We start from the raw sequence: 144,179 nt of genomic DNA, 5'->3' as shown, positions 1-144,179 counted from the left end.
CTCAACGTTAGGTATCCAAATAATCTCAATTAGTATTCAGCACCCTTTGCGAATGTTCCTGCAGCCGCGCAGTGCTCTAGAGAAATAACTCTAGGTCGAAGATTTAGGATGCAAATAAGTCCATGAGTGCGTGCCTCAAGTCTCCCTCATTGTCGAAGGTTTTCCCACGGAAGTGGTTGTCCAGGGAAGGGGACAGACGGTAGCCTGATGGCGCTAGGTCCAGCAAGTATGGTGGATGGCACAGTGTCTCTCAACTAAGCCACTATATGGTATACCTGGTCATCCTTGCCACATATAGTCTCGCAACGTCGTTAAGATCTTTGCGATTAACAAACGCCAGCTCTTTCTGCTGCAAGTACAGGTTCGTAGTTATTGGTCTGGAAATTCGGAATGCACTTACTGGCGACTGGTCCACTAGACACAGAGCATGATCTTGCATGGGTACAGAGGTGATCTTGAAGTGTTAGGCACAGGGTGAGGTGGTGATAAACAGGGCATGGTACGCTTGGGAGTGCGGGAGTACTGGACCCACTTTTCGTCACTCATGAACACTCCACCAAATATGGGTAGGTTCTGTGTCGAAACAGGCGTTGCGCTTCGTTGTCCCTTTTTGACTGCCGACAATGTGTGGAATACGAACTAGCTTAGTTTGTACATCTTCCCTATGCGGTAGAGGCAGCCTGGCTTTTTCCTCCGGAATCTAGAAGCGTTCGGCTAGTTCGCCAAACGCTTGACTGTTTTCCTCTATGGCTGCCTTTAGGATCTTGTCATCTAACACCTGTGGTCACACACTACGGGTTTCTTCACGAAGGCTCAGACCTCTCTATCACAACTTCTAAAATTAATGCCTTGCGGATGCGTTCATTCACGGCATCCCCCCAAAATGCCTAATGTATTCAACGACTTGTTTCGCTGCTGACAGATAGAGCCGGATTTAATGTTTTGCTCCCCTTGGTCGAAATATTTTTGGCATCCTGCACCCTAACGTACATAATAGAATATCTTTTTAAAAATAGCATAGCTTTGTTTCAACATTTTTGTACAAATTTTTAATTTTGGTATTGTGATAGGGTGTTGTGAGGCGCCCATGTGTAGAAACGTTGCGCGAGGAGAAGCCGAGCATAAGCACAAGGGCCTTATGGTAGAGCGCTTACCTCTAGTGCGTGGTGTCGTTGGTTCGATCTCTGCTCAAGTAAGTTTGTAGTGGACAACATCGCGTCCGTGGGTTTCTAGGAGTACTCCCGTTTCCTCTCACTTTCTCATTCCCAAAATTCTTCCCTCATCATTCACTTGCCTTAATCAGACGTCTCCACTAGCCTAAACGGCAAAATCGTGGGACGTTGAACTGAAAGATTTTGGAATAATCATAGCACATGCTGTAATTAGCAGCGAAAATCATGTGAAATGCTTTCACTATAGCTTTCCATCAACTAACTGACCAACACGAGAGCCGCGGAGGCTCAGTGGTATAACGTTCATCTCAGGTGCGTGGGGTCGTTGGTTCGATCCGTACTGTGTGTTGGACTAACACCATGAGTTTGGATTTTCTCGGGATTCTCAAGTTTCCTACCATTTTCTTCATTCCACCATTTCATTCATTTCTCATCATCGTCTCCTTTAGCCTACACGGCATAATCGTGGGACATAAAACTGAAAGATTTCATCTCATTTTTTGAACGACAAAACGTGCGGATGCTAGTGATAAGCGCAAGAGTCTTGGTCTTGCAGGTTTTGCAAGAGTCTTGCATGCAAGACCAAGACCAAGACCAGGAATCCCAAAGCCAGACCAAGACCACACCTGCAAGACCAAGACCAACACCAAGACTCTTGCGCAAGAGACTTGCACAAGTACCGGCAGTAGAATAGAGGCTGGATAGACGGCTGAGTCAGCAAAAAATTATCTTGTTTTCCTATAATTCGATTTTTTCCCACGGGAACGTGGCGTGGGCGTTGTTGCTAAGCTGGTATACGTATGTTCATACTCTTGGACGCCTACCGGCTGTAGAATCAAGATCAAACATGCCTTTTTCGTCTTCTCGTCTTATATTGTCTAGTTATTTGAACCGCCGCTCCCTCCGGGAAAGCCGAAGAGCATAAGCGATTTAGCCCCTTGGTCCTATTCCCACGAAATGCCTGTAGGTTATGAACTGAAGGCGTGATATTCAAATGATCGAAGCTTCTCATCAGATTGTATGAAATTGGTCTGAGTTGCTAAGGTAGATCTTCACCCCAATCCTTTGATATTCAGTGATCGAAGCATCCCAATTGATTGGTCTTCATTTTTTCGTCTTGTTTTGCATTGAATAGCTATTTTGGACCCCCTTAGCCCTTTGGCAAAGAGTATACTTATATATATATATATTGATTGATTGACGTTAGGCCCCCTGTAGCGTAGCATATGATATATATCGTTCGAAGCTCTTCATTGCGAAACACTATACTGCTTTCAAGTGTTCAATGCTCTCTTTCTCTCTCTCTCTCTCTTTCTTTCATCGAGAATCGAATCCAGACCAAAGTGGTATTAAAACGTAAATAACAAACATAAAAATAAATTTAAAAAATACAGCATCACATTATTATTATTATTATTATTATTATTTTGGGGGAAGTGAAAGTGAAGCAGACAACTAACCTTGATTGTAGCTTCGCTAACTTACGATATAAAGGTTCTGTACACAAAGATCCACTTTGGTAGGGAGCTGGGATCGAATTTGGTACTTCATGATTTTAGAGTTGAACTAGCCCTTGCATGAAAAAAAAGAATTTCACGTATATAGCACTTCGCATTGATTTTCGTTTTCACGACAGAAAGGATCGAATTAACTTAATGCCTTAAAATATTTAATGCTTTCTCACCGAGAATCGAACCCGGACCCCAAGGGTCGTGGTTCTTCGTAAGTGTATGGGATATGTATAAACATTTTCGACTGACTTGCACATCATCGGAACCGATTTTCCCAGGTCTCCACTCTGATCAAAACCTCAGCTGGCTATCTAAAAAGATCATGAAGATATAATCATTATTATAAAATAAAATATGACCAAAAATATGAAACATATTCCCTTAGCTTTCTTACTGTACTTTGACAGAAATAGCATTGGGTAGCTATTGAAGCTAAGAACGCAAGCTTCTCATTGCATTGGGTGTCTATTTTGAATCCACTGCCCACAGCGCCCTCCTGTTGCTAAGTGTTAGGCAACGTCTGTAGGAAACTTTTTGTCCTGGGAACGTTCCCTGGATTGCTAAGATGAATATCATGGTTCATGATTGTTTTAAATCTTGTTTGATTTCATTGATTGAACATTGATTGATTGAACGGAAATTTCTCATAGCATTTCATGTTTTGACAACGTAAGATGAAAATTTGTATACTCAAGGCTACAGGAGGTCTTGTGTTATATGTGAAAGTGATATATGAAGGATCACATGTTTGCTCATGACAATGACCACTGCTTCCCATAGCAATTCATAATGTTTTGAAGTCATAGGCTGGGAATCTTAAAGATTCCATCTTTTTTCTGATTAGTTGCTGAGGAGAATATAGTGTTTCATTGAAGCTATTTGCTTTATCTAATTTGGTCTTGGGATTCTCACGAATTCACTTGTAAGTGTTCATGGGAATAGGATTTGTTTGCAGACTGTTCTTAGATCGAATAGACCTTAGTTGCTAAGGTGAATATCGCATTGCATGATTTTTTCAAACGTATACAGCATTTGAAATTACATGTATGTTTGTTGTCGTCTTCACATACGAACATACTCACGTGCGACTAAAGATAGTGTAATCTGAACGCGAAAACGCTGAGTTACGTGTAATGTAAAATAAGTTTGTTAATAGATAAGATTTACTAAAGATGCTATTTTGATACACCTACCGAATAATGGGTGTGAATAAGGAAATGAAACTTTGTTTCAGATGTGGAACTGAATAAGGATATGAAATGTAGCAGGGGAGAGGTGGGGAGGTTGTATTCACTTAGAAAAGTTCATATGTTTCTTGAGAACCTTCATCATAATAAGTTCGCTTTATCTTTGACTTCAGATATAAGTGATCGTATTGCTTCGCGATTGCGTTTGCCTTTAATGTATATATGGGATTTATGAATTTTTTGTTCGTGTGTTCGCGAGATATCGTATTTTACTGAGCACCTTTATGTATACTCCAGTCGATATCCTTATGTGGTTCATAAAGAATACTAACTAATAATGATCATCTAGTTCAGTTTGGTGTGCATTTCTCGTGCAATTGAACTGAACATGGCTTATTAATAACGACATTACAAAGTTATTTAAGATGAAATCTTTCAGTTTAACGCCCCAGAAAAATGTCCTTTTTCACTAAGAGGTCACATGATTTAAACTTCAATGCTCTCCCTCCGGAAATCGAACTCAGGACCATGTTCACCACATGTCCGTGTTAGCTATTAGACCAGCTGGGGATGCTAAAAGAACTTAGTAACGGAAAGGTGGCCAGATGGTACAGCGGCAGAGCGCTTACATTTGGTGTATGGGGTCCCTAGTTCAACTACCGAATATATTAGCTCATAGTGCCCTTATCATAATGGGCATAATCGTAAAACATTAAATACGTTTGTGGTGGACAACATCGTGTTCGTTGATTCTCATGGGGTACTTCCGCTTCATCTCATTATATCATTTCATTTACCTTAATCATCCTTTCATCTTAGCCTAAAAGAGATATTCGTGGGCCGTTAAACTGAAAGATTTCATCTTTATCATAGCACACAATTGTTTTCGCGCTCAACGTTAGTAACATTCTACAATTTAGTCATGTTTCTGTTCTTATGGCTAGCTTTGGAAATTTGCATTTTAATAAAAAAAGATAAAAGAAACGAAAAATCGTCTTAGACGTTCCTTAAGTAGAATTACCTCGAACAAGAAATCTTAATGCTGTGGCGAGGCACATCCCGCATGATTTAGTTCATTCTCGAGATGAGATAGAATACTTCGAGAAGCAAGATCAGACGATACTTTTACAAAAATTTATGAGGAGATCCAATGTCGGACAGAACTCCTTATAAAAGTCATAGCAAAAAAGGATTCATTCTGTCTGCACTGTTGTAAATTAAGGCTTTAATCGGAAGATACCCGTTAAATATGTAATATGGCAACCCGACTTGGAAGTACAAGACATCACATACAAATTTTGCCTTCCATTGTACATTTGTATAGTTCTCTTCGTATGGTTACATATACTTTCTAGATAATAAAACATGAAGTTCGTAGCCTCGATGAATCGCTACTAAGTTGTAGATTCATGTATTACTAGTCTAGATGTTCAGTATAGTAATAAGGGCGTCAACGCATCTCTCTTTATTTCAGACCAATCTCGTAGTTAGTGAAGAAAAATTTATTACTTTTAGATTAATTTAAATATATGTTAATTAGTTTAAATAACTTTTCTCGATATTTCAAATTTTGTAAGAATGTTATACATTGTTTCCCACATAATCTAATCATAGGCCTTTCTCAAGTTAATAAATAATTGATATGCATGGATATAGCAGTAGCACTTTTTTAGCTGTAAAATTAGTGTAATAAATCTTTCTACCCATGATAAGCAAATTCCCTCATTACACTCTTCGTTAACTTACTTAGTTGCAAATTTCATTATTTATGCAATTCAGCTTATTTCGTTTACGATTTACTGCCTATGTGATCAAAGAAATTATCTTTGTTCGTGTGATTTGTTAAGACATCATGTTCTCACAATATGTTCAGGAAAATTGATGAGCTTGAAATTTTCAACCCTGTGTGAATGTGTTAAGTTTTGTGTCTCGCGCAGGAGAGTCCTTTATTACTTCCTCAGAGAGATAAGAAAGGTATCCTGCGAATTCTTAAGACAATGACGACAAGCTGATTTAGTGGTCATACATATAGAATACGTCTTCGAGAGTGAACATATTATCTATTAGTTAAAGATGGGATCGTCAATGAATTTATTAACCGAACTTAATGCATCGTCGTTAGTATCTTTTATAAAATTACAAGACTTAGAAATTAATAAAACCTATCGTATTGTAGATTGCAAATTAATTATAACCGTATATGGGAAGAAGGTTTGTGTGACTTTTGAAGTAGGACAAAAAGTGATTCTACCAGGACGATTTACTGAAAAAGTAGAAGCAGATAATGATGCATTATTAACATATTTGCAAAGTGGAAACGTATGTTTAATATACAAAGGAAAAAAAAAAGATTAATTTAACGGGACATAGCATGCACGATATTGAATTCACTGAGTTGGCCACATCGTAAGTGTATGGACATGTACATGATTATCGACTTCTTCTTCATTCTCTTCCTTTCCCCCTTTCACTTGTGCTCAGACAAACATGTGTGTATAGTGACATTATTTTGTACTGTTCAGCTATTGGAGTAACTTGTCCATGAGTATTTGTTCATCGACTATGGTAACTAAGAAAGAGTGTTTGCTGTTAAATGTACAATATGGACTTAGTTCAATGAAAACAAAATTAATTTGTATTGGTCTGGATAGTGATACATTTGAGCCAGTGATTCGTATTGGTAAAGGAATTATTTTTGGAGTGGAGTTAAATTTGTCGGAGTGCGAAAAACTTGTACATTTGATCCCATTTGTTTCGGACTATTTAAATTCGCAAGTGAAAATTACATCTATAAATTCTCTTGGACGAAATAATGAACTGCTGATGCGAAACTTAATGGATGAGAAAATAGTGGTGATAGAGAAAAAAGGTACACTTCATGCTCCTCGAAACAGTGTGTACTTAAATTCAAGCGAATGGTTTCATTTCTTGGAAATATTACCGTGCATTGAGCATGCTGTAGCTAAAAGGTGAACTTTGCATTGAAGCGGTATGTGAATATTTTCATTTGTGTACAGTGACTATTCGCAATCATGTAGAATCGCAATGTCTTGCATGTACTGGACTTAGGGAATTCACATGTGTGGATGAACAAAATATTATTAGTGAAATGAACATTAGTTTTCTGAATGTATCTCTCGCTTTGAAGAAGGACGGTGATGTAAACATCGATGTTGAAAGATTAAAATTGGAAATGAAAGTATTATGTAAACAAAAAATTATAGAAGCAATCAGGGATGAAGTATTTGACAGGATTCAAACACAGTCATGGTGGGGGGAAACTGATACACAACCTTTGGAGGATATCAATGAGATGGATATGTATTGATAAAAAAAAGAAGAAAATATTTTTCACTGAAGTGATTTTAGTGAAAGTGATATATTTTATGACGTAAATTGAGTGACAAGAGCACGTAAAGGATGTCTCACTGCCTGAAAATAATATGCATTATCAAGTTTACTATACTATTAGTGAAATGGAACACGCAAAGAAAGAAAACATGTTTCAGTCTAGTGATTTTATTAAAAGTGATATATTTTATACATTTCTGAAAAATGTATCATTCATTAGTTCAGTAATATTTTACGTTGTATGAAACAAATCGTATTTGAATTCATTATTATGAAAAGAAAAAAATATTCTTTTCAGTGTAGTGATTTTAGTGAAAGTGATATATTTTATACATTTCTGAATATGTATCATTCATTAGTTCAGTAATATTTTATGTTGTATGAAAAATCGTATTTGAATTCATTATTAGTAGTATCTAATTTAAGTATACACTTTTCTTGAATTTGAAAACTAAAAGATTTAAATTAATTAATCAATGAAATGCTTATTACGTTTACAACATCATCATACTTTACTATTCATGTTCATCATTGAAAAAATACATCCCATAACTTATGATTCGATTGTGTTGATTTGTGTTTTAATGTCCTATACAACAGCGATGCTATATGAGACGTAGGTCTACTATTGCTAATTAACGTTGAATTCAAATCACAGGAGTTGTCAGGCGAAATCGCACCCTGGATCTCCCACGCTAAAGGAACTTGCGCTAACCGCTTATTCACGAGGGGGATCTTCTTTAACTTTTATATAAGGAGACTCAGTGGTAAATCACTTTGTACACTTCTATTGGTACGTCATGATATCAAATAAAAATGATGTCACCAATAAAAATCTAATTGAAGAGAGAGAGAGAGCTATTAGGTTTGGATTTAATCTTGTACATTTGTTTGGAACTTTTACATTTTAATAAAAGTAAAAGAAACGAAAAATCGTCTTAGACGTTCCTTAAGTAGAATCACTTCGAGCAGGAAATCTTAATTTTGTGAAAGTTAGGTACCACCCCAGACATTCGCATGGTGTGTATGAGGAAGACCCAGAAAAACGTCATTCAAGGTGACTGGCCTAAAAAGAGTGTTACATTTTTCGACCGAGTGCCACCACAGGGAATCGAACCCGGTACCGTTCGCACTGAAGGCACATCGTGCTTAAAGTTGTTACAGGAAATTGTTATTTATTGTGGATGTTCTCACTGCGATACTCTGCAGTGCCTAGTTTCGAATTTATTGCTATACTGTGTTGAAGACAGACAATGAAAGGGGGAGCGAAACGTGTAATTCTCAAGCTCACGTAACGATAAGCAGAAGAAACACTGACCTTTCTTATGTACAAAACAATAAATCCAAGAGTTTTGTTCTCGAAAAGATGTTAAAGATATCACTATAATTCACAGGTGTCTCCACCCACCGATGTTTTGTTTCCTGTACTGAAAGTTATTTTGTTAAAGTGTCTAGTTATTTACAAATAATATGTATACTAATATTAGCAGCGTATAGAATTAAAAGATTCTTATTTGATCATGATGGGATGAAAGCATGAATTTCACAATAAGCTGTAGGTCTTTTCATCACAGCAAACGAACAACAGGAATGAACATGAATTGTACGTCAACTGTTCTGTAAGGACTCGGGATTCAATCCCAGCTTCCGTCAAGTGAACTTTGCGATGTACAAACATCGTGCGTGCGTGGGTAACCTTTATGTTTCTATTTCATAGAGTTTTCTCTTAACTTCTTATTCAAAGATCAACAAAATAAGTTATTTCTTATTTAAATGTTTCTTTCGGCATTCCTATTCTTTTATTGTTTTATAATCACGTTCACATTTTATGTCTTATCTAATAACTTCCAAGATAAAAAAGTAGAAACAAAATGCACAAATGCAGGGATTAAAAAACTTGCTAGGAAGATCTAAAGCTGAAATCTCAAAATACTATTACTCGGGTAAGCTAGTATTGCCAATGAATCGAGAAACTTCTCGGCACGAGAAGAGACAAGTCTCAAATCGACAAGTACATTTTCAAATTCGAGATGATACAGAAACACCAGAGACTCGTTGGCAACACTAGTTCACTCAAGTTGAATCCTCATAATACTATTACTTGGATGAACTAGTATTGTGAACGAAACGAGAAACTTCTCGGCACGAGAAGAGACAAGTCTCGAATCGACAAGTACATTTTCAAACATTAGTTCACCCAAGTCTTAGATCTCAAATACTGTTTTAATGTTACATGAGTCATGTATAAAAACTATAAAATGATAAAAATAATTGTACGAACGCAATGAATAACATTTATCAAGGTGCTGAAACCTCAAAATACTATTACTAGGGTAAACTAATATTGCCAACGAATCGAGAAACTTTTCGGTACGAAAAGAGATAAGTCGCAAATCGACAAGTACATTTTTCAAATTCGATATGAAACAGAAACATCATGAGTCATGTATAAAAACTATAAATTGATAAAAGTAATTGTACGAACACGACGAATAACATTTATCAAGGTGCTGAAACCTCATCATCACAGCAAACAAAGAACCGGAATGGACATGAATTGTACCTCAAATGTTGTGTATGGGTTCGGGTTCAATCCCAGTTCCTATGAAGTGAACTTTGTGGTGTACAAACATCGTGTGTGCGTGGGTAACGTTTATGTTTCTATTCCATTGGCTTTTTCTTCTTATTCAAAGATCCACAAGATAGGTTATTTCTTATTTAAATGCTTCTTTTGGCTTTCATACTCTATCATTGTTTTTAAATCACGTTCACATTTTATGAGAACTATAAAACCAACGACAAAATATGGTTATAAAATGAATTAAAAGTGCGGATTTCCCACTAATTTCCTCGTTCAACTGTGGTTATTTACTGAATTCTGCAGTAGACATGCCCAATGTTTCTTCCTGACATATTTCCGGAGGTTGCGACCTCTTTCTGGAGCTGGTTGGCAATCTTTTCAGGTGCGCACTCACAAATTTTTGTTTGGAAAGGGTGCGGTTCAGTACCACAAGCCAATACAACTATGTGGTATTGAACGGGCATTATTCTGCAACCGAAAAGACATAATTATTTGTAAAATACTTCCACCTTTATTTTCAGAAAAAAAAGGAAGAAATAGATTGTTTTTATAAGAGAGAATACAGATGAAGTGTAAGATCAAAATTTCATGTTGCATCAATCATTTCCCTGTTAAACAAGTATAATTTTGTTGATAAAGTGTACAAGTATGTTGAGTTAGGAAATTCTGGTTGGGCCCGAACCCAGTGAATCGCCGTGGGTGCGCCCCTGACAACATCTTCCGCGCTAAGAAACGATTACATGTTACTCTTGTACAGATCACATCCTTGCAAATAGTATCCAATGTAACCCACTAACATTTTGAATCAGGTCCAGTTGGGACAAAATTTTCTAGAAGAGAGCCTGGACATGCCAATTTTGGTTGCTAATCATGGGCCCATGCTAGCCAAGCATTAGTAATTTTAAGCATTACCTCATTAGCCATTGAAATAATGATAATTTTGGGCAATATCTCATTAGCCATACTGTCTACTGTCGCCTTGGTATTATCACAATAGAAAGTTTACTGACAGTATTCGTAACTTTTTGTAAAAGAGTGATGAGTAATCACAATTTAATTTTTAACGATCATGATGGGTCAATGGTTGAGTCCCAATGGTAGATTGGCAGCAGCCAGCCCTAAAATGTAGGGAGAGGGGCAGTAGAATTTAGGAGAGACTCAATTCAATCATATTACAGTTCATCATCATATTTTAGTTCATTTGCAAGCCTACCGTGAAAATTTTAGGGGACCAATAAAAATTTAGGGGCGCTCGGCATCCCTGTAGATACGGACCTGGGTAGAGTGATCACTTCTAGTGCTTGGGGTTCCTGCCTCAATCCGAGTTCATGTTAATAGGGAATTGTGGTAAAACAAAAAAAAAAAAAAAAAAAAAAAACTGAGCATGGGTTCTCCTGTTTACTTCTACTTTGTTCTTCCATCATTGCATTTATTATTATCAGCGATCCGACAAGACGTTAAACTAAAAAAACAATCTTTGTTCCGGAGGGGAAAGGGTACTTCAGAGAGCAAAGTTCCATTCTGAAAGAAACATTGACTCTAACCTGTTTTCTATTCTCGTTACCTCTCAAAATGTTTTGCCTTCTTTATTATTTATGGAAAAGTATGATAGTCAATATTTGCAAATAAGTCAATATTATTATTTACCAAAATTCCACCAAATAAGTGTACAAAATTGTCCATTGTTCCATCAAGATTCTTCCATAGGAAAGAACCCGTTGCAAAGTAAGTGTACAGAGGTCAATATTACGCAGCAGTTACATAGATATCTCGTTCCATGGAAGATCACATTTTATGTCTTATCTAATAACTACCGATATATAAAAGTAGAAATAAAATGTACAAATGCAGGGAGTTGAAAGACTTCCTAGGAAGATCTAGAGGGGAAACCCCAAAATACTATTAGTCTGGTAAACTAGTTTTGCCAATGAATCGAGAAACTTCTCGGTACGAAAAGAGAGACAATTCTCAAATCGATAAGTACATTTTCAAATTCGAGATGATACAGAAACATCCGAGACTCGTAGACAACACTAGTTCACTCAAGTTGAAACCTCAAAATACTATTACTTGGGTGAACTAGTATTGCCAACGAAACGAAAAACTTCTCGGCACGAAAAGAGAGACAAGTCTCGAATCGACAAGTACATTTTTAAATTCGAGAACAGAGATATAATTATCATTTGACATTTATTTGATATAGCATAACTTATATGAGACCACTTTTAAGATAAATGGGAAAAATTCACACACATACACACACACACACACACAAATAATAATAATGTGATGTTGTATTTTTTTATTTTTATGTTTGTTATTTTTCTAAAGTAATTATGTCAGGTTAGAAGAACATGTATCTTTTTTTTATTACGTGTATTGTTATTCTACTCACAAATTCAATGGATTTCAGGATGCATGATGACTCACTGATATAACGTTTATTCACATTGTCATTCTATCACATATTTTTTCGTCATTCACTTGTCTTAATCATGTGTCCTTTTACCGAGAAAGGGCATATTTGTGGGACGTATCTTTATTATTTCTCCGGGAGTCTTTACATGATATACAAACATATTGCATTTTAGGTTTGAGGAGTGTGGTGGCTCAGTGGTAGAGGATTTACAACCAATACTTTGGGGTCTCTGATTGGATCACAGCTCGAGTCGTGTGGACTTTCTGATGGATAAACACCGTGCTTGTGGGGTTTTCTCGGAGTTCTTCCGTTTCCCGTTCATTTCATCATTTCATTTATTTCTCATCATTACCGTCTCCTTTAGCCTAACCGGAATAAGCGTGAGACGTAAAACTAAAAAATGGGGCATGTATAAACATGTTCGAGAATAAAACTAGCACATAACAAACTTCTACAATCAACAACAGCCAAATATTCTCTCACAAGAGTGCAAATGAAGTCATTCGCCATTCCAAAGTATGTTAGTATCATCCATACACAAAGAAAACATCGTTGAATTCCCGTGACGCTTTTTATGGAGGACGTGTGAATACCATACGTTTGTATCATAAAGCACAAGAGTCTGAAGGAGGACATTGTCATTTGGAAGCCGTGTCTCCTTTGGTAGGCTTGCCCAATGTCTAATATAGGTAAAAATCGTAGAGGTGATCGAAATTACATGTTAGTATAAAATCTTATGCGTAGTTTTCGAGAAAGTTAGAAGGAGATAATAAAGGGTGTCCCGTAAAGAATGCAACTTTTGAAATGCCAACCATTTTTGTTCTACCAAGTTAGCAGCACGTGCTTCCAAGTCGGGTTGCCATATTACATATCGATACCTTGATTGTGTTTGCACAGTATCAAATAAATTAACCATAATTAAAGCTATGAGTTTTCCTTTGCAAAACAAGTTCATTTCCAATTTTAATCTTTCATCAGCAATGTTCACACAGCCGTTCTTATCAAAAAACACACTTGGAAAACTGATGTTCATTTCGTTAATAATAATAATCATGTCACATCTTTATACATGTCTTATACACTTACGATGAAGATATCAATTTAATAAATTCAAGATCGTACACGTTACGTCCAGATAAATTAATCTAAATTCCTTTATATGTTAAACATACATTTCCACTTTGCAAATACGATACTAATGTACCAATATCAATAAAAACCAGCTGTCAGGAAAAATATGTATTTGACACTAATATCGTCCGTTTTACAGCATAAGGAGCATATTTGTGGGACGTTAAACTGAAAGATTTAATCTCTTTCTCTCTCTTTTTTACGATGGGATATGATGTCTGAGTGGTTGTGAAAACTAATACGAAAACTCAAGGGTCCTTGATTCGACTGCACTTCGAACCGTATGGACTTTGTACTGGACAAACACTGTGCTCATGGGTTTTCTCGATACGAAAACTCAATTTAGAGATACGTTCAAAACGTTTGTGATACCTTGATCCAAGATCAAATATATTTTGAATCAAAAATTTTCTTGTACGTCTTATATCTGGACAACTACATAAAGTATAGCCAGATCCAGATTATCACTTAACTTACTATGATGATCTTATTCCCTTAAAAAATACGAAAATTCCACTTAGGAGGGGGCCGTTCGCAAAATTTTGTATTCCCTGATTCAAGATTCAGTAATTATATTTCATTCAAAAATTATCTTGTACGCCTTATGTTTGGAGAGCTACATGTAGTGTACGATGTTGTTCATTATAAGCTTACTTGTACGGAGATCGAACTAGGGACCGCATGCACTGGGTTGCGGAACAATGCTCTACTACACTAAGTATCCATCTGAAAGAATAAGTCGCTACTTTACCACTGACCCACACACACGTTCATATATTTCATAGGTTCGAAGCGTAAGAAAATATTTCAGTTTAACGTACCACGATTATGCACCTATGCTAAGGGAGACGAGTGATTAAGACAAATGAATGATTGAATAATTAGTAGAATGAGAATGTGTGAGTAACCCACGAAAACTCACGAACACGATGTTGTTCATTATAAGTTTACTTGTTCGAAGGTCGAACTAGGGACTGCATGCACTCTGCCACATTGCACCACCAACTAGTAATAAAAAACTTCTTTTAGTCTTTCCCGCTGGTCTGCGTAACATCGTCGTCCTCTGTGAACGAATACATATTATTATAATCACACTTCTCAGAAACGAGATATCGCAGCCGCAAATGTTATGACATTGCATTCTTCTTCTTCTTTCACACATATACACACATACATACACATATACTTTCTCTCTCTGTTTCTTCATGCAATGTGATAAAACAAGGAATTAACATACAAACCTCTTCGTAATCTTGCATTGTATGCTTGTCTTTTTTTCACACTACAACGCTATGTTTAGATAGACTTCCAGACTAGGGATGGCCGGATCCGGATCTGGCCGGATCCGAAGATCCGGATCTGATTGGGTCCGGATCCTTTGGATCCGGATCTCGGATCTGGATCCGGATCTCGGATTTCGGATCTGGATCCGGATCTCGGATCTGGGTCCGGATCTCGAATTTCGGATCTGGATCCGGATCTCGGATTTCGGATCTGGATCCGGATCTCGAATCTCGGATCTGGATTCGGATCTCGGATCTTGATTCTTATCCAAACCCACATCCCATCCAAATTATGATAAACATGAATATCTAAAATTCGCCGAAAGTAATTTCACGAAGTCCTGACAGTGAAGAAGAGAACAGAAAATTAAGACGAATATTGACAAGTCTATTTGTTTGCTTCATTCTACTCTAAAGATCAAATGTTTGGCTTACTTAAGAAAAAAAAAATGATCCGGATGAGAGCTCAAATGTCGAATCTAGTTCCACTCGGTTGCAGGACCGAGATGAATATTTAAAATTCCTCAATGCACCTATTTCATTGACAGTTAAGAAAACATAAACAGTTAAGACAAGTATTGACTACTTTTTACGTAAATTTATCTTGCTCAGTCTGCTCAAAATATCAAATGTATACCCTACGCAGATTTAATAATTATTTAGTAAATCACAATATGAGCACCGAGAATAAACTATGAATTTTGGTGCCTCTTATCTAGATTTGAAATTTCGGATTCATACACAGAATCAGGCTGAAATATAAATATTTGAGATCTGGAAACCGAAACATGTGCTAGTACCAAGATCGTAGCCGTTTGTACAGTGGCGTATTTACGATTTTGTTTCGGGGGAGGCTTTGCTAACTTTCGGGGGGAGGCTTTGCCTGAAAATGTGAAAATTCTGCAAGATATTTCATATAGTTTACTATAGTAAGTAAGATTTCGGGGGGGAGCTTAAGCCCGAAAGCCTCTCCCCTAAATACGCCATTGCGTTTGTACCTAGGTAATGCGAGCGGAAGGCACTTGCACTAATTCCGCATGTAGTTTGAGGAACACGAGAAACTAAAAACAGATAAATATTCTTTTTCAGGAGTAAGTTGCGCTTTAACATGACTTTTCATGAGTGTTGTGTTCAAATATGAAAACTGTAATAACAACTTGTTTGAAATAAAAACCTTTTCATTTTTAACAATAAAATTAGGTACTTTCACATTGGAGAAAAATTAGCAAGGCACATACCACTGATTAGGGTGCTGATTCTTATGGAAGCTTTCACTTGAACCGGAAGATTTCCTCATGTTAGTATCGGATTGCCACAATTCACCTTGCTGAAAGACGTGGTTTATCAGGAGGTCGGACAAGATTCTTTTGAACGTAGCCTGTAGACTGCTTCTAGTCTCAATTATTCCCATATAACAAGACTAGCCATATACATAGTTGGTTCGAAATAAGTTAAAATATCACTAATTGACCTTAAGGGGATAATCGTGATTTAAATATTGAGATTAATAAAATAAAGAGATGTGAAAGTTAAGCGGTAAAATAAATTCGATAATTCCGGAATAAAGAGATTTATATGCAACCTAATGATAGCAATAAAACTCTTTATGTAACATTTTCAAAGCTAAAATTAACAGATATCTTCTTGAAGAGGGTTTACGGCAACATAGAATATTACAAATCCAATTATTATAAGTAGTGCCTCTGACAGCCCTGCATTTCACATCACCATCGCCCTTCATCCTGACAAGTGGGCAATTCACTTACCCACAATGACTTTTCAGGCGTTCCAGTGACATCAATATCTCAGTTTGGGTTTGGGATCATGCTTCGGTGAACCTTGACTATCACCATCAGCAGCTATTAGAGAATCAGAACTTATTTCTGTATTAGATAATGTGGGTAACTATAGCTTTTCGTCTATAGAAGTCGGAGAGTGTATGGTATTATCGCAGGAAATATTTGATACATAAAACTTAGATTATCAGTATTTAGGAGCAACTTTTAAAATAATCAGTTACTGTAAATGTGCTACAGATTAGCCGAGAAAACCCGACAGCCATAGTCGAGTGGTCTGCGGCATTAGGCTGTGGATCCTTTTACTGTAAATGTCTTGCATTCAAATCCCGCTTCAAATGAACGTAAGCCCGATGGTAGGAACCAAAGGACTGTTGTGCCAAGAATTTAATTTGTTTTAATTATCATAAATGCCTTCTTTATTATTAAATTTTATCCAATATTTTCTTTTCAACCAGTTTGCGAAACTCAGAGCTAGCTACTTGTTTTCTTTTTAATTCATGTTCATAGTTAGCACAGCTAATCACTAAGGAAAAACAATCATTTCAATAAAATTCGCCTCGCGTCTTTCGTAGCTCTAAGTTATTTTTAGCTTTTTTTTTTAAGCTGAATGATGTTTTATCACTTTCCCCTCGCTTTCCCTATTTTTTTTCTAGTTTTACCTATGTTTCTTTGCACGGATATTGTGCCTATATGCACGTGCTTAATGTGTTCGTTTACAAAAGCGGGCCATTTCCCTGCCACTATAGAAAGTAGAGTGCCCTGTATCAGAGAAATATTAATTGACGTATGTAAGTGAATATATCTGTGATGAAGTCATAATTTCTCAGTTTTTGCATCGCACATAGTTTCCTCATCCTCATTAATCTCTTCACCCCCGCTTCCTGAATTCCAGTTCTGGTATTCTTTCTTGAGCAAGGCCTATGTAATGGGAGACTGATGTCTCATGTAGGCTTATTAACTATATCATCAGCAATAAAGAAAGTAGGGTTTAATTTGCACTAATTTTAGAACATTACGTTAATTAAGTAATAATAATAATAATACGGAGTGAGCTCAGGCTACTTGTTAGGATTCTTGCTTCGCAATTGGATTATACCGAGTTCGAATTCGGAGACCAGCTATCCTGACTGAGGATTTTCCAGGGTTGTTCCTCAGTTATACTGGGTAAATGCTAGGTTAGTACCTTGATCTAAGGCTCTGGAGACCTTCCTTCCATTCCTTTCCCAATGTTTTCATCTGTTGATTATTACAGTGTAAAGTGGCCTCTGAGGATGTATCTGGTAGCTTATAGTAAATAAACAATAACGACTTAATATATCTTCAGGAAACGTGTGGGTTAATTTAACTATAGCCTTACAGTCACAATAGATAGCTAAAGTTTTAATATTAATTTCCTGACTTTTAAATACTATTTTCATATTGTTTCAGCTTTCAATTCTCTCATGTATGTTCCACCGAGAATTGAACCTGAGATCACATGAACAAATGCGAATATGTTAAATATTTTTGAACACTAATATACAAAACACAAAACGCTTCAATGATACGATGCATGGATATGTTTTGGTTACGTCCTGCAATGTATGATTAAAGAAACCTGGAGGGTGAAGAAGAAATAACAGAAATCTCTTTTATATTTACTCCTTCAACAAACTCCTGACCTCAGAAGGGCAAGCCATAAGTTAGGTAATAAAGTCGTACAACGAACACTTTTATTAATACTAATAATACTACACAACCATATCGCTCTCCTGAAATTCTCGTGTGTATGTTTAAAGATCTACTGTTGTTCCACGCCAACCAGTCTATATTTTTTGTTGTACCTTCGAAGTGAAAGATTTGTTGATGGTTGGACTCTAGTGAGTCAGAAACTACTATTAATAAAGAGTTTGTTTTGTCCAGTATTCCTGCGATTAGAAGGGTCTTATCTAAAAGATATTTCATTTGTATATGAGAAAATAAGAAAGTTTATATAAGAAAGTAAATATTGCAAGGTTAAAATAACATAAAGAACAAAGGTAGCACAAACGTGTTATGGAAACATTTAAAAGCACAGCATCCTACTATATTAGTGAATCCGAAAAAAGTTTTGACGAATTTTAGATATTCAATTTTATCATCACAATTTCAGATGTAGGTTTGGATACGAATCAATATCTGAGATTCGGATCCAGATCCGAGATCCGAATTTCGGATATAGATCCGAGTTTCGGATCCAGATCCGAGATCCGGACCCAGATCCGAGATCCGAGTTCCGGATCCAGATCCGAGATCCGAATTTCGGATCCGGATCCGAGATCCGGATCTGAGGTTCGGATCCGAGGTCCGGATCTGAGTTTCGGATCCGAGATCCGGATCTAGGTCCGGATCCGGCAAGATCCGGATCCGGATCTCACTGGATCCGGGATATCCGGATCCGAAAATTTTTGGCCATCCCTATTCCAGACTATGCAATGCAACGGGAAGCCACATGAAAGGGCTAAGTCTATCCGTCTAATTGACTGACTGAAATTTTGATGCTTTAGTGATTAGTGCGGGTGTCATACTAATAAAGCGAAAGGATGCTGATAACTTCTAGATAAAATCAGGGCATACATTTTGTACTTACATTTTCAAAACGAGACAAGGCGACAAAAGATTTTTGAGAATACTTCGAGAATCAACACTCAAAATGTTAAGATCGGAAACTGGATTCTTTGAAAACAATTCACCGTTTCAAAATAAATTCTGTCATCTCTTTAATTCTTTTCAAATTGAAATGATAGAAATTATTTCTGGTTTTAACACTGATTATCATAAATCCGATCCGATCTTTATTTTTCTGAGGAGTCTTTACATGATGTACAAACCTATTACATTTTAGGTTTGACGAGTATGATGGCTCAGTGGTAGAGGGTTTACATCCAGTACTTTGGGTCCCTGATTTGACTACAGCTCCCGCCGTGTGGACTTTCTGATAAATTCACAAATCTACAAATACAATGTTGTTCACCGTAAACGTACGTTGTACTGTGATCGAACTAAAGACTGTCGCAATAGAGATAGGTGTACAGCGTTTCCTTAGTAAAAAAAGACGTCCGTACGGTTTCTTTTCAGATCAACCATTCAAAATGAAGTTTCTTTATTCCTAAAAGAGAAGTATGGGAATAATATCAGCATTAGTATACTAATTTAAAAATCCTATCATATTTAAACGTATTAATTGATCACAAAATACAAATTTTATGTAAAAATAATAAAAAAATTCAATTTCACTATATTATTATTATTATTATTATTATTATTATTATTATTATTATTATTATTATTATTATTATTATTATTATTATTATTCCTCTGAATTGGAAATGTGAAATTTTAAAAAGATTGACACATTCTTTAAGCTCATTTTAGACTTATTGTATTAAGCAATGTGAAAGTTTTATGTGATCTGACTAATAGTTTTTAATCAATGACGTTTAGAAACATTAAGCCAAATGTAATTTTATGACTGCTGTTCTTAGCTTCTTGTTGTTTTAGATGGATGGAAAACTTGATAACTTTTACTGCGTTGACAAGGAATTATTCTGCTTAGCTGACTTTTATCTACATTGTGTTTTATATTAGTACCCTTCTTTTTATTGTTTTATTTCTTATTATTTATTTTTAGTAGTATCATCATTTCATTGCATACTCAGATACCAAGTGCTGTATTTTTGCCAAAAGCTGTTCGCGGCACTAAAATAAAGATTATTATTATTATTATTATTATTATTATTATTATTATTATTATTATTATTATTATTATTATTATTATTATTATTATTATTAAATGCACTAGATTTGGTACTACACTGTTCAGTATAAATATATACAAAGAAAAAGTATGTAATGGAACTTTATTCAAATTTCACTTCAAATTGTATCATATTGAAAGGTAAATTCCTTATTGCAACTTTTACTAACATTTTTATGTATATCATCATTCGGAGCACTACGAAATACTTGCATATCAGAGTACTTTTCCTGTATTCGTTTAATAAACGCATATCCCTTCTTAAGGTGAAGAAATGGATAATTAGGAAACCATTTCGCCTGTTCTATCCATGGAACATCGTTATCAGTCCAATCTTTTAATCCACCAGCACAATAGAAGCATATAGTTTGGTCTCTTTTGTTCGTGTAAAAAAATCCAGCATCACTTTGATCCGGACGTTGTTTTGATGAAACAGGCCAATGTTCGAATGTTCTTAAACGTAATTCCTTTGTACATACAATACTGATTATATTGAGAAGCAAAACATTTATATGCACTAATATATGGTAATTCTGGCATTTGTTGGAATGGTATCCTTTCAGATACAGAATTTGGTCGCAGTTCCATTCTTAATCTTCCAAAATTCGAATTTTTCTAATCGTCTGCTTAAATGAAATCTTGCTTACGTTTCTATGTTCAATTATGTTCGAAATCTATGAAAACAAATATTTCCACTTAATAAGAGTTTGTCAATATTATAAAGTAACTTATGATTTACATAGCCATGTTATTTCAGTAGCTGATGAACAGAGACCAGGGACGGGACGGGACTAAGGGTGGGCGGGGGTGGGCGACCGCCCACCCGATGAATGGCCTTGCCCACCCAACCGCCCACCCCAACAGAAGTAGAATAATGAAGGTGATATCCTGTACTTGAAAAGCAATAAGTATTACTATTGATTGTAGTGTGATAGGTTCTAGGACCGTGTTTAACTCTGCAATGAAAAATGATTTTCTTTACAAACATAATTCCAGATAGGGAAGAATGGGGGAATGGCGGTTACCTAAGCAAAAATCGTTATAATCTAGCTCCTAAAGCACGACCAATTTCAAAATACATCTCTTATTTCATTGCCAGGCTAAAAACGAAAATATGAACATACTCAATTGACCGTTATTTCCTACACGGTTGGGAATGGCAGTCAGGGATTACCCCATACTTTACATACGGGGAAAAACTTCAACACCATTAAGATTTCAAATTTATTTATTAATTTTAGAATAGTTGTGTTTCTACAGGGACAGATAATAAACCGCAGTTTTATGTAAAGAAAATTTTAAAAACTACTTATTCATTGTAGTTACATGTATTTTTCGTCAACACCTTAATATATTTGAAATATAAATCTATTGGTATTGGCAAAATATCATCAAATGTATATATACGTCTGGATCCAGTAGAAGTTCCTTGTTCAACTTCATTATCTCTGGCCTCTGAGTTAGATTACACTTGATGAGCTTTGTTTAGGGGTTGGCTGTCAAGACTTATTTATTATCGTTTATTTTAATGTCGGGGAGCCCCGGTCACTGACTGCCATTACCCCGTCCGTTTGACCGGGGCTACCCAAAATGCGTTTTGAGTTAAACACGGTCAACACCAACATACAAACAAATGAATGCATTAATTTATTGATTGCTTTAGAACTATATAAGCATAGTGTCTACCTAAAAAGTCACTTAATAAAAATATCAAATGGAATAGTACTTACAGTGTAGAATATTTTTCCTAATATTACATCAAACGCAGCGAGAAATTCAACACGCCTTCATTTAATGCCTATTACTCCTACAATGGCATTAAAATTACTCTCAAAATTACTTTATCTGACAGCTGCCAGTAAGGCGCCATCATCTGCTTCTATTTACTACAAGTTTTTCACGCTATATCGAACTGATCGGGGTTACTTCCTGATAGTGATGAGCAAATGCAAGACCAAGACCAAGACCGGGGTGGTCTTGGTCTTGATCTTGGTCTTGCACAGGAACCCTTGGTCTTGGTCTTGGTCTTGATCTTGCATTTAAGAAATCTCAAGCTTTTCATAGGTAAATTTTACTATGGATATAAGGGATAATAAACTCTACAATGCGTCAATAGTAACGGAAATACAATGCATGTTTCTAAATGTAATATAGTTTAACTTTGTGTAAGTATCATGATAATGTACAACATAGGTGATGACCTTTCCTTTTTTAATGGATACCCACGCTTCACTACTTGTAAGATATGCCTAAATCACAACGTTTCGTAATCTGTTTATAATTTTTAACAGATCCAACACTCCACTGGTTCCCAAACTGGGGAGGCTATCCCTGAGACGCATGAAAGAAAATCAAGACGGCACAGATTATTGAAATACTATGAATTGCAAAATTATTTTTACACTCTAAAGGCGTCAGATTTTTCTTTTTAACCACGATTAGCTGATCCTTGTATTAAACAAACTTCCAATTAAATATTGAGATTTTGTTTTACTGATTCCAATATGTACTCAATGGGGCAGAAACATTGACATTACACAAAAGTGATGGAAAAATTGCAGGCTTTCGATACATGGGCATGGAGAAAAAAAGGGAAAGAATTAACTGTGTTGAACGGACAACGAATGAGAAGGTGTTAAGAAAAATTAGCAGTAGGGGAAGAAAAGAAGAATTTTAGATATTGTTAAGAGGAGGAGGAGGAACTGGTTAGGATATTGGCTGAGGAGGAACTGTATTATGAGAAACGTGCTGGAGGATATTGTGGAAGGAAAGAGAGGGAGGAAGCGAAGGAGACTGTAATTGAAGAAAGGTATTTAAACAGAAAATACTACGTTAAGACGAAGGGACTAGCTGAGGACCACCGAAGGTCGAAGCTTTTCAGTTGCAGCAAGTAACCTGCCAATAATGGCAGAATAGCTATTATGAAGATGATGAAACTATGGATTCGAAAACTATGGATTCGAGACTAATATTTGGTCATTTTTGATCATTATATGTATCTCTCTCTCCTCCCAAGTTACGAGGCTGTATTTGATCGTAAACGGTATCGCAAGTGTCAGTATTCAACTCAACGAACTGGAAAACTACGGATTCGACAATAATATTTGTCATTTTCGATCGTTTTTATATATCTTCTCTTCCTTCCGCCAAGCTACGGGGGCTGAACTTGGATTTAAATAGCATCGGAAGTGTCACTGTTTATCTCAGCGACCCCTAAAACTGTAGACTCCATTTTAATATCGATCATTTTCGATCATTTTAAAATATCTTTCATTCCCCCTCCCCTAAGCTGCACCATCAAAGTGATATGACAGAAACCACCTCAGGCCCGATCCTCATCTATGTTGAAAATGAGATCGAGTTCGGTCGGGTAGTTCAAGAGTTATTAAATTTTATTTATTTTTGTACATTTTCCATCTCCACCTCCTACCATCAAAGTGATTTGATTTAAAAAAAAGTCAGAACCTTCTGTATGTTGAAAATTTGATTGAGATCGATTGGCTGGTTCAAGAGTGATGAAGTCACAAAGACAGCACTTACCTCATCTATGTTGAAAATTTGATCAAGATCGGTCGGTTGTTTCAAAAGTTATAAAGTTTTATTATATATATATATATACCCCTTCCTTCCTCCTCCCCTAGGTTCTACCATCAAAGTGAAACAAACTCTAAAAAACTTTCCAGGACTGAACCTCATACATGTTAAAAATTTGATTGAGATCGGTTCAAGAGTTATTAAGTCACAAACTTAGTCATTTTTATTTTTATTTATATTGATTTTTGTACATCTCCCCTTCCCCCTCCACCCCTACATTGCTCCGTCAAAGTGAACTGGCAGATAACATTCCAGGCTTGAACCTCATCTTTGTTAAAAATTTGATCGAGATTGGTCGTTTGGTTCAAGAGTTATTAAGTTTTATTTATTATTTTATAACTCCCCCTTTCCCTCCCCTAAGTTTTACCGTCAAAGTGAAATGATGAAAACACTCCCAGGCCTAAACGTCATCTACGTTGAAAATTTGATCGAGATCGGTTGGGTGGTTCAAGAGATTAGGAGTCACTTTCAATTTTATAATATAAATTTATTGTAGTATAATGTTATATCGTTCAATCCTCGATGTGCCATATAAATAAGGAGGCTAAAAGTTATATTAATAAGCAATTATTCAATGTATACGCATCCATCCATGAAATCAAACTTACGGTCACATGCAATAAGTTTTTGTCAATGTCATGAAAATGTTATTTCGATATTAGTTTTAAGAGCACACATTGAAAGTTTCGAACGGAAGCTAGAATTTCGGAGCCAAGGCCATACCCATGTAGTCGACACCTATGGTGTATGGTATTACCGATGTTAAATACTACATTTCTCTTTAGTTTTGGAAGAAGAACACCACTAATATGCTTTAAAATTAAATGAAGTATCTAGTTTAACGTCCCATGATTGTGCACCAACGCTAAGGGAGACAGTGATGATGAGAAATGACTGAAATGGTTTAATGAAGAAAGTAGGAGGAAACGAAAAAATACCGAGAAAATCCACGCACACGGTGTTTGTCCACCAAAAAAGCTCACATAGTGCGAGATGACACCTGTGTGGCTTGAAAACGAGTAATGTCTACAGAAAACGCGAACAACCAATTCAGAAAACGACATACTGTTGCTATAAGCTACAGGGGCAGATCGACTCACACGGATTATATAAACTACTGGGAATACGAGATTCACTCCATCAGCATTTTTACTGAAGCCAAGAAATCCATCTCCTTCTTTTTTTACATTATATGTAAAAAAAATCAAGTAATGCCGGTACTTGTGCAAGACTCTTGCGCACGAGTCTTGGTCTTGTTCTTGGTCTTGCAGGTATGGTCTTGGTCTTAGTCTTGCACCCCTTGGTCTTGGTCTTGCATCGGGATTCCTGGTCTTGCATGCAAGACTCTTGCAAAAACTGCAAGACCAAGACTCTTGCGCTCATCAGTACCTCCTGACCGGGGCTACCCCTCTCTCCCCTACAGCTGAACGCCAATTTACACTGGAATAAGCAGTCTTTACCCTAAAAGTGAACATTTCCTCTCATTTGAGAAAATTGAACCACTTGCACGTCATTATTGATGTGATGTCGATAGTGTAGAGGTGGAAATGAAACTTCTCCCGAAAGTTTTGAAACGTTATGAGGAGGAAAAACAATGCAAAATTACCTCCCTTTCTCAGTTTACTGAAGTGATTGATCGTTTCAAAATTGCTTTTCATGAAATTCACAAATTAACCGTAATTGCTGTCACCATTCCTGTATCTAGTTCACCATGTGAACGTTCTTTCTCGTGTCTTATCTAAGAAACTGAATGGCAAACTGTCGCCTAAACGATCTTTGTTTCTTTTCAGTAGAAAGAAAACTTGTAATGAATATTGCTGTAGAGAATGTGGTAAAATTATTCGATGTTGGACATAACAATCAACGCAATGTAGCTACTCCATTAAAGTGCAGGTATAAAAGTTTATTGTAAGCTTGTTCGTACCATGTGATCAGCTCTTCATAGTTTAAAATACATTCTTTCTGTGGATCATAATGAAGTTTTGTTAATTGCTATTTACTTCTTTATCCAATTTATAATTGTTTTATTTTTTTTCAAGTTGAGTTTTAATTTCAAAGATTTCTGTGTAAGGTATGATCAAACAATTATGCTGTCGAATTTCCCTATTCTTTTAGTAACATAGATCTTTGCTGTTGCATATAGAGATCACGTCAAAAAATCTAATGTGCACAAATTAAGGATATATGAGAGAAAATATAAATGATTTATTTTTTTCTCTCTTGCTTTTTGTAATAAATGCTTCAAAGATAAAAATGTTTACAACAGCCTATTTTATTCTTGTTTTACTTTACTTACTTATTATGTATTTTATAATATTAACGAAAGGTAGAGTATTATCTGTTAGTCTGTGTTGTTTGAACCTTCTTTTATTTCTATGCATTCATGTGCATCCTTGGAGGGAGAGAAGGTAAAGTTGTCTTGAACTTCATCGACTACACAGTACACACCGTTATTATTGTTAAAAAAATGGAAGTAGAGGTAGTGTGTCTGCTACGCGGAATTCGGTATGTCGAGCATATAGCCACGAACTCCCGCAGCCCATTCTAAGTCCTGCATTTCTTCAGTCCCACCAGGCGAATGCCAGAATTGTACCTTCTATAAGGCCAAAACAGCTGTTTTCCACATCCTTGTCCCTTCCCTATTTCGGTCTGAGCCTTAGCCAACTAAAGAGTTTAAAGATTGAAACTTAAATATTGTCCCAAAAAAATGTCTACATTGCCCAGTTCTTATTTTCATTGTCCGCTCACCCAGCAACTAGGTCCGCCACTTTCCGCCCACCCCATCAAACGTTTCTGGCGCCGTCCCTGACAGAGACTAATGACACTATGCATACAGATATCTGTGCACGTATGCACGATGGAGGAAGGGGGTGACGAAGAGGAAATCATGTTTCATCTTGTTTATACATGTACCATACACTTACGAAGGATCACGATCCTTGGGGTACGGGTTCGATTCTCGGGGAGAAAGCAATCTTTTTTTTCATGCAAGGATTAATTAAACTCTAAAACGTGAAGTACTTGTCTTGCGTTCGATTCCGGTGAGAGAACTTTCAAAATAAAAGCATATTTAGAGTCCGGGTTCGACTCTCGATGAGAAAGCATTACTTTAAGACATTAAGTTAATTAGATCTTTTCTGTAATGAAACGAAAATCAATGCGATGTGCTATATACGTAAAGTTTTTTTTTTCATGCAAGGGTTAATTCAACTCTAAATCGTGAAGTACCAAATTCGATCCCAGCTCCCCAACCAAAGTAGATTTTTGTATACAGAATCTTTATATCGTAAGTTAACGAAGCTACTCCCCCAAATAATAATAATAATAATAATAATAATAATAATAATAATAATAATAATAATAATAATAATAATAATAATAATAATGTGATGCTGTATTTTTAAAGTTTATTTTTATGTTTGTTATTTACGTTTTAATACCACTTTGGTCCGGATTCGATTCTCGATGAGAGAGAGAGAGAGAGAGAGAGAGAGAGCATTGAACACTTGAAAGCATTATATGCTTCGAAATGAAGAGCTTCGAACGATATATATTATATGCTACGCTACAGGAGGCGTAACGTCAATCAATATATATATAAGTATACTCTTTGCCAAAGGGCTAAATGGGTCCAAAATAGCTATTCAATACAAGACGAAAAGACGAAGACAAATCAATTGGGATGCTTGGATCACTGAATATCAAAGGATTGGGGTGAAGGTCTACCTTAGCAACTAAGACCAATTTCATACAATCTGATGAGAAGCTTCGATCATTTGAATATCACGCCTTCAGTTCATAACCTACAGGCATTTCGTGGGAATAGGACCAAGGGGCTAAATAGCTTATGCTCTTCGGCTTTCCAGGAGGAGCGGGGGGCAGGGGTTCAAATAACTAGACACTATAAGACGAAAAGACGAAAAAGGCATGTTTCATCTTGATTCTACAACCGGTAGGTGTCCAAGAGTATGAATATATGTATACCAGCTTAGTAACAACGCCCACGCCACGTTCCCGTGGGAAAAAAATAAAATTCTCGGAAAATAAGGTAATTTTTTGCTGACTCAGCCGTCTATCCAGCCTCTATTCTACTGCTCCGGTTCTACTTGAATTTTCCTATAGAATTGGAAAAAGAAGGCGGAAAAATCTTCTTTTACTTGATTTCTTCGCTTCAGTAAAAAATGCCGCTGGAGTGAATGTGTTCCCAGTAGTTTATGCAATCCGTATGAGTCGATCTGCCCATGACGCATATAGCTACAGTATGTCGTTTCCTAAATTGGTTATTCGCGTATTCTGTAGATATTGCTCGTTTCCAAGCCACACAGGTGTCATCTTGCGCCGTGAGAGCTTTTTTGGTAGGCAAACACCGTATGCGTGGGTTTTCTCGGGATTTTTCCGTTTCCTCCTAGTTTCTTCATTCCACCATTTTAGTCATTTCTCATCATCACCTACTCCCTTAGCCTTGGTACATAATCGTGGGACGTCATTTTATTTCAAAGCATATTTGTGGAATTCTTTCAAAACTAAAGAGAAATGTAGTATTGAACATCAGTAATTCCGTACACCATAGATGCCGACTAATTGGGTATAGTCTTGGCTCCGAGACTCAAACATCCGTTGGAAATTTTTTCGAAATAACATTTTCATGACATTGACAAAAACTTAGTGCATGTGAGCGCAAGTTTGATTTCATGGGCAGATGCTTATACGTTGAATAATTATTTATCAATATAACCTTTAGCCTCCTTACGTATACGGCACATCGAGGATTGAGCGATATAACATTATACTACAACAATAAATCTATATTATAAAATTGAAAGTGGTTATGTTTGTGACATCTAATCTCTATAGCCACCTGACCGATCTCGATCAAATTTTTAACATAGATGAGGTTTGGCCTTGGAATGTTATTTGTCAGTTCACTTTGATGGAGCAACGTAGGAGAGGAGGAGAAGGAGGAGATATAGAAAAACCCATATAAATAAATATAAATGTGACTAAGTTTGTGAAAATAATTCTTGAACCACCAAACCGATCTCAATCGAATTTTTAACATGTATGAGGTTCGGGACTGGAAAGTTTTTCATAGTTTCACTTTTATGGTAGAACCTAGGGGAGGAGGAGGGGAGGTATATATATATATAACTTAGTAAATCTTCAAACACCCGACCGATCTCGATCAAATTTTCAACATAGATGAAGTTCAGGGTTCAGGCCTGGAACGATTTTTATCATTTTACTTTGATGGTGCAACGTAGGGGAGGGGGAGGAGGGAGATATATATGTAAAAAATAACAATATAAGTGACTGTCTTTGTGATTTCATCACTCTTGAACCAGCCGATCGATCTAAATCAAATTTTCAACATAGATGAGGTTCGGACTTGAGGCGTTTTTTATCATATGCCTTTGACGGTAGAACTAGGGGAGGGGAAAATGTACAAAAATAAATAAAACTTAATAACTCTTGAACCATCCGACCGATCTCGATCACATTTTCAACATAGATGAGGTTCGAACCTGAGATTGTTTCTGTCATATCACTTTGACGGTGCAGCTTAGGGAAGGGGAAGGAGAGACACATTTAAAAATGATAAAAAATGACCGATATTAGAGTGGAACCTATAGTTTTGGGAGTCGCTGAGATAAACAGTGATACTTCCGATACTGTTTAAATTCAAATTCAGCCCGTAGCTTGGCGGAGGGACGAATATTAGTGTCGAATCCATAGTTGTCGGGGTCTCTGAGATGATCAATGACACATCTGATACCATTTAAATCCAAATTCAGTCCTGCAACTTGGGGAGGAGGAGGGAAGAGAAATATACAAATAATCGAAAATGACCGATATCAGAGAGCGCTTAGTAATACTAAAATGTTTATTATTATTATTATTATTATTATTATTATTATTATTATTATTATTATTATTATTATTATTATTATTATTATTATTATTATTATTATTTTAATTGAACCCAACGAAGTGGGAATTGATGCTAGTAAACCATATTCACAAGTAATACTGATTTTGTAGTTATTTCAAACTAGCAGCGTTCACCCCGCTTCGCTGCGGTCACCCCGGAACGCAATAAACTTTGTTACTTAGATAATTTTTACTTTTTCGCTTTCAAATTGCAGTAAATGTTAACATTATAGCGCCTGTCATTTATGTTAACCCGCCGAGTGACACGGTCATGCGGGTTGCATATAAATACGTTTATTTTTATACCTATGATGAACTAACAAAGGATTTGTACGTTATGGACACTTGAATGGTCAATTATCTCAAGACACTGGTAATTAAAAATTAAAGTGATATGATAAAAACCATCTAGGGTCCAAATCCTAATAACCCCCCAAAAATGAAAGAAATTGGTTCAGCCGTATTAGCGTGATGAGCTAACAAAGGATTTGTGCGTTCTCTTTTATATAATAGACTAGCAGCGTTCACCCCGCTTCGCTGCGGTCACCCCGGAACGCAATAAACTTTGTTACTTAGATAATTTTTACTTTTTCGCTTTCAAATTGCAGTAAATGTTATTATAGCGCCTGTCATTTATGTTAACCCGCCGAGTGACACGGTCATGCGGGTTGCATATAAATACGTTTATTTTTATACCTATGATGAACTAACAAAGGATTTGTACGTTATGGACACTTGAATGGTCAATTATCTCAAGACACTGGTAATTAAAAATTAAAGTGATATGATAAAAACCATCTAGGGTCCAAATCCTAATAACCCCCCAAAAATGAAAGAAATTGGTTCAGCCGTATTAGCGTGATGAGCTAACAAAGGATTTGTGCGTTCTCTTTTATATAATAGATAACTTGGAATTTGATGCTATTATTTTGTATTTCTAATGTAGGTCAAAAGTATTTATATAAATTGAGTTTACACCAAAGACATAAACAGTTGAGTCGTTTTCTGTTTTCACTCAAATTATTCTAAAATATTAAGAGGTTTGATTACAATAATTAATATTTTAATTTTTTCTCTATCTTTTCTGACCAATATTGCTAAACATATCATCATCATCATCATCATTATAGCTATTTTGCCATTATTGGTAGGTCACTTGCTGCAACTGAGAAGCTTCGATGTACGGTGGTCCTCTGCTAGTCTTTTCGTCTTGACGTAGCAATTTTTTGTTTTAATACCTTCCTTCAACTAAAGTCTCCTTCGCTCCCTCCCTCTCTTTCCTTCTACCATACCCTCTAGCACTATCCCTCATAATACAGTTTCTCTTAAGCCAATATCGCAACCAGTTCCTCTTCCTCCTCTTAACAATATCTAAAAATCTTCTTTTTTCCCCTACTGCTAATATTTCTAACACCTTATCATTCGTTTTCCGTTCAACAGCTAATCCTCTCCTTTTTTCCTCCATACCCACGTTTTAAAAGACTGCATTTTTTCCATCGCTTTTGCGTAATGTCCATGTTTCTGCCTCATAGAGTACGTATTGGAATCAGTAAAACAAAATCTCAATATTTAATTGGAAGTTTGTTTAATATAAGGATTAGTTAATCGTGGTTGAAAAGAAAAACCTGACGTCTTTAGAGTGTAAAAATAATTTTGCCATTCATAGTATTTCAATAATCTGTGTCGTCTTGATTTTTTTCATGAGTCTCAGGGGTAGCCTCCCCAGTTTGGGAACCAGTGGAGTGTTGGATCTGTTAAAAAATATAAACAGATTACGAAACGTTTTGATTTACCTTATAAGTAGTGAAGCGTGGGCATCCATTAAAAGAAATAAAGGTCATCACCTATGTTGTACACTATCATCATACTTACACGAAGGTAAACTATATTGCATTTAGAAACATATATTGTATTTTCGTTACTATTAACACATTGTAGAATTTATTATCCCTTATATCCAGAATAAAATTTACCTATGAAAAGCATACGATTTCTTAAAAGCAAAAGTTGCAAGACTCTTGCAAACAAGACCAAGACCAAGACCGGGTGTGCAAGACCAAGGGTTCCAATCCAGTGCAAGACCAAGACCAAGACCAAGACATACGCTCAATTACGCACGAACAAGGTATTGGGCGTTCGGATTTTAAGTCAGGATTCACATTCCGGGGCAAAATTTGCCTTAATTTTTCTTTCTAATTCAAGAGAACAATACTGTTTTACTAATTCTGCAAGTACTCTAGTTACATAAATGTGAACAACTAATGTAAATTAAATATCCATAATTAGATTACATCATAAAATATTTACCTGTCTTCTAACGTTGACAGCTCGAAAATGCAATTACATACAACACATCGAAGTGGCTAAAGCAAAACAATGTTTTCTCCGCCTGAGTCGGCCTATTTCATTGCCTCAACTATACATTGCACCGAAGGTCAACAAGACTTGGCGAAGCAACAATAATGACTAAAATTAACCCAAAAAAAGTAAGAAAGGAAAACAAGAAAGAAAATTTATATAAAAAATGACAGAATGAACCAGGTTTTATGTTCTGCGATTACGTTAGACCATAGGGTTGCCAGATATTTTAGAAAAACAAATAAGACTTTCAGTGATTTTTGCTTTTTTTTTTTAAAAAAAAAGAGATGCTGAATTATATTAAACAAGTGAGTTTCATCTCACGGTGTGAAAAACCACGGTAATTATACGAATTGAATACTCAAACTTGAGTAGTACTGGTTACAATAGACCAGAGGTCTCCAAATTACGGCCCGCCACATTATATTTTGATTAAATTGTAAAATTTACTAAGTAAAACACACAAGATAATGATCAGATTTTTTTAAATATACAACCAATTAAGAAACATAACTGACATTCATAATGAAAAAAATGAAATGAAATCTTTAAGTTTAACGTCCCAAGGATATGCCGGTTAGGCTAAAAGAGACGGTGATGATGAGAGATGAGTGAAATGAAGAAAGTGGGAGGAAACGGGAGAAACCCGAGCCACCGGAAGTGAACGCTCTACCACTGAACCACCGCGCCTCCATTCTTAATGAAAATTAAACATTTTAATTTTAATTAAAGATATGAGATTTATCCTTGAAAAACTCGCAATAAGTGAAATTAGGTAATTCATATAATGAAATTTAGCGTTATACTGTAATTATGATTAATGTGATTTATGTAGCTGTAGCTTTCCACTAAGAATTGTGAATCAAATTCACTAGTGGAAATTTACACTGCAAGTTACAGCTACACTGCAAGTCAATCATTTCCATTCTGGGGTAAGAGTTATGTTGGCATTAAAATGATTTTGAAAAATCATGATGTCTTTTGCAATTGCATCAAAATTTGAAAAACGTGACTCAAAATTTATTTTTAAAGCAGCCAAAGCTTCAATTGCAAAATCTACGGTACCTGAAATAGTCTTAGTTTGCTGACTGAATATTTAGCATGAATTAAAACGTGAAATTTTTTTTTTCTAAAAAAAAAAAAAAAAATGGAAATAAAAAAACAAGTTTTTGTCGAAAGGACTTATTGTGAGTGCATAAATCAGATAGAAGCAGATTTTCTCCTTGTAATTTTAAACTAAGACAATTCATTAGTTAAATCTCTATAAAATACTAACTTCCATAACCACCCATTGTTGTGTAACAGCCAGAGGGCGATTCCTTTAATTCAAGAAAATTTCTACTATTAATCGGAGATCAAATAATCGTGTTAGAACTTTTCCACAGGTAAAATAGCGTACTCCAGTATAATATAGTAAGTCATTTTCTTCCATCCCTTCGGGCCGCGGTGGCTCAGTGGTAGAGCGTTCACCTCTGGTGGTTGGGGTCCCGGGTTCGATCCCAGCCCCCGCCAACTGAACTTTGTGGTGGACAAACACCGTGTGCGTGGGTTTTTTCCGGTTTCCTCCCACTTTCTTCATTCCACCATTTCATTTATTACTCATCATCACCGTTTCCTTTATCCTAACCGGAATAATCGTGGAACGTAAAACTCAAAGATTTCATTTCATTTTCTTCCATCTCTTCAATAAACTAATGGAATTGACGATGATTCAATGCAAGCCATACTTCAATACAGGCAAGAAATCGTTTTACTGGCAAAATAATAATAATAATAATAATAATAATATGCCAGAAAAAGTAGAATTTAATGGAAAAACGTATGATCTGGCAACCCTATTAGACCAATATTTCCGCTTTCGTGCATTAATTAATTTCGCTGTAATTGTTGAACGTTGAAATAAGAGCATACTCCTAATTCGCTAACAAAACAGGGTATTCGAAAGTAATAATAGCTATATTCTTTCTTGGAAAATGTTACGCAAGAAAAGCAGTTGTGGACATAAAAACATTGTCATTGTGACAAGACAACAGGAAATTTAAACGATTGTTTTAATATTATTATTATTATTATTAGAGGAAAATTATATGTTTTCCACACTTTGCCTGCTGCTTTGTGAGGGGTTTTGTAAAAAGTAGTCTCCTTCCCCCCGAAAAAGTGTACAGTCAGGATTTTTGATTTATTTACTATATAACCGCACACATTTATTGAAGTATTCCTATGTTCGCCTCAATGACTACGAAATGGATAATCCCGAATAATTCAAAATTTTAAGAAATTTGATAATTGTTATACATAAAGTTCCTGAGTTTTGGCTACATTTGTGCAAAATTGTTATGACATTTCATATTTGGTATTGTACACAATCAGAACGTTAAAAATAAAATCTTGGACACGTCAATTTTAGCGAGAAGAAATTAGATTCTGTTTTATTTCTATTCAAGACCATTATAGTTAGTGTAGTTTTGAAATTAGATAGACAATTGATAAGATTTATGAGCCACAAAAAGTAAGTCCAGTTTACAATCAATTGGTAGCTGGTTCTTTGAACTAATTGTGAAAGAAGAAATCGCTGAACCAGTTGTCATTTTTAGACCTCCAAATTATGCTATGGATAAGTATCGTTAAGTCTTATAGAAGAGGTACGTCCATCTGTGACAGATATCAGAGCATAAACAGGTAAGAGATATCGAGTAAGCTTTATTTTAATCGATTCATGGTCCCTAAACAATGTTGAATACAATTTGTTAACCTTCTATTCAAACCGGAAGTGGTAGAAATAAACACTTTCTGGTTTCAGCGTTGATCGCAATAGAGCAAGAACTGTGGAATCGACTCAGCGTTTCAAAGAGAGACAACATCTTCACCCGCATTTCTCTACTGAACCCGAGCAACTACTTCCGGTTTCAATATTGATCTCCATAGAGCAAATACGGTAAGAAGCAGCGATAAGTGTTTTTTTTAAACACTTAAGTCAGCGCCCCAACAATAAGTTCCATGTACTCCGTTAATCCTCTATTTTTCCTTCATTCCTCTATAACTTAATTAAGGGGCCGTAGTGGCAAAGTGGTAGAGCTTTCATCTCTAGTGTGTAGGATCCTTGGTTCGATCCCAGCTCACGCCAAGTGTGCTTTGTGGTGGACAAACGTCGTGTGCATAAGTACACAGAGAAGAAAAATGTATGTGGTGTACTTAAAATTGTAGACTACCTAAATACGTAAATGCTGTAGTTGGATAACATATTGCTGACATTTGTAACATACGTATATGTATGTAATATACGGAAGACTCTTACATGTCAGACATCCTGCAGCTGCATGATGTAACATCTAAGCGGGAATAAGACAGTGCATATGTAGCATGTGAATAATGCATGCTCTTCACAGATTTCCGTAGTAAATATATAAGGCTTTCATGTATTTGTGCGATATACCGCTGTACGGATAACGGATTTTTCTCAGTGTATTCTCGGATTCTTCCGTTTCCTCCCACTTTTTTCATTCCATCATTTCATTACTTCCTCATCATCACCATCTCCTTTAGCCTTACGGCATAACCTTGGAACGTAAAATTGAAAGATTTAATTTCGCTTCGTTTCCATTAAATCAGTCCTGTATTCAAACTGGAAGTCACTTCCGGTTTCAACGTTGAATGCTACAGAACAAAAACTGTAAGTAAAGCAAGAAATTGTGTTTTGGAATACACTGAGTGCTCACTGAATTGCGACCACCTACCTAATACTTTATTTGTCCAACTTTTGCTCAGAGAACGACCTGGGCACGGCATGGCATGGACTCTGGTAATTGCTGATATGTTTCCACGGGGATTAGACAGCTTATATTCCTGATGACATACCACAATGAATCCACAGATGTCAGTGCAGGAGTCATGGTGCAAATAGCTCGTTCCGCAACATCCCATAAAAAAATGTTCTATAGGATTAAGATTTCGTGACTTAGGGGACCAATTCATACGCTGAAACTCCGTGGAATGTTCCTTAAGCTAAGCAAGTAGAGTCCTGGCTTGATGGCACCGTGCATTGTCGTCCTTTCGTCCTGCCGTCTTCGTGTGGGTAGAAGTATCGCATTGTACGGTATACGTGATTCTCTAACACATGTAGGTACACAAGGGATGTCTCTCTGTGGTCCTATATACCAACGATTCCAGTCCTGCCAACAGAAGCATCCCCATACCATACAGCCGTCCCCTATTTTTCTGTACAGTATACACCATACTCGAGGGATCAATAACTTCGAGCTATTGGCGCCACACATGCACACGCCCGTTCGAGAGGAGTAGCACAAACAGTGATTTATTGGACTAACACATACTTTTCAAATCATGGTCCAATTAGCTTGTTCCTGTGCCCAAGTGTGACGAAGTAACGAGTCGTAACGAGTGGATAACAAGTGAGTCGTCTGCTGTGGAACTTCATGCGTAATAGTGTACGCCATATAGTTGCTTGGGATATGGGTGTTTTGCATCCACTATTGTATTAGTCACGTAATTTCAGGATACTGATGGTTCGTTTGGCTGTCACGAACTGTTTGATGCGGTGCTCGCCCCACGCTTTGAACTTCCGTACGCCACTGTAGCCCCATCTCCTGAAGACCGTTACCCCATTTTCTTCCCTCTCCTTATACACCTTCACTACACAGGAAAGGGCGCATTCGAGAAGTATTGCTGTTTGGGTTATTGATGCACCTATTACTCGGGTATCCACAATTATGCCCTATTAGAATGCGGATAAATCCTGCCCACCTCTCGTTATAACAGTGTGCTGTCTGCCAATATATACCTCGAGTGTGTTATTTCCAGTCGAAGTGATCATGTAATCAGCTTGGCTGCTGGCCACAGTTTCTTGTGTGGAGGGGTGGTCGCAATTCAGTGAGCACTCAGTGTAGAGTTAGTGTTTCAACAATAGGTTCTACTGTATATTTCCCGTTAACCTTATAGTCAAATCAGAAGTGACGGAAAATAGCCCCTTTCGGTTTCAACGTTGATCACCATACAGCAAAATTGGTAATACAGAGGTCGTTCAGTCTACATTTTTCCAATTTCGACTTACCTAAAAATTTAGAAGAATCCATGGCGCCAGGTCCGTAAGTGCTCGATGTGTTTCCCTTGGTTCCTAACAATAGCCCGATAGCGTAATTTCCACTGTAATAGGTTTCTCTGAAGAACTGGGAGGGGAATCGTGTCCCATTCCCTTTGCACAGCTTTCCAAAGTCCTTCCACAATTGCCACACGCCGTTTACCCAAAGTCCGCTTCAGCAATCCAAATCCACAATAGTCCATAGGACTTAGATCTAACATCTCTAGATCCATCTGGAGATTTAACAGGTACCTCATTGAAAGGTATTACCTGTATACCGCTGATCTCCTCCATCTCCCTGTAGAATGCGAGGGACGATCGTGAGGTATGTGATGAGGAGTTGTCCATGTGAATGCGGACCAGATTGGCGTCATTTCCGTACATTGTTGGAATCTCATGCTCGTAGATCGGCCGCATGATCTGCTCCTGAAAATACTGCGAATTTATTTTGGAGTTCTTCGCCACCCTACGAATCTTCAATTTACCTCGTTAACAGTAGCCAGTAACGACCATGAACCCTTTTGGGAAAGATTCTTTACAGACACGGACCCACCTTCTGAAGTTCTTGACGCCTTTCTCTCGGTACATGATGGCTCTCGGTTTGCCGCGGTCGGAAAGATAAATCCATGCTTCATCGAGCGTTACGACGTACATCCACCTTTGTTTTGCCAGATGCCGTTCGTACAGCTTCCGGGCGTTACACTTTCGTTCCTTTCGGTGGGCATCCGTGAGAAGATGGCCGCGAGCTTTCATGACTTTTTCCAGCTTGAGTTGATGGTGTAACGTCCGGCTCACAGTCCCCAAAGACACGTCAAGGCGATTAGTCATACACCTTTGTGTTGGCGGATTTTCTTGCATTGCCATTTTGCGAAGTTTCCTATGCATGGTGGAAGTGGCCTTGGTGCATTCCCGCTTCCTAGGCAACTTCGTTGGTGATCCAAGTGGTGGAGCTTCGTTGCCCTTGTACTTTTTAATAACATTTTTTATTCCTTTTAAACTGATGTTGCAACCATTTGTCTTGCACTGTTTTCTAATGACAGAAACACTAATGTGGGCGTCATAAAGAGCCGGAACATAGCCTTCCCAAAACCGGCTTAGTTTGGGCGGCTTTTTGGTCACAGAGCGGACACCCACACACTTGGAAACAAATTTAACACAACACTCACAACAATTGTCTTGTTTTGTGCGTTATTGTCGTCCGCGCGGGAAAACAACTCCTTTTTCAGGAAACCACTGCACAACACTGCAGGACGCCACGAGGTAGGTTGGGTGAGTCCATTCTGACCGGGAGGGGGAAGGAACGAAATCGGCCAAACGTAGGCTGAACAACCTCTGTAGATAGCAAGACGCAGTTTTCAGCAATCGATTTAGAGTTTCAAGAATATAAAGCACGTCTGGAATCTACGATGTGAATAAGTTCTCAACTGTATGTTCCACTCTCCCCACATCAAGGAAGTTCTTCCCTGCCAAGAATTGATCTAGATATACCAGAAGAGGTAGTCGATGGGAGTAGTGTTAGGAGGACGTGCGTGAGGGTTTCGTATTGCATCTCTCTGTACTATCCTTTGAGGAACATGATTGTGTGCAAGTTGAGGACAGCAAGTCAACTCTTTGCTAAATGCTTGAGGATAAATTTGTAGGCATTTCATGGAGTAGAGCAATGTAACGATCTGCAACGATGGTTTAGCCTAGACGAAGAAAGACATGATGTGAATCAATCCCGTTATAGTTCACCATATCAGCAACAACACCTTTGTGCGGTTGGAGGGGTGGTTTTGGAAGCCGTTCTGGAAATTCATCACGACGCAAGCACTGTCATGACTACGGTTGTAGTTGCAAATCTATAGAAGTGAGAGCCCGATTTCGAAAACCTTCACAGTTATTCTGTACACTCAGAAAACTGCACTCTTTCTGACGGCAATCTGTTGGTGGGTGTTAATTCACGTGGCGCCCGGAAATGTTTCCCTTACCAAATGTTTTGGAGCTGCCGAACCGAAATCTAAACAGAAAGTTAAAATGATGTTGGAAAACTTGAAATCGTGTGAAGAACACAGGATGAAAATGAACGTTAAACTGGTTAGAGCAATGGTGATTGGGACGAAAAGTTGTCTATTAAATATAGGATAAGAGAATGTAGAACATTCGACTACTTTTCGGTACTAAGGTAGTGTTGTTAATGAAAGAATGAAGTATGGACGTGAAATAAAAATAAAAATAACGTGACAAGCATTTAAGAGAAAGAAAGCCGTATTTGCATATTTCAATAAACATTTATGGAAAATACACATTAAGTGTTTCTGTGGAGTATTGTACGGTACGGGACAGACACATAGACAAGTACAAGCGACGAAAAAAAAATACTACAGGCTTCCGAGATAAAGATGTGTAGAAGAATTGAGAAAATTAGTTGGGTCGAACGAAAAACCAGTGAGTAAGTTCTGAGAGTCGTAGGGGAAAAGAGACCAAATTTAAAATGTAATTAAAAACATAAAGAGAAACGTGTTGGATTGGAACATTGCCTGCGAAGAAGCTGTATCCTGAGGTATTCCATAAATGATACAGGGGAGGAAAACAGAAGAGAGCGAAATACGATAGAATTGATGTATGGCTACGAAAGAATATTCGTAGCTACGATCAAAAAGAAACAAGTTGGATTAGATGGGGGAAGAAAATGATTGGGTGCGAAAGACGATACAATTGATGGATTGTATTAAAAGGACACTCGTAGCTATGAACAGGATGAGAAACAGATTGAATTGAAACATTTGACTGAGAAGAAACTGTATCCTGAGGTACTTGATGAAACGTACGGGGAAAGAAAGTACGAGAAGTGGTGTAGGACAATACAAGTAATAAGACGCTATTAAAACGGATTTTCTTATTTACGGCAAGACAAAGTGGTTAGCTGATGACCGTGATATAGGAAGCTTCTCACTTTGGCGAAAGATGAGCTGCCAGAAGTGTCAGATCGATCAATTATGATTATGATAACGGAAGAGTTTCTTCTTAAACACATTGTATGTAAACATGACTCATTGGTTCCGTTCTGACAGCCAAGAACATTCCGAATAGTTCTAGACACAATCTGCTCTTTAACTTTTGCCTCGCATATTTCTGAAAACTTCTATGGCAACTGTTAGTATTAAATAAAATAATTGAGTTGTACGTTCCACGGTTATTCTGTGTATTCTACAAGAGTCGTTCAGGATGAGAACGAATGAAGAAAGTGGGGGAAACGGGAGAACCTCGAGAAAACTTATGCACACTGTGTTTGCCCATCACAAAGTTCACTTGGCTGCAGTAGGGATCGAACCAATGATTCTACGCATGAGAGATGAGGAGCGGTCTACCACTGAGCCACCAACTTTTAGTATCATAAAAGATCAGAACATGTTCTGATGTGTCAAATTGCTACGGAAACTTCCCAATGCAAGATGATGATTGAAGTATCCTAGATGTGAGTAAAATACGTTTAAAACCAGTTGTAAGGAACAATTACAAAAACTGTAAAAAAAAAATAAATAAATAAATAAATAAATAAATAAAAAATAAATAAATAAATAAATAAATAAAGGCTTTCAATTAGTTATCACTGGAAGGAAGACGAATGCATTACGTTTGTCTTTATTTTTCTTTCTTTTATCCATTGTCAAGGTTAGCTTGTAGCTACACAGTGTTGCACTAGTAATTATACTATTTTTCCATCCTTCCTTTACGTGTAATGTATTATGTAATAGAAGTAATTAAAGCAACTAAAATATTTTTATTAGCTCTAACACCTATTTCTTCTTATTACAGAATAAAACAAAAAATATATTACTAAAATTAGAGGCCACTGTTTACAATGCAGAATTGCAGTGTTTCCTTGGTCCCTTTTGTGAAGACAATAAATCTAACTTTCCACTGACGTCGAATGGTGTTTAAAAGGCAAATATCGCATTTGCATAATAAGACATGGAAAACAATTTGTAGGAAAATTAACTTAATGTGTTTGCTTACATGTAAAATATTAGTAACTTTGAAAGTTTTCTTTTGCGCTTTTTTCCGATTATAGAACCAGTGGTGGCTCTTGAAGGACAGGGAGATAATTTGTACGTATATTTATTCTTGTATAGAGCTTGTAGGAATAAAATACTGTGTGTATATGTACTAATTCCATTAGCTTGATGCGGTAAAATGTTATTTCTTTTTTACCGTCTTGAATTTCATCAAGAGCCGCCACAGAATGGAACATTGTCCACTGGCACGATTGCCAGAAGTACAAAACATAAATTGGTAAACGAAGTTTCTTTTTTTTTTAAGCCAGTAAGATTAGATTGATTGATTTGAGTTTAACAACCTTATTAGCACCAAGGTTATGTAAGATGGGTACTACTGTTTAATATGTAATCCGAAACATTCAAAATTGTATCCATTCATCGTAAACTGATCCGGACACCACAGCTACAGAAAACATGCTCACTAACCTCTTTTTCTCCGTCAGCAACCAATTTTCCCTCTTGTTCTGTTTTTCCCGATTCGTCTGATTACTTTTACTTTTTACCTTCCATAAAGTTGACTGGAACAGAAACACAAAAACAACTAGAGCAAAGGTGTCCACTTTGGACTAACCGCATTCAAACTCACGCTCGCATCATCTTTTTGACCTCACGCTCACTCGATCTCACACTTACATCTTTTTGACCACACTCACTCGACCTCACACTCACAATATCATTGGGACTTCACGCTCAGAATATCATTCCGAATCACACTCACTCGACCTTACGCTCACATCATTTCTACATCACACTCACAACATCATTTCGACATCATGCTCACTAGACCTGACGCTTTCATCATCTCAATATTACACTCACTCAACCTCACGCTCTAATCTTCATCTCAACACCACACTCACTTGAACCACGCTCACAACATCATATCGATCTCACACTCACATCATTGTGACCTCACGCTCACTATGTCCTTTCGACATCACACTCACTCGACCTCACGCTCTAATCATCATCTCAACATCACACTCACTCGACCTCACGCTCACATCATGATTCGGAACTTGCGCTCACTCAACCTCACGTTCACTTCGTGAAGGTGAGGTCGTGTGAACGTGAGTTCCTAGCTCATAAGCGCCGACCTCATGAGTTCGGATTCGGGCACCTTTGAACTAGACAACAACAGGACATGCTAGCTGCAATATGAACAGGGGATGGTATATAGCCAAACCGAAGCTGAGGAACACAAGAGAAGATGCGGAGAGCACGGAGTGTATTTGGCCGTGTGACTCAATAACAACTTTGTAGATACATTCGTGTAGCACGTGCTGTCTATACCGTGCCTCCAATTAGCTACCGTCTCTTCTGCTCAATATGCGGCTAGGCTTGCTCTTCAGTGGGACTCAAACTCATAGTTGATCGAGACAACGGCTGTGACCACCGTCACCATTCGACCATGAAGAGGTGTACAACAAAATTCGACACCGAGTATTTTTTTAAATGTAACTAGAGAGCTTGCATATTCGAAAAAATATGATTGTTAACTTTTACCTATGTTCATGAAAACAGCTATAGCCTACACTATTTCTCAGTAACACTTTTAAAGAGATTTTGCTAGAAATACTTTTTAAAAGAATCCATAAACTTTGATAGTTAGAAAAATGTTGGAAAGCCAATAATCCTAATTTGAGCGCACCCTCCTTCTAGTGTAGTGGCTAGAGCGCGTGCCTTTGGCTTAGGAGAGCCTAGATTCTACTCTCGATTGGATAACAGCGAATGAATTGTGGTGGTTCTGATCTCCCCATAAACCGTGGGTTTCGTTCTGCTGACAAAGGACGTAGATACAAATCAATCATTCTAATTCGAGTGAAGCGATCGGAGCTCCATACTTGTCCGGAAGTATATTCCGGTTCTTAAATAATAATAATATCTAAAATGAAATCTTTAAGTTATCCCACGATTATCCCGGCTAGGCTAAAGGAGACGGTGATAATGAAAAATGAGTCAAAAGTGGAATGAAGAAAGTGTAAGGAAACGGGAGAACTCCTAGAAAACCCACGCACACGGTGTTTGTCCACCACAAAGCTTACTTGACGCAAGTGGGGATCGAAACAAAGGACCCATACACCCGAGGTGAACGCTCTACCACTGGGCCACCGCAGCCAATAATATCGAAAAGGAGTAAGAATGGACGGAAAAGTCCTCAATGACAGGGTCTGAATTTCCGGGTATTCAATTGAGTTTCGGGATTATGCTCACAGGATATATTATTCCCAGTGATTATGTGAAAATTTCAGTCTATAGTTCAATTGTTTTGGCTAATGGAACAATAGTTCAAGATGACGATGCTTGAGTCACCAATGAAGTTGTTATTGATGCGTGGTTTCATCAGGATGAACTACAACATCTTCTTTGGCCGGCTCAATTACCAGACCTGAACATTATTGAACACCTGTTACCAGTTTTGAGCTCAGAATCCGAAGTAGGTATCCTCGTCTATTCTCGCTGAAGTATCTGAGTGCTGCATTGCATGAGGAATGGTACAATGTTCTACTAGGTAACTCTATGGGCTATGGAACCCGGAAGCTCAATGCCGAGTTCACACAAGCTCTCCATTGACTTCCATCCTTAGCCAACTGGATCCAGTTTCTACTTTAAATTCCTATTTCTGCGAGATCCATCCTAATATTATCCTCCCATCTGCGTCCAAGTCTTCCCAATGGTCGTTTTCCGACTGGACTTTCTAGTTAAAATTTTGAAAGCGTTCCTACTTTCATTCTGACAACATGACCTGCCCACCTGAACCTCCTAAAGTTAGTGACCCTAACAATGTTTGGTAAGTGGTATAAATTGTTCTGTTTCTTGGGTCCGAATGTTCGCTTCAGGATTTTATTCTCAAATACTTGCAGTCTAAGTTCTTCCGTCAAAGTAAGCGACCATGTTTCGCAACCATACAGCCCAATATTGTACTAGAAACCATTTATGAGCCATATGCTTCCCTTCCACGATAAGTCAGAACTGTTATGGAAGCTAACGGTGGATCCATACCACGCCTCGACCGCCTGCAAGGAATTTCTTTCATAGCGAATACGAAGAAGCTCGTTAAAGAGAATTAACCAGTTCGCTCGGACATTAAAATTTGAAAATCTACCCAAAATGTTTCATTCGTAACAATTTTAGAATGGCGACATCTATCAAACTGGGTTTCACAGGGCAACAAAACTGTAGACAACACCCTCCCGCCAGACACATATCTGCATGGGACGTATCAGTCTCTCAGCTGTATGTAGCAGAGTGGAAGTGTTCTACTGGGCAAAATGACACCGAAAAAATCGCTTTTGGGAAGGATACATAATTAGGCTTTTTTAATGCAAGTTTTAGCATTTCTCGTATAGTGGAACAGTGTCAGAGCCACTGGCGGCTCTTGCAGGAAATCACTAAGGTAAAAATTTGAATTTTATTGCCACAAGTTAAGGGAAGAAAGCTTCATACAGTTTTAGAATGCTACGAACATTAGTGCATTACGTAAGGTTTCTTTCCTTAGTTTGCAGCAATAACATTTAGTTTTGCCGGTGTGACTTCTCTCAAGAGCTATCACTGGTCAGAACAAAGGCTTTGTGGTAGAACGTTCTACTGTTAGTGTTATAATTAAATATTGTGCCTCCTCCACCCCACCGCAACCCACATCAACAACGAAATGGTACAGAAATAAATGTAGTGTTTATCGATCTTCAAAAACTCTAATTTTAGGTAAGTGTAGTTAGTGTTTGTTAGTGTGACTGAAGACATGAAGTGTGGACAGAAGATGGAAGCAGCTAGGGAAATGGCTACAAAAGGAAGAAGAGAACTGTATTTTGTGGAACTCTGAATAAACAGTTAAGAAAAGGTGTCGTGAAATATATTATCTTGATTCCGAACAAAGGCGCAGAAACCCGGAGACCACGCAAGAAAGATGCAAAATAATTAGAGCAGGAGTTGGGAACCTGTGGCCTTAAGAGTCATAAATTGCGGCTTCCTGAGTCTGTTGTAAATGCTAAATGATTCGTCATTTAGCTTATATCATTTACAATTATTCACAACATCCGAGGAGGCCGCACTTTATGATTCTCAAGGCCACAAGTTCCCCACCACTGGACTAGAGGCTTTCAAAATATGAGCACGGAGAAGAATGACAATTAGCTGGGTCGATTTGAAAATTAATAAATCCTGCTAAAGACAGTAAACGGTGACACGCAATTCCATTAGTGGGATATGGAACCTCCGTTAAGATCAATTTTACCTATAAAGATGTTACAGATTGACTCCATTAACGAAGTCATCAGAGATAATCAATCTAGCTGCCTATTGAGTATTGTAAAAAAAAAGTATTAAAAAATATATTTTTGTTCAAGAAATAACGTTTGTAACGTCCGTCCGTCCGTCCGTACTAATCACACAAAGCCCACTAGCGTGACCCTAATAAGGGTTAGTGGACTCTTTGCATTACGAAAAGATACACATCCTTTTACTATAGAGCAATATTTCTCTGCTACTATGTAGGTTACATAAAAGGCAGGGAATGTTTAAATTTTAAAAGGGATATGTTGATAGAGATAATCGCTCTAGCTAAAAATAGAATTAAAGAATTCGCTTTCTTTCAAGAGCTATTGTGTTGATTAATGGGCGGAATGGACGTGTTACCATTATAATATTATAAAGCTCACTAGCGTAATCCTAATAGGGAAGTTCTTGATAGGTCAGGGAGAAGGAATATTAGATGTGGTTAAGAAAATGTTGAATCATGAGAAACGTGTTTAAAGATGTGGAAGAGATGTAAAGACGTCTTTGTCTAAAATGACAAAGGGATAAGAAAAATACTGTAGTTGAAACACGTATTAAAACCGAATTCCTACGCCAAAGGTTAGTTCAGGATTGTAGTACACGGAAGCTTCTGAAATTGTGGCATATGACGTAACAATGGTAGCAGAACACTTATCATGATTACGATGATGATAATTCTAGTTAATTTTCATCACTTTTTGCATAACATCCATGTTTCCAGCTTGTAAAATACAGTTTTGGTGTTTCGTACGAAACATTTGATGAATATTTTTCTTAATTTTTTAGTCAGACACAAAATACGCAGTTCTTCCTTGTAAAGGGACACTTTTACCATTCCTGTTATTGCATTTTCATTTTTTGATAGCATTTCACGTCCTCTCTAATAATAGAACCTATGTATGAGCGGTGGCTCTTGAGGGAGGTCACATTGGTAAAAATTAAAATTTTATCGTTATAAGCTGTGGAAAGGAAACTTGGGAGAAGTACTGACAACGACTCCGAGCAGAAAGCTAGTTAATCTTTCTTCCATCAACTTGCAGCAATAAATTAAAAAAAAAAAAAAAAAAACATTATGTGACTTCTCCCAAGAGCCGCCCCTACGCCGCAACTTGGAACTTTCCTGGAGGGGACAAGCATTAATATTTGAATTCCCCTGGAAAAATATGCAGTTGAACTCCCGATTACAAGATAAAGTATGAAATTTGCACCCCCTTAGAATTTAAGACCTTAACAAATATTTCTATTACTTCTAGACACCCAATTTTCATATCTTTGAAGTAGAGCCCATAGTACATTTATGCTTCGCCTTAGAGAAATACATTTTCTTCAGATGATGGGTCATCAGCAGCATTTTTACATTATTTTCAGTTCTTTTAGAAATGGTGTAGTGGACCCATTCCATGCTTCACAATTTAAATTGAGGCGACAATATTGATGGAACTTAAAGCCCTAAGACATACATATTATTTCTAAGGAACCAAATAGTAGCTGTTTTATCTATGCTGGTATCTATCCCCCTACCAGTATAGAAAGCATAACTTCGTCAAAGGAGGGAGAAGGAGAATTCAAGCTTCCAAGTTCATATAATTTCAGGAGTTTGTATACATATCTTAATATGACACATGCTTATTTTGTATATCTAGCTCAAGGGGGAGGAGCTTAAAATTTAGAAACCCCTTTTTCGTACACCACTACCCTCTATTGTACACTTTGGCGTAAAAGACAGGGCATAAAAGTAATATTTCTGATGAGTCAATTAACAGCATTTAACTTCATATACAGATATCGTAGGTAGCCTAAAAAAGAAAGAAAAATGTCTTTCATAAGCTACCAGACGAACTGGAAGGACAGTAGAATTATTGTATTTAACGAGTGTTGGCAACTAAAAATACGTAATAAATAAAATAGTGTGTTTCACGGTTAACAAATGCTTTCTACTTCTTGTCTTTCAATTTTCAACGAATAAAAAAATGTCGGCAAGTAAATTTATATAAAGTGTAAGCATAAATTAAATTATAAGATGTGAGCCTATTATAAACTTCACATCCAGTGGTATAAACGTTTAAAATAATGAAAATAAGAGGTAGCAATCGAAACAACCACCGGTGTCATAGTTTGCGGCTAAATGATAAGGCATTTCCTCTTGTTCCGGTCTGAAGCCAACGTTGGATGGACTAAACCAGTGTCTCCATGGCCGTTGCCAATTCCAGAACCAGCATGTGGAAGGCTATCAAGGTTAGACTCAATTGTGTTCTTTTCAACGGAAAAACCAAAGCAGACCATTCAAATATGAATGACACAAAAAGAGAGAAAGAAAAGAGAAACGATAAATCGAAGGCACATGGTTGTTGGTGCTTGTATTCAACCTTAATGACATCAGCAAATAAAAATCTTTTGCAAAACTTTTGTTTTTCCAAGCTACTGGAAAGTTTCCTGTCCGCACCAAATCCACAAACCAAGGGTGTCTCTCTCTCTTGTCTTTTGTGTTCCGGACAGAATGAAGGGAAAGTATATAGTTTCACGTCGGTGCATGCAACAAAAAACAAATAAGAGATATTAAACACAGAACTTAATTCATTTTCTAAGAAGGATAACAAATCTTTACTCTGTAGTATCACTGGAAACGACCTTGAAACATGTCCCATTATTTTGATTAAGGTTTCTCCTTTTCAGAATGGTGTTAGCAAAGTGTGACTTACAACTTGAAGTTTTACTTGTATGATACTAGAAAACTATTGCGTTTACAGTGTTTTATTTTTTAAAGAAATGAAGCTTAATTCATATATCGAAGTGCAGTGTGTTAGTGCGTTTTAAGTGTCTATATGCTGAACAGATTCATACATATTCATAATATTGTTGCTTTTAGTGAATTGAGAAATGGGACTGCGGTGGGTAAGTAATATAAACTAAAGTAATAATAATAATAACAATAATTATTATTATTAACTTTCCAGATATGTTAATTTAGGAAGCTCATGGACCAAAATTGAGTACCGTACAGGAACGGATCCAGGGGGGGGGGGGCGATCGCTTCCCCCAGAAGAGGAAACGTTCTTATTTTATATATATAAATAAAACCCATCCCAAAGTTTGGAACCCTTAAAAGTAGCAGCATGACAACCCAAGTCGGTCCTGGATCCGCCCCTGGTACCGTAAGACAAGATTTAAGCAAATTTAAAGAAAATCGTATGTAACTTACAAACATAATGATTTAGAACACTGTATTTTAAACATATAATAGCTAGATATATAAGGACAACATTAGTGCAAGTTCATTATTAAGCATTGAGTATGACCATAGTTATTGAAATATAAACTTTGGTGCAAAGTTACCTCATAGGTGGGGATACTTTGCACCACATACAAAAAGTATGTTCAACATACGAACATAACGCTCTATGCAATTTTTCCCCTTCAGTATTTATACATTTCACTTTCTACACAAAAAGTACATGCAGTCTACAAATATTGATATTAGAATGATGGTACCGGTATCACTACTTAGTTTGAATTATCGATATTTGTAAAGAAAATTATGTATTTTCTGGTACCAGCACATGAACCACATTCTAATAGTTTAGAATATGTTCTACCAAAATGTCAACTCAGGAACAGAAAAAAAATCCTCGTGAACTGATTTGCTTTGGTTATTCCTATGTCCAAGAATATCATCTCAACCGTAATTAATGGGAGAACGGGATTTGGAACTTTGAGGCTGAAGCCCACCCAAATTGCATGTTTTTTTTTTTAATCTAACCTTAGTCATTCCTATGCGTATGACCTGCAAGCCCTTCCCCCCAAAAGTCTAGAGATTAAAAAAAAAAAACGAAGTCTTTGTAAGTGAAGCCTCTCTCAAACTACTTTTCTGGATCCGCCACTGTTTATAATTCATTTTCCAACAAGAAATTGATTCCTGCATCTTCCTAAATATGAAATTTACCTAACTTTAGAATGCAGGAGGTTTCAGTAGTAATAATTTGCTATCTAAGCGGTATTTTGGACCGGCAAGTAACCCCGAGTAGAGGCTGAAACCGCCTTTCCCAAGTTTTACTTTTTTATGACTTTAACCCTTTCCAGTCCGATTTTTTTTTGTGTGTGTGTGTGTTGGAAAAACATATGTTCACAGTATTTCCTGTTGCAATGATGCCACGTCCTAGATCCTCTGTTTTGCTTCACCGCGAGTAAGCAGAGATGCCAAATTATGAGATTTGCTCGAAAGAAGAGTGTTATGATTAAATGGGGAAACTGCATGAATTAATATTAGATTTATGATTATAAAAAGTTAGTGATTCCAAATGTTATCATTGGGCTGAAAAGGGTACCCAGGGGATGTTGGGTGCGAGAAGTATAAAGGAAATGGTTAATGGTAATGTTAAAAAGAAGAGAAAGATTATCATTATCATTACACATTATTTAAAATACACTGACCAGCCAGAACATTATGACCATCTACCTAATATATAGTATGCCCACCTTTGGCTCGCGGGATAACAGCAATACAGTTTGGTATGGAAGTGTTTAGTTCTTTGTAGTTAGATGGAGAAAAGGAGCATTAGATTTACAAATACGGAGTCACTTAGTTCCAGTAAATACCACAGAGGAGGGCGATGAGCTCGGATCTGTCATTCAATGACATCTCAAAGATCTTCAATTGGGTTAAGATGGGTGAAGTTGGGGACTGTTGCAGCAATTAAAACGCACCACTAGGCTCCTTGAACTACTGCAGGACAACGTTGGCTCTGTGACAAGAAACGCTGCCCTGCTGAAGATACGACGGTCAGCCAGCTCGAAATATGGATCACATGAATGTGAGTACATGATAAGGGATTACTTGACGATAGGAGCCGTCATGGTGTCATCCGCACGGACTACCGGGAACATGGATGATCATGTAAAGATTTCCCAAATCATCACCGGCCTGACGTCGTCCTACTATGCAGTTCTCGAGCAGTTGTTACCCTGGAAGATTATAAATTCTGGTCCGACCACCGATATCATAAAGAAAGTATCGTGGTTCATCGGATTGTGCAATGTTGTGCTATTGTTCAGCAATCTTAGATGATGGGCATAATCGATGATTCTGTGCGGTTAACAATAGTACACGTGTAGGACGTCAGCTGTAGAGATCCATATCTAACAATATATGGTGAACTGTAATTTCAAATACAATACTTTGTCCATTGTTAAAGCCTGCTATTAATTATGTCACATTTTGCACTCCATCCTATTATATCGACCTTGATCATGTAGGACGTCCGGCATTTTTAATGAAGTATGGTCTGTGATTTGGTACTGGCCTCAGTGTCCTTTTCCCACTTTTGGAACACACTAACTACCGCAGCTCGTGAACACAAAACAAGTCGCGCTTTACTCGAAATGCTCGTTCCCAGCTATCTGACAATATGGCCCCGATCAAATTTTGATATATCGCCGGCCTTCTCCATTTTACACATTGGCCAACCATTACAACGATTGATTAAGAGAGATCTCTGTGAAAGTGTAGCGATTCGTTCCACTGTGCCCTGTACTTCAGCCCAAGGAATTCTTCAAAAAGTAGTGAATGGTCATAACGTTTTAGCTGCTGAGTGTATGTATTGTGGTTTGTTTGCAGTTTTTGGTCAGATGTAGTGGTGGTTTAATATGGGCCTTGGAAGTGGTTTGTAGATGTTTATGCTACTGAAGAAGCACATAAATCTTATGTACGAGTTGGAGTGATAAATGTTTATTCTTAGGAGTAATTAATTCGTATAATAAATGGTATTCATGAGGAGAAATCTATTTAGCTGTAGAGGCAAAGTAGTAACTTGAATTGGCCATCTTTCTTCACAAAAGAACATTTCCAAAATACTTCTATCAATAGCATACGTGCTTTTTATGGTTTGGATTGGAACAGTTTGACTAACTTCCTTAATGAATTTTCTTATTTGGATGGAGCTAAAAACAAATGAGAAGGTGTTACATAATTTGGAAGAGATAAGAACAGTTTTAGATATTATTGAGAAGAGGAAGAGAAACTGATTGGGACATTGGCTAAGAAGGAACTGTATCATGAGGGATGTCCTAGAGGGTGTGGCGGCAAGAAAGAGTTGGAAAGGGAGAAGCAGGCTACAATTCATGGACAATATCCAGGGGCGTCATTTAGGGGGCAGGGGCATTTGCCCCCCCCCCCCGAGTTTGAGATTTATATAGATTTTATCGATAGAATAGTAGTGTGTCAGTGAAGAACGCGAAATTTTACTTATATCAAGGGGTCTTGCCTCCTCAAGCCAAATCTGAAATGACGCTACTGACAATATCAAAACGGAAAATTTGTATGTAAAGACGAAGAGATTAGCGGAAGTCGTCGAACATGGAAACTTCTCAGTTGCGGCAAGTGACTTGCTAATAATGATTAGATTTAAAATACAAAAGGAAAACGGGACACTCAGCGAACTGGCCTAATATGACAATCTATCGAAGTATACTGTAACATTATTATGCTGTTATTCATGCCAGCGAGAAGACATCTTTAGTATTTCAAAATAACCAGTCTTTTGTTCATTTAGTTTTATTCCAACTATAATTTTTACATTATCTTTTAACATTTAACAAGAATCAGGATTAGTGGCAAATGAAATATAAAACTATTTTACAAAATATTGAAATTTTTCCAACCGAAGATTCAATTATGAGGTCTTACAGCATGTAAAATTTACGCTACATAACAAGGAACGAAGATGACTCTTTTTCTTTTTAAGAACATTTTGGTCCCGTTGGCAATTTTCTCGGGACACAGGACGACATTTCCGAGAAAAAGAGACAATTCTGTTAAAAATAGGACGTCTAGTCACGCAATGATATACGAACAAAATCGTTGAACATACTTTCGAAAAAAAATCAAAATACAACGTGACCCCACTATACTTTCTGAAAATTTGCTCGCCCAGCTGGTCAAGTTTGCACGAGGTCCGGCCTTTGATCCCCACTGCAAGCCTATTTTCGACTTTGAACGCTTTATGGTGGTTTGGATTCCACCTTCAACATATCGATCAATATATCTATATTATATATATATATATATATATATATATATATATATATATATATATATATATATATATATATATATATATAACAATTAAGAAAGTTGGTTGGTTGGAGCTTTGCGTCCATTTTCAGCACCGAGGTCACATGAAACGGGAACCTACAGTTGAAGGTGGAATCCAAACCACCATAAGGGATGTCCACATATTACGTACCGCTATTTTTGACCAATTTTTACCTCCTCCCTCCCGCTTGTCACACTTCGTAACGCAAGGCCAAAACCCTTCCCCCTTTGTTACGTAACACTTTTTGATTTTTGTTTTTTTACCAATTCTGCTTATTGTGGGGGTTATTACAATAAAAATACTATTTTAATGATAGAATTATTATGGGGGTTATTAAATAAAAAAAACTTTTAATGCTAGAACTTTTTATTACAAAATGCTTGTATTCTGAATACATTTCTAGTGTTTTTTTCTCCAATAGATCAAAGTTTTTTAAAAAATAGTAGTACCGTAATAATATTTTAACCTCATGAGATTGTTTAATTAACCAGTCTTTATTCTTCGAAATTGCCTACTGTTGTTTTCCCACGGAGATCGACCCATCTTTTAGCGTAACATAAACTAGAAATACAAACCACCGAATAAAGCAACGTTATTATTTTAAAATAATAATTGTAATAGTTTCACCAACTAACTGAATACAATGGCTTCATAATGTCTGATGAAGCTAATATGTCAGTTAGTTGGCGAAACTGTTACACAGTTATTGTTTTAAAATAATAACGTTGCTTTATTCAGTAATTTTTATTTCTAGTTTAAGTTATTGAAGATAGCAAAGCTAATATGAACCAGTTGATTATTGGATTCGATCCTTTTAGTTCACCGATGATTGGCAAGGACAAAAACCTGCCGGAAGATGCAGATGAAACAGCATCTAAAAACTGTCATCAACCTCTTTTTCAGGGATCCAGGATGCTTCGGAACTTTAAAGTTCCCCAGTATCGACGCTGCAAAGTTCTCTTTCTCGTTGACAGCAGATTCGAAGTGGCTGTACTCATGAAGGAGCAGGGACATCTCGTTTGTGATAAAAAGCTTTTGAGCATCTTCTTTGGACTCTAGTTTACCCCTTTTCAAATTATTCTTGTTCTAAATCAGCGCCAGAATTCGAATAAACTCGATTTGAACCCAAGTAGCTGCAATGGGAGTTTCCTGCTTTCACAAGGTTTTTTTTAAACAAATCGCCCGAACCTGAGTATTGTTCGCTACTGGCACCTCATGTCCTTTCGACGTATTCCAAACACTACAGGAACACGAACACAGAAATACTGAGGACAATTAAAATTCCGACCTTGCTCTTCAGAGGAATTTGAATCCCTAGTGGATTGCGCCTCATGATCAGCAGAATCATGATCATGTGGCCTCAATTTGCCACAAATTCCTCATAAGAAAATAAACTAGTAGTTATGGAACATAAACATAGAACTGTATATTTCTACACGTGTTGATACAATTTAAAGAATGTGAAATAAGCTTATTTGGGGCCCCTAGGAAAAGTTTTTCTAATTCTTGGGCCACCTCTTTTCAATTTTCTCTTAATCTTTATGGGGGCCCCAGAGCCTGTGGGCCCTCCCGCACGGCAAGGTCTGCGGTTCCGTTAGTTACTACATGGGCCCATTCCATACATGACAAAATTATTAAGGAGACAATATTGATAAATCTCAAAGCCATACGAATAAATATTATTTCTAGAGCCGCTAATAGTAGGCATTTTTTACTGAAATGGGTCCACGACTCATTTTTGTTCTACTTACTTTTTTGTGTGTGATGTTTTGTTTATGTAATGTAAATTTGATGCTTCATTTCTAATTTCATGTTTCTATTGTATATGGAGTAAGAAAATTTTGTCTCAAAATGGGACCTCTCGAACGTCGGGAGCTTCTCTTAGGGGGTAGGTGCCCCCTGCCCCCATAAGTTATGGCTCTGCCGATGGCGTAGCCTCAACTTGAAGAACGTTTCGTGATATTTTCCTCATTGAGGAACGTCTATAGTGTATAACTTGTTTTTGAGTTAAACAAGGAAATCTCGAGTAAGTCATTAAGACACATAAATTGCTTATATTTTCTTGTTTATATTTTTATTTATATTTTGTTTATATTTGTTTGTTTCTGTTATATTTGAGTATCTTGTTTATATTTTACCATGAAACGACTTTAACTAGGTATTAGTTTGGATGGAAGTTTAAATGGCAGGCTGGTGAGTAGTTAGCGCATTGAAGTTCTATTTGGTGGACCCGGGTTCGAATCCTGGCGAGGCTGAAACTTTTTCAAGTGTTTCAATTTCAATTTCAATGCATACTCAATGTGACTTGCAAGATCTTCTCTCCTACAGAAAGAAAAACATGTTGGAATGAGAAGAATTGGAGAAGGTCTCTCAATGGAGGCAATTATTTACAAAGTTATTTCCAGTAGTTGTTCTAGATTTTATATTTTCAGCTACTTTCAAGCATTTTCTGATTCATATGTGATCAGTGTTTTTATATGTTTGAATATACAGTATATAATGAAAAATACACTACACACACAACAATATTGAAATTAACATATGATGTTCATTGGACAACACGCTCTAAACCAGAGAGATTGATCTCAGAATGGAGAAATGTTTCGTGCGTCATCTACTCTCAATTTTACTTCCATACAGACTTGACTCAGTGCTACCAACTGCTGTCAGTGCCGAGAAAAGTTACGTTTAAGTTGGATTGCATCTGACTAGGCGTTCTCACAACTGCAAAAGACCTGGACCCCAAGTAATGGAATTGCGCTTAGGGGGGAATTACTTTTGTGGCTGGGTGTACACTCATGTCCAAAATTATTGTCGCATGTCTATTAATATGTTGTTGTAGGAATATAATTTGATAACGAATTCGCTCGGTACTTCTTATAATGTTAGTACGTGTATAATCGGCAAAGACAAGTATGTGGCAAATTTCATGTCAAAGTAGCAGTAAATAAGAACAATAAAACGAAAATAAAACTATTTTGTCCATTTAACTACATTTTCTTTTACTCATTCTAATTTTTGTATTTATAATTCTTTTCCTATGAAATTTACCACAAATATACATTTCCCGATTACACACATAGTATCAGTTTTAAAAGTATCCTGCGAAATCATTATCAAATTATATTCTTACAAGAAGACTTTTATAGATATGTGACATGGCTGTACCTATGAGAGAGAAATCACATGGATGGCAAGTGATAGTCACAGTCTATGTTCGCCCCTAGGCACATGCCTGACATGTACGTGGGGAACGTGCCTAGTAAGTTTTAGATATGTTTCCTATGCCGTAAGAGTCAATGAACCACAAAATACGTTAAATCGCCTATATGCATAATGTGTTTACATTAAGATGAGTCTAAAAAACACTTATAAAAAGTAAAAATAACACCCCGGGGTGGGCGCGAACCAACAACCTTTTGATTACTAGGAGCGTGCTTTTCCGACTTTTTTTCTTTTTTAAATTCACTTTTATTAACAATTTATATACATTTACAAAACAATAAAAGTACATAAAACAAATATAAAAATCAAAAAAATACAATCATTTCACTCTTATAATAGCTCTTGATCATGCGTAGCAAACGTAGCAAACTCAACTTTATCTTTAAACAATATGCATTGTCAAGAAAAGTATTTGTATAAGAAATATTTAGTTAAGAAAGCCAATCATTTATAACAATTTCTAGGAAATTTGCAAATAATTCTTTTCTTCTAACTGGTAGAAAATGACGATATTGATCATAAATGTAATCATAATACTTTTGTTGCTGATGACTCTTATAGCATAATAACATGTAATGCACAGTGTTTGCAGCCAACCACATACATAACAGCATTATTCTTAGTTCTTGGAAAGAGCTTAATATCTGATTTTAATAATGTTCGAACATGCACCATATTTGAAACAGTACGACAAATTTTACTAACTAATTTCTGATAATTCCAAATTTCTGTTGTTGCAGTACAATTTGTTAATCGATGTTCTATATCATCCACGTGACCACATTGCATGCAGCTGTCCGTATCTCCGAATTTTAAACGATGTCTTTTAGAATTTGTGTCAACTATATCATTTACTACAACATACCACGTTGATTGAAGTAAAGTTTTGACATTTGATGAAAATACATTCTGCCATACTTGTGTCCAATTTACATCAGGGTATTTAGTTGTTAATTTAGAAGGCGGGAGTTTAAGATTTTTGAAGAGTTTTATGTACAGAGACTTAACTGAGCTCAACTGATTGTCTTGTAACCCAGTCTTACAATAAAGGTACTCACATACAACATCTTTATAATACCAGAAAGAATTTGGAATTACTTGAATATTAACTGGCAAATTAATTCCAATGCTTTTAAGAAGAGTTGTTAGAATTTCGAAACTTATTCCTGCAGAATCATTCATCATGCTCTGAATGCCTCTATGATTAAAAAAGGCTTTGGCTTTGCATTCGACATGGCCACGAAGGCGATGAAGAAAACGTCGCTTGTAGAGATAAATCCTGGAGGTCTTTTTAATTTGGCTAATCTAACACTGTATATTCAACCAGGGAATCAGACAAAATCCGATCGCCATGTAATTTTATAACAAAATGACGCGCATCTCTTTACTTTATTTCATGGTTCTTCCATATCCACTTTGAAATGATCGGCGACAGTTGGCATCTAAAAAATACAATTCTAACTATGTAAATAATTAACTGTTCAAATATGTATGAAAGATTAATCTTAATTTTTATTCATTAGTTATGTCATTTCTTTCTTCTAAATTCATCTCCCAAATCTGATGCATTTGTTGCTTCTTTTTCCTAAGTGATTGTGTACTATTAGGATAGAAAGTGGAGACGAAAGAGCGAGAAACCGTTGCATGTTACTGCGCATGAGCAGATAAAAACAACTGACTGTCACTCGTGCTTCGCTGCAGATATCAATTATGTATCATAAGTATCTGAAAAAGTATGCACCTAAAGGAAGTATCTCGAACATGAAAGATATATGTCCCAAGTGACGACATAAAAACAAAAGACTATCACAGTGCCAGGTAAATAAATGCTAAATTTGTGGTACATAGTCGCAAATATCAATTAGGTGTAACAAGCACCTAAAACTGTAGGTAGCTGAAGTACATACTTAGCACATGAATACCATATGTACCAAGTGCCGGGTACCTAAAACGTAGCTGGGACACCTAAATGGCACATTCCTAGCACATCTTGTGCTGTTAGGGGCCAGCACTCCCTATTGGTCTAGTGGTTAGCAAATGAAATGAAATCTTTGAGTTTTACGTCCCGCGCATATACCGGTTAGGCTAAAGGAGACAGTGATGATAAGGAATGATATGGTGAAATGAAGAAAGGATGAAATGAAATGAAGCTGGGATCGAACCAGGAACCTCAAGCACCGGAAGTGAACGCTCTACAACTGAGCCACCGCGCCCCCGTCTAGTGGTTAGCGTGTGGGCCTATGGCGCATGAGGGAGCACAAGAAATTAATTTCACATAACCTTTTTTGTAATCAAATGAAATCTTTCCGTTTAACGACTTATGATTATGACCGTTTGGCTAACGGAGACAGATGATTAAAGCAAGTGAATGATGATGGAAGACTTGGTAGAATGAGAATGTGGGAAGAAACAGAAGTGGCTCGAAGAAACCCATGGAAACCATATTATCCACTAGAAACTAACTTGATTGATGGTCGAACCAGGGACCCCGAGCACCAGAGATAGGCCCTCTACTACTAAGTCACCATCCCCCTACTTTTATTAATCACTTGTCTCCTTTAGTCTATAGGGTATAACGTGGAACGTTATTTTTTTTTAAATTGTCATTACGTGTCAATATATAGTGCCTTGCAAAGATTCATTCGATATAACAAGAAAACCAAATGAAACATCTTCCAAGTCAGCTCATCAAACTGAGTCAATTTTATTAATGGAAATATACAACACGACAGGTAGCGCCTATATAGTTTACTTCCAAGTAGAATTTCTATGAACACTGTGTACTACCCTACAAATCGGATAAAATATAATATAATTTAGGTTTCATTGCAACACGGTTGACATTATTTAAGTTTGCGTTAGACTTTATTGAAGAAAGCATTAATGGGAATTGCAGATTTCAAAATTGGAGGGCAGATCATTAATAAGATCAGGATGCAGATGATACGGTTATTATAGCTAGAACCGAAGGAGGACTACAGAAGATGATTGACAAAATAGTGGGCACTAGGAAATTATATGGAATGGAAATCAACATCGAAAAGTCGAAAGTCACCATAATATCCCGTGGGAAAGACCCCTTACGGGTCAGAGAAGAACAAAGAAAAGTTGAAGAGGCTCAATAATTTCAAGTATCTGGGAAGTATTTTGAGAAGAGACGCTTACTGCATCAAAGAGATCAGATCAAGAATTGCCATAGCTAAAGAAGCATTCAACAAGAAAAGATCACATAACTAGCATGCTCAATATTGGACTTAGGAAGAAGTTGCTATATATGGAGCATTGGACTGTATGGTTCAGAGGCTCGGACATTACGGAAGTTAGAGAAGAAATATTTAGAGAGCGAAATGTGGTGTTGGAGAAAGGTGAAGATAAAATAGAAGAGAGAGCAACAAACGGACATGTTTTAAAACGGATAGAAGAGAAGAGGGCACTTCTAGCCAGCATCCTTCGTAGGAAGGCCAATTGGATTGGACATATCTTGTGAAAAAAAAAAACATCCTTGGAAAAAACTGTCTTCTTTATACTGCCATAGAAGGAAAGCGAGGAATAGGAAAAAGAAGAACACATCTGATCGATGATTTTAAAAATAGGAAAGAAATATTGAAAGTTAAAAGAGGAAGCCGAAGATCGAGAAACGTGCAAGAAACATTTCCAGGCCCAAATCTAAAATTGAAAATAAGAAAAAAAAAAAGACTCGTTAGTCTTAGGACGTGACGAAAGGCAGAATACTTAATAATAATAATAATAATAATAATAATAATAATAATAATAATAATAATAATAATAATAATAATAATAATAATAATAATAATAATAATAATAATAGACTTGTTTCGCTACTAGAGTACATTGATATTTTTCTTCTTAACTATTAACATTTTTCTAAGTTTGCGTGTGCTTAAGAGATATAGCAGTTATAGTTTCACGTTTTAAATTAATAGTAGAAGTAAAATTAAATGATGCTGTTGACATAAAAAATAATCCGATGAGGGAACAGTCAGTGATATAATCCTAATTTTTTAGATGGGTATACGCTCCATTCCTTGTTACCCACATAACCAAATATATATATATATATATATATACAGGGAGAGAAAGTGTGTGTTTCATAATTACTATTACAGCGCTTGGGGTTGAAAGTAGACACGAACACATGGAAAAAGTTTATTAGTATTGTTACGCTGAATTTGAAAGCGAATTTCCGAGCTATAACCGCGGGAAAGTGCTGAAAATTGAACTTTGAGATTTAATAGCGCTAAGACTAATAATGTTAGAAGCAGTATGGTGAATTTCAGAAGAAACCATACTTGTATTTAAAAAAAAAAAAAAAAAAAAAAAGCTACATTCAAGGTATTCGGGAAATTACCCAAGATTACATTCAACATTGCCCCATTCAATTCACAAGTATCTATGAGACTTTAACTTAATGTGTGAAATTCTGTATCTACTGGAGCCGTTCACACTGATGTAAATTCCAATAATAATAATAATAAATCGATCAAGAAAATATGAAAGTGCCTTTGCAGATGAGCTATCCTAAGAGATGGTTTTCTTCATTCGCACCAGACAAGTGTCGGTATGGTACCTAACTTATAGGCCACAAGTAGTTTCCTTCGCAATACCTTTAACGAAAGGCCTTATTCCTCTGACATCTTCGTCATCAAGCCGGAGATGCCATAGCTACCTTTATAATTTCAGTAAATCTTGGACTATCAGCCAGATGACAGTATTGACATCCGACGTTTCGAATGCAATCATTGTATTCATCTTCAGGAATTGTGATGAAGAGACCGGAGATGTGGGCATGTATATATGGTGACCATTCATAGAGGCGGAACTATGAATGGGGGCTTTGATTGGTTAAGGGAAATGCTGGCTTTTGGCTGGTTGAGGGTTGCTGGCTCCTGATTGGCTATTGTTGTGGCTACGAGCAGTGATGAAAATTTTCCGGAAAATTTTCCGATTCATAAAAACATACTCCACTATTCCTACATCGTTGTATAGCCATGATGTGAGGTGGAAAATTTTCTTCTATACTTTTCCGGAAAATTTTCCGTTCTTAACAAATATTAGTGATCAAGTAACAATTCCTCAGTATTCATAAATTGATTAAATTCATGTATAGAAATGTTAAAAATTGAAAGATTGTTTAAAGAATCTGAAAATTTTCATGGCTCAGACAATTTTCGGTACTATGTAGGAACAAGTGAAACAATTTTTCATGAATCGTAGAATTGTCTGTCCTCTACAGTGATGAAAATTTTCCGGAAAATTTTGAAACGGAAAATTTTCCGATTCATAAAAACATACTCCACGTATTCCTATATCGTTGTTTAGCCGTGATGTGAGGTGGAAAATTTTCTTCTACATTTTTCCGGAAAATTTTCCGTTCTTAACAAATATCAGTGATCAGGTAACAGTTCCTCAGTATTCATAAAATTGATTGAAATTATGTATAAAAATGTTAAAAAGTGAAAGATCATGTAAAGAACCTGAAAATTTTCATGGCTCAGACAATTTTTAATACTATATAGGAACAAGTGAAACAGTGTTTCATAAATCGAAATATTTTGTTTCTTGTATGGAAAAATTGAAGAACTTTTTGCGAGTCGGAAAATTTTCATCATTTTGAAGCAAAAAGTAAAACGACTTTTTGTGAATCGGAAAGTGTTACTGCTCTGTAGAAACAAATGTAAGGAATTTTCATGAATCGGAAAATTTTCATCACGATTTAGAAACAAGTGAAAACACTGTTCATAATCCGGACAGTTTTGGATATTATGTATAGTGATGTTAGGTGGAAAATTTTCCACTATATTTAACTGCACATTGAGATATACAATTTTTGTAGAGGAAAATTAGACAGCAACAAATTATAATTTTCCAATTAGATTTCGGTTGAGTTGAGTTGATTTTAGTTTAGCGTCCCGTTCAGCAGCGAGGCTATATGAGACGTGGACCTACTGATTAACGTGGAATCCGAACCACATGAGCTCCCGCCGGGAGTCGAACCCGGGTCTCCCACGCCAAAGGCGCGTACGCTAACCGCTTAGCCACGAAGGAGCTCAATTAGATTTCGGGAACCACAAAATTTTCTAATATTTCAAGTTGGAAAGTAAAAATTTACTTAGTGTTTCTCTCTCTCTCTCTCTCTATTATATCTACTTATTTATAAATGTTGCAGAATGTAAATCTATAAAAGTAGTAAAGCTATGAGAAAACCGTCTTATACGTATTAAACTGACGAACCTAATATTGTAAGATCAAGGGTAGATTCTGAGGGAAGAACGCATTGAAGTTTTTGAAACATTCTTGAAATGAAGAATCGTTAGATTTTCACTTCATGAAACTTTTTAAGACAATATTTATTACCAATAAATTTTACGGCTAAACAACGATGTAGGAATAAGTGAAGTATGTTTTTATGAATCGGAAAACATTCATGACTTTTAATAAATTGAAATTTTAAATAATAGAATGGGATATTTGTACTCTACGAACTCATGTTCTCTGTATTTTGAACACACACACACACACACACACACACACACACACACACACACACACACACACACACACACACACACAGAGAGAGAGAGAGAGAGAGAGAGAGAGAGAGAGAGAGAGAGAGGGGTTGAATTGAGTTTTTTGAGTTTAACGTCCCTTTTAGCAGCGAGACTATATAAGACGGGACCAACTAATTAACGTGAAATCCGAACTGCATGAGCTCCCGCTGGGAATCGAAGCCAGGTCTTCCATGTAAAAGGCGCGTATGCTAACCGCTTAGCAACGAAGGAGCTCGCAGATGAAGAGAGAGAGAGAAACATTCTGTAAAAGTTTACTTCCTAACTTGAAATATTAGAAAATTTTCTGGTTCCCGTAATCTAATTGGAAAATTATAATTTGTTGCTGTCTAATTTTCCTCTACAGAAATTGTATATCTCAATGTGCAGTTAAATATAGTGGAAAATTTTCCACCTAACATCAGTATACATAATATCCTAAATTGTCCGGATTATGAAAAGTTTTTTCCACTTGTTTCTACATCGTGATGAAAATTTTCCGATCTATGAAAATTCCTTTCACTTGTTTCTACAGAGCAATAAAACTTTCCGATTCACAAAAAGTCGTTTTACTTTTTGCTTCAAAATGATGAAAATTTTCCAACTCATAAAAAGTTCTTCAATTTTTCCATATAAGACAGAAAACATTACGATTCATGAAAAATTGTTTAACTTGTTCCCACATTCTACTGAAAATTGTCTGAGCCATGAAAATTTTCAGATTCTTTAAACGATCTTTCACTTTTTTTTACATTTCTATACATGAATTCAATCAATTTTATGAATACTGAGGAACTGTTACTTGATCACTAATATTTGTTAAGAACGGAAAATTTTCCGGAAAAATATAGCGGAAAATTTTCCGAAATGGAAAATTTTCCGCGGAAAATTTTCCACCTCACATCACTAGCTACGAGTAATATCTTTGTTGAATGTCTGTTTTTTGTTCCTGAAAAGAGCCGGCCTGATAAAGCTGAGTTGAAACTCATTGTCTCAATTGAGAGACTGTTCCTTTCAGGTGAGATAACTATGGCTTTCTTCATTATTCTGTCCCAAAAATTGCTGCACTTGACTACTGTGATGGTATTTGTATAATCAACTCCGTCTCCAAGCTGACACAGTCCTTACTTTTCGGGTTGCTGTAGTCTTATGTAGCTGTCGTTTTTTTTTTTTTTTCATCGTTCTTCTATTTGTACGTCCAGTTTGTTCTATGTATGATCTGCCACATTCACATGGTATACAATATACATCAGGAGTGCGCAGGTGAGGGTCGCCTTTCACTGGTTTGAGTAATGATCTGATGTTGGTTGGAGGTTTATGAGTAGCTCTTATACCATGTCTAGTAAGGCAAGTATTCTGCTGAATTTGCCAAAGGTGCGGCCGATGAAAGGCAATACGGTAGCAGAGAGATAATCTCACTCTTAACTTTTGTGATAATTTTGTGTTGAAAAGTAACAACTCTTTTTATGGCCATGTTGATTCTGTAAGGCATATTCCATTGTAGCGTCGAACGAAAATGGAATCCCCTTGTAAACTTTCCTGGTCACTTACGGAGACTACTCTGTACATCGAAGTGTTTAGCACTGTAAGACGTTGTAACTTGTGATGGAAGCTTCTTGCGTTGAGATGAAGATCCATATGTGTCGGCTTCTTACATACGTTATATGAAATACACAAATAAATATACTTACATCTTTCTCTGAAGTAGTAGCTGGCAAATTAACATGTTCTTTGGATTTTTCTTCGCTACTTCTCGAAGTCTTTGCTTTTACATTTTCGTCAACGAAACTTACAAAGATATTGTCTCTTTTCTTTTTCAACAAATTTTCTAACACCTTCTTGGACACCTTGCAAATTGCGAAGAAACTCTTAATTTGTCAACCCACAAAGAAAGTTTAAACACTACTAAACAAATATTTTCGAAGTGCCGGTTGTACTGAAACGATCAAAGATAGCTGTGACATGCTCATACGTTTCTTGACTTTTGTTTTCTACCCCCTCCTGTTAACAAATTTTCTTCAAATATATTTATCTGAATGAAATCGAAACAACAAAGAAAATGTTTATTTGTATCCCCTCCCGTGTTTGCCCAATAGTACTAGCTGCTGAGTATTTATCGAAATCAATTGCCGCTTTCTTCAATGTCAATTGCAGCTACAAATGAGAAGTGCTAATCCAAGGTGTGCTGTTGTAGTAAATAGTATTGGGAACGACCTTGAATGCTTCAAACTAGACCGACGATAGGTCTCATGTTTTGTTATTTTTGTGGAGGTCAACGATTTCTTGGCGCAAATATATTCATTTAAATTCCTCTTAACCCTTGAACTAAAGTAAATACCACATTTTTTCGGAACCTTCCGCGATTAGCAAGAAGTAGGTTTCATCCCATATTGCCTCGCTCAAATTGTATCCAATCGCCAGACTCTGAATTTGGATTAAAGAGGGCGTGAAAACTGTGATCATTGCTGTGTGAAAACAGAATAACTTCAATGTCACCACATGAATATAGACCCTACTCCTCGCCCTTCTCATACTCAACTCTATTTCCCACTGATCTTTGGAAACACGAGTTTCTAAGAGTTTACAAAATAAACATTTGGGAACAGCTTGACTTTATATAATATCAGAGGTCAGCTTTCAGAAGGCCGGGACAGCGCATCTGACATCTTGAGTGAAAACTACTTCAGATTCAGAGTGCTGTATCCATTATTGAAAGGATTATCGGAAAACACGATTTCTACAACCTGAAAGTGCAAACATTTTAAAAGAATTTAGGCATCATTTGCGACACCAGCCTAACGACGAGCTGTTTAGTGAGATTTTTGTTTTGAAATATAGTACATGAAAAGCAGTTGTTTGTTCCAATGAAATGAGTATATTATAGATCGATTGTAGCGTACACTCGCGTACTTCCTAAATTGTACGTGTCTATACGATATTTTCCAAAAATTAGAGGTGAGTATACGCTGTATATCCGCGCATACCCTCCATTACATCCCTGGCGACCAACAGAGATAGTACGGAATATTTTAAAATTAAAAATAAATAAATAAAGAAAGAAAGAAACTGAATTATTATTATCTAACCCAACTTTTTCATATACATCATCTTCCTTATATTTATATTTTTTTTCATAAATCTGTTAGATTTATTCATACAGGAAACTGCTGTGGTTAAGCACAAACACTGAAGCTTTTTATATAGCGAAGAAACATCGGTAACATCGGTTGTAGAGAACCAGTAGACTTCGCGTAAATATACTCATAATAAACTAATGATGGCCATTGATTGTTAATTTAATTCCAGGGACTCTGAAATTGGATACAAAATTCAACGAGCCTTGAAAGCAACTGCAATTGTTGGAAAAAATAATTACTGTTAAATTTCCTGTTCTGCCAGGAATTCCTGTTCTGTCTAAAGATAAGGTGATGAGCTACAAAGTGCTGAAGAGTCATTATAGTCATAACAGGAAGACACCGGTACGTTTTGGGTTCAAGAGGGGGATTACCTATTGATCATAAGCAGTTTTTATTCTTTTTATTGACTATCCATACCACATTATAGCATGGTACACACGAGGTACATGCCATGCTACGTATGTAGTATGTAGTATAGAAACAATGATAATTTCCTTTTATTGCCCTGTGTCGTAAGAAATCACTTGGGGCCTCGGCACAGGAAGATATTTGTGGGATCCCCCAATCAGCGGGTTATTTCAAGATGTAACAGTTGAGGCTTCATTCCCTTGCCTGAAGCCTTCTAGAGACCATGAATCCTCATTAGAACAAAATAGGTCAGTCTACTACATTCTTCAATTTTAACAGATATGCCTAGGTATTTAGTGATGACCAAATGCAAGATTAGGACTAAAACCCGACTGGTATTGTTCTTGGTCTTGCTTTTAAGAAACCTTATGCTTTTCATAGACAAATTACATACTGGATATGAGTGATAATAAGAGTTACGCGTATCATTGCTTGTATTAACGCGTCAATATTATCGGATATGTTTTTAATTTCAGGTAATATTGGTCATCTTTATGTGAGTATGATATGACAGTGTACAGAATTACCGAAGTTCAATACTACATTTCGCTTTAGTTTTCGAACTTCAATAATATGTTTTGTTAGTTTACTTTTAGTTTACCTGATGTCTTAAGCACGCAACTATTTTTCGTAGGATTTCACAGAATCCAATCATAGTCTATCGTAAACGAATAAAATAATGACGAAAGTGAATCAGATACTGAAGTTCTTACCTTTTAACAACTCATAGGATTGACGTCTTCTACACACCATTCTACAGTAGTTCATTGCCATTCTCCGTGTTCTAGGCAAGTTCCAAAGGAAGACCAAAAATACACAGAGATTAGGGATGCGCACGAGACAAGATTTGAGATTGTCTCGTCTCGAAAATGTGCTGTAAAAGTGATGTCTCGACTCGAAAAATATATATTTTCTATTGGAAGAGCTGTGTCTCGATTCGAATTTTGTCAGGAAAAACCTGTCTCGACTTGACTCGAGCGCAACCCTAACAGAGATTATATTTGACTGACACTTACTCTTGCTGCTTGTTTATATTAACACTAGAACTACCAGGAAATTAATGATACAAGAATACCAAAGGGATCATTTTGACCCCTTGGTTTTTAGGTTGGAATTTAGCGATCCTTTGGCAACCAAGACTTAATGTGAGTGGATATTAAAAATTAATACGCTTTAAAAGCCATATTAGCTTCAATCAGGGGCGGATCTAGCCCGGGGCCGATGGGCTTAGGCTCCCCCCAAAATAATTTAAGCTATTATTTTATTTTTGAAAGTTTATAGTAAACTAATGATATACCTATCATAGTCGTAGGTAATCATGATATACCTAGCTTTTAAGTTCTAGATACGGCACTGCTTTCAACCAGATATCAAACCCTCCCACACCCAAGGTAGTTGAACTGTGTTTATAAATGTACTGTTGAATTTTTTTTAAAGATAAGTTCAGGGATATTTATTATACCAATAGATTACATATTTATTTAAAAATATAAAATAGAGCAAATAAACGTATACAAGTTTCAAGAGTAAATCAAGATTCTCATAATAGTATTATCTTCAGGCCTATAAATATAAATTTGAATGCGTATGCAAACCATACAACATTTAAACACACACACACATCCATCTTTGGCCCTAAAATAAAATTTTTCAATCAAAATTATTAAAAACATTCTTGTAGCCTTAGTGCTTTACTCGAAAATCACAAAACGTGGGGCTTATCTTCATTCAGGGCGTGTGCTGCAAACGATGTACTTTGGAATCACTTAGAGCATGATCCACAAATTTTTTGTATCGGAAACACTGACCGAGAGTTTTGGTTCCAATACAGTTCCCGATCTGGCACTTCTACTTTTTTTTTCAGGTAGAAGTTGTTGATGCTACTGGCAAATCTTCTATCGAAACACGCTTTTGCCTCACTTTCTCAGGAAATTCTTTAGCCAATTTGAGAAGAAAGTTCTACTAATATTCTTATGGGTAGTATATTTGTACAGTAAGGGATACTTCTGGATGGTACACCCATATGGAGATTTACGGCAATAGTGTTCCACGAGTTGAGTCCGAAGCATTTGCCGGGAAGTATTGCAACCGAATTAGCTTTAAAGGAAAATTCCCGTACACTTGGGCGAAATTCCCACTATCGTCAACAACATCATTTCTCCCAAATGAAATGAATCTCAGAACTGTAGTTCTTATGGCAAACATATTACTTGATATTTGTCCTATTCGTGAAGATAAACATATTACTTGATATTTGTCCTATTCGTGAAGATAAACTGCAACAAAAAATGAAAACTCAATCCTGTTGCTGTTGGAATGAACACTCTTTCAGTCGTCTGATCTGAAATGACTTTCCAAAGCCTGAATAAATATTCTGTCACTTCAGGAGGGTAGGAAGAGCAAATCCCCTCTCCTTCAGTGAAAACACATACATTTAATTAAATGAATAGTGAGAGTGAGCCCATTGGTATAGCGCTTTTATGATTTGAAGTTTTGCTCTCAAGCTATCTTATAAGTCATAGTTGATGACATTGAAGAACGAGAGATGCAACTATGATGAAAGAGAGATACAGTCACATGTGCAAATTTAAAATTTCAGACAAAATGATCGGATAGCATCCATATTTAGTCGAAAATTTTGATTTTGTAAGTAGACATGTAAAAACTCACCCGAACCTGAGAGCATCCCACCACCAATTGTTGAATTGAAGTGGAGACTCAGTTGAGAGCATCAGATGATTACGGAGAGGGAGAAACATCTTAAGATATGGCAAACAAAGAATAAAAAAAATTTCAACTGCCTAGACGGGATTCGATCCATGAACCTCAAGATTTTTTTCATATGTTTCAATTTCAATTTCAAAACATACTCAAGGTGACAAGCAAGATCTCCCCTCCAGAATGAAAAAAGATGCTGGAATGATGAGAATTGGAGAAAGTCTCTCAATGGAGGCAATGATTTATAAACTTATTTCCAGCAGTTGTTCTACATTGATAATTTCAGCTACTTTCAAGCATTTTGTGATTCATGCGTGGTCGTTTTTATTTCTTTGAACTTACAGTATATAACGAAATAATATATTACATACACCGCAATATTGAGATAAATATCTGGTGTTTATTGTAAAACACACTATGAACCATAGAGATTCATCTTAGAATGGAGAAATGTTTCGTGCGTCATCTACTCACAATTTTACTTGCATAAAGGCCTGACTCAGTGCTACCAATTGCTGTCAGTGCTGAGAAAAGTTACGTGTAAGTTGGGTTGCATCTGCCCAGGCGTTTTACAAACTGCAAATTATCTGGAACCCAAGTAAGGGAATTAGAGCACTTAGGGGGCAGACACTTTTGCTGGTGACTGTAAAACATGAAGATCTTCAGGCAGCAATTGAGGCGAACAGTAGCCAGACATGTGAGGAACTGGGACTACAATTCAGTGTGAGTGGAGACACAATTTGGCAGCACCTCCATCAACTTGAGAAGCACTACTTGGGTCAATGAGTCCAACATCATTTGACTCCGGACCAGAAGGCAACGTGAGCAGATACTTGTGTTTCTTTGTTGTCTCGTCTTAGGAAGAAGCCGTTTCTGGACAGGGTGTTGACATGTAATTAGAAGTGAGTCTTGTATGAAGCTCCACGGCGCCGTCATCATTGGTTAGCAATCCCGAGAACCGGCTCTAAAAGAGCCGACACCAGCACTATACCAGAAGCTCCTCCTGTGTGTTTGGTGGACTGCTCACAGCATCGTGCATCGCAAACTGCTACCAGCTGGTCAGAACATTAATGCAACTGTGTACTGTCAGCAGTTGAGCCGTGCTCAAGAAAAACTCAAAACTCTGGAGTCAGCACTTCTGAATCGCAAAGGGGTCCTCCGGTTACAGGACAACGCTAAGCCGCACGTGGCTAGGATGACCCGGGACACCATTCTACGCCTTGAATGGGAAACAGTATTGCATCCGCAATACTCCCCGGCATTGCAACGCTCGATTATTACCTGTTCCATTTCTTGGACAGCCACCTTAGAGGACGCCAATTCGAATCCCTAGTAGAGATGCAAAATGCACTTGATAGCTTCTTCGCTTCACGGCCCACCAAGTTCTACCGTGATGCAATCCATGGCCTTCCAGAACGTTGGCAGAAGGTCGTCGATGTTGGTGGGGACTATTTTTGATCTTCCAGGTACGTACGTCTTAGGTGACATAATCGAAGTTCGAAGGTGGTGGGTGGAAAAGCGACATAACTTTCTTGGTTACCTTTATATAATGTTACTCATGTTGGGAAAATGCAGGTGCACATATATAAAATGGGAGAGAAAAAAGTAATAAAAAGTGCTAAAAATCAAGGAAAAGCACGGCTTTTATTTTTGAAAAATTTTCTTACGCTCCGTGCCAACCATGGTGGGGCTTCGCGGCTGGTTTGTCGACCTCACTCATATGTATGAGGGCGCCGTCGTATACCCTCGCCCCAGGCGCTGATTTTCGACGGAACGGCACTGACAGTGAGAGAGCACGGAATATTAATTCACAATAATTCACTTTCAATAACTAACCGTTTCCTTTAGCTTAAAGGGCATAAACATAGGAGTTTATATATATATATATATATATATATATATATATATATATATATATATATATATATATATATATATATATATATATATATATATATATATATATATATATATTGCTTGAAATTCAAGTGTAATACTTACATATTTGTTTGTGGCTTCTCATGTTTGGTTTGAAAGTAACAGTTTAATGGTAAATCAATTTAAAATATAGTTAAATGATATTTATTAGTTTCCTAAATAGTTGAAAAATAAATAAATTAAATTAAATAAACCATATAAATAATTTAAAATACGTAAACATACATCAGGTGTTAATAAATTTGGAAATTGTAAAGTACATTAAGTATTTTTATTTTATCTTTCATAATAATTTGTATATGAACACCGCAAACAAACAATGATTCAAAATTCTGTTGTGGGGTCTTCGAAACATGAGTCAGTCTTTAGTGCGTTTGTGCATACGAGAAGGGGAACAAATCTGTCGTGACCGAAATCACTTATCAAATCTCTCTCAAACATCAATAAGGGTTAAATAATAAACTATAACTGAGCAAAGTGAACCAAGTTCCATTTATGTTTGTTACCATAATCTGAAAACATGAGAAAATCACCCAAGTAGTCTAAATTATTGTGACATTATTGCGTCCGTCCTTTATTAGGTTGGTTGGTTTGATGAGTTTAAAGTTCCTCTCTGCAGCGATGTTATAAGGGTCGTGAGTGATGCGTTGAAATTTCAAGGTTCTTCCACCGGTAGGGATGGTATCGAGACGAGACGAGACGAGACTTTGTACAGTCTCGGTTTAAAAATAGCTGTCTCGGTCTCGGTCTCGTCTCGAGTCAAAAATCGCCGTCTCGGTCTCGGTCTCGTCTCGGTCAACAAATGCTTGTCTCGATCTCGGTCTCGGTCTCGAGGGCCAAATCTCGGTCTCGTCTCGGTCTCGTCTCGAAAGTCTCGAAATAAATAGGTGAAATTAAAGTTGCAAAAGTATTATTATTGTAAAGTCTGTCGTTTCTGCTTCTTATTTTTGGCCTTATTCTTGACTTAGAATTATAGTATGGTGTACTTCAGAGCTAACTTGCTAGCGCTGATGCCTTCCATGCGTATGTTCCAGTTTCAATCATCAGTGGGTATATCATATCTGGGTTAAAATTCTAATAGTAACCCATATTTCACTCTCAGCAAAAGAATTTCTCATATGGCCTCAGTACTGCCTATACAATTAAACTCCATTAAGTTAACTTCAGTAAAGAATTGTTCAATACATTCTAACGGATAACGCAACACATAGCAGCATGTATGTACTTAATCGTACCGAAATTGAAATTTTACAATTTCTCATTTATTATCCAATACACTCTGTTTTGACTGTCATTTTAAAAACACAATATAACGTTCATTATCTGAACAAATAGGGTAAATTTTTACTACAATATATTTTGTTTAAAATTGATCAAATGCTTTATTACCGTTTCACATCTATGTGTTTAATTGACACCTGATAACGCAACACATAGCAGCATGGATGTATTTAATCGTACCGAAATTGAAATTTTACAATTTCTCATTTATTATCCAATACACTCTGTTTTGACTGTCATTTTAAAAACATAATATAACGTTCATTATCTGAACAAATAGGATAAATTTTTACTACAATATATTTTGTTTAAAATTGATCAAATGCTTTATTACCGTTTCACATCTATGTGTTTAATTGACACCTGATAACGCAACACATAGCAGCATGGATGTATTTAATCGTACCGAAATTGAAATTTTACAATTTCTCATTTATTATCCAATACACTCTGTTTTGACTGTCATTTTAAAAACATAATATAACGTTCATTATCTGAACAAATAGGATAAATTTTTACTACAATATATTTTGTTTAAAATTGATCAAATGCTTTATTACCGTTTCACATCTACGTGTTTAATTGACACCTTATAACACGAAATTCCTGAACTTTGTGGTGGGAGCTACGGCACTCATCTTTGCTATGTGTGCCCTCGGGTTGCATCACGAAACAAGTTAGATTCAAAGTCAGATGTTTCGCATAGTTCGCGTCTAAATTTAAGTACATTCTGTTTCTTATACAAGTTCCTAAAATTGTAATGCATTACATACGCATACGTATATCCACTGCCGTAAAATAGATTAAGCTTATTCCTGAGCTCTTAGCGGTGCGTATGATCTTTATTCGAGAAAACCAATCGTGCGTTCATTACGTTGAAATTTTATATTGATTGAAAATTACTTGCGAAACATGAACATACATATTATATAAGTATATAGGTAATTCGAGCTAGCTGTATCTATTTTCTCTCTCTCACCAAAAGAAGTGATTCTTAACTTTCTAGTTTTCTTTTGTATTCATTTTCGTAGTTTTGCAGCAACATGAAGTATTAAATAGTCAAATATTTATATATATATATATATATATATATATATATATATATATATATATATATATATTTTCCTGTATGACTTTCGTTAAATTTTGGATCCAATTTTACCCTACCTTACCCAGTAAATTTATACAGTATATATATATATATATATATATATATATATATATATATATATATATATATATATATATATATATATATATGAACATTAGTGGTAGACTATGTTCAGTCACTTTTTGGTCAAATACTTTTTTATAATAGACTATGTTCTTTCTAGTGGTGTAATAATGTATGTTTAAAGCCATCTTACTACTTATAACTACTTAGTATAGTTTGAAAAACAGTATTATAGATCTTAGTTAAGGAACCGGTTTTTCGCTTCTCCTGTAAAATTACGAAATTATGACTTGGTTTAGTTTACCTCTGAGGTCTCGATATAAAATCATCACCATCATCATAATTAAGCATTATCAATTCACTGCTGGATGAAGTCTTCCCAAGTTTTCTCTACAACTATCTATCTTGGCTAATTCTTTTCCAGGTAACTCCACAGTAGTTCCTGATTTTGTCACAATTTCTTGTATGCGGACATTACCTAGGCTGTTTTTGTCACGTGGTATCGAATCTAAAATTGTTTTTGTCTATCGATCATAATTTCGTCTTGCAATATGTCCATCACATTTTCCGGTCTATTTTAAACATTACTTCATTAGTACCAGTCATTAGTTGCCAAATAATTCATTTCTATATATTTGGGCTACAAATAGTTCATATCCTCTACTTTTGGAGCACAGACAAGCTACTTTTTGATCTTCGGATCTGGCAACACTGACTCAATTATTTAAATCAAACACAATGTAAGAACCCCCATTTGCTGTAATGGCTAATACGCTTGATTTTGGTTCGCATGGTCCCGAGTTCGATTCCCGGTGGCGGTAATGTTCAACGACCGAAGTTTTTCGGATTCCACTATGATCAGTAACTCCACGTCACCTTTAGCCCCTTTAGCCGTCGTGAGACGTCAAACTAAAACAAAACAAACCAAAAATCAATACATTGTGTATTACTAACTGTAAGTCTTTGAATAATTGCATATAGCTATATGGTATGGATCGAGTTTGAGGTGGTCGGTGATCAAACTATAACAAATAAAATGCAGTTAGAGTGTAATTAAAATTTTAATAAAACACTGTTTTAATCTAAAAATACACCAGGCCTAAGGCTTAGGGAGAACAACTAGTGCTACTGAAAAGTTGTCAGTTACGTTTAATTTCAGTTACAATTTGCTTTTACATGTATTGCTGGAACGAAAACTTTGACATTAATATTATAAGTAGCCCAAAGACTATGAGAAACGTCATGTTTTGAAAACATTCTTGCACCACAAAACAAATTACGAGTAATTTTAAAATATTTTGCACTTTAGCTACGTTATTTGCACTATATTTATAATAATATTTAGCAATTTATTTAAGTTCGCAACACTGCTTAAAATAATGTAACTGCGACTTGTTGTAATTAAAACTACTGAACACTAATGTTATAATGTTCCTGCCATTTGAGTTATTAGAGATCTCCAAAATGTTGATGTTAGTGATATGTATTGTCCTTTGTTACACTGAATAATATATGTGCTTTTGTGGTTTAATTTAATATCTAAATTAGAAATATGTAGAGTTATTTCGTGGCTAAGCAGGTAGCCTATGGCGTGAGAGACCCGGGTTAGATTCCCGGCGGGAGCTCATGTGGTTTAGATTCAACGTTAATCAGTAGGTTCAGTCTCATATAACCTCGCTGCTGAAAGAGGCGTTAAACTCAATTAAAAAATGAAATGAAATTTTTGAGTTTTACTTCCCACGGTTATACCAGTTAGGCTAAAGGAGACTATGATGATGAGAGATGAATGAAATGGTGGAATGAAGAAAATGGGAGGAAACGGGAGAACCCCGAGAAAACCCACGCACTAAACTAAATTAACTGAACAGAAATATTTAATATCAAACGTAGTGCAATTTGAGAAATTACAACTTTATGTTGCGTTGCAACATTGCTTGTTTATCTAGGGGTATTGCAGAGTGTCTAGAAGAATTTCCCCTTCCATATTTCACACAGCATGTTAAAAAAATTCAGCATTTTTAATATATATGACTATTATATATAACTAGATAAAATACCTATTTTTCGCATGGGACCAGTATTTGGAAGTCAAAGCCTGTGGGAGTATCACTATCTCAGCAACCGCGAAAACTATATATTTGACACTAATATCGGTCGTTTTGTATTATTTTTACATGTCTCGGTATCCCCTCGCCAGCAGGTGAACCCCGGCCCGCATGCACTGGTAGCTGAATTTGAAAGTCATCGCTAATGGAAGTGACACCATTGATCTCAGCTACCGCAAAAACTATACATTTGACACTAATATCGGCCATTTTGGATTACTTTTACATGTCTCGGTATTCCTCCTGTGAACTCCTGCCCGCAGCCGAATGGGGTGAATTTGGAGGTTAATGCGATCGGAGTTTCACCATTGATCTCAGAAAACGGAAAACTATTTGACACTAATATCGGGCATTTTTTATTATTTTTACGTCTCGGTACTCCCCTCCCCCGCAAGTGAACGACGGCCCGCATGTACTGGTAGCTAATTTTGAAAGTCATCGCTAATGGAAGTATCATCATTGATCTCAGCGACTGCGAAAACTGTGTATTCGACACTAATATCGGTCATTTTCTACTACTTTTACATGCCCCTCCTGATTTAAAAATTAAAAAAAAAAACGCTTCTTCTTCGTCTGAGGCCTGGGACATGATACTTGTCACCCAAATTTCGTAACTCTTCGACTCTCGTCTGGTCCCCAGGCCGCACACAGGCAATCAGAAAGAGATTCACGCACACACAGACAAACAAACTCTTCCTTTTACTTATATTAGATATGATATACAGGCGAGGATCCAAGGAGAGTGTTAAAGGGGTTATACCTCCCCTTGACGCTCAGCTATATACTGTATAAAATGGGCTTCAATCCTATTTCTTTCTTTACACTGGATAAAATGTCAAACTATGGTTTAGCCCCTCCCTCGATCATGCCCTGGATCCGCTGGTATATATATATATATATATATATATATATATATATATATATATATATATATATATATATATATATATATATATATATGTGTGTGTGTGTGTGTGTGTGTGTGTGTGTTGAGAAAGGGACAGAGAAGACTATATACATCAGCAGTGGATTTTGTTTCGGGAGAGGCTTGAGAACGAGTAAGAAATATTTGTGTTGTACGTGCAATGCGAAAAAATGATCACAATTCTATCTTGGGAGGGGCTTCAGTCCGATAGCCATCCCCTAAATATGCCACTGAACATTAGTCAACTGTTCCCATATTACCTAATACAGCAACGAAAGAAATTTTGAGTAAAGGTCAATCTTAATAGTTGTCTATATCAATATTCGAGACGAGACCGAGACTTTCGAGACTGACCTAAGTCTCGTCTCGGTCTCGGTCTCGTCTCGGTATATAAAAGGCCGTCTCGGTCTCGGTACCATCCCTATCCACCGGGTATCGTGCGAGCCAAAGGCGTGCGAGCTAGCCACTAGACAGACCAACAGGAAGGGCTGCTGTATTTTTGGAATGTTACGTATGTTTATTGACGGAAACGTTCGTTCAGGGAATTCAGTCCATCATTTCTGTGAAACGGATCTTGAAGTAAAACTGATTTTTTCTTTACTTCCAGAGAATTATTTAAGATAGTAGTAGAAAGAAAGTAGATGTAACTACCCGCCACGAATTTCAAATCTGTGTTACTAGAGGGAATTATATAGTTTGTATCCATGTCAACGGTTCATACAAAATAGTGCTGCAAAGGAATGTTATATTTCAATCGTTATCTGTATCGAATTGTTGATCCTGCTCTCCAATGTATATTTTCTACCGTTGAGGAAGTGTTATTACAAAGAGTTGAATCTTAAAGTGGATCACTAGGTGTTCTCGGTACTATGCAAAGCGCTTCTTGAATAGTGCGGCGTTGCCAGATAGTGTCGAAGTGTTTACTGATTCCAGATAATAAAGGAAGTAATCATGGAATTCTGCTTAGGTACTTACTGGAGAAATTATTTTTCGACCCTTACCGCGATTCTTCTTCTCGAACTGCAACGCTAGAATCCAGGAATTTTCTTATTGTGACTACTACAGTAAAAGTACAAATTTGGCAATAACGCATTATGGCGTTCTGCGCAAGTTTCGTCTCAAAATCTATTTCCTTAGATGTAAATAAATATTTAAATAAAATATGAAACATAACACGAAAAACAGTCAAACAATATAGGGTCTACCTACTTCGTGATAAGGTTGTTACTTTAAAATACTTTACACACACAAACATTTAATAAAACTGAGCACTTCTAGTAAGATCTAACACCAAGTGCCATCTTGTGTGCTCATTGTAAAACGAATCAAATATTTTCTTTTATTTGTTACATTTTTCGATATCAGAAGACACAACCAAATGAATCAGTGTCTTGTGCTGTAGCTGAAACAATACTCTATCTTATAGTACAATATTTATAATATGTAACGTTTTATTGCGTAGTAGTTAAGGGAAGGAGCTAAAATATGTACTGACTTCCGGGTGGTGATCCACCTTAATAATATGAAATAGTGGATAGTAATAATTACCTCACTAGAGTTGTTAGTAAAGAACAAATTGACGTTCAGTACCTGATCTTTGCTTTTTCTGTATACATCATACAGCAGGAAATCGCAAGAAGCAAATACTTCAAATTGTCGTGTTCTACCTTTGTGGCATTTACAGAAAATCTATCCGCTCTGCAGAAAGGAAGGGGAAAAATGGGATGAGAGTGGCACCCAGCGACGTTCTTTCACGTTCACTAGAAAAGAACATGAGAAGAGGAAGGAAATCCCTGCCTATCAGCAGCACACCTAATCGCCAAGATCAAATTGGAGCAGACAACCTTCAATACATTGTTACCGAAACAACCTTCAATAGTCCATTACATTGTTACCGAAAAAGTTCATTACTCGTGATCTATGTCATTAAGCATAAAATTGAAGCAACCACCCGATTTCTGTTGCTTTTCTGTTTACACATGGAAAATTTTAAGTTGTTGAGTACCATACTTCATTAGATATTCATGATGTAAAATTTACATGTTATCTTAGGGGGACTGAGAAACCAGTGGTGTAAGGTAAAGATTCTCTTAACCTTATCTTCATCAGACATATCACCAAAGGTTTAGAGTTTCGTTGACGAAAGTATTACAAGTTTGTTTTATAATAAAATTGGTTTGCTTTACTGAGCAATTAGTTTATAATTTATTTATATTTAATAAGCAAACCTGGTATAATGAAGAATATTACAATCAGGGTTGCAGACTCCATATTGAATTAACTATTTTGTTCGGTCGTTCCTAATTTGTATAGAGGAATAAATGTCCACATTTTATTTCTTAATTATTTTTCTTCGTACTAATTGGGAAGTCGCGTGACTTCGTGAATACATTATAGAGCCGTCCGTTAATGTCTTTAAGACAAACAAACAAACAGACAGAAAAAGAACAGTGTCAACTTTCTTTTAAAAAAATATATTTACTGCATAAAATAATATCTATACACCGTGTCCTCTATACGTACCCTCTTCTTTAACTTATCATTATGCACAATACAATTATGTTCACATGATTGATCTGGATTCCTATACCGTGTCGTTTTTAGTGGGGAAACGTACGTTTTCCTTTCAACTAGTTGTCCTTTGGGTCCCCAATCATCTGCAGGTACAAGTAGCTGATGACGCTGCTTGTTTACAGTACACTGATACAAATCAAGAAATATAACAATCAATATCGGTAAAAATGTGATAAAAAACAACGCTCCATATATTAAAGGTAGGTGCGGTTGATAGTGTTTATGTCGTTCCATCTGTATCGCCGGAAGAAGAACTTTTGACAAATATATGCAAAATTCAATAATATAATACACAGGTATAAATAGCCAGGAATATGTCCAAAATTTCCCTATTCTATAATGAAGCAGAAATTGTATATCAGTTGCAAGATTTTCAGTTCCATATATCCAAAAGACAGCTACAGTTTCCAGTATTACCACACCGATGATATTTATATGTGACAGGACCATGGTTGTAATATTATAATACCATCTCAACCCACTTATTTCGAATACTGCTGAAACTATAAACGATACAAGTCCTAACACGAATAACGTGACCACTTTTAAAGCAAAATTAGGGCGATAGTCAACAATGCTGAATAATATAGTGTCCAAATATATAACATTTTCTAAAATAACATTTAGTAAAATCCACAAATATACCAAAAAGGACCAGAATGTACGAGCTGGTACTTGTATTAAGAATTGAGACACAGCTGCAAAATAAACCGCGTTTCCATTGAGTTGTTCAGTTACAGTGTTTACCTTAGTTTGAAACGCGTTTGCAATTGTACCAATAACGCAAGAATTGACGACAAGAGACACCAGGAGAATAGTTATACTTATACCACATATGTAAGTTGCTTGAAACTCTACTGGTGACGGTTTCATTACGTATGAAGAGTGTAGTATGTATATTCCGAGAGCAACTTGAAAATCATCCATTACTGAAGCAAATAAAAGAGCAAAAGATTTAAGTGATATATCAGACATATAGTTAAAACTGATTAATTTATAAAGACCTTTCTCCAACGAATTAGGCGTGGATAGCGAGAATATCAGTAATGCAATATGTATTAATATGAAGAGAAGTATTTGAAAGAGGATGAAGATGTATAGCCTATGAGCTCCTATCATAAGTAAACATAAAACAACTGCAGAAATTGCCCCAATGTTTAAAATATAATTTATTCTGCTTTTTTCACGTAATTCTTTTGCCACGTCTTCACTTATTTCTGACAATGATTTTTTATTGAAGTAATGCAAACTAGGAAATTCGAATGTTCCGTTCTTTATAATTGCATTACAATAATATGTTGCTTGTTCTGTGCAGTTATCTAGAATTTTTTTGCACGCTACATTCTTCACGCAATTTTCGAATGGTTCAGTAAAGTTAATTCCTGAAATATTGTTCACAACACAGTCTTTCACATAAGTATCTGGCGTACAACATTGTTCAGGGTTCGCACCAGGAAACGCACAGCTAGCCCATGGGAATTTGTCGTTAAGCACGTTGCTTATATATCCAATTGCCATAGTCCCAGTATTTTGGTATCCCATTATTTTGAAAAAACTGGCTATGAGCATTGTCCAACCAAGACTTCGGACAATAGGAGCTAATTTCCATACCTGCAAAGGTGCTAGACGAGAATATTCTCCTAAGGCGATCTCCATAACTACGATAGGTGCCACACAGAACGTCATAACGATCAAATATAATAGTATCGCGTACATTCCACCATAATTCATCACTATATGCAAAACACTGCCTTTGTTTGTGATGTTGAATTGTAGCATGAAAATAATGTTGTACATACGTGTTGGTTTGGGCTTTTGTCTTTCTAGTCTGTATGTATTATCCTCCTTTCCAAAATCGTGCCTTGCAAGGACACGCCGCACGATATTTCCTGCAAGAGAACTTGCGTCCATACTTACTTTTGAATAGCACTTGACAAGAAAATTTAATACATGGACAAACTAAACATATCTTCTTCCTTTTTTTTCTATTTTTAAAATTAATTGAAGTATTATGTCTTAAGGCACAAGCCTAGGGCTCAATCACCTACATTCTGAGTAGAGAAATATAAGAGGAATGTTTATATCACTGAGCTTTCTTTTTGTAATATAGTAATTTTAATGGTAAAAATTTTGAAAATGATGGATGATGAAAGAGGCAGATGAATATTAGTCCTGAAGTAAATTGTGAACGTAAATCAAATATTGGGTACACGTCCAGAATCTGGGATCATGCAAGAATTATGATATACTTATTTCTTACTTCAGGAAATGTACTGTTAGTATATTTAAATATTTTTTTCTTACGGAAGGGGCTGCGATGGCTCAGTGGTAGAGCGCTCACCTCTGGTGATTGGGGTCCTGGGTTCGATTCCAGACCCCGCCAAGTGAACTTTGTAGTGGACAAACACCGTGTGCGTGGGTTTCCTCGGGGTTCTCCCGTTTCCTCCCACTTTCTTCACTCCACGATTTTATTCATTTCTCATCATCACCGTCTCCTTTAGCCTAACCGGCATAACCATGGGACGTAAAACTCAAAGATTCCATTTCATTTCTTTCCTGCGGAAGGAGTTGCACTACTTCCATAAGAAAGAATGTTTAAAGATACTAAAAGTATACTTATTATGGGAAGAGTTGCATTCCTGCACTTTCTTTTAGTGGGGCTTATCCGTTTTGGGTATAAAAAGAGCATTCAGATTTACGCACAATGCAAAACTCCAATCAACTTGTGCTAGGTTGTCGCTAAAGCCAAGATTCAAGTGCAAATTACGTAAAGGCAGGGCGAACCTGGTGGACGGGGTGCATCTGTAAGCAGCAGCGTATTAGCGACGATAGGTATGCACGTAAATTAAGATAGTGAAAAGAAAAAAATACATATTTATTGTTACACTTTAAAAAGCTATGATCGCCCGACACTTAGCACACTGCCTTCACATATCAGAACAGCTAATCTCTGCTTTTTTAAGAAAAATTGCGTGGTTAGATGTATTCACTTTACTTTACGTATTTTCACCTTCTTACTTCAATGACACACCTTATGATCATTGTTATTAGCATTATACCTTCAATTATCTATATACGGTTGGGAAGTACATTATGGCAACCTAGTAATATTTCGATCAGCGTTTCTTTCAGAAACAATGTCCCGGGGGGGGGGGAACACTTCGTATTCCGAGGGTCAGTGCTGGTACCATGCTATTTATTATTATCTTATAGACGTATTATTTTGGTCTCCCTCGGGCGGACACTCTCAGAGCTCCGGGGGGCAGTGCCCCCCTGAAAACGTGTATGGAAGAAACACTGATTTCGACAGCCAAAAGATGTAATAAAAATGTGCTATAGACAACTGAAAGAATATCCATAATGAATAATTTTTTCGTAGGGATCATGACAGAAAACCCAAACAATCATGTGACATTGTAACGTATTAATACCTTGTTCGTTACAGATTGGTTGAAAAATGTCCTAGTTACGAATTATATATTTGTCTTGTTCTCTGATTTGCTTAATATCTATTGTAATTTACCTATTTTGTCTTTTGTGTATCCTTTGTCAGTTTATTATTATTGTCCTCCTTAGGTGTGTATTAAGAAGTTTATTTCATGTGTTTCACGGTTCGTTGTTCTTTTCTTCATAAGTCGTCAGTATCATTTCTCATTTATCCACTTTGTCAATTATAACCAAATTGCACACTCAGAGGATTCGAACGTGTAGGAGAGAGAACGAAATGAGGTTGTATCTCGTACAGAATGTGGCAGTACTCTATACTTGTGTAATTTTTCTTTCTTCGTTATTCTTTTCTTTCCTATTTCATATTTATCATATTTTAAGTTAGATTAATAAGTACGTTTCATAATTTATCCTTATTTATGTGTTTGAACGTTTTTATGGAGATAAATTGCTATTGAATAGGAAAGGGTAACAATCGATAGTTTCCATTGCGAGGTCTGCGTCGTTTTTGGAGTAGTCTGTGTTGCTGCACTGAACAAAGAAAATGTGGTGTAGAAGAGGACTAGCTCAGGAGAGTAATGCTCCCAGAAGTAGGAACGAAAAACAGTTCTGATTGGTTGGCGTTATCCATTTCTTGCCACATTGCTTTCAAATAGCAGAAACCAAACGATTGCTGTTGTCGGTCTTGGTAGCGGAGTGGGCTAGCTCTATATGATAGTAACCAAGTTCTGTTTTGGCGTGAGTTCAATCCCGGCTCAAGGATTTTTTTTACATTTTTATAACACTTTTTAAATAAAATATGAAAATAATACTCAAAAAAAGTGATTTACTTACTTTTTTGCAGATATGTAGTAGTAGTAGTAGGAACGGATTAGAAGCTCCGCTTGGCTCGTTTTGTTCCCCCTTGTACTGCATGATATAGGGCTCGTTTTGTTCCCTTGTACTCCATTATATAAATTTAGTGACCAACTTAAAACAACTAGCTAGGATAGCGCGTAAAACAGCTAGCTAGAGTAGCGCGCGAGAAAATGTACTTCCGGGAGCATTACTCTCCCGAGCGGGTCGTTGTAGAAGCAAGAATTTTCCGAATTTCTTCATGAGATTTTAAAACATCAACATTCATCCGACTGATGAAGAACTAACAGTGGTCGTTATTGGAAATTTAAGTGTTGTAGTGCTGTCTGTGCTATAATTGGATTGTTTGTTAAGATGAAATAAGTAGAGTAATACCAAAATACAGCAAGAATTTTTTAACCACATGGGAATCTTTGGCGGATGTGATGGTGCCTGTGGTTTAAGTTGTAATTTAGCGTACCAGTAGCTTAGGTAACACTAATTATTCCTAAGCATTCATAGATCTATCCATTGAAATGTTGAAATGGACAGCTTTAGAAAGAATTCGTAGATCTGACTGCCTAGTTAAATCAAATAGTAACTTCAATATTCGTAGTACAGTATATCATTAAGATTCATTCTAAAAATTTTCAGTTTCACAGTGCACAAGGTATGGTATAGCATGGCTGAATAAGTCTATTCCAATGGGAGGAATTTCCTGCCTTGACTACCGGCCTTGCGCCGGGCCCCGCAATCATCCCACTTAATACACTCTCGTCTCTCTCTTGGTGGCTCTGTGGTAGAGCATTCACCTCCGGTGCCTGGGGTCCCTGGTTCGATCCCAGCTCCGCGCCGTGTGGACTTTGTGTTGGACAAACACCGTGTTCGTGTGTTTTCTCGGGGTTCTCCCGTTTCCTTCCACTCTCTTCATTCCAACATTTCATTCATTTCTCATCTTCACCGTCTACTTTAGCCTACCCGGCATAACTGTGGGACGTAAAACTCAAAGATTTCATTTCATTTTCATTTTCTCGTGTCTCTCTCTCTCTGTGTGAAGTACAGCCGGTTGTGGTAAATAATTTATTTTAGTAGCTTAAAAGTTTTCTCTTGTGTCTCTATATATCTTTAAGTGTATTCAGTTGTCACTCAAGAATATTTTGTGTCCAAATGTCTTTATAGTTATTACAAATTCATAACAAATGTGTGATATCAGCTCGGGTTTTGTAAATAATAATAATCTTTTTCGTCAATATACAATTAGTCTATCTTTCATCCACGTTAATAAATTGATACAACGTTCAAAGCTTAATCTTCCTAGTGATATTTTGTGAAGGTCAAAAAACTCTCGTCTTAGCCGTTCGGTTATATGTTACGTCGGCTGCCTATAGTAAAGTTTCACTTCAAACCTCAGCATTAAATTATTTTTTAAGGAATAAACAAAAACTTTATAATTTAACGGAAGTAGCTGTTTTGGTGCTTTCTTGTGTGTCTCCAATTAAAATGAGTAGTTCAGTGTTGTTGCTAATTGCGCTGCTTTGGAACAGAGACGATTTACTTGATACATTAATGTTTTCTGTTTCCATTTTGCTCTCATTCTGGTGATGCCTGAGCCAGTGTGTGAATTATTCGCACTTCCGATATTTGCATACTGTGATAAAGAATATTGGGTTTTTAGATAATAAATGTACGCTTTAAGAAATGTTCCTTAGATCATTTAATGTTTGAACACCAGCTTCTTTGAGAGAATTTCTTTATTTAAGAGAATTTTTTCTTTTTCTTTTCTCTTCTATCCGCGCTGCGTCTTCTGGGAACAAGATCTTGGTTCTGATTATTTTTTTTTCTTTTAAAACTTTGTCTTCATTATTTCCGTTCCGCTTGTCATCGTCTTATCAGCTCTTATCAGGATTGTCAGGATCCCGAGTTAGAGATTGATAAGATTAGGCTAAAGTAGACTAGTAGGGGAGAGTTGCCAAAATCGCACCACTTTTTACAGAAACTGTTTTAATTCGAAACTTTTGAAGAAATTTAAAATGATTTTTTGATCGTATTGAACTTTATAGCTTTCCGATCCTTTCACAGTGATTACATAACGATATCTTATCATTATCATGATAAAAATAACGATATTTTAGAAGGCTTCGATTGGTGCGATTTACACAACAGGTTTCCCAAATCACACTATGTAAAGCCGAAATCGCACCGCCATTTGAATACATGCAAATTATGCAGTAAAGTTTGTGGATAAAACAAATTATCATTTCCATTGACTATCACATTATTTTATTCATGCTTTATTAAGACGACCAATAATACATCTTTAAAGAGAAAAAAATACTGCAATGTAAATAATCGAGCACAGAAATAACGCCTTAGAAATAAGCTAATTAAGTAGAAATGCAACCTATAAATAAAACCAATTACTATTTCTATGATATATCATATTATTTTATCTGAGTGTTATTAATACGACGAAGAATGTATCATTAAAGGAAAAAAAGTATCCATATTGTTGATTCAATAAGCAATAATCCATGAGCAATGTTGCTCATAAGCCTATGAAACGTAAACGTATCTGTATTTATGGAAAACACGGACAGCTACATCTTATGTGCACATTGGAATGTACGTTCATCCTGAAATACCCGCACAAGACTCATGTATCCAGACTTTACACAAAACACACTGTACCATATCTTCGACTAAATTTTGTTGACAAAGGACAAAACCAATCTTGTTGAATAACCACATTTGAAACACTGCGAATATGAGCTCGGAGTATCATGATTTGGATGTATCTACTTTTCGAGTACACTTTTTGGTGTTAAGGTTTCCTGAAGCACATACAGACCTAGGTCACGGTTCAGAAAGATTAGTTCTCTCCACACAATTAGATACTCTTGATTGCCTTTGACGTTGTTGAAGATGTTTTTAGTAAGGACTTGACGGGAAAACTTCTGTTCTCTGTTGTTGTCTGTTGGTAGGCCTACTTCCTCCTGCTATTGCACTGGGTTGCGTAATGATTTCATGAACTCTTGTTAGCAGCTTTGACGATTTTCCGTTTTTCCGGTTCCATATGCCACCTCACTGCGGTAGTGTCGCAAAAATGTTTTCTTTGGAATACAATACTTACTTTCTATTTAATTTATTTTCACTTTATTTTCCTTATACACTTTCAAAGCACGATTCATAGACTCCGGAGACCATTTTCCACATTGGCGTGTACCCATCTTGTGTGAATTGTACCGACAAAGAAGCCAGGAAAAACAATTACAACACGGGAGTCAAAACTGCACTGGTGCGATTTCAGACACACAATAGTAGTGCAATTTGGGAAAATATGCCATTTTTTCAAAATGATTTTTTACATATCTCACAAATTTTAAAAAGAATAACTTGAGATTGTTACTATAATATTAATGGTATTTTGTTTATTACTACTTATTGAAGCATAAGCTAATTCCCTTACCTTAATTCTTATTCTATTGTGCAATAGCCCGAAAATTAGTAAGGAATACTCCAATTTTATTGTACTGCAACTGCACAATCACATAATTTACTGAACGTCATCACTTTACTGTGCAATTTTGGGAGCTTAGGTATTTAATTTAACTACCGGATGGCATGTTAGAACTACGGTTCATTTAGTATTTAGTACCTAGTACCCGTAGCTAGGTACGATTTTCTTGTACCTAGTACCTATTTTTAGGTACATTTCTTAGGTACATTTTAGGTAGGTCAAACATAAAACAAATATTGCAGATTTTCTTGTTTCTTTGAAAGAATTTGTTTATGCATCTCGCACACATTTATTTTCAGCGAATCATAATTTGTTACCTGCTTCACCAATGATTAAAGTTCAGCTATATCATTATTTGTTAGCTCAAGTTAATCTTGGTTTTAGTTTGAGCTAGTGTCAAATCTAATAAGACGAGACTTGATGTAATTTTACTTGGTTGGGTTGGTCATACTTGGTAAGAACTGGCATCACTGCTTTCTCTTGATCACGATCGCGTGGCTTCAAACCACTCAATATCAGTGCTTCAAATGTCGAACAACGAGAAGAAAGAAAGCCAAGATGTTTTCGAGGACATATGAAGTTTTTGTCTTCCAGTTCCATGTCCAACAGGATGGAATTCTTCATTCGACTCGATTACAAAGATTGTTTCTATCAAAAGTCATCTAGGAGTCCCATGCAAACGATTGAACATAGACAAGTTCAAAACATCTGACGTTGATTTTCTGAGTGAATATATCAGGTTATGAATCCTTTGGCGTCAGTACGGGACAAACTGCAGGGCGACAACTAGAGATGCATTCGAGTCGAGTCGAGTCGAGATTTAAGCCTGTCTCGACTCGTCTCGAGAAAATGTTGTCTCGACTCGTGTCTCGACTCGAAAATATGTTTCTGTCTCGACTCGTGTCTCGACTCGACAGTCTCTGTCTCGAATCGACTCGAATTCGAGTCGAGACGTCTCGAAATTCGAGTCGAGACAAAATGTACGAGTTAAAATATACGCACACATCAGCCAGACCATCATGACTACCTACCTAATTGTCAGTATGTCGACTTTTGGCATGGATAAAAACGGCGACACGTCTTGGCATACAAGCAATGATCCTTGATAGGTCGCTGGAAAGAGCTGGCACCACATGTGCTCACTCAGGTCACCTAATTCCCGTAAATTCCGGGAAGGGGGGCGATGTGTTCTGACGCCACGTTTAATCACATCCCACAAGGAACATCACTCAAATGTCCGGCTCCAATTTCAATGAAACTTTTTTTGCTGATAGAAGGCATGTATGCATCATTACTTGTGATGACAAATTTTTGCCATGGTGCATGTTTTCTATTTTTTTAATAACTTTTAAGAGTTGTGATGTGGTTATTAGAGATTACTACAGAAGTCCCTTACTACCCTTTGTAAACGGAGCGTTAATGAAGAAAAGTGAAGAAAAACCATGTGGATACATATAAGTCCTGGGGGGAAGTCGTATGGTAGATATGACCTTGATGGCAGCCATCTTGAAATCCGCCATTTTGAATTAAGGTCAAGTTTTCAAAATGGGAATAGGGTAATATGATACATAATTTCGGGCTAGAATTTAATTAGATAAATAATGGTGAGGTTAGTTTTAAGATACACCCATTTGGGGGAAAGTTACAGGCATATTAATTGTTTTTACTTACTGTGTGCGTAAGTCCCTTCTTACTTTCGTCTCAAGACCTGTAAATCGATCGCAACGGCAGAGCCCGGTTTCGCACTAGTGTTTAGAAATGTTTAAACTCACTTGAGGCAATATTTGTGGATTATTGTATTGTATTTTGCCTTTAATTAAATTTGAACCCACTTCATGATCTTGTGTAAAGTATCACTAAAAGAGAATTTCTGTTTTTATGGAGAACGTAAGCATGGCAATTATAAGGTGAGTAAGGTGCGTATGTATTTATAAGAAAGTTTATTTTACGAGTCTTTTGTGGTTCCGCCAACCTATTCTTTAGTTGTTTTTTTTTTTCAAAATACTCATATCTCATAAATAAAAGAGCTATTATAAAATCTCTTACCACTATTCTTTAATACTTATAAAATTTTATTTATTGTAAAAGCACTGTCGAGATATTTCTTATCGCCCACTAAAATTATGGTGGAGCTCCTTCGTGGCTAACGGTTAGCATACTTGCCTTTGGCGTGGGAAACCTGGGCTAGATTCCCGGTGGGAGTTCATGTGGTTCGGATTCCACTTTAATCAGTAGGTCCACGTCTCACGTAGCCTCGCTGCTGAACGGGACGTTAAACTCAGAATCAATTCAATTCAAAATTATGGTTTTGACTTTATTATGATGTTATTAGTTTAAACGCCCAACTGCCCAGTAATTATAAACATTGACTACATTATAAAATTGTAATTTGTGACGACTAAAATATCAGAAATTAAAGATTATTCTTTGGGTTTTGGAACATTTTGAAAAACGTGAAAAACTGGTAGGCACCGATACAACACACCTTTTGGATTTGTCATAACATGTCTTACATAGCTTTGGTTCGATTCTCAACACGGACTGCAACTACCCGTTAAATTGTGCATCCGAAAGGCACTCTTTGTTAAACCTCGCTTATCACCGCTCATCTTAATAATATATATAACTTCACAGCGAAGCAAATGTTGCATTTCTCTCTTTCATCCTAACACAAAACAAAACTAACCACAGCTGTGACATGAAGGAGCTATTTCGAAAAGAAACAAGCTGTGCTGCATAGAGATGTGTACCAAATGATAGAAGTATAACGTATTGTTTTCTTTCCTGTTTATTGATATCAGTTGGTGTTCTTAATGAGTTTACTCACTAGTTTAGAAAGAGTATATATGGAATTTCGACGTATATTGTACGTATTCTCCTGAGAAATTGATGAGACCAGAAAAGTTATAAGGACAGATAGAATAGGTTTAAGCGCATCTACGTGACTTTATCAAATATTTATTCTCCATAATGGTACCACGCGGAAAACTTGGTATAGGCCTACTTTTATCTTTGCCTCCCTCTGTTAGCTCTTTCGTATCATATATATCGGATGGTTTTGATATTTCTTCTGATCATTAAAACAACAATGGTACCTGTGTGCGTGCAGAAATGCAAAAGCACAAGATAACTTCCTATTTGTTTTGGAAACAACAACATCCATTTCACGTGTGCGAGAGAAATTGAGCACAGCGAGATCGGGTGTTTACTCACGGTCAGTTCGCAGCAGGAGTCCAGGGTAAAAGATTTGAAGGGGTGTTACACTGGGACTTTAATTGCGTCCTTTGTACAAGATTAACAAGTAATAGCAATTTTTAATTTATTTTAGTCCTTGGGGAGAGGAAGATGGAAGCGAACCCTCGTAAGGACCTCTGCAAGGAAACATGAATACTATCCGCCACTGTTTGTTACATTACACAAAATAGTTTTATATATATATATATATATATATTGAGTTTTAGTCAGGGTTTTCATTCTGCAGGAGAGGGGGGATAGTAATACCTGACGAACATTTTCTATTCTCAGAGTGTTGCAATGATAGCATTTCCTCCATTATAACTTGGCCAAGCTAGTTGCATTATATGTAAGGATTAAGTTGGCCTAAAAAGCTTAAATTTCTATGGCTGTTTTACTCTGTACCCATGTTTCTCATTTTCGGTCTACGGGACTCTGTGTCCGGAAATTTTCGATGGCTTCCAAGTCGGAAAATAAGTGTATCAAAGGCATATATATTATATCTATGGTTATATGAGGCATGGGTCTTCAGTTTAAAGTGGGATACCGGTAACAACTTCATGAGCTTCCACCGTAAATCGAACCAGAGTCTCCCGCGATCAAGGCGTATGTGTTAACCATACAGCCACGAGGAAATTCACGTAAGCACACACACATATATATTGTTGAGTTGATTTTGACTTTACCGTCTCTTTCAGCAGCGAGGATATATGAAATGTAGACCTACTGATTAACGTGGAATCCGAACTACATGAGCTCGCGCCGGGAATTTAACCCGAGTCTTCCACGGCAAAGACCCGTACACTAGCCGCGGAGTTCACACACACACACAAGATCAGAATCCTCACACACCAAGGGTGAGAGCTATGCCACTGAGTCACAGCGGCCACGGGGCTAGGTCGAGTCCACTTTACGTTCATAGTTTCTTAGTACATAAATGTTACGATTATGAAATAGATTTTCCTTAATGAGCTGCATAAAAATAAAAGCTTTCGAAATGCATTAAACAATTAGCTCGATTTGAGTGTGAACTTAAAGGTATATCAGAGTGTAAATACGGATACGCACCAAAGCTCGAAAACTTAATACACTATTTCTCCTATATAGTCAGCATGTATCAAGCAATCGTTCAGCTTTCATTTGAGAGGATGGAAATCGAAGGCCCCTGAACAACTATGTTACTAATGTGCGGAATGTATTTATCTTACAGTGAACTGCTTTGATGCCAAGTGGCCTAACTCCAAAATTGAAATTTTCCAGGAGTGAAAGTTGAAGTTCAATATCTCATGAACAATCCATATTTCTTTTATGTTGGGAACCAAAACCATAACTACTGTATGTAGTTCATTGTTTTATAACTCAGTGTTTACAAAAATCCTTTTAAAAAATACCTATTCATAGAAGTGAATGGTACTTATCTGTACTAGTTCTTGGCATCCAAGCAGTCCATTTATTGTAATACTAGCTTAATATACCCATTCTTCGCATGGGGGCTGTATTTGGAAGTCAACACCTGTGGAAGTATCACCATTCATTTCAGTGACCACGAAAACTATGGATTTGACACTAGTATCAATCAATATGGGCTATTTATACATGTCTCGGTATTCCTCACCCGCTAACACCCGGCCCGTATACAGTAGTAGCTGAATTTGCAAGTCATCGCTGATGGAAGTGTCACCATTGATCTCAGCGACCGTGAAAACTATGGATTTGACACTAATGTCGATCAATTTGGATTACTTTTACTACATGTCTCGCTAAACGCCCCCCTGAGACCCCCTGGTTCCAATTTTGACAAAAACGCTTCGCCTTAGACTGGGACCTGGACCAAGGTATTTGGTAACTCTCGGTCAACTTGTCTGGTCACCAGGTCGGTCCCAGTAAACGTCCCCCCCCCCCGAGACCCCCCTGGTTCGAAATTTAAAAAAAAACGCTTCGTCTTGATCTGGGGCCTGGACTAAGGTTCCCGTGACCAAATTTTGGGAACTCTCGGTCCACTCGTCTGGTCCCCAGGTCGCACACAGACAGACAGACAAACACACAAACAAACTCTTTATTTTATTTATATTAGATAAGATATACTATGTAAAATAGTCTCGTATCATAATATGTGATTTACAACAAATGTTACATTATATATTATCCGTAGCTCGTGATATGCTGCAACATATTAAAGCCTCAGAATAGTTGGGCAAGCGAATAATCCAGAAGTTACGTAACCCTATTGCGTTCATGGGAACGAAAACACAATAATTATAACTATGCTAAATTACTATAGACTACCAACTGCTCATTCAGAGAATTTATGAAGTTCACTTTATCACAATAGTTTTATACAAACTAGATTTAGACTACGGATAATAATTTTATACAAACTAGATAATCAATTATTATTATTATTATCATTATATTTGCAGTACAACCAAATACAACGACATTAACTATTAGTTCTAATTAACTGAATTGAGCTGAAAATTAAATCTTGATCTTTAAAGATTAACTATTAATTTTATGCGTTCTGTACCTTTCTGAAGGAATAAAAGCTGGAATTGGTTTCAAGGCTGTTTCTGAGTGAATACTTTCTTGAAAATAATATTAAAAATTATAGAAAGATTTTCGAGACATTCGAGTCGAGTCGAGATTTTTAAGAGCCGTCTCGACTCGACTCGTGTCTCGACTCGAAAATTCGAGTCGAGAAATACGTTTGTCTCGACTCGTCTCGAATTTTACAAAGTGTGTCTCGACTCGAGCGCATCCCTAGCGACAACTGTTATTTAGGTTTTGTTTTACATGTAGTGTATCAAATGAAATCCAAACCTCACTCCTTTACACGTTTGGAATTCTGTTCTCCACTTATAAGCCCGCCCTATCTTGGATTTCTTGGAGAGTCGCTTTGCGTCAGTGAATGACATAAGTTCTTCCTCGAGCAAGGCGTACGTTCTTGCAATTTGCACTATCTCGAAGTTCAAACTAAAATGGATCGAATCTGATCCCGAGAAACTCAACGTGCAAGCAGTTATTGTTTAGCAAAGCTGCAAAGTTGTCAGGACTTAAAACTAATGATTTACAGAAGGTCAATTCACTTAAGGTGGCCAATTTTACATGGCTGATGACGAGCACAGCGTAGGAGAACGAACCAGAAGTTTGTAAGTTGTAATGTACAATTGCAATCACGTAATGTGGTCTCCACTCGGAGGGACCCACTAATTTTATCACCTATTGTACCATGCTAAATTTGTCCGAAATAGGTTTCGATGTATATATGATATTCAATTGATTATAATTATACTTGAAATTAATGTGGAAATTCAGGATAATTCAGTATCAACTATATTTTGTGAAATAATATCTTTATTCGTGCGTTATTTTACGATAATATTTAGTATATGGGTATTTCAAATAGGGAAACTTTGAAATCATCATTTTAATACTATATAAAAAAAAGCTAGGCCCGCTATTGGGCAGGAATTCTTGGCAAAATCTACCAATCTAAATTTTGGCAGAATATTTTGGACCCCCTCGTCCTTCTTGAGATGCCCATATCCACTCTGCAATCCGGTTTGATCCAGATTTTACCATTTTCTATTCGCTTTGTACTCTCCGCCGCCAAAAATCTCTGCTGTGATTGGAACTATTTCCTGAACTATGATATTACAGCGCGACAATCTCTATTCTAGACCGGAATGAGCACGAAGATGCAACACGCCAGTTTGTGTGAAAATATATATTGGGACTTTTCATCACCGACGCAGTAATATACGGTAAAATTTGTTTGAACTTAGAAATTAAGATGTTGGTAGCCGAACTGAGCCCGAGAAAGTGAAGAATCCAACCGTAAACTCATCAAAATAGTGAAAGATAGAAATCAGTCTGACGGACGCCATGTTCGTACATATTAATACTTATGGACAGGAGTAAAATACAAGTGTTTCGTTTTTAGCGTTGAAAAACCATTTTTTTTTTTTTTTTTTAGTGTCAGTGATTTAAAACATTTAAGTCTCCTTTTTACCCTCCTTAAAATTATTCCTGTTTCCGTTAGGGTCGATACACCTGTCCTGTCCAAATATAGCTTTGTTTATGCATGTAGTAAGTGTAAAAAAAAAATAATAACGGCGGTAGGCTTTCTTGCAGTAGTTAATGTAATTTGCAATATGTCAGAGTAAACGAAAGCTAAAGGGCCCCCATCTACTCCTGAATTGAAAATTGTTCCAGTAAACATGGGTTGATAAAATAATTAGGGATTCTTTTCCTTGCAGGAAAAGGGTCCCCCTTCCATTGATAGCTGTACAGTTTCTTATTTTGACAACTACTTAAAGAACCATGAGTTAATTGGTAGAAGGGTCACATGGGCCCTGATTCATTTTAGTCACTCCTTTTCCAATATACAGAGCCGGTTATCAATATGATAAAATCTGGATATTGTTTATTTCATGTATCGTTAAACTGCGTAGTAGTGATGGTTAACATGTATAGTAACATGATTTAATATGTGTCTCGTAGTTTATGTGAAATGTGGCGTGTGTGTCAGTAATGTAGTATTTGATGATGATAGTAGTAGTGAGTGATTGAAACGTATGATATAGTAAAGCATGGACAGCGTATTTATTATTATTAATTTCTTCATCTCCGGTTCGTCATAATAAATGTCTTAAGTCATAATGAAAACTAATAGTTATTCCGTATAGGATTGTTGTTAAACTCCTAGCGCCGCAGTGTCCGATTTCAGTATCATCCGCTGCTCGCATTTCGGTTACTCTAATGTTTTAGTGATTTAGGTTTGACAAAATTGACCTAAATATTATTTCTGGAATATCTACACGAACACTTAGGTAAATTGTTACGAAATTGAGCTTTCCTCAAAATTACAACGCTCCGTGTGAACCAGAAATTAAAATATTAACCAAAATAAACTTTGCGTTCGTCATTAAGCAGAAGATAGGATATATGATGTTATTTTTCCGTTTTTAGATTACGATGCAATTTTTTTTTCTTTCTTTTATTCGTACTGTAGCATAAACCGCATTGTTGCCATCAGAATAGAAACGTATTTAATTAATATTATGGTTGATAACATTGTTGTTCTTTGAACCTATATGCATTGCTAAACTGTGAAGTGGTATATAGTTTGGCTTTGATTGCAAAAGGTCTGAGTTCGTGAGACGTTTCGTGTATTTGTCCGTGCGCGATTAATCTTATAGTGACAGATATGTCAAAATTATATGATATGACTGCTTTGAACAGTCTTTAGTATATTTAAAGTATAGGGTGTCCACTAGTGAATATACGTTGTAGAGTGTAATGATGTAATATATATATATATATATATATATATATATATATATATATATATATATATATATATATATATATATATGTAGAGAGAGAGAGAGAGATAAATAAATAGATAGATAAATAGATATAGATATGAAAATGAATGTGAATGAATAATAGGACATCCCTAAATGTATGTTTTTAATGTATTGATTTACTACGAGGTAATGTAATGAGTATTTATGTATAAGAAAAGATATTTCGGACACTGACCTCTACATTATAACCTCTCACGAGAATGTAGGTGTGTTTTAGAGGACGAACTATGATGGCAATTCACATTTTGGCGATCAGGAGCAATAGTACCTATTCGTTGAGAATCGAGTGTAGCGGGGTGAATAACATCATATAATAAACCATTCGAATTATTTTACAATTAATCACAGAAGTACAATAGCTGCTTAAAATGTGGTGCCGTCGAATTATATGCATTTGTTTTGAGGTTAACCTGCAATGTTGAATTTTTTTGCCAAGTCACCTGTTCCGACTAAGTTACCTTGTTTGTAGAGGTGACAAAATGGATAGAGTTAAACATTTTTCGTAAATTAATCACAGTAAACTCCTGTATTTTCGTACCCAGGTGTCGACCCTCTCACCTCTGCAGATATTTTTTTTTTCGTTTTTCTTAGTTTTAACTCAAATAGCTATTGAAATCATTCGACATTTCAAGACGTGGCATTCTTGCGAAGAGGGACCCACTGGTGAGATTTAGCAACTATATCACCAGTACAAAATTCAAATGTATTTATTTTTTTTTTATTTTGGCATATCCCCAGTGAGGATTTTTCTATCCTATTAACTTCACTCTAGTTTTCCGTACTGTCCTCGGAATTCTTATTTTTTTTGTTAATTGTTCTAAAAATGTCAAAATTCAGGGCAACGACACTTTGCCCTTCCCCTTCTTTTCCTTTCCCTTGTTGGTCTGGGTCTTATTATGGTTACTAAATAATAATTTCACAAGCAATAACTTGTGAAGTTCTTATTTACAAGTCACAGACTTGCTCCTTGGCAACAAGGTTTTCCCTTTGGGCCACGCATTTGAGTAGGCCACTTTTCGGCGTATATAAGTATATTTGGCTATGGATTGTTCTGTCTAAATCCGACCACTTATCTTTGTAGTTTTAGTACCTAGCTTATTCCTTTGGCGCAGCTTTTCCTCTCTTCATTCAGCTATCTCTCTATTCTCTTCTTCAAGATTTTTTAAATTTTAAACCCCCCAAGTATTGAGCATCATAACTATTGATCATTTAGTATATAGCTTTTGAACCTAATTTATTAACTGAGACGTCGTGAGACATGATTCGTGGAGACATTTGTCGACGTGAAGTATCGAGGGACTGGTTTCTCCGTAGAAATTGACCCACCGCTGGGCGAATGATGGTCCGGTACACCGTAATGTTATTCTCATTTCTTTCATTATTGTCCGTCTGAAGTTCTATGTCAAACTATGAACTATTTCTACTTTCCTGCTATAAGGTTTAATAAATGTTAATATTGTAGTAGTTTGGGCCCAATAGTAAAATTAACACTCTAGGTTTATAAATATATGTACGTGTCTGCCTTACACATCAAGGGTCTACTGTTTAAACAGAATATATATATATATATATATATATATATATATATATATATATATATATATATATATATATATATATATATATATATATATATATATATATATATATATTGAAATACGAATGTTGTGTTTATGCGCTGAAAAATCCGTTGATTATAAGAGATGTCAGAAATTTTCATTTCTTGAAAGTGTTGCAACCTATCAGTGAATTATATGTCAAGGTTAAATTTTTCTTTAAGCATAATGTATATATTATTATTGAAAATATATGTATATGATGAAATGTGAATATATATGAAACGTGAATATGACGTCGAAGTAAACTGTATAGTTGAATTGAGAAAGTAAATATGTATAAAGGGTTTAGTACTTACCCCGAATGATTATTGGTTGCCATAGTTCGAGACATCCAACAAATGTGAAAGATAGATTTTGGAAATACCACCGCATACAAAAATAAATTTTATTTATGTTTTGTAGATTCACTGAATGCTATATGTGATATTTTTTTCTAATCTCATGTTCTTTTTAATACAAATTGCATGTAATATGAGATGAGGGCAGGTCGTATTCGTAACCCTAAAGTACCAACAAGTCAGTTTTTTTTTGTTCACCAACATAACATCCTTGTACCAATCTTTCATCTAAAATCGTTCCTCTTACATAAACCTTTTCCCATCTAATCAGTGTGTGTTATCCTAACCTCAGTGCGTCGATATATACAATCTCCGAGCGAAAGAGGAAAAGAATAATGATAATAAAGTTTTGAATCTCTCACGAATTGAAATTGACAGTTTAAGTTATTAGTATGTGCGTTTATCGAATGATTTAGTGAGTGTGGAGCTAGTGACTGACTAACCGAGGATATAGAATAGCCTCCATAATTGAAAAGATTATAAGAGAAGATTGTCTGTTGTTTTTCTTTAACCTGAATAGGAAAGGTGACACAAATGCTCATACGAATAGAATTCGTATGGTTTATAATGAACAACATACTTCTCTGTACAACATAAAATATAATAGTGACATGAATGGAAGCTGTAGATGTGCCTAACGATCAGTGTGATACCGGCATTCATATTTATCAGCGAGATAGGACTCGTAAACAATCGAACTAAGAAAAAAAAGAATGAACAAGTAAAAACGGAAATTTTCATATATATATACGTAAATAAGTTTTCTATATACCATAAATGTTTTCTACTAATCCTCTTGTTAATGTATGTGTTGATGTATATAAATATATATGCTCATACGTCATTCTGACGTTGCTGTCCAATCTAGTATGAACGTTGCCAATCTTGTCAATATGTCCTAAATATATCATTAATAGCTAATATTTTTTTCTAAATGTAATAAAATGTATAAAACAATGTAGTTAGATAGTTTCCTTTGGAATATTTTATCCTTGTTTATACGCTGTCTCGTATGTATGTGTGTGTGACTGAGTGATAATTTTTAGCTGTAAGTCGTAACATTAATATTGGTTTATTGTAAAGGTTTAAAATGCATGACTCAAGGTTATAAAGGATAAAATCTCAAACAAATTATAATCGGTTCTATGAAAAAAGTCAAAATAACAGGATACGCCAGAATAAACGTCGGCTTTCCAGGAATATCAAAATTTTTCGTCTGCGACAAATGTATGCAATATTCGAAATAATATTTTTTTTCTCCTCTGGTTGATTTGAATGTGCGATCGATCTCTGAATCTTGAAGTTCCGAGACTGGATACTAGATAACCTTCGTTCTAAAATAATGGATAAACAATAGAACCAAACTTTCTCGTCATCTCGGGCTGGGTCGGGACAACTCCCACTGACGTAGTTGCCTAGATCCAGGTCGGGGTAGTATGAGTGAACATGTGTCTCTTCAGTATCACTTCAATATTGATCCTTGAGCAATAAGCTTTTGAATTAAAACTATCTTCCGGAGTCATTCGAAATTCTTCACTATATTCCCATAGTTACCCAGTAACCCCTTCTCCTTAAATTTCCTATCTTCTTCTTCCTTTCCTTCTTCACCTTCCCTTTTCCCTTCTACCTTCTTCTTCCTCTTTCTCTCTCTTCCTTTCTCTATCTCTACTAAAACCTGAAAACATGGATCGTGACTGGGATTTGTCGCTACTCACACGGTCATTGAAATTGTTTTAATGTTTTCTTCGGAAGTCCAATACGAATTAGTCAACCCAACAACAAGCATTTGAAGTTAGAATTATAAAATCCAATTTATTTTATTCATATTTAATTAATTTATTCTATTCAAAAATGTTACAACAGTTTTGAATTCGGAAAGTGAGACAGCGACACCCCTTGCCCACTCACGACTTGAATGCTTCTTTTCAAAATAGCCTGTGAATCCATTAGTGAGTAACGTACAACCCTGTGTGGAAGTTGTTATGGTTACAACAACAGCTATTATGTCTGTTAAAGTAACACCTTATTGGGAAGGGTATATTTTTGCAATTTCCGATGCACAATTCAGTGCGTCAGTGATTGTGAAAATGTGCCCGGCAAGGGACAAAAATATCAGCAGGCGTACAGTAGAAAGGGTAAGCCAGCGCTGTGAAAGCACCGGCCCTAACTATCAAGATCAAGTCGTAACAATAAAAGGAAATGGGCATGTCCAGCCAGGGCACCACGTGTTGAGAAACATCCGGGCATCAGTTATGGAGAACCCACCCACCCAAAGCAACCTTGTAACCTCATGCAGGATATCAGAGTGTCGTATCATAAAGGACACTTTGTGACTGAAAGAAACGTCATAAGGCGATGGGGCATAAGTTATCACATTCGAGAGATCCACGAACGCAAGAAAGTTGTGTGAACGGTACCTCTCAGGTGACAAATGTCAGCGGGATGTCACTCTGGATGAAGTCTGGATCTATCTTGATGACACCAATAAGCCCAGGGACAATTTTTATTCACCATATAATGCGAAGGGCCGCATCGAGTTCGTCCATGAATGTCGCAAGAAGTTTTCGAAAGGCTTCATGTTGGTGGCAGGTTTCTGCGCCCGTGGGAAATTACCAATGCATCGTGTGGTTCGAAGCGCAAAGTGAATACAGCTTACTTTCAAACGAACATCATTGAACTCTTCTTCACAACGCACATCCCACAGTTGTATAACAGGGACACCCGGAAGGTGTGGATTCACATGGAGAAAGCATCCAGTCACACTGCTCGCAGCTCTGTCGCGTATTACCGGCGTATAGTCATGGAGACTTGTTTGTCTGTTATACCCTTCTCGTCCATACCTGTGAAGTCACCAGATACTTCACAGATGGATTTCTGTGCCTTTGGCCTTCTGAAACAAGCAGTGTTCGAAGTGGGGGGAAAAGTAGAGAAGGTATGTTTTATGCAGGGGTAAAAGTGGATCTGAAACGGTGGGGAGACGGTAGGTAGCAGGGTTGATATGTTTAAAACAAAATGTTTAAAACAAGTGTTTAAAACATGTTTAAAACGAGGGCTGTTGTTTTATTCAGTTTGTTTTAAACGTGTTTTTTTTCGATGCTGGTTGGACATGTTTAAAACAACTAAAATATCAGATTGAAGAAGCTAATTTAATTTTCTAACAAACAACCCATCCTCCGCAGGATTTGTGCATGGAGTAAATTACAAGCAGAGTTATATTCTTATTATAACAGCAATTACTGAACGAAATTCTGCAGATCAATGTGCGTATAACTAAATCAACAGAAATTCAAGTTAAGTATTTGAACATTTCTTAATTTCCAAGAATAATAGAGGTTAAACACACTATACACTATTCTAAGATCCAAATTCACAAATTCAATACTTGGGTATTTTTTTGATCACTATCATTTCCATAATAATGAACAGTTCTCACATCATAAGTTAGAAGAAATACTCTGACAAATACAATACAACTCATAGAAAAGAGCAGTGACTAGCCTAGAAGGAGCAAATGACGTATTTTAACTAAACAGTTTTCAAGATACATCTCTATCTGTAACATAGGTAGCTAATAATGATTAGTGTCTACGGCATAACAACACATTTAACTCTAGATACCCGCCAGGGATTTTAACAAAACGGTAGACTCTCATGTTCAGAGCTCTGGTAACCCCCCTAATTATCACAGAGTCATGAGTTATACACCATTGGAAAGCTTATAGACCACAAATTCCAACGAGGTAACATTCGTGAAATTCCCGCCGTATTCGTAGAAAAAGAACAGACGTAAAAAAAATCATTAAAAATATGAAAATATTGACTTTGCGGGGCCCTGGCAACCCTTGCAGTCTCCCTACGCTGACAAAATGATGCTAATGTGTAGGCCACATACTTGTGACAATAATATAAGAAATGGTAGCCATTGCTACCATTGCGTAATGAATTCGTTTCATGTAGGAAATATTAAAAAATATATATATACGCAGAAAAACATTCATTGAATTAGACATTCTCTCCCCTCCCTCACTATAGTACCACGTCCATATGCAAATCATTTTTGCTGCATACATCATGTATACGAACAAGAATTATGTTTCTAGACCACTTCAGTGAAATATATCTTGTGTTATATGGGACCGTCCCGAAAATAAATGTAAATTAACCAAATTTGACCCCTTCTTCGTCTATAAACAACAAGTACACATACAGGTTGCTATCATGTAGGGGACTACTTCATTGCTTCACATACCAATTTTTATGGATGTACCACAAAGGAGGGAGAAATACCCGCCAAAACCTGATGAAAAAATTTGATGAAAAATTTTAAAAAACAACTTCATCCTCCCTCTCTCGGCCGTACATACGTACCCAATATATACATAAAATGCAACTGACGGAAAGCTTCATCCCTCAAAAATACTTTGGTACCAAATCGTCTTTCTAGCTTAATTAAGGACTGTGCTATTGATGTTTGTTGTAAAAATAAATGTAATTTACGTAAAAAAAAAAAAAAAAAAAAACTCCAAAAATTGGCAAACTTTGCCCCCTTCCTGCTACCCCATATACGTAAGAAGTCCAAATACACGATATTACCATGTAGTGGCCTACTTCATTGCTTCACGTAACAATTTTTATGAATCTATCCCCCAAGAGGGGGAATGACCCCCCAAAAAACTGTTGAAAAAACAAAACAAAAAAACACGATATTTACCCTCCTTCCACATACATAAAATGCACATCAGCAAAGCTGCATCTTTCAGGAATGAATTGGTACCAAAACCATCTTCCAGCCTTAATTTGAGGTTTAAGACTGAGCCATTGAGGTTTAAAGTCCTGATAGAACGTAACACAAAGAAACTAAACTTCATATTCTGTGAACAGAGATCGGGAAATTCCCGATTTCTTTCTCCGGAATTGAACATTTGGGCTGATCGAAATTAGGGAAGTTCCCGAAATTTGATCTAGCGGTTGAATATAGATGACAAGCAATACCTAAGAATGTAAAAATGTAATATACAGGGTGTTTCAGATAAAACGTCCAGTGCTTATAAATCCGAAACGGCTGAGAATAAAAAGATGAAACAAAAACTGAGATAGGAAAATGTCATAGGGTACATCACATGGTGTTGTCGTGGTGACCCACAAGGCTCTCCTTCAAGGGAGCCCAGGGGCCAACTTCAAATTTTCAAATGGGAACATGTATTGAATCATACCTCATTCAATAGTCCTTGAAATACGATACAACTTTTGTAGGAAACAATTTTCGATTTGGGGCACCGTTTTCAAAATGGCCGCAAAAAGTCCTGGATCAGTTTGAAGTTGACACCTGGGCCCCCTTCACGGAGTTTCCTGAGGGTCACCACAACAACGCCACTTGATATGCTTTATCATCGTTTCTATCTCAGTTTTTGTTTCATCTCTCTATTCTCAGCCGTTTCTGATTTAGGCCTATAAGCACTGGACGTTTTATCTGATACAGGACATTTTTTGCGGCCATTTTGAAAACGGTGGCCCAGATCGAAAATTGTTTCCTACAAAAGTTGTTTCGTTTTTCAAGTACTATTGAATGAGATATGATTCAATACATGTTCCCATTTGAAAATTTGAAGTTGGCCCCTGGGCCCCCTTGAAGGAGGGCCCTGTGGGTCACCACGACAACACCATGTGATGTGCCCTATGACATTTTCCTATCTCAGTTTTTGTTTCATCTTTTTATTCTCAGCCATTTCGGATTTATAAGCACTGGACGTTTTATCTGATATAGGACCCACTTTTTGCGGCCATTTAAAAACGGTGGCCCAAATCGAAAATTGTTTCCTACAAAAGTTGTTTCGTTTTTCAAGTACTATTGAATGAGGTATGATTCAATACATGTTCCTATTTGAAAATTTGAAGTTGGCCCCTTGGCCCCCTTGAAGGAGTGCCCTGTGGGTCACCACAACAACACCATGGGATGCGCCCTATGACATTTTCCTATCTCAGTTTTTGTTTCATCTTTTTATTCTCAGCCATTTCGGATTTATAAGCACTGGACATTTTATCTGAAACTCCCTGTATATGCCTATTTAGATTATTGTTTTAAACAAAATAAATATTTTAAACATGTTTTTTTGTTTAAAACAAACTTTGTTTTAAACGTTAAAAACGTTTTAAACAAAAAAAACATGTTTTAAACATAAAAAACGTTCTTTTTGTTTGTTTTTTTTCTTCAAAAAAATCATTTTTTTTTTCAACTCTGGTAGGTAGCGGCATTACTTCAAGCCATTCCCCCCGTCTATCTTTGCCCATTGTAATGTCTTAGGAACTGGGGAGACTCCGTACATATTTTCTTCGAGAAGGGGGATGGTGTCCCCCGCGTTCCCCCGCACTTTTACCCCTGGTTTTATGTCGATTTTGACTTGACATACCGCCTATCTAAATGATGAAATACAGCGAGGGTATTTTGCTTAAAGATTGCATTTGTAATGAGTAAAATCCATTGGGAAGTTTTTCTGTAGACGAAGGTTAAAGACGGAGAGATATTGATCCCCCGGCAACAACTCTCTGAAAAAAAATTTTTTTTAAATATATATTTCCTTATGTTGCATTATAAAGAATTATACATGAAAATGCTCAAAAACCGAGGTTTCATATTGATAATTTCCTGTAGGAAAACTGCCGAATTCCCCCACTCGACTGAGGGTATTCCAAACCCGCGGAACATCCGCCCCCACAACAGACAACCCCTAACACCGACCATGCTCAAAACACGACATTTAAATGCATTAACGGAAAAAGACACACACATACATAAGAAAGAAACAGTTCAACATGGTACATCAAAATATAAACTAGATCAGGGTTCCCACAAGAAAGTAAATATTGATTTCCCTGTTATTCCCTAACACAAATACTTGCTTTCCCTGACAAATTCTTGAGCATAAATGGCAAGATATGGGGTAAGTTCTATCATACACTTTTTTTAATGGCCTCCCCATCCTCATACTCGTCCAACACACTTTTTAAATTACCATTTACATATTTATTACGTTCCATATGAGTAATTGTTATTTACACAAAACTTATCATGTAAGTATATCAGTGGTGCCCACCCCCCCCCCCTTATGTCCATGACGCACCCCCCGCAATTGTCTATCCATAGGTATTCTTCCATGAAAAAAATATTTTCGATTAATTTTTACCCCCCCCCCGTCAAACATATTTATATAGATTTTTAACCCCCCCAAATATTTCAATGACGCAGTTTGCGTCATAACCCCCCCTTGTGGGCACCCCTGAGTATATAATAATAAATGTATGATACAGTACCGGTACCTTGACATAGCAAATTAGATTTTTTTTTTGCTTGAAAAACCAATAAATAACAATATAACGTGCAGTCAAGAATATATTGCCAACTCTCTCTCACACCTAATACTATCAGTCCTAAAATAAAATTAAACGAAATCTTTAAGTTTTACATTCCACAGTTCTGCCGTCTAGGCTAAGGGAGACTGTGGTGATGAGAAATGAATGAAGAAAGTGGGAAGAAACAAGAGAACCCAGAGAAAACCCTCGCGCACTTTTTTTCCATCACAAAGTTCACCTCGTGGGGACTGGGATCGAACGAAGTACTCCATGCACCAGAGTACTCCACGCTGTGCAACTATGGCCCACTAGCAGACCTAATATTGCCAACTCTGAGACATATTAATCCTTACATTTACATTTTTAATCAGAATTTTGTTTTGCTTTCAGTTCTTGAATTTGTTCTACGAGAGCATCTAGCCCTTGTTTGTAACATTATTCCATTTGTTTCTTCTTTGCTTCCAACTTCTGAACTTCAGCATCTAGTTTTCTTTTTTGGATCAAAAGATTCAATATATTTCAGGCAAAAATTTCCATGTAGGCCGTATATCTCGAGAACTACATATAGTTTAGCCAAATCCAAACTATCTACTTAACTCAGTATGATGTGTTTATTCCGTAAAAAAAAAAAAAAAAAAAAAAAAAATGAAAACTCGATTTAGAGTCCGTTCAAAAATTTTCTGAAAGTTAGCAAAGCCCCCCCGAAACAAAATCGAAAATACGCCACTGTATATATATATAAAGTTATATATATATATATATATATATATATATATATATATATATATAAAGTTTTGAGATGCTACATGAGTTCGTAGTACTAACAAGTAGACTGTGAAATTTACAAGACACAATCGATATAAAGATCTAATTTATAAGTTGAACATAATAGGATTCTCTCTACTTTTAAAATTTTCTAATAGTTTCATCTCAAACGAGCTTAAGGATGAATACACAGATACAAGTACTTAGGTACAAGAAAAATCCACAAGGATATGGATCCCCTCTTTTTCTACACGTTCATGATAACATGAGACGTATAAATATGTGTACCAACTTAAACGTTATTAAATTTAATTGAGATATTGCAGTGTTAAAGTATGTAAAATCCTGGCTACACTATTAACAGATCGTAATAGCACCAGTCTTGCACATCCCCAAATGGTGACCAGAACTGTCTAGACATATATAAATATATGAGATTTGATAGTTTCGTTTAAAATTCAATTAAAACATATTAATATGTATTGATAAGTTTAATTGGTGACACGCAATTTTGAAACTAAAGATTTCTGCATGTTATTACCACCATTAATTATAACATTTATAACCACTGTTGTTAACTACTGATACTACCATTACTAGCAATGAATTGATTATTGTACTAAAGATGAAACAACACAAAGCCTTAGTGATAATGCACGGTCTGCTTTTTTAACATTTTTTGGAGCTGCTCTCTGCGTGAAGAATAATCCCATTTTCCAGAGCCGTTTTGTCGAAATCGTAACATTTTTTTTTAAAGTTCATCTGAACACAAATTTCGATCATCGCAAATTCTGTCGGCATTCTTTTTCCTTTTTCTTTCTTCTGGCCATACATCCTAAACACTCGCTCGACATACTGATTGGTACAGTGAGAATATATGCTGTTCCTTTTTTTTTTTTTCAACATAATCTTATATTGATTTGGAATGACTCGTTATTTTTCTGTTTCACGGCGGGTTGTAAACTATTTGCCTAACCATGGTACAGTAATGACAAACCATTCTGCTATCGAGAATAGAATGGCCAATAAAGAACACTGAAACAGATTAGTCCGAAACAATTTCCAGAATCCACAAAATGGTTGTAATATTCTTACTCATATAGCTTCCATTTACTCTACACACGACTGGCTTGTGCTGCGATCTCTCGGTGCCGGTAAGAACTAGCTGCGCCTGTTGAAAGACTTGTGAATTCATTCTTCCTATTTGTTCGCTAACTTCAATACAGGCTACCGCTACAGGCATTCCCGTAAAGCCAAACACATGCCGTGCGTCTTTGATTTGTCCCCCAGGGGCGCACCCACGGCAGAGTCCACCGGGTCCGGAGACCCCAAACTTCCTAGCTCAACATACATTTGAGCACTTTCTCAATAAAACTGTACTTGTTTAATAGGGAAATGATAGATGTAGCATGAACATTCGATCTTACACTTCATCTGTACTCTTTCTCTTATAAGAACAATCTAGTTCTGTAGAAATAATTTTCTTTTTTCTGAAAATATAGGTGAAAGTATTTTACAATTACGTATTGTCTTTTCGGGTGCAGAATATCAATACTACATAGACGTAGTGGCTTGTAGCATTGGACCTTCTATCCCCAGAAGCTTGGATCTCCAAAGCTTGAAAAATTTGTGGATGCGCGCCTGCAGGGATGCGTACGAGACGAGTCGAGACACGGCTCTTCCAATAGAGAAATATACATTTTTCGAGTCGAGACATCACTTTTACAGCACATTTTCGAGACGAGACAGATATATATATCTTCTCTTGTGCGCATCCCTACGCGCCTGATTTACTGCTTTCACTTTGATTCCCGGTAAGGAATGGGGTGGGGTCACACATTTTTCGATTTATCCAGCATCAGAACACCAGAGCAGAGGCAGAGAAATTTTGAAGGAGCTAACTTTAGTTCATCTTACACTATTAACAAATTTATCCAAGAAACAACTGCAATTTTCAGCGAGTGGTCATAGAGCCCGTGAGCCCCTCATCGACACCTCTAGATATGTGCCTGCCCAGCTCTATGAGGAAATTGTGGAGATATTTGTATTAAGAGATAGAAAATTTCGGCTTAGAAAGCCAGAAATACGGTGATCAGAATCGATGTGCTCACCGTGTACTATCCAACTAAAAGCTATCTGGATTGGTTGGCCTTTACATGTTGTAATGAGTTTAGTTCACTTTTCTCCGGAAATAGCTAAAAAATAAATAAATAAAAAGTGATACCTGTATACCATACGAATGAATTTGATTTGTAGCCGTGATATTTTCTCAATTGAAACCGAAGTGGTAGTAGAATTCTACCACTTGATGGCATAAAACAGCTTCTTCCAATTGCAATCTATTACCGTTTTTACTTTATAGCGACCAATGTTTAAACCGGAAGTAGTTGATTTTTACCACTTAAGGTTTCAATAGAGGGCTGAGAGAGAAGAGAGTACCTATTCTTAGAACGCTTAATCGATTGCGAAAGATAACCTCTCGCTTTCTTAACGTTTTTGCTCTATTATTGAAAAACATTAGAGCCGAAAGTTGTAGTGGATTTCTACCACTTCCGGTTTTAGTAAATTGTTGAGGATGGACATGAAACGCAATCTTGGGATGCTTAATCCATTACAGATATACTGCTTCTCGATAACTATTACTTTTTTTTACCTCTATACCGATAAACGTGAAAAGTTCCTACCATTTTCAATGAATGGATCACCTCCATTAACGAACACGGTCCCTAACTTCCAATCGTGTGCATCTTGGCCAACACTGATGGTGATCCATGCAGTTGTTCTTGTTGAAACTTTTGGCTTTTGGACGGACGGACACACTGATAAAGTAAATACATAAAGAATATTTGATAAACCAAACTCTTTAATGAGGATAAGATCTGTATTGTCGTTCGTGCCTAAATTTCATTATGTTCACAGTGCAGAACGGTATAAATTCTGTATTGGAAAATCAAAAGCGCGTAAAGTCATAAATATGCGGTAACGTTAGCAACGTTAGTAAAGGTAACAGTTTTGGAGGTTCGAGGGGCGGGGAACAAAATGGATCCATAAGGGTTTAGGAAGTTTGGAGGGAAGGGGGAGCTGCGTATCGCCTCCTGGACGATTAACATTGACTAAAGGTATGGAATATATGTTTTACATCAAAACAAAATAAAATTGTGAATGATATTTTCAACAAATAAAATAACAAATGGTAGCTTATATAGCATATCATATGCTTTTATATATATATATATATATATATATATATATATATATATATATATATATATATATATATATATATATATATATATATATATAGAGAGAGAGAGAGAGAGAGAGAGAGAGAGAGAGAGAGAGAGAGAGAAAGAGATGGGTATTAAATCAGAAAATTATCTTGGCCGTCCTTTCTCTACTTTGAGGAAAATAACAGATTAAGTAGTCATCGAAATGAAATCAACTTAACTTTGGTACAGAACATGATATATGTCAATTCGTACTGTATTTAATATAAGTTTTTGTAAACCATGATATGTCAAAATTATTATAATGTTATTCCACAAAAAATGAATAATATTATACTGACAAATGTCTCCACAAAATACCGGTAATTTACAGAAGAAACGTTGACAACAAATTTACAGAGAGCCAGGGCCGTGCCGTGGCGGGAACGAGCGGGGCGACGGTCCCGGATATCGAAGAAAGGGCGGCGAAAAATTCGGGTGAAAAAGGAAAAAAAAAAGATAGGAAAAATTGCTTGGAATATATGTATGGGGGCGCCGTCGTATAGTCTCGCCCCGGGCGCTGATTTTCCATGGTACGGCCCTGCAGAGAGCAATATTTAAAAATAAAATTTAAAAATAGAGCAGTGAAAATTTCTAATGTTTGATCATTTAGTTTATTGATCTATTAGATAGAGTTTATATTATAGAAATGTTAAGTGATATATCTGGCGTTCAGAGCACAAGGGAATCAAGTCCAGTGAACAAACTTGTGAGAAAAGGAGACATGAAGTTTATACGCTATGCTTAAGAACATAAAAAAGTTAACACTATTTTTTTTTTTTTTACATTGTAAGAACTAAGTTATTTACAATACTCGTACTTGAATATGAATCTTTTAAGCTCTGAAAGGAGCTTCAGTAGACATCTTAAAGATGAAATATGTCTAAAATGACCAAAAGTGGACTTGATTCCCTTATGTACTGAACGTGCCATGTGTGAATCACTATCTGTTAGTCTATACCCATTATTATAAAATTTGGAGTCGTGGTGGCTCAGTGGTAGAGCGTTCACCTCTGGTGCATGGGGACCTTGCTTCGATCCCAGCTCGCGCCAATTGACCTTTGTGGTGGACAAACACCGTGTGCGTAGATTTTCTCGGGGTTCTCCCACTTTCTTCATTCCACCATTTCATTCATTTCTCATCATCACTGTCTCCTTTAGCCTAGTCGGCATAACCGAGGGATGTAAAACTTAATTTCATCTCATTATTACAAAATTCTTGTATACTGTAAACCTTAATTTCACCCTAGCAATCAATTTTTCTTTTAGTTTTTCATGTACCAGTGAAGATAAGAACTACGTAACCGTACTTTTACTTGGCTGGAACCTTCTAGTATTACTAGACAAATGGTCTGAAACGTGACTTTATACAAAACATTCTGATATATATTTTTAAATGCTTCTCAAAATAACTGCAATGTGTTTCTTTGCTTCAGCTTTAAGTAACACGATTTTGGTTGATTGAAAAATAATTACTTCAATAAAATAGTGACATTTCTAAATAGTATTTGGTAGAATGTTTTCTTCTGACTCAGGTTACTCAAATTAAATTAGTTGATAGTTGGACTTCAACAAAACGGAAAAGCGAGGCCTATTTCTTAAGAAAGAAAAAAAAAGCAAAACATTACGATAAAATTAAAGATACCAAGGTTAATGCAAAAGAGCTGTCAGATATTTGTAAGGGTAACATTAATTAATTAGAATTTACTCAAGAACTGGAAATATCTAAGTACTGTTTCCTAGAAATTGACAAAAGATTAAAAATATCACGAAAAGAGAGATGACAACATTCTTAAGAATATTCTAAACTCTTAAAGTTTCTTGTCTCCCGTAAATGCATTTTTACTAAACTAAAACTTTACTAAATGAAGTTTCAGTTTCATTTGAATGAGAGCTATGGACTGATATTTCTTAAACGGTAATATAATATTGTACAATTAAACTTCGTAATGCGGTTTAAGTTGTTATCCTACTGAAAATCGGTGGATATATAATTTATGTCAATGCAATACATTCAAAATATTCAAACTAACGAATACTAAGGAAATCTGCAAAAATTATCATGTTTAAAATTTTTGTAGAAATGACGAGATACTGGTCTTTACATTATTATTATTATTATTATTATTATTATTATTATTATTATTATTATTATTATTATTATTATTTATTATTATTATTATTATTATTTATTATTATTATTATTATTATTATTATTATTATTATTAAATATTCTGTTTTTTGGAAGGTCTTGGGACTAATGAAGTGCTTTTTTTTTTAATTAGATTTGGGCCTGGAAATGTTTCTTCCACGTTTCTCCATCTTCCTCTTTTAACTTTCAATATTTTCTTCTATTTTTCAAATCATCGATCAGTTCTGTTCTACTTTTTCCTATTTCTTGCTTTCTTTCCATCTTTCCTCCTGTGGCGGCATGAAGAAGGAAATTTCTTCTCAAGATGTGTCCAATCCAATTGGCCTTCCGACGAAGGATGCTGGCTAGAAACGTCCTCTTTTTTCTTGTCCGTTTTAAAACATCTTCGTTTGTTACTCTCTCTGTCCATTTTATCTTCTCCATCTTCCTCCAACACCACATTTCGAAGTTCTCTAAATATTTCTTTTCTAACTTCCGTAATGTCCAAGTCACTGAACCATACAGTCCAATGCTCCTTATATAGAACTTAACCAAGTTCTTCGTAAGTTCAATATTGATCTTGCTATTTAAGAGTGATCTTTTCTTGTTGAATGCCTCTTTGCCTATGGCAATTGTAAATACTGTATAGTTATCAGAACCACGCACATCATAGGTCTAAATGATTACTGTTTGAATATGGTTAAAATTTTATAACATAATATCCAGTATAATAAATGTAGTTGTAGTTTCATTTTGATTAAATTTCTATGCTGTAACCATTACCCCCCCCCCAAAAAAAAAAAAAACCTATTGATTCTCCTTCTCGTTTTTCAGGTCGATGCCATTTTTGTGTTGTTGCTGGTGATATTTCCATTGGCTGAGTTAGAAGAAGATGTAGCAAGCAAAATCAAAATCAATACTCAGCAACCAACAGCCATTGTACATAGTAGCTCAAAAGAAAATAAGACAGTTCCAAGTCCTGTTAGTTACAGTAGTTTCTATAGACAAGAAAGTATTGCGCTTGTATGCAATAATATCACCAAAAACTGTAGTCACAACGGATTGCATAAGATAAAGCCATTAAGATCTCAAAATAACCCTAAATTAATCAGTGAGTATTCTGAGAAGCACGATCTACAAATTAAATCAGAAGACCAAGTTAAAAATACACAAGAGCACAGTAAGTTGAGCGCGCACAAGAAAAGAGAAAGCAACAGAAATGTGGAAGGCGACATTCATTTACCCGAAGATTTAACTACACAAGGAACCATTATATACCATCAAGTTGTTAATGTTCCAGGTGCAGGGCCTGTTCTTGTAGGTAGTCAATTGCTTCCGGACGGTCGCCAAATACCGTTATATGTATACACAGAAAGTTTACCTCCATCTTCAGCAGTTTCGCATCAAAATATGCAGATTGGCAGTTATCCATATCAAAACCAACACCCACAAGTTATAATTCATAATTCTCAACCGAGATATCGACCACTACCGCCACAAGCTGAAATACAACCTGTTTATTTGCAAACATTTTCTCAACCACAATCTCAGGAACCAGCACCTGTACGTGAAGTTGACTACAATCCCAGAACGCCTAAATTGGTAGTCGAAGAGTATCCCAGAAGATACTTGTATCAACAAGTGGATAGAACCAAATTACCCGTTTCTCCGAGGCCTGGAGTACAAAATGCACCGAAGATAAATCGATATCCTATTCAGGTTCAGACAAGAGGCAATGTACCCGTTTATCCTGACAGAGAGCGTATTGATCCCCCATTACAAAATCATCCGAGACATCCTGTCCCTCTTTCTCACTACAGACGACCACCTTCAGAACAATTACCTCCTCTTCCTCCTCCTTCTTCTTCAAGACAAAGTGAAGACTACTACGATGATTACAACGACGATGGTAATGATGATGATAATAATGATAGTTACACTTATACTGAAGACGATGAAGAATTGGAAGATCCTCGATATCAAGCAAGAACTCCTTCAGATGGTAATTACAGAGACACTCCTGCAACCTACCTTACTCCACCTGCAGAATATCCTAATCCCAATAGAGCTTATCATCAACAACAACCAACGAAATTTGAAGGGTATGTACATAATCAGCAGCCAAAATACATTGAAAAGGTACCTGAAAGAGGCCAACAATACTATCCACGACCACTTCCACCACCTCCTAATCTTCATCACCGTGACAATTCTGCAGATAATATCCAAGGAACATTTAGGGAAGATAAAAGACACCATGAACATCAGCGATTGCTTCCCGATAAGTATAGATATCATCATCATAATGGGAGGAATGAACAGCCAAATATGGAGGAAGAACAGTCGTCTCAAGTGAGAGTATTTCCAGGGAAAGCTGAAGTTGTGAAATCTTTCGTGGCAGACAGGAAGTCTGATGGTAATCAATTTAGACGTGTTGATGACCAAAGAGGGCGTTATGGTAAGTTATGAGCAGGGTGACAAGATGACATTACTATTTAAGTTAGTTCACAGTTAATGTACTTCTGAAGTACGTTTAATCTCTCCATATCAGCTATTTAGAACGGAATGATATGTCAGAGTACCCCTTCTTCTTTCGTACAATGAATAGAAAGCAGTAGTGAGGGTAAAGAACGAAGGCGATCGGGTCGGGAGGTTTGTATTTTATGTTATATAAGCAATGAAGTGTAGTTAGGGCTTCCACAAGGTGTACCTGCAAGACAATCTATTATGCGATCGATGGACGTTTGGCTTCGACCATAGCCTGATGAGTTCAAGTGCCTATTATCTTTAGTGCTACTAACTATAAGAATAGGTAAAGACAACTATTACAGATAGAATGTCCAGTTGAAAATCACTAATTTCTGAGGAAAATCACTAATTTCTGATCTTGTATTTTATGATATAAATGGTGTCATTGTTGTTTCGATTTCCTTTGCAAATATCACAATTCCAGTCATTGAAGCTACAATCCAAAAGTAACGTTAAAACACAAGTTTACACTATTTTTTTTTTTTTCAAATGAGTCCTCCAGTTCCAAAACGGATCTTGTCCATTTACAGAAAATCCCAGAAAACTAAAAAATGTAGGATCTTCATGTTTTGTAGAACTGGGAATACTTCAGTGTGTTCATGTGAAATACTTGAAAATCCTCAAATATTTCCAGTTCTACAAAACGCATCGATCCTACAGTCTTTCTCGGTTTTCTAGGATTTAATATAAATAGACAAGAGCCGTTTTGGAACTGAATACTGAATTACTTTGTAGAACAAAATTTACAATAGAACAAACCTTGGATTAAGTTACCAAAGGGAACACATGTGTTCTAAACCTCAAAAATTAATAGATTTATTAAATATTATAAAGAAACTTCATAATAGGGTTAAAGTGGGAACAGTTACAAAAAGAAACCTAGACATATTAAACTCTGGAAAACAATTCATTTAGCTATCAAAATCGAAAAAAAGTAAATTGTTAATATGATAGCATAAGAGTTGATTAAGTTACAAAAACAAACCTAGGGATTTTAAACTACAGAAATTTGCTAAATTGAAGCATTCTCCAGAATAACACTATATGGCACATTTTGAACTTTTCCGAGTTTCCAGTAGAATCATGTTATACAGAATATGATTTGACATATCCTGAACAAATCGTTTCTCTATTGCTCAAGATACGCCACTGGTATGTTTGCAACCTCTAAGCGAAGCATTGCTGTATATGGCAGCTTACTTCATTCAGTTTTCCTTGTTTTTCTCGGTTACATCGAAATGTTTTCTTCATGAGAATGCTTCAATCTTATAGAAGAAAACGTAAAAGAGGTAACGAGTGTAAAATAGGTAGGTCACCAAAAGAAATCCAACTGTTTTAACATTACAATACATTTTCCAAAATTGAATAAAAGCAAATTTATAACAAGAATGACTGCGGATTAAGTTTCAAAAACGATCCTAGGGATTTTGAACTACAGAAAACAATCCATTTACTAAATTTTATAGATGAGAATGGATTAAGATAGGAAAAGAAACTTGGATATTTTAAATTATTGTAAACAACACATTTACAAAATCGAGCAAAAGCAACTTTATAAGATAAGAGTGGGTTAGTTACAAAGTCAAACCTAAGGATTTTAAACCACACAAAATGATACATTTACTAAATTTTTAGAAAGACAGATTGTAATAAGAAGGGAATGATGTAAGCTACATAAGGAATCTAGGTCCTTTAAATTATGGAAAATAATATATTTACAAAACTTGTATAAAAGCGAATTTATGAGAGGATAAGAGTGGATTAAAATACTAAATCAAATCTAGGGATTTTAAATAACAGAAAACAATATATATTTATTAAATTATGTTCAAAAAATTGCAATAGAATAAGAGTGGATTAACTTACAAAAATAATTCTAGATGCTTTGAAGTGTAAAAATGAGATGAACAAACACCTTGTGAATGAACTTTGTCGGAGATGTTTCGTTTCCTCTTACTTTCTCCATTCCACCATTGCGTTCATTGTCAGTGTTACCGTCTTTCTTAGTCTCGGAGCATAGTCGTGATATTAAAAAATCTTTAAATTAAAAACAAACCTTTGGGATTTTGTAGTTAATGCTAGCACTATGGAATGTAAGGAGAGGCTATAGCCATTTATATATATATATAATTATATTTCAATAAGTGCCATATGCGATCTTGAGTTACATTTCTCAGCAATAAACAGTATAACATGCATTTGGAACTAAATCATTACAACATTAAAGTTCAGATCTTGAAAACTATTATGGTGTGGTCGAAAATTACGGTTAAATTCTGAAAACAGTTTTAGTATAACATGGTATTTTCAGTAACACGAGACACATAATTTGAAAACAGTTTTTTAAAACTGATTATTGCGCAAGGTTTTAACAATCATACAACAATTTATTGTCCAGAGTTGTTTATTTCCTGTACAGTAGCTACATAAGGGAAGTACATTTTTACGTATCGTGTTACAGGCTATGATGGAAGGTCAGATGCCAAGCAACTGTACAATGACAGAGGCTATCAGAACCACAGGAATGGAGGCGGAAGAAACGCATACAATGACAATAGAAATGTAAACCATGGACGGGGAAAGGAGAGCAGCTACCACGCAGGACGTGCTGGTAATTATGGCAAATATCATGACTCAAGAAATGGTTATGCCAACACTCAGAACCGATTTCAAGGTCGCCAAGGAGAACATGATGTAAATCGAAGTAATTACAGAAGAGGACATTCTGTTAATGTAAGCACATACTCCTTTATCTTTCTATTCCAAAAGTTAAGAAACTAAGCCCATCAATGCTACCAGTTCTTTCCTTATTGACTTAATTTAAAAAATGAAATCTTTGTGTTACGTCCCATGGTTATGCCGGTTAGGCTAAAGGAGACGGTGATGATGAGAAATGAATGAAATGATGGAATGAAGAAAAGGGAGAACCCCGAGAAAACCCACGAGCACGGTGTTTGTTCACCACAAAGTTCACACGGCGCGAGCTGGGATCAAACCAGGGACCCCAAGCACCGGAGGTGAACGCTCTACCACTGAGCCACCGCACCCCTTGACTTAATTAAGTTTGTTGGAAGAATATATAATTAAAACATCATATCATACACAATGATGACTAAGGGATGATTCAAAAAAAGTGACTGCAGGCTATTAGAACAACTTAAAAACATTTCATTACCTTAAGAAGTTATTTAGGTCTAAAGAAATAGCAACCGTAACAACAACGTCTCGAGTAATCCACATAATGCGAGCGTAGAACGAGCAAAGAAAGTAGTAAATAAATAAATAAATAAATAATAATCTGAGTAGCCTTCCGATTTCCATCAAGTAACATGGCTTTGATTATACCTCTGTGTTATATTGAGCGCTAATTCTTGAGGTTATAAATATAAAAATATCATTTGATATTAATATGATACCTAACTTGGTATTCTTCGTAATCTCTTTATATATATCTAGGTACTATTTCTGTTTCTATTATAACATCTACACAATCATTATAATAGTAAGTGTTGTCTTATACTGCGGGTTTATTGCTGGGAGTTAAAATTTACATTTGTATTTCGATATCCCGCTACTCTCTTCGTCTTGACACACTAATTAACATATTCAATGAATTGGAAAGTATTTCTCCGTAGTCTTGATTCATTTACGTCCTTACAACACACCTTAGGCAATAAAAAACAGGACCTACTATTTACCTGAGCACCGAACCACGTCGGGGCTTGAAATTCGGTGTAGTTGGCGAGTGCATAGTAGAGGTCTGCACGGGCCGGAGTTTTTAGCCTAGACCCGGCCCGTGAATATATAATGTGAGGCCCGACCTGAGTCTGAAATATGTTTTAGCATTCAGGCCCGAGCCCTTGTGATAATCAAATGAGCCCGAAATAAGCCCGAATTACAGAAACTTAATGATTAACGCAAAATTGTATTTTTATTTACAACACTCAGCGGTTTAATTTTGCAGTTGTGCTTTGAAAGTTCTTCTGAAAGAGCGGTGCAGAAAGAACGGAGATTTATTGTTGTACGGTATATTTACAAAGTTAGGCTCAAAAAGGCCCGAGAAATATAGTTTTATGTTTAAAAATTTACGGCCCGAGCCCGACTCGGGCCCGAAGTGATATATCGTTTATAGGTCCAAGTCCGGCCCGCGGGCTCGGCCTGAGCCTGTGCAGACCTCTAGTGCATAGACTATGTTTCTCACCTTATTATTCCTCCTTCGAGTAACTGAATTACAGGACCAGCTCTTCGAGGTCTTGCCTTTCTTTTTTTCTACCTTCCCTTGAATTGCATCCTGAATTACAATTACTTCTCATTAAGTCAATTAACCTGTTGTTTTTTCCCCTTCTTTTCATAATAACGAACATACTTCCTACAATTTTTGCGACGTTTGTACACTCGATCCAGATAACTTTACTCCATATTGAGATTTTGAAAATTTATTTAATTGCACTAAACAGAAATTTTGATAGTTAAACGAAATGCAAATTTACTCAATAATTGAAACCCCAGGTTTTACTTAAAAGAAAGCAAACTTTTCTCATCCATGATGTAATTATTTCTTAACCATATAAAATACCTGCGTTATTTCTTTATTTCTTTAATCCCATTGATTTATATGGGGAATTGTTTTTCGGTTTCTTTAAGATAAGCAGGAATTTTACTGATATCTTTTGCAAATCTATTTTAATGATCCTTAATTCATGTAAATTAAGTTTTGTCGTGTATAATTTTAAAATGTAATAATCAAATTTAATTTAAGTAATATATTTCGGATATTCTAAAGAATGGCGCCCATGGATAATAGGGCTCTATTATTCAGGTCAAAATAAAGCGAAAATGCTATATAACGATATAATCCTCCGGGACCTCCTTCAGCCACTATTGGGAATCAAAATTTCACTATCACAGAAACACAACGTCACAGATTAACTTGGAACCATTATCATTGCTTCATGAATACATCAAGCAGTTACAGAGGACCTTCCAGTACACTTTTAAAGGAATCAGAAATATAATTCCCCATATAAATCAATGGGATAAGAAATCGAGATGATGCAGATACAGAATACTGTTAATTTAATTTTCTATATTCTATTTATTCTTGTATCTAGTATTACCATTATTTCCAAGTGAATTAAAATAGAACCGTAGAACTGTGTAATGTTCTCGGTCAACCAACATATCACATTTACTTGGAAATTTCTCGGTGGTCCCGGCTTCGAATTCCAATGGGATACAGAAATTGGGTCGCTCACAACAATTGGGGGAGCTACTTTGAATTAAGAGATAGTAAACTGCCGTCTACAAAGCCAAAAATAACGTCAATGGGATCTCATGTACTGACTATACATAACCAAGGAAATTTTATGTTAAAAGATGAGTAGTAATAATAATATCGATGCAGTTACACTGAGTAATTACTGGTCCCAATTAAAAATTTTCTCAGCTTTGTTTTTCTTTCTTTCTTTTATTTGCAGGGTTTTCGTAATTTCTACCATAAAGACGAATACCAAGTAACAAGGGAATACTATGATGATTTGGACGATGAAGATTTTGGACTTACTTATGGAGGCTTTCTTAAATTCTTTGGCGATTTCCTCGGAGACCGATACAATAGAGCACTGTCAAAGGTAAGTTTATCTGAGATTAATTGCACAAAGATGCGACCTTCCAGATTATGCACGAGGAGGCAAAGCGTTGTTCAATTATATACCTATTGGTTGCCAAAACATTTGATGGAATTTATACTTCACCTTTCTTACTTTGTGCGAACGCGTAAGTTAAGTTGTTGTTTTATTGTAGTAGGTCCCTTACAGTGAGTCGCAGTGGCTCAGTGGTAGAGCGCTCACCTCGGGCGGTCCCAAGTTCAATCCCAGCTCCCATCAAGTGGGCTTGTGATGGACAAATACCATGTGAATGGCTTTTATCGAGGTTCTCCCATTTCATCTCGCTTTCGTATTTCATCATTACCTTCTATCTCATCATCACCCTCTCCCTTAGCTTCGGAGTATAATCATGGGACATTAATCTAAAAAGAAAATGCTTCTTTTTACAGTCCCGAAACTACATGAGGCGTAAACCTCCAGTTAAATATAGAATTCTAATCACTTGAACTTTTATAGACAACCAAACATGCGTAACTAGCGATCGTTATTATATAGAACATTAAATCAATTCATTCCTATAGACTTTGTTTCGTTACCTATTTTTCCTCAGATTAATTGTTTTCGAAGTAAGATCAGCACTACGTTATCAATTTCTTTATGAAGTACCAAGTCACAAGGGCACATGCTTTTTCTTTGGGGGGGGGGGGGAGGAGGCAATTAGAGATCACTATGAACAGGCAACAACTCCTATCTAGAAAGCCAGCCTAAAAACTGCAATGAAGTTTGGTGTGTTGTTCATTCATGATTCAACTAAAATCCATCTCCTCTGATCGGCCATAGTTCTTCTTGGATTATAACGCTACCGATTTTAGATTACAACGTACAGTTATGTTCAAAGGAACTTGGGCACCCTTCTCTTTGAAAATATTCTATCCTTATTTATTTCTAACTTACCATTTCTGTTTTTCTTGAAAATCTTGTGCACATTTCACGTCAAAACAGTACCCTTGTCAATACTGTCAATTTGTTTGACGCCACTTGTACACAACGAAATTAGTTTGCAATGCTGCCGTCTACATAGATATATCAAACGTGTAATATATAGATAATCGTTTTCCTATATATTTGAAACCCATATTTGTGTATTCAGGGACTCACTCGAACATTTCAGTTTATAACAAATGACTATTATTCACAATTATTATTCTTGTAATAATAATAATAATAATAATAATAATAATAATAATAATAATAATAATAATAATAATAATAATAATAATAATAATAATAATAATAATTGTTATTATTATTTTCAGGCTGAATTGAGAGCAAAAGCTAAGGCTGACAATGGGTCCAAAGGCGAAGTGGGATTCTATAGTTCTGGAAGAGGCAAAGACACAGATAGTCATGGTAGGCACAAAGGACAAAGTTACGCCGCCTATAGCCAAATGGCAACAGCAACGAGTGTTGAACCAAGAAGAGGGCCTTACAATATGCCCATGTACGGTCCAGCTTATCCTACTGGACCATCTTTAATTGTGGATGCAGTGAATAGCTACGTTTTGAGTGGCAGATAGTTTATTTAGGGATATCTTTACAAGAAAACTTGCTTCGTAGTAAAATAGAAACTGTAATTGAAATAGCTAATTGTATTGACTTTATAAGACATTAGAAGGAAATTTTACTATAAAGACGCTACATCTTGCTGGTTATAGTGACATTTTGCTCCGGCAGTGCGGCACATGATGAACAACATGGCTTTAATATACAAATAGGAAAATATGTAAAATCGTGTGTACACGATAAGAAAAAAAAATCATTAATAAGTTAGTACCTTATATGATTAAAGTGTTTCTGAAATGAGAAATGAGTCTTTATATATAATGAATTAATTCCTTAAGTCGGAGAGGTAACGTTTTTGAGACCATATACATGCCTTGCAGTTCAACTTTTACGAGACAATGTCATCTAAAGTACGGAAGAAAATATTTTTGTATTAACGATGCCGAGTACCTGCGCCATATTTGTTTTTTAAGCTATTGATGCTTATGGAAAAATTCTTCTTTTCTTCTTTTTAAAATGAGCTGGAATTTTAATGACTTCATTTACTGATATCTTCTTCAATTATAGTTCAATGTTCCTTGTGTTTCCCAAAAGAATTTGCGTTATTCATGTGTATAAATTTAATATTACTTAAATTAAATCTGATTTAGGAATCAAAAACAAAATTTAATTTTCACGAAGTAAGGATCATTTAAATAGGCTTGAAGAACAAATTAATAAAATCAAACCATAAAAATTTCAGTTCTATTCAAAGAGAACAATAAAATCTCATAAATCAACGGGTTGAAAAACAAAGATGGCGCGGGTACTTCACACCGTTAATAAGTCTCCAATTAGCATAAAGTGCAGTGCCATCTGTATTAGAAGAAATGTTAGTGTTTATAAATAGTAAATATTAGTTAATAATTAAAATTATTATTCCTTGCAGCAAAATGCTAAATAAAAGTAATTCCTCTTAGAACAACACAAACAATTAAAATACTTTGTCCCAGCTCCATTTACTTCAAATACTGTTAATTACGGAGAAAGTTTAGAGAAATAGAAATTGTTTGCTACCTTTTTAACATTATATGTATTGTATATAAGAATTATATGTATTAAAACCAATAGAATTTGACTGTCTGGTTACTGCTTGCAAAATAAAGTTTAGTTACATGCAAAATCATATTTATAACAATTAACAACATTACTTATTAATTGTACTATCATATGTTACGTGTTATGTACGTGTATGTAACTGAAGTCTGGTTGATATGCTATGAATTTAAGAGTATAAATTCATATTCTGTTTCTGTATCAAAATAATTGTATGGTTTATTTGAAGAATTCAGCAAGGAATTAATTTACGTGCAAGAGTTTTATTTATTTTTTTTGTGGTTGACCGCATTCAAATATTATTTCAAAAACAAATTACTGTATTAGCTAATTTTTACTCTGTTTATGCTGTGGAATATCGCTTTCGCATTGCAATGGTGTTATAAATGGTTACTTACTACTTATAAAACTAAGAATAAAAAAGTAAGCTAATTTCTTTAATTTGTGTGTCGATATCTTATTACTAAACGGTTAGAATGCCAACATAAATAGAAATTGTTAAAAAAAAAAAGATCCTAAGATAAAGAATCATATATACTGCCTGCCTGGTCCTAAATGACCAGTTTACGCCATATATATTATACCTATATATTATAAATATGTATGTTCTGGTTAACTACTCGTAGCTCTATTTTAGCGTTCTCATTAGTTGATATAGCTTAACATAAATCTAGCAAAAATACATAACTAATCCATAGCTATCTAAAGACAATTTCCATGAGTCATGACATGCATAAAATAAACTCCACATTTATAAAACAAGCATATTTTTTTAGAAGGCAATTAAAAATTGGAAGCTCTTTATATTGATTTGGCAATTGCTTGATAAAAAAAAAATTCAATTCGATTACAAAGCTATCTGCTTTGTACGGCTTAACAAATATATGATACATATGATTCAACGATGTTTTACTGTTTTATCAAAGTATGAGAGTAATTGCAATTAATATAAGTTGAAATAAATTCTAGTGGAATATTTGTATTTACTATATTGAGTAATTTCTATGTTAATTGTATTCAATTACTGAATCATATTTGCACAGATTTGTCATTATTGATATTTCTCAGTAACAAATTGAAATATTATTTGTTAGCTTAGTGATTTAAAATCCTGATTTTTTAAAAAAAGAGAAAAGAAAAAAAATAATTATTGTCTTAAACTGAGAAAATTTAATGATTGTAATTTACATTCCCAAAACTTAAATTTAAGTATATGCTCGTTTTCCATTTCAACATTAAAAGTGTAAGTAAAAAAATACGCAAATGTCTGCATATTATTGATACAAAGTCACTGGAAGCTTTACTAATTTCCTTCTTTAAAAAAATGAAATGAAATGAAATCTTTAAGTTTACGTCCCACGGTTATGCCGGCTAGGCTAAAGGAGACGATGATAATGAGAGATGAGTGAAATGGTGGAATGAAGAAAGTGGGAGGAAACGGGAGAACCCCGGGAAAACCCTTCCTTCCTTAAAATGTTCTGAGATCTGCGTGCTCGTAATCATCTTTTTTTTTAAAAAAAATCAATAATTTCGATTCTACTTAAACATGTAATTAATTAAAAACGAATTAAGAGCATTTTTGATAACACAATATGTTAGACGAATTTATAATATAAATATTTAATAATATTATTATTAAATATATTTGAATGAATGATCTGTTGCAAGTTCGAAATCTTCAAGGGTTGAGATAGGTCTCAAAGGTGAAAGATGCTTTTCCTCTTAACCTGTGAATGTTTAAGCGCATGACATACAGACATTACTTATACTAATATGTGCGTAAATAGTAAAACAACAAATAATTATAAAATAATAGAACGAAGGATGAAATTGAAACATGAATATTTACAAAAAAAAAAAAAATCCGAATCAATTTTAGATGTTTCTGTAAATAAATAAATAGAGTAAATAGGGAAATCATAGCTTTATTTTAAGTCTAAGATGAATTTGTATTGTTTAGAAGGGTAGCGATTACGTATAAACTTAGCCCTCTTATTTTCCTTTTAATTTTGTGGGCAGTTTAACAAAGAGCAAATAATTACCATTTAAGTCACCTGTTTGTTTTTTCCTGAGTTTTAAAAACAAGTATTAGTGCAATCCTCATATAGTAAACAGTCTTTTGAAATACTGGCTACACGCACTACATTTGTGGGGAACCATCTCACAAAATATGAGAGTGCATTTATGAATTACCACACTCCTACATGCATATTGTATGTATCTATCTTCATAGAAATTTACTGTTTTAAATAAGATTATTACGGCTTTTGCTAGTTTGAAATCTTTAAATAATAAGGGATAGATAAATCAATTTTTTTCGAAGTTTCATTTAATGGATATTATACATTAAGGATGTCTTAAAATTGATCTTTCAGCTATGGTTCTGGGTGTACTGTTTTTTTCATATATTTTGAAATAATGTAAAAAATAATAATAATATTATCAGTCGAATAGTTAGAAACTATCTGCGTTCTGTTTCCATTGTAATATCACGCAATTATTACTGGCAACATGTATTGCTATCGATAGACAAATACCTACCCTTCTGCAGTGCTTTCTGTAAATTGTCATTGCGATATTTGTCTTTGTCTAACGTTATTAATGAATCCAAAGTATCATTTGTGATAATGTTGATTTTAATTTCGTGTTAGGTTCATGTTAGCTGTTAGTTTTGTAAATAAACTAGGCTAAATAATAGCTAATTCCATTTTACACTACGGTATTTCTAAGATTACTACGTAACCTTCAAGTACTATTGTTATATTTTGACTATATAAATACTACTGTGGGGTCAGTTTGACGCATTTTTTAATTTTTATTTTCGACTGATTAATTTGCAGGTAAGCGTCTCTTTCAACATCGAGAATATGTGAGAAGTGAACCTACAGCTTAGCGTGGAATTCGAAGTACATGAACTTCCACTATGATTCGAACCCTGAAAGGCGTATGCGCTTACCATGTAGCCACGAGAAAAGTCATTTGTAAAGAATTTTCCAGAGAACTTCTTTATATCTTTACCTGTCTACGTGTCTGTCCAGGAGCCAAAAAAATCTCAAGTACTACTTTGATGGATCACCATCAACTTTGGCCAGAATATAGAGTCAAAAGTTTGAAGTAGAACTTATTCTCAGAGGTGATTCATGCACCTGAAGTGGTGGAAATCAACCATTCACGTTTTTAACGTTCGTCAGTATATACGAAGCAGAAGCGATAATAGGTGCCGAAAAGCAGTTTCCTGAATCATTTTAGCGTTCCAAGGATATATTCCAGTTTCCATTCTAATCTTTCTAGTAAGAAGTCTACTACGATTTCCGATTTCAATATTAGTCGAGAAAATATCAAGGTATTTGTAGATCTCAAAATAAGAAGTAAGCTTCTTTTCGGAGTGTGAAATTTACAACAAAATACTTTGGCTTGTGTAATATTTACCTGTACCTTGGGCAGAAAGTACTCATACATATGCACTATGCTTAGTAGAATGTTCATTTCATATTAAAAAAAGAAGAATGTTTTTAATATATGTAAGTGATTATTATGGGATAGTTGTTGATATGGACATGTTTTATGGTTACCTAGTCAGTGAATTTGTGTACTTAACAGTTTTAAGAAAAGGATATTATAAGTTATATCAAATAATAAACCAGTTTAACATCGGTTATAGACGTTGTCAGTTTTATTAAAAGGTGAGATTAATGGTATTTAAATATCGAAGCTAATGTTTTTAATGTCAAAGAAATTCTACCACTTCGGATTTTTATCTCAGCAAACGAACCAGGTTTACGACTATCTTTTTGATAAATCTTTTTGTAAAAATTTGGTTTACCTCACCCGGGACTTTGTAAATTCAGTACCCGAAGAAGAAGAGTAAGGTTGAATTTACTTTTACTACAGTTAATGAATACGAACTTAACCATATTGCGAAGTGGTAAGGTAATCATAAGAAAAATGGACAACGAAGCAATGCAGCAGGAATCAAATACTAGTGACCAAGGTGAAACTAGTGTAACATCAGGTTTGTCATCAGAGGATCGACTCTTGTTAGCTTTACAGCGACAATTCAGGCAGATGTCTACCGAGATAAACAAGCAAAATGAAGAATTAAGTAGACGAATGGAACAGAAGATAGAACTGAAGTTTGACGAAATGGAACAGAAGTTTGACCAAGCTAACAAGCAAAATGAAGAATTAAGTAGACGAATGGACCAAAAGTTCGACGAATCTAATAAGCAATATGAAGAATTAAGTAGACGGATAGAACAGAAATCAGATGAAACGAAACAGACAATTGTCCAGGTGGTGAACGACATATCCTCACAGTTCGAGGAAAAGTTAAAAAGGATATCCGATGATTGTCAAGAAAAGCACAATCACCAAAATCAAGAAATCTGTGCTGTAAAAAAAGATTTAGAAGTAATAGAATCTTCCATTAAACAGCAAAAGATCCAGGTCAGCAACAACTCTAATAACATACGTGTAAATACACAGTTGTTAGCTACTATTCAGGAAGAGATTAGAACGTTACAGGCTAAAGACAACATTTACCGTAATAACCTGGGTAGTGATCGCTTTGAGTTTCCCCACTCACCAGAGATGAACTCGCCTTCGCCGGGGTCTGATGAAGATATTATACTAGAAGAAAGTTGTCCGAAGAGTACTGATGAGCGAAACATAGATGGTGTGACGACACAGCATGTCACGGATAGGAACTATCACTCAACAAGAACAAGGAATGAGAAAAAGAAGGTAAAATTAAGTGTTAAGATGAGTGAAATTCGAGCTATGAGCAAATTCAGTGGTAAGTGTAATGAGAATGCTACTTCTTTCTTAGAGAAATTCCAAGACGAATGCAATATAATGTGTATCGAACGATCACAATATATGAAATTAATACCCCATGTATTACTCCCACCTTGTTCCTTATGGTTTAAGGCAATACGTGATCACATTAGTACATATGAGGAATTCAAAGCGGCATTGATCGCAAATTATGAAAATGACTTTTTGCTGGTAAATAGAGATGCCACCCTTAGAAATCAACACTTCAATCCTCGATTGCACAAATCTCTTGTAGAATTTGTTGTAAATGTCTACAACGAATTAAAGGTCGTTAATCCTTTGCAATCGGAATCGAGAATAATAGCATCGATTCGAAATTTGCTTCCATTTAAATTGCAACAAATCTTATTTTCCACACAGTGTATGAGTTTCTTATTGATGCTTGTCCAATGCTACGAAACTCAATACCATGCCATGAATCCACAATCAGGAATAGGTAAAAATAAGAATAATTTAGATCATTTGGTGCCTGTTCGGAATTTGGATATCCGAAGTGTGAATAATACGAAACCTAACCTAAGCCGAATATACTCTAGCAATCCGAAGTGGTAGAATTTCTTTGACATTAAAAACATTAGCTTCGATATTTAAATACCATTAATCTCACCTTTTAATAAAACTGACAACGTCTATAACCGATGTTAAACTGGTTTATTATTTGATATAACTTATAATATCCTTTTCTTAAAACTGTTAAGTACACAAATTCACTGACTAGGTAACCATAAAACATGTCCATATCAACAACTATCCCATAATAATCACTTACATATATTAAAAACATTCTTCTTTTTTTAATATGAAATGAACATTCTACTAAGCATAGTGCATATGTATGAGTACTTTCTGCCCAAGGTACAGGTAAATATTACACAAGCCAAAGTATTTTGTTGTATAAAAAATGTCGCTCGACAAAGGGACTGAATATAAAAGTCATGAGTAGGCTTGGCTTTTATCTTCAAGAACCACTGGTCCGTTTACATTAGTGTTGTTTACATCACATATGTCCATCATATTTTGATCGCACCTTGTATATCTATTCATTATATTTCACATATACATATATATATATACATTCATAACAATTCTTTCATTTCATCAAATACCTATTTGATGAAATGAAAGAATTGTTATGAATGTATATATATATATGTATATGTGAAATATAATGAATAGATATACAAGGTGCGATCAAAATATGATGGACATATGTGATGTAAACAACACTAATGTAAACGGACCAGTGGTTCTTGAAGATAAAAGCCAAGCCTACTCATGACTTTTATATTCAGTGCCTTTGTCGAGCGACATTTTTTATACAACAAAATACTTTGGCTTGTGTAATATTTACCTGTACCTTGGGCAGAAAGTACTCATACATATGCACTATGCTTAGTAGAATGTTCATTTCATATTAAAAAAAGAAGAATGTTTTTAATATATGTAAGTGATTATTATGGGATAGTTGTTGATATGGACATGTTTTATGGTTACCTAGTCAGTGAATTTGTGTACTTAACAGTTTTAAGAAAAGGATATTATAAGTTATATCAAATAATAAACCAGTTTAACATCGGTTATAGACGTTGTCAGTTTTATTAAAAGGTGAGATTAATGGTATTTAAATATCGAAGCTAATGTTTTTAATGTCAAAGAAATTCTACCACTTCGGATTTTTATCTCAGCAAACGAACCAGGTTTACGACTATCATTTTGATAAGTCGTTGTAAATTACGCTAGATTTCCAAACTATGCGAATTCAGTAGTCAAACTTTAAGTAACCTATAACTATGTGCACTCATGTCCAAAATGATTGTTGCATGTCTATAGATATGTTGTTGTAGGAATATAATTTGATAACGATTTCGCCCGGTATTTCGTATAATGTTAGTATGTGTATAATCGGCAAAGACATGTATGGGGTAAATTCCATGCCGAAAGACCAGTAAATACGAATAATACAACGAAAAACTTTCTTCTTGTTCGTTTAGCAATATTTTGTTTTACTCATTCTAATTTTCTTATTTATAATTATTTTCCTATGAAATTTACTACAAATATATATTTCCTGATTATACACATAGTAACAGTATTAAAAGTGCCCTGCAAAATCATGATCAAATTATATGTATTTCCACAACAAGACAGTTATTGATATGCGACAATCATTTTGGACATGACTGTACTTTGATAGAGGAATAGGATCAACCTGTCCCTAAGACACTGAATCCATATCTCAAAGCCATTACTCCTTATATCTTACTGTTTTGCTCTTAATACTGTTAAAACAAGTATTAAAACCGGAAATACTAGTAAATTTCAACCACTTCCGGTTTAGATAGATTTTTTTTCGCTGGTGCTGATATTTTCTTTTGAGATGCTGAATCAATTAAAAGAACGCATCCATGTATATAATCGTTTTTGTTTTGTGACGACTAACGTTGAAACCGGAAAGGGTTGATTTCTATCACTTCCGGTCTGAATACAGGGTTAACGAAGTGAATGGAGCCTACTTTTGGTATATTGAATCGTTTGCAAACAACTACTTCTTCATACCTTCTACTATTTTAGTTCTATATAAATTATTATTGAAACCGAAAGTAACAGTAAATTTGAAATACTTGCGGCTTCGGTAGAGTGTTGTGGGTAGTCATGATATGTTATCTTCGGACGCTGAATCGTTTAAAAAAGCTCTTCTCGATATATGTTATCGTTTTTGTTCTACATCGATAAAACATTGAAACTGGAAATGGTTTATTATTACCATAAGTTTGATTTAGGATTTTTAGATTTCTGGGCTTTCGGCATCTATGGCCATTAGTCCTTCACGTTTTGAGGGATGATGTCCCTCGGCGAGCACACTATCCTGGGAAAGAGAAGGAAGGAAGCGGCCTGAGACCTATAAGTTAAGTACATTTGCCCGGCATTTGCCTGGTGTGAATGAGGAAAACCCGGGAAATCCTCATTCAGAGTGACTGCCCTGAAAAAGCGTTTTACACTTTTTCGATCGAGTGTCTCGGAAATCGAACTCAGAACCGCTCGCACCGAAGACGAGAGCGTTAGCGACTACGCTACGCGGGCTACTACCATCTGTTTGAATATTTGATTGATGGAAGAGAGAAAATCTACTCTTGGGATTTAAAAAAAAAATTCGATATCTTCTACCGTTTTAGTTCTATACAAATCAGTATTGATTTGTACATTATATATATGTATATATATATTAAAATCAATTTTCTAGAAACTACGCATGAGGATTTTCATTCTTCCAATCATTTTTTTAAGCTTAATTAAATCTATTGGTTTGTATAAGTATCATTCTTTGACAATATATTTTTGTCATTACACGTTATTTTAGGATTTAAAGAACTGAATAACAAGTAATATTGCTACAAGAGAAGGATCGTTTCTATAGAACAAATGGGATAGTATGAGGATGATTAATACAAAAAAAAAAAGAAAAAATGCAAATATATGTATATAGATATAGTACAAGCCTTTTTTTAAAAAAAAAATGCCTAAAGAGAAATTATAAAAAGACTTTTAAACAAATAGTTTTTCATGGCTCAGTGTCACAACCACAAATGTAAGATATTCTCTAACCGCAAAACAGGAAATATCGTTTCAATAAAAATTTCTCTTTCAGTTTTCACTGAAGTTGGTGCAATGTCCGGGTCTTCAGTCAAAAGAAGGAAGGAAAAGTGCATTTAACAAGCCATAATTTGCATTTCATCTGGGAAGCGATTTTTATTTATCAGTGCAGAGATGCATAAGTAACTTAACTACCCCTATATAGTTACATATTCATTAAAAAATTTCAAGTTAGTTTGATTGATTTATGTTGATAGAAGGGAAGGGTGACTCAGTGGTAGAGCGGCGTTTATGTCTGATGTGAGAGATCTCTGGTTCGATCCCATTCACGTGAGTTTGTCCTAGACAACATCGATATCTGTTTTATCTCCAGTTCTCCAGTTGTCCAGTTCTGTTTTAAATTTCTCCAGTTTCTTTCCACATTCTCATTCCACCAATTCTTTCATAATGATTCACTTTCATTGAGCATCCGTCTTTCTTAGTTCAAGGGAAATAAATTTCGGACGTAAAACTCGAAATTACATATATTTTTGGATCAAAAGATCCAATATATTTCAATCAAAATTTTTCTTATAGGCCTTATATCTGGAGAACTACATGTAATGTAGCAAAACCCAATCACTTAACTCAGTATGATGTGCTTATTCCGTAAAAAAAAAAAAAAACAAAAAAAAAAACGAAAACTCGATTTAGCGGCCGTTCAAAAATGTTGTGGCCCCTGATCGAAAAACTAATTACTGGCCAAAATCGCAATTTTTTAAATCCTTTTTTTTGGATCATTCCTAAAATTCTTCTTTTAGAACATTGATAAAGAAATCAAATGGTTCTTTTTTGCACTTGAAACTTGTTCTTGGTAGATCTAAAATACGAACTATCAACTTGCGAAAGTCTTTCATTGTTGTCTGCTGCTAAATTGAGATGATCTTACAACCTTTAATCCATTATATTTTGCAGATTGTCTATGGAATTCAGTAGAGATTTCAGGGAAATCAAAACAACAGCTTAACTTCGTTGTTTTTAAGTTATTATTATTATTATTATTATTATTATTATTATTATTATTTTGCTAAAAATGTATTATTTTATTGATAAATTATATTGCCCAACATGCACGAGGGTGAGTTACAACTGTGGAAGAATTTTTATTGTAAAATTGTTGAAGAATGCGTTATTTTACTTGAAAAATGTATTTTTTTTCTGAATACGTACAAATAGCCTTTACAATTTGCAGTTTTTGTTCCATCCCCTAAATATTGGTGCGTACTAAACATTTACATTAAGAATTACCGCGATTAATTCTTTCTTGTATTCCTCGCACTTCATTATAAACAATTTGCATATTTTTTTTTCAATTACACTTCCGGTCATTTAAACATTACTAATTCAAAGTTACGATTTGTCTAATTGGTTTTATGCTCAAAACATTTCCATAGACAATGCTAACTTTTGTTATAAAAATCATGTCTTTATCATTCTTACTTCAAAAAATATACTCGATCAAAGTTTAGGTTGCATTTCTTCTGAGACGCTCTGTACCAGTAACAGAAGTAATGCACAGCTTACCTGTAAATTCTTACATTCGCAATCTCGATTTTAGTGATTTTTTTAAATGCAATAATTCACATGATTGAATAACAAAAACTCTGTAGCGCCTATAGCTAGGTTAATTAAAGTTTTATTCATATACTGTATATCTATTTTCATTATAACGCATGCGGACATATTCATAAGTTACTGCCTTCAAATTTATTTATTTACTTTTCTCAAATATCACAATAGATTGAATTCTAGGCTTTTCTACATAGCGTAACATTTTCCACTATGGCCACTTTTGGCGAATTCCTCCGTCCATTGCCCTAACCTAGGTCTGTCACTAACTTGTAAGAAGTAGCTACCCCACACTATAATCTTTTTAAAACTATTTTTGACACTACTAATACGTGTCTTTATGCCATTTCACAGCTTTGCTTATGTTATTCATGCCTGTTATGTCGATATTATGAAAACAGAAATTTCCCGCAACCTAGCAAATGTCAATTCGAGTTGTTTACACAGTGAAAACGAAAACAAATATGGAAACATAATTAACTATTGCGAGAATTTTGGCCTTAATAATTTTCTACACAGCAAAAAATGAGGTGTTGAAATAACACAAAATGACTACCACTTTAGCGTGTTACTTGTGTCAATTCAACACCAGCCACATCGCCTTCAGAGCATATCAGAAATACCTCGTTACTGGCTGTAAATATTTGCATGGTTTTTTACTGTTTGATATGAGCAAAGCTTTGCGAAACATATTTCGCATTTATGGCAAGTAACTAATAACATTTTATGTTTTCTGTAATCGGTCAATAATATTGTTGTAAACCTGTGAATCATCTGACAACAGTTACACAGATAGCTGTGCTTCCATCTGTTTTTTTTTTTTTATCTGTTTTTCTTGTGTCAGCATATATGAACATAAGATGGCAGAACTGTTGCTTATGTAACTGTTGTCAGATGATTCACAGATTTACAACAACATTATTCTGACCGACTACAGAAAACATAGAACATTATTCGTTACTTGGTAAGTGCCAAAGGGGGTATGTTTAGTACAAGGGGTCGAGAAGCACGTAAAAAAAATACAGGAGAAATCAACCATGCAAGTACTTAGACGTAACACAACGTAACCAAATCTAACCTAACCTAACATAAACTAACGTAAGCTAACCTGAACTAACCTACACTAACGTAATATTAGTAGAAATAAGCCAAAGTCTATCTGGAAAATTATGCGGGACACCTACACTAATATAACATAAACTAAACTAACCTAACGTAACCTAAACTAACCTAACCTAACTTGAACTAACCAACTCTACCCTAAACTAACCGAATGTGAACAGAAATTACCAAAATTGTAACATTTTTTTTAGAGAAAAGAGCTGGACCCCTTCTGCTAAACATAGGCCTGCCAAAGATATTTCGCAAAGCTTTGCTTATATTAAACGATAAATACCAATGCAAATTCTCTCAGGTAGTAACTAGTTATTTCTGATATGCTCGGAAGCCCATGGCTTGGCGCTCCCTAGCTTACTATACAAACTTCGTAATTACCTTCTACCAACCTCGTACATCCGACTCATACACTCCTTCTTAATAGGGTGACTAGCTTATATCTCGATCAATGGAACGCTATCTCATCCAATCTTCTTACAATTTGGGGTACCGCAAGGCTCATCTTTATCTCCTTTGTTATACTTATTGTACGTCGCCGATCTCGTCGTTCCTAATACCACCACAATATTCCAGTTTGCGGACGACACTGCATTTTTCACAATTGCCCGCACAGTACGATCTCTTAATAAAACCATGCAAGCAGCTATTGACGCATTCGTGCGTTGGTGTCATATATGGAGATTGAACATTAACACAAGTCATAGTTTTTTTTGTTTTTTTTGCCATGTAGACGCCGCTCTCGAGTACATCGAAAGCCGAATCTACTTTGCCTTCAGGTTGATCTTACGCCTGTTCCCGTGTCAACTACTATTATGTATCTCGGTGTCATTTTTGACACTAATCTTACCTGGACTCCACATCTTACCAAACTCATAGGCCAAGCACAAAACCGACTTAATCTTCTGAAACGGCTAGTTGGCACAACCTGGGGACTACGAGCACTTACCGTAATCAATACATATAAAACATTCATGCGGAGTACGTTAATATATGGACATACAGCTTGGATATCTGCACCGTTAAAATTCTACCAAAAACTTGCTATCCTCGAGTTCTATGTTATGCGCCTAGCATATCGTATAAATCTTCCGCATCCAACGAGATTACTTTATGAGATGATCGACTTTCCGCCATTACTAAATCATCTTGAACAACTTCGTATACGTTATATCTGCAAACGATTTACTCAGCACCATCCCCTGATGCTTGAAATTCTCCGCTACGACCGTGATAACGATGAAATTCTCCGCTACGACCTCCTCATTATGTTGATACTCCCGTTCAGCACTTCATGACACTATATCATTTACAGTTAGATAACAATATGCTGGACCCCGAAATCTTTGCAGTATATCGCCCGCATGAACTTTCATCTCATATCTATCCATCATACGCACCGTAAGTACCTATTAACAAGGACCTACTCTGTCCTCATCAGTACCTGAATCGCCCCAGGAACAGAAGGTAACTTCATTCATGTGAACTAACATAACCTAGTGATGTGACGTCCAGAGCCCTTCATTTCATCCATTCTATTAATTACATTTGCACCTTTATTTTTTGAGTCCACAAATTCCTCCATGCTTTGTGTCCATGTAATACCTGGCAATGTCAACATATTCACTTATAGCACCTAAAATATTATTGTTCATGTATGGGTTTCTTTTTGTATGTATGTGTGTCTATGATTAATATTATAATCATAGCTCTTATTATATAGCTCTTATTATATATATTAGATGAATAAAGAACATTTTTATTGCTCCTGTTGTTAGTTGATTTCATGATATTTGCGTGGCATCCACACCTGCTTTATTAATTCATTTTGAAGGTGAGCAAATTTACAAATAACTGAATATTACCAAAGGGCACTGCTGGTAATGTTAAGGATAATATATTCAGTTATTTTTTCGTGTTTCTTTCTTCATTGAGTGCAGTTCGTTTATTGTGGATTTTAGTAATTTTTCAAGGAGTTTCATTTCAGTTTCTATGATTAAAAGGAAGCTGCTTATGTATGTTAAGTTATTCTATTTGTATTCTAAAAACATTTAATTCATGTGAAATTCGTGCACATTCCGAGCCAGATCTAATACGAAAATTCCCTAAATTTGGTCATACTCATGCATAACTTTGACCGAAATGAGTGCTTTTATGCCAAATCTTCCATGCTGGCTATCTGCTGCAGTAGTTTAACTTCAAACTTCTAAGTCTGGGTCTGTATTAATAGTACAAGATCTAGTACCATGCCTTGAGGGGGGCGAGCGTGGTGACGGCCCCGGGCGCTGAAGTAAGGGGGCGCAAAATTCGGGAGGAAAAAGAAGAGAGATATATAAAATGAAAGGAAAAAGTAATAAAAGGTGCTCAAAATCAAGGAAGAGCAGAATTTATTTTTGAAAAGTTTCTTCCGTTCGGGCCAACCATGGTGGCGCTTCGCTGGTTATGTGTCGACCTCACTCATATATACGGGGGAGGGCGCGCCGTCGTATAGTCTCGCCACAAGCGCTAATTTTCCATTGCACGGCACTGACAAGATCTAGTAGTAACAACTAATATTTTGTACTACAACCATGGATAACTGAACGCGATGCTTAAGAAGATGGAGGAACGCAGAAAGGCAAAAAACAGGGACATCAATGAATACAGAAGGCTGAATAATGAATTGAGAAGAAAGACGGACAAAGCAAAAAAAAAAAAAAAAAGTACATGGAACAGATATGTGAAAAAAATAATTGAGCTTCAGTGGTGCGGCATATATTATCTCATGTATCAGAAAGCACAAGAATTAGGAGAGAAAGCTTAAAAAAAAAAAAGTATACGAACGTTTTGAATCAAAGATCAACACGGTCAAATGGTCACTGACCATCAAGGTATCCTTAGAATTTGGGAGGAATACATAAAAGATCTGTATGATCAGACGGATCGACCCAAAAGTATTGCAATCGAAGCAGAGGAAGAGGTAGATGATGAATAAAAAGGACCCGGTATATTGGAAAGTAAAGTAATACAAGCAATCAAAGACATGAGAAGGAGAAAGGCCACTGGAGACGACGACATACTCGTAGATTTGCTCAAGGGATTTGGAGCAAATGCAATGAAAGTACTGACTTCACTTATACCTGAGTGGAGAATGGCCAAAGGATTTTCTTGATGTTTCAATCATTGCATTACCTAAGAAAAAGAAGTAAAGAAGTACAGAACCATTAACCTTATTTCTCACACTCATAAGCGGAGCTAGGAATTGTCCGCTGGGGGGCAGACCTGGGGTCGCAAACCCTCAAAACAACCGTGGTATTTTTATTATCTTATGAACGTAATTGTTATTTTTGTTAAAAAGTTGGGGGGCATGCCTCCTATGCCTCCCCATAACTCCGCCCATGCCCATGCTGAAAAGATTATTGCACGCATACTGAACAGGTGGCTGGAAAGCAAGATAGAAGAGATGTTAGAAGAATATCAGTTTGGATGCCAGAAAGGAAAAGGCACCCCAGATGCTATTGTGTTGATGAGAATTATATCAGAACGAGTTCTTGATATGAAGGAAGAGCTGTGTTTGTGCTCCATCGACTGCCAAAAAGCTTTCCACCGGGTCAATTGGGCGAAACTCTTGAATATACTTAAATAAATCGGAGTGAACTGGAGAGACCGACGACTCATTCGAAACTTGTACATATGACTATGAGTGAAGTTGCGCTTGAATGAAAGAGACATCAGTAGTGTGGAGATCGGAAGAGTAGTCAGACAAGGTTATGTTGCTACAATTATTCAACATTTACAGTGAATGTTTAATGAAGGAAGCATTAACGGGAATTGGAGATTTCAAGACTGGAGGGCAGATCAGGTATGCAGATGATACGGTTATTATAGCTGGAACTGAAGAAGGACTATAGAAGATGATTAACAAAATAATTGACATGGGAAACTTTATGGAATGGAAATTAACATCGAAAAGTCGAAAGTCATCAGAATATTTCAAGGAAACGCGCCCTTACGGGTCAGAGTAGAACAAAGAGTACTTGAAGAGATCGGTCATTTCAAATATCTGGGAAGTATTTTGACGAGAGACGCTTACTGCATCAAAGAGATCAGGTCAAGAATTGCCATAGCGAAAGAAGCATTTAACAAGAAAAGATCACTCTTATCTAGCAGGCCCAATATTGGACTTAAGAAGTTGATATATCTGGATCATTGAACTGTATAGTTCAGAGACTAGGACATTATGGAAGTTAGAGAAGAAATATTTAGAAAGCTTCAAAATGTGGTGTTGGAGGAAGATGGAAAAAATAAAATGGACAGAGAGAGAAAGCAACAAACGAAGATGTTTTAAAACGGATAGGAGAGAAGAGGACACTTCTAGGCATCATCCTTCATAAAAAAGACCAATTGATTTGGACAGAACTTGGAAGAAATTGTCTTCTTCATACCGCCATAGAAGGAAAGACGGAAGGGAAGCGAGGAATAGGAACAAGAAGAACACAACTAATCGATGATTTGAGAAGCAAAAAAAAAAAAAAAAATATTGGGAGTTAAAAGAGGAAGCGAAGGATCGAAAAACGTGGAAGAAACATTTCCAGGCGTAAACCTAAAATTTAAAAAAAAAAGACTAATCCTAGGACCTGCCGAAATTCAGAATACTTAATAATAATAATAATAACTACAAATTTATCGATTTCATTCAATCGTAATTTGACTTCATGTCCTTCTTGTGGGATGAAATTCACGAAAACGGAATCACGACAACGGACAACAGTCACCGAGCCAACTTGTTTAAGTTCAAGTCCCGCTTTCAATTATCCATAACACGGGGATCAAAAGTAGGCACCAAAGATGATACTTTACTTTCAATGCATATCTCTGTAGCAGTATTCCTCGTTATTGCACTAAAAGGATTTCATTCTTCATTTACAGAAGTAGAACAACGTAGTAACTTTCGTTACGTGCAAATGTGTTGTAACGAAACACTGGACATATTCCTTTGTACGTGTTTTGCTAGAACACTATTTTGCATTCGTTAAGAAATTTGCGTCGCTATTAACTTACTGCTTAAATAATAATAAAATTAGTGATTCCTCCGTCTTAAGGAATGGATGAAGGACAATAATATTTTCCGTTTTTATATTATAAAAGCACAAATACGAGAGCTGGAGCTTGAATAGTGGTAACTATTTATTTACAACTGATACAAAATAGATACATGTTACAAAGGTTTTACAGTCCTTCATTGTAGTCAGAAGCATTGTGCACAACCCGTTGCCAGCGATATGGAAGTCATTGGATTCCTGTTCAACAGTTCTGAAACAAGTGCCATGAAGAGATTCCTCCACCTTAAGAATCAAGTCAAACTCACAAGCGCTTAAATCCAGGGAGTAGGGTGGATGGATATCACTTTTCATCATCGATTGAGCAAATCAGTAACATCTTGTGCTATATGCTCCTGGGAGTTAACCAAAAAGATGATGGGTGTGTTCTGTTAAAAGTGCCGCTCCTTTTTCAAAGCTGTTCGCAAGTTGTATTCCAGAAAGGAGCAAAAATACTGACGGTCAGATTTGGGAGAACGATATGCGCTAGGATTACACCATCGCAGTCGTACAAGAAAATCGCTATAACTTTTACATTGTTGGGGCTCTGACGAACTTTGGATTTTCGTTATGACCTATGGTGATTCCATTCGTTTGATTGTTATTTCAATTGTGATTCGTATGATTTGGTCCATGTTTCATCCAGTGTAAGAAAACCTCTCCTTTCCCCTTGTAGCGTTCCAAGTGGGTACGAGCAGCGTCGTATCATAGTCATTTCTGCATTTCTCTCAGTCATGTTGAACCCATCTTGATGCAATTTTTCTCATGGACAAGCGTTGCTTCAGAACATGTAGAGTAGTCGCATGTGCTAATCCTGTCCCTTGGGGCAGCACACGTATAATATAGTGTCAATCAGTGTCCAGTAATGCGGTAACAGCATTTACGTCTTCTTCACTGACTCGGGGATGACTAGACCGTTGCATGTCTTCCACATTTTGGCGTCCCTCTTTGAAGGCTCTAACCCACCTTGCCACTGTTATGTAAGGCACCACAAGCCCTTTGAAGGCGACACTCTCTGCTGTACAACCTCTGGCAATATTCAATTTTTATTTAACTCCATTGTTCTTATTTCAAAAACATTTTGACAACAATAACCTTGCCTTACACCATCTACGTACAGTACATGAATGTGTAACATAGACCACCTCCTACACGAGGCTTTGTTCTTCTCGTCTACTGCCCTTGCGCGTGACTCGGAAGTGAGAATTCATTTGCGCTGCGGTAAGGTAGGCACGTAATTAAAATGTAGTAAGGAGACATATTTCATTGTGTTTGTAGCGTCTCTAAAGCAGTGCTGCTACTAATAAAGCTCCAACCCTCATACTTTATGTAGTTAGAAATATGAAATTTGGATTGCGTGTGTCCTCAATACATATTTTGACTTACTTCTTCCTATCAATCAATACATTAAATTCTGATTCATTTAAGAGTCCTATGATAAGCGTCTATGCGGAATTACTTACGTAAAATAATACTTCGGCTAATAAGATATTTTACAATAGAAAAGCCGACTCAAAAAGTTAGGATGAACGTATTAGAAATCTTACGTCATACACACTCATAAACATAATAATAAAAACATAAACTTTTTACACGGTCAACAAACTGAAAGTGAAGAAAGTTTATAACACCATCGAGCACAGTAAATACGCAATGAGTATTTTTTTTTTATTATTTTGACTCAAATAGCCCCGGTCTCTCCTATCAGTCAATAGATCACGTAGAAATGAACGTGTTGAACGTAGCTTAGGCACAAAATATTCTTTGGAAGTGGAACCACAGAATTTCTACAGATTTTTCATTTATATAAGCAATTATGGTTTGAAATATATTTTATTTTGCTTTATTAGAAATATATTTTATTAATGTTATTGAAAAAATAATCTAAAAGACAATAACCATCCAAATAGGATTTTACATGCACTTTTAAAACACGATAATCATCCCCTACCTTCATAAAACTAATCCATAATATGAAAGTCCACGCTTCAAAACAAAGGAAAAAAATAAGCATTTAGTCCAAAGTTAGAGATTTGCTTATATCCGAAAAACCGTTACACATTGCTAACCATATAATTTCCGAACGGGAAAGGAATCAGGGACTCCCATCATAGCGACGTCATTGATAAGTCTTGTATTAATAGTACACAGTATTAGCTTAATGATTTTTAAATATATTTTTGGAAGAGGCTAATTTGTTAAATTACTAAATGATAAGATTTATATCACTGCAATTTCGAAATGAAATTAAATGTCAGGGATTAGGTTCCCCGATTATGCTCTCAAAGCTCAAGAAGACAGATAATGTGAATGATTATAAAATAACTGGTTACAAGAATAAGTAAGAGGAAAGAAAAAGACCGGAGAAAACCCAGGGACACAATGTTCTCTATCATAAAGTCACATAAGATGTGAAAGGAAACGAGAGAAACCAGAGAAAATATAGAGACACAATTTTCTCCACCACAAACTCACATAATATGTAAAAGGAAACGAGAGAAACTAGAGAAAATCCAGGGACACAATTCTCTTCACCACAAACTAACATGATAAGTGAAAGGAAACGAGAAAAAACAGAGAAAATCCAGAGATACAATTTTCTCCACCACAAACTCACATAGTATGTGAAACGAAACGAGAGAAACCAGGGAAAATTCAAGGACACAATTTTCTCCACCACAGTTTTAAGTGTTAAGTTTTATTAAGTTTCTATAAGTTATTAAGTTTTATTTATATTTTCTATTTCCACCTCCTCCCCCTCCCATAAGTTCTACCGTCAAAATGAATAGCTAAAAACACTCCCAGGCTGGAACCGCATCTCGTCAAAAATTTGATCGAGATTGGTCGGGCGTTTCAAGAGATTAAGAGTCACAAACATAGTCACTTTCAATTTTATAATATAGATTAATGCTTTCTTGAATACATCATTATTGAATAGTGCTATTCTGTTTATACTTGTGAAGACTTCAGAAGTTTCAATTTCTTCGAAAAAAATGTTTTAATTGCAACAAAGAAAGAAAGAAAACATTTCATTTTCTCAAGAGATTATATAAAGAAATGTATATTGAGTGTAGATGAAGTAGAAGTTGTAATGTGTTGATTGTTTATTGTGACAATGATATAGTGATGTTCTAGGGTATACTCCTTCAACTAGAAAGAGTAAGTTCTAAATTAGTCACTGAAACGTAAAAGAAATCCATGTTAAAAATATTGTAAACTGTATCAATAATTAAGAATCATGTTTAGTATAAATACTTTCTTCTTACTTTTCAAAATACTTCTTATTTGTCTACAAACATGTTTACATTATGCTACAGTAATTACAAATAGTGCAACACACACTATTAAAGATCCTATACTTTTTGTACGCGTAAACTGCAACGGCTTTTGACCACTTCTTTTACATGTACTTATATATGCGGGCAACAGGAGTGAAAATTGTGTACAAAATGTGTAGAAACTTCCAAGGGTGCAAGTCGTGCACATTTCTCATACGTTTTGTATACACTTCTCATTCCTTCAGTTGCACACATATATACATGTAAAAGAAATGATCAAAAATCATTGCAGATTAAGTGTGCAAAAAGTGAACATTTTTTACAGTGCAGTATAGTATTTCAATAATAGCGCATTGTTTATACCTAGATAGTTGCTATATATATTACTGTGGATATGTTTATTGGTGCCATAATTAACGGTTTACAGTAAGGGGTTAATATGAATAAACTATAACTGATGAGCAGGCCTACTTTATTACTAGAAAATGATGGTATGTGATATTAGAGTTCATTCAGATCAATTTGCATATCCAAGAGTTCCGTTGATTATAGAGTTCAGAATAACTAGCTTTAAAAAGTATGTATCGATTTTAGAGTTACTGGTAAGTTTTGATTCACCTCCAGTTCATGTGATCTAATTTTATTAGTTGTAGTGTAATGTTCCTTTATAGTCTGTGTTTTGAATTTTCCATAAGAATATTATTATTATTATTATTATTATTATTATTATTATTATTATTATTATTATTATTATTATTATTATTATTATTATTATCATTATTATTAAATAATTAGTTTAGCAGAAAAATAACAAGCAGCCGTTTTTTCCTTAACGTACTGTGACATTTTAGTCAGTGTTACATAATAAGAAAATGCTCATATAGCTCTCAAGTAAGAATTTGTACTTGCATCTACGTAAAGCATTTCAAAACGCGCGATATTGCGTTTATAAAGTTAGCGAAGCACATCAAATTTCCAATTTTACAAGTAACTTACCCAACACTGATCAAAGGACGCATTTTCTCCAACACAAATTCACACAATATGTGAAAGAAAACTAGAGAAACCAGAGAAAATACAGCGACACAATTTTCTCCAACACAAACTCACACAATATGTGAAAGAAAACGAGAGAAACGAGAGAAAATCCAGGGACACAATTTTCTCCAACACAAACTCACACAATGTATGAAAGGAAACAAGAGAAACCGGAGAAAATCCAGGGACACAATTTTCTCCACCATAAGCTCACACAATATGTGAAAGGAAACGAGAGAAACGAGGGAAAATCCAGGGACACAATTCTCTCCATCACAAACTCACACAATATATGAAAGGAAACGAGAAAAAGCAAAGAAAATGCAGGGACACAATTTTCTCCACCACAAGCTCACATAATATGTGAAAGGAAACGAGAAAAAACAGGGAAAATACAGGGACACAATTTTCTCCACCACAAACTCACATATGTGAAAGGGAACGAGAGAAACGAGAGAAAATCCAAGGACACAATTTTCTCCAACACAAACTCACACAATATATGAAAGGAAACAAGAGAAACCGGAGAAAATCCAGGGACACAATTTTCTCCACCACAAGCTCACACAATATGTGAAAGGAAACGAGAGAAACGAGAGAAAATCCAGGGACACGATGTTCTCCACCACAAATTTACATAATATGTGAAAGGGAACGAGAGAAACGAGAGAAAATCCAGGGACATATTGTTTTCCATTAGTAACTCACATAATATGCGAGAGGAACCGAGAGAAAATTCAAGGACAGCATATCCTACCACAACCTCACATAGTTACTGAAGTCTCGCACCATTGACCTGAAAACCACTATACCTTATATTTTTATATATCACATTTGAGGGGTTTGATTGACATCCAATGTCAGGGATTCAAGGCTTTTCAGCAGAAAAAAATTACAGCATCCACTTTGCAGAACATAGTCTATTTGCAAGTAGTATTCTCGTTACTCTTAAGGAAAGGTAAAATAATAATAGATACAGTCTACTACTTAATGGTTATATTTCCTTTATACGAACTTAAATTAATGACAAAAATTCTTTCTGACAGAATATTAACTATCAACTACATCAAATTGGCAAGGAAGAACATAATTTTTGGCGCCATAAAACGTCATTATTCTCTATTTTCTCAAAATCTGTTATGCTCAAGCATGCGATCTTGTTTAGTTCTATGCGTGCTATGTGACCCATTGACTGATAGGAGAGACAGGGGCTATTTGAGTCAAAATAAGAAGAACATTCAGTACGTTTTCACTGTGCGCAGTAGTGTTATAAACTTCTCCTGACTTTCCTTTTTTTTTTTTTTTTTTTTGCAGAGTGATTTGCAACACCTATTTTGTTAGCCATTTATGATATTACATATACTGCAAATAAGATGCCAAAGTTGTGTCAGTGTATATATATACTGAAGCGTTAGCATGTGTATAAAACAACAACAGTGTTTGCATACTTGAAATGGCATTTCGTGTACTCTGTTCGGCACGTCTGTGAGTGGCACTTCATTATTCGCAGAAGCAAATAACGGAGCTATTTGAATCAACTTAATTTTCAGAGCAGCATGAGATTGAAATTTTGTGTTCCGCTTCCTGGTTTAACCCGAGTTATTTCGTTTTATATATATAAGTCTCTTCTGGTCGAATTTTCTTCCCAAACGGGACTATGTTGTACACGAGATATTTCGCAATAAATCACGAAAAAACGGTCAACGAAACAAATTGCTGATTTACTCGTGCTGGTCTAAATTGAAACAAATGCGTAAAACGTAACAGCTCGGGTTGGTCCTCAGGACTGGTTACTTTGGTTAAAGTGGGACAGAAAGTGGTTTAAATAATGATGTGTAGGAGCTTCTGGAGAAAACAAATTACTAGCGGCAAGTGCTTGATTAGTGAATATTTCTTTAAGAACTTTAAAACTATCTTGGTTCATAACTTTTGTATTATGGTGAGTTTGGTTTTTAACTTACTAATAAGTAAAAACTAATTTGGATAAGATACTCTTCTCTATAAAATAATTATTACATCTACTTTTTATTCAGTTAGTTAATGTGAAACTTGTAAATTTTTAAAATAAATTTAATAAATGTACAGCAGCGACTCAAATAGTGCCTTAGAAAGATAAATATTTTATTTATTATTATTATTATTATTATTATTATTATTATTATTATTATTATTATTATTATTATTATTATTATTATTATTATTATTTAAAACTCGGTTTCAGCCATTTTTACTTTATTAATGTTTATTCTCACCATCACTTTTATAGCAGAACTTTTAGTTCTTTGATATATTGTAGAATGATAAATTATTATTAATATTTGACAAGTTAAATCGTC

At 35.8% G+C, this 144,179-nt stretch overlaps 1 protein-coding gene across 1 annotated transcript; it reads left to right on the top strand.

Moving 5' to 3' along the window:
* Window positions 1-48,005: 48,005 nt before the first annotated feature.
* Window positions 48,006-122,213, top strand: LOC145667043 (uncharacterized). Its single transcript, XM_081734740.1, has 5 exons — window positions 48,006-48,391; window positions 111,343-112,966; window positions 115,499-115,770; window positions 118,515-118,667; window positions 119,960-122,213. Exons 1-5 carry the CDS (start codon window positions 48,377-48,379, stop codon window positions 120,218-120,220), a joined length of 2,325 nt encoding a protein of 774 aa, XP_081590866.1. The 5' UTR covers window positions 48,006-48,376; the 3' UTR covers window positions 120,221-122,213.
* Window positions 122,214-144,179: the final 21,966 nt, after the last annotated feature.

This window comes from Thermobia domestica, chromosome 1 (assembly GCF_964235325.1).
Source record: "Thermobia domestica chromosome 1, izTheDome1.hap1.1, whole genome shotgun sequence".
In the NCBI taxonomy this organism is placed as follows: domain Eukaryota; kingdom Metazoa; phylum Arthropoda; class Insecta; order Zygentoma; family Lepismatidae; genus Thermobia; species Thermobia domestica.
This window is presented reverse-complemented; position numbering and strand designations above follow the sequence as displayed.

Coding starts and splice junctions, on each gene's coding strand:
- LOC145667043 (XM_081734740.1), top strand. Junction 112,967..115,498: donor TGACCAAAGAGGGCGTTATG/GTAAGTTATGAG, acceptor ATCGTGTTACAG/GCTATGATGGAAGGTCAGAT. Junction 118,668..119,959: donor ACAATAGAGCACTGTCAAAG/GTAAGTTTATCT, acceptor TATTATTTTCAG/GCTGAATTGAGAGCAAAAGC.